We start from the raw sequence: 143334 nt of genomic DNA, 5'->3' as shown, positions 1-143334 counted from the left end.
ACCGCGCCATCTATTCGCTCGGTTCGAAATCGAGGCGAACGGGAAGCGAGCGCATCCAGCGTTACGTGGCGCTAGTTGGAGGACTCGACTCGCGGCCACATGAGAGAGCCACGAGGCGGCGAATTCTAACACCCAATTCGCACGTGTTTCGGCGTATGGCCTGTCCTTCTCCATAAAGGAACCTTTGCATTTGCGACACTTAATTGCTCAATTATCTCGCGCGGTTAGCACTCCTTCCTGTAACAAAAAATAAATAAATAAAAAAATCACTTGGAAGAAACGCCGCCTTACCTCCAGTAACAAGCTTAGGACAGGGGCCCATTAATTACACTGCACCCGTAGCACTGCCATTTCCACAGAGACCAGGGATTTTTCTTCATACGTGAAGTCACGGCATGGAGAGGAGCTGAGGCATTCTACAGATTTTATGCAACTTGATCAGTCACTTAATTACGCCTGTGACACATTATTTAACGCCCTTTTCCAAATCCAGCCAGTCTGTTGGGCTCTTAGTCTGTGCTCGTCCAAACTATACTGATGAGTGATGCCAACATAATTTACTTTGCACAGTGTAAAACCAAACTCCTTACTGTAATTCCCATCAGGACGATGCATTTGATGCCTGTACTGTTTCACTTTCCAACTTCGGTGCTGGCAAGTGTCTTTTGCCTCGTCCCCCCTACAGTGCCCACCAGGGCGATATGTAGGTACTTGAATAAATAAAAAAACATACACAACCGCATGTCGTATTCTTAACCTATGCGATCGAGATGCACAATGCTATTTTCAGTGCGCTATACCACTTAATTCACCATTGACCATTATACCGCGACGTCATCATTCTTTCTTTGTGTGTGTGTGTGTGCATCTGTCTACATCTGAAGTCGACCGTGGCCGGAGCTACCAACTTGGGCACCGCTTTTGAGAAGGAAATTGAACTACTGATGGATCCTGAATCAGACGCTCTGCTCCCATTGGTCACGCAGGCACGACCAGACGGCTTGATTAAAGTGGAACTTCGTATCTGTTTCGGTCGGGTGATAATTGCCAACGTATAGGCTAATGAGTGACTGCTACCGGGAAAAAAAAATGCCTGTTTGATTGAAGCCGGTGCAGTGAAGCCGTTGGCAAGAGCTGCTAAGTGGAACAGCACTTTCGGAATGAGAATGAACACACCGGGGCTCTTTAGTCCTTGGTCAGACGCGTTACCTCCTAGGCCATATAAGCATGTCCGTCCATACACTCTCCCGCCTGCCTGTCTGCCCTCCTATTTGCTCGCTTGTCTCTCCGCCAGACCGTCCTTCCGTCTGTCTGTGTCTGTCTGGTTGGCTCTTTCTTTCTTTCTTTCTTTCTTTCTTTCTTTCTTTCTTTCTTTCTTTCTTTCTTTCTTTCTTTCTTTCTTTCTTTCTTTCTTTCTTTCTTTCTTTCTTTCTTTCTTTCTTTCTTTCTTTCTTTCTTTCTTTTTTTCTTTTTCAGAGTAAAGCTGTGGCTGCTGAAAGTCGTAACACTAATTTACGCTCGTAAACATGGAACAAGAAGTTCATATATTACTTATGACCGTCATACCGTAGCCATAAAAATACACTTTGCCACTAATGGAGCAAGCGAAGAACTAAGCTCCAAACCCACGATGACGAAGGAGATGATAGTTTCGAACATGCAATACACCATTAGTTCATTGATTCGAATAAAAGCGTATGCAACTTCCAATTTGAAGATTCTGAGACATATATTTATTGTTGGAAGGAATACGTCCTGCTCCCTTGCACGTTCCTTAATATTTAAAATTTACAAACAATGTATTTCTGCATTTTCTCACATAAAATTGCGTTTGGATAAAAATTTTAGAGGCCTCATTTCGAGGTGGCACATTTGCAAAAGAGCCTATAGAATAACACCTATCATGAAATACCCACGTTAACATTTCAACCATTGTATATGCTTTATTTATCGGCGTGAGTATAATGGTTCGTACTTTGTCGTGTTCAAAATCCTATGTACATTCTATAGTCGTAGGTATTGCTCGCTAAAGCCTTTGCTTCGTTACAGCTCTAGGTGACCCAGGAGCACATATCGCATATCAGAGGGTGTAGACCGAGGATTGGACAACTTGCGGTTAGTGTGCGCTGGCGGTTAGTCATCAGTCAGCAATCTACTTTCACTAACCGAAACACGTTTGAATAACGGCATCGGTGACTCGGAAATTCTGTTTAATTTGCCCCATTTTCACCTTTGTCGCGCTGGTCGCAAAAATGCATGCACGTGAGAGAAGTGTTATTGCCGTCAATGAGCAGTTGTCTTGTTCTGCCAGGAACGTCTAGTCAGACCTAGAAATATGAATCCAAGTGCCGGGCTACACCACCAACGTTATTAATTTGGTGTGTGTTAAAGGCCACCTCGCAAGTCAAGTCCCGACTTTCCTCGCAATCTTCAGAATGCTCTAAATAAATTAGTTTCAAAGCACTCGAAAGCACACATTCTACATTTTAGGGATTTCAACTCCCCCAGTATCGGCTGGAGCAATGAACCTCAATCCTTAATCAGTCAGGAGGAAACGAAGGAATTCAGACACGTTCATACCTTAATTTTAATCTTACACGACTAATATCTGAAACAACGCGCGTCGCAGGGAAACAGCTAATACTGTGGGCCTCATACTGACTACCCATTCAGACAGCCCAGAATTTATTACATGCCTCCGAGAAATCAGCCACCATAAAGTAATTCATATGCCACTTTTTAACTTCTTACTTGCATTAAGGCAAAGCTCCGAGAAAACTATTAGGTTCTACAATAAGGGAAACTGCGAGAAAATCAACAGTGAATTTACTAACTTCTTGACGGTATGTTTGAAACGTCTTTTCATACTGAAAGTATAACTGAAAGCTGGACACTCTTCAAACATAAAATAACTGAACTAATGAATAAATATATCACAACACGCAGTTTTCGCGAGGAATCGGACACTCTGGTTCATGAAAGAACCAGAAATGCTTGCAAATAAGAAAAAAAAAAGCGCATTTCGTATAGCGAGGCGGCAGACAAGTCCTTCCTTACACGTGGGAAAAATACTATGAAGCTGAACACGCGTACATGGCCAAAAAAAAAAAAAAAAAGCTACCAATAATGATAGTCGACAACCCTATAAGAGCTTCTGGAAAGTGATAAACCCGAAGAAAACACGCACTCTAACCCTCATTGACAGTGCTGGTGAAACCATGACTGATAATGAATGTCCGCACTATACCAGACAACTGGAAAGTGCGGAAGGTTGTTCCCGTCCACAAAACAGGTAGTATTGATTCACCTCTTAATTATCGCCCCATTTAATTAGCAATTGTATACCCTGCAAACTCATGGAACATGTAATTTACTCTCAAACTTGCAATTCTTAGATTCTCTTTTTTCCCATCCGACACAGCATGTTTTTCACAAGGGATTTTTCTGCGAAGCTCAACTAGCAATTTTTTTTTAATGTCATTCACACCCACCTTGATATTAACCTGCAAACTGATACCATTTCCTTAACTTTCCTTGACAGAGTACTTCATCAGCGTTTGCTTCTAAATCTTTCATAGTTGAACCTACATCACAATGTCGTCGCATGGGTTAAATAATTCCTCACTCATCACTCTCAGTCTATCGTCAATAACCAAGCTTACAATCCACTTCCTGTCACCTCTGCTGTCCTCAAGGGCTCCGTCCTCTGCCGCTTATTATTCCTCATATACACTAACTATTTACCCCATTGTGTATCTTGTCATATCCGCTTATTCGCTGATGATTCTGTTATTTATCATCCATGGTCTAACGCTTCTGATCAAGAATAACTTCAGATAGACTTACGTCATGCGCAAAACTGCTGTTTGCAGCGGAAGATGGCACTCAACTCTAACAAATGGAAGTGCATGTCTTTCCAGCCCCGTCGCAATCATCTTGATTTCTAGTACACAGTTCCTAACTCCCCAGTTGACATCGCCCAGTTGAAGAAATATTTAAGTATCACCGTTTCTCATGATTTATCTTGACATTTGCAGGTGACTAACCAGATATCATCGGCTAATAAAATACTATGTTTTTTTAAAACTTCAGCTGCGGGAAGCGCGGCAACACGTCAGACTATAAGCATATATTTCACTCATCAAAACTAAACTGGAATATGCATCAGTCATTTGGAATTCTCATCAAGCATATCTCAAACGCCATCGAAGCTGTTACTCCTCACATTCGTAAGACATGAGCATATATCATCTCCAAAGTCGCAATCAGGTTTCTCGTCGTCGCATTGCCAGTCTTGTTCCATAAGTTCTTTTATTCGCCACTAAAACAAGAACCATATATCTGCGCACTAACACCATGCAAATTACATTGCATAGGTCACCCTCTTCAAATTCTTAGTCCACGTGCCCGTACTACTGCCTTTGAAAACTCATTTTTCCCTCGTACATCAGCTGACTATGGTTACAGCAGCTGCTTTCCCCCCGAACAGCAGCTGGTGACGGTTTACTTCGCTGCATGACAGACAAGAATGCTGTTTTTGATGCTCCGCCACATAACACAAATGCCATGTGGAGAATGAGTACGCCAGATCGAATGCTGAACATATAACTTGAAAAGGTATTCAGTTTGAGGTGTTCAAGTTTACAAGCTTAAAGTGTACAGACGTTTTTTCCTCCTGTCGATACACACCACATATAGTGTCCACCCCCTTACACTTTTTTACTCTGAACGTATTAAGGCCGCTGTATACAATCGTTTTTGAACTGAATCAGCAAGCGTACGGGTCCCACGTATTCTGCCCGCATGCAGGCGTACGGTGGATGGGATGTACGATCAGTAGAAGTTCATCGGCCAGCCAGACAGTTCCAGCGATCCGATTGACGTGCCTGGCATCGCTTTCTCTGTAGCATGCTCCAGCCGATGCGAAACCCAGGACAGCGGAGCCGAGCGCTCAACCTGTAAAATGAAATGCACAACTGAAGTTTTTCTGTCGTTCCCGCTTTCTGCATCTCGGCTTGCTCATCACCACTGAGGTCTTGCCAATACCAGCGCACCCGGAAGCCTACGCCACGACCATCAAACGCACGATAAATGGTCAGCAAATGAAACTGCCAGCCACGAGGTGTCTCATCACTTTACTCATATCCATAAGCAGATACTCATTTGCTGACCACTTATTGTCCATTTGATAGTCGTGGCATATAGCTACTGGGAAAGAAGTTCATGCACCGGCCTAGTTACGTTGTGTAGAACAGCGCGAAAAAAACGACATGCCCAAGCTTCTGTTTTAACCTCGTTACGTTCTCGATGGTGACAGCTTGCTCGGAATCGCCATCGCGGAAACAACGTCGTGCGCTAGTTTCGGTCGCGATCACTGCAACCAGCAGAGTGGATGCGACTAGTTGCAAATCACTAAGTTTATTTCAGCATTACAAAAACATAGGATGCGTGGCGAAATTTTCAAGCGTGGACACTGACTTTATGGGAAAAATTGGCAGTGGCTTAGCTCGGCTATGCCAGGATATACGTAGTGTTGGCTAAGGTTCAGCTGGTTATTTTTAGCTTTCCCAACACGTTTAGCCTTCTTATGTTCGTTCTTCGTACGCTCAACTGCCAATTGTCAGAAAACTACTTGGGGATCCGCTATATGTATACACCTGCTAATACCCCTTCGCATGCGCGGCGCTATCAAGCTGCTCCAGCACAGCGTCAGACTTGGCTACTACGCAACGGAGGCGCACAGCTGGGCACGCACCGGCGCCGGTGCGTCTGCCGCGGCTATAGACAAAGCCACCTATAGAGCTCTAGCTAGAGCACTATACCGCGGCTAAGACGTCACTCCTCTGGAATGCGCAGACCGGCGAGACGAGCGCGCGGCAGTGGCAGAGCACGCAGCTCAGACGCGCCAGCTGCGTGCCGTGTGACGCCACTGCTCCTCTCAATTGCACAGCACGGCTCTCCAGGAGCCACGCGAAACGCTCAATCTCGGCCAGTGTAGCTAACACTACAAAAAGCACTCTCTCTCTCTTTCCACTTTCATTCCCACCTTCATCCCTTCCCTTACGGCGCGGTTCAGGTGTCCACAGAGCAAGTGTGACAGGTACTGCGCCTTTCCCTTCCTGTGAACTAATAATAATAATTATTATTATTATTATTATTATTATTATTATTATTATTATTATTATTATTATTATTATTATTATTATTATTATTATTATTATTATTATTATTATTATTATTATTATTATTATTGTAAACACTGTCGCAACCCATGTCACAACACTTGTCACAACACGTCGCAGCACTTGTCAGTGTGCCGTGGAGCTAATGCGTGCACAGGACAGATGGACATAGGGTAACGGGTAATCATTTTTGCATCTGTCATCGATGTATCTATTGTATGCCCCTAGTGGCTACAAAAGGACTGACTACGACGTCATTATATCGGTCGATGTCATTGGCTAGATGGTTTATTCCTTTGAGTATCATTTGGCGCTGCGTTCTTGAGTTGAATCCGGCTGCTGTAGCTGATTTAAAGCGTTTTTGGAAGAGTTTTCAAAGCGCAAATTCGGTGCCTAGAGCGCGTAGAAGGCCCGCCTCTTGTAATGCGTGAATCCGCAATTAAGAAGGTTCTTGTCCCCGGTGCAGGGACCGCGCCTCGAGCAGCCGCACGCCGGACGACGGGGTCGGCTCGTCGTCGCTGCGACCGGAGCCGTCGTCCTCTGAGAGCCGGCGCTGCCCTCTGTCCGAGCAGCGGCTGAGGCCCAGTGCCTGCCGCCAGCAGAAGCGGCGCCGCGTGCGCGTCAGCTCTTCCTCGCGCTCCGACGACTACGAGGATGACCTGCTGATCGCTCGGCTGGAGGACCCCGCCGCCTGCGCCAAGCTCTCCCTCTCCGAGCTTAGGGGCCCCGCGGGAAAGCTGCGCACCAGCGACATGTTCGTTGGCGGTGCGTCACCGAGCAGGGAGAAACCTCGAGGCGGAGCGTCAAACAGCAGTTTTCAAGCCCATGCAGTGAAAATTAATAGGGGGAACGTCGGCTTCTGTGACGACTTGTGGTTGGGTTTCTGTTAACCAGTGAAGACTAGTCCTGTCTCGCAGAGGGAAGACTATGGTACCATTTGAAAAAAGAAAGGGGGAAAAAATCGGGCAAGGTAATGCCTTTGGAGGTACGCTGGAGATAACTAGATGAAATTTTTTATTCATTGGTAAAAACCAATTTCTTGCCTTTTTCTGGCACGAGGATGCTTTTTCTGGCAGCAATTAGCGCACTAATTGGTTATAAAACCACGTTAAAGCTTTTTCCTTAGCTTAACTCGCACATTTGCACCAAAAAGGGACTCCGTGATCACCGTTTTGAAGTGGATGGCGAGTGTAAAGCCTCTGAAATCCACGCATCAACAGCAACAACAACAACAACAATAAGCTGCTTCGACGCCAGCAGTCCAGGTTATAAGAACTCCATTTAACTGAAAGAAGCCTTTTATAGCTTAATGAAGATCTCTTTTGAGCGATATTTGTCGTTGGAATAAGAAAATTTTTCAATACAGGTCGATTTCAATATATCCCCGTGTCGCTTTTACGTAGTGTGGTTGAGAAGGCCGGCTTCTCTCATACATCTTTTTCTTCTCTGATATCTGTATACTTCTAGCTCGTTTAAATCTGTTTGCAAAGTATCCTTTTGTCACTGCTGGCCTTCATGGCACGCTCCTGATGTGTACACATAAAGGTTTGGTTTCATTCGTTTTACAGGGTTGACCGTCCCAAAGTGACTCAGGCTGTAGAGGCGCCGCATTGAAGGGCTTCGAAAATTTCGATCACTTGGTGTTATTTAACGTGCGCTGACATTGCACAGTACACGGACGCCTTACTTTCAGCCTGCATCGAAAACTGGCCGCCGCGGCAATAATTTGACCCTGCGTCCTTGGGTTCCGCAATCGAGCGCCGTAATCACTGAGCCACCACGGCGGAGCGTATACACAAAGGGGTGGTCACGTCTGTATTGGTTGCAGATGATGGTGACGATTAAAACTTAACTCCCAAAAAATGGAAACAAACCCGAAAGTTAGTTGTACAGCTCTACAGAAGGTCGGCAGGAATTCCTTGGGATGCTGCGGTCTCAAACGCGTGTCGTATGATCCACCGTTCTTGAGCTGGATCGGTGGTGTGCAGGAGGGACTCCCACGTGTTTGTTCAAGTGTTCACGTCATGTTAAGTAATGTGACCATCTGATAACAACCTTCGAACTGTGGGGAGACTAAGGTAGTATATAGCTTGTTATATAATCACGGATTAAGGAAAGTCTTAACCTGCGGCCTTCGCCATGAGTACTGTTTCTCGTCTAGGGAGGTTCAGGTCTGCGGGAGGGTAAATGCGTCAGCCTAGTCTGTAAAATTCCAAACTTTCGTGATAGGTGATAGAAGTTCCTGATTTGTAGGGGGAATGTTCGGCCAAAAGGGAAAAGCATCGTGCTCAAAATATGTTCAGCTAGGCAGCTAAGATCTCGGGCGAGATTGTGAGTTTGCATATTCCCTGAACTCTTGAGCAGGGACTCAAATGCGGAGGCGTGGGAACGCCAGATGTTGTATTCTGAGTAATACACGACAGACATATTTCGTGGTACGTCCTGAATCCAAAGTTCGTAACTGCCAGTTGAAAGTCACACAATGACTTTGGTAGCAGGGTTGGGCAAGGCAAACGCTAAGGCACCCGCGATCCTCTGTGATGGGATCAGTACTGTTTTGTATACAGCAAGTAACTTGCATGTGGGAGTGAGGAGTCACCGCTACAACCACAACTTGATTATCGTGGTGCGCGGCTGTATCTGTTTAGGTAACCTCAGGATGGGTCCCCAAAAGCTGCTGTAGCTGTTGAGCTCGATCCACGAGGTGTCCGGAATGGGGCTTCGGGTGCGAACGTTTAGGAATGGGAGGGATCTTAAAGCTCATTAGCTGAGAGCGAGGGAGGTCCTGTGTCAACGGAACGCGAAGGGGACAAATTCCCACCTCGTCCACAACTGCATGACAGGCGTGAATTAGGGATAATCGGCGATGTTAGACCATAAGAATGGCTTTATTAAGTTCTTGAGTGTCAAGAGATTGGCTGTGAAAGTTGAAATGGGAAGACTTATAGCTGTCTTGTAAGCTTTGGGGAGGGAGGTTTCCAGCCTATCCAGGTCTCCGCGTGTGAAGTGTAGCCATGGAGTGACTTAAGTAATGCTGCTGCAGATGAAAACTTGCATCAGAAGTAGGAGGTTCGTCCCTCGCATGCCGGCGTATACTCGTTCGCAACCCACCGGATTAGTCGAACAATTTGCATATATAGTAGAATGGTCTATGCGTTTGATATAATAGTGAAATTGTTTCCGTTCCTTTGCAGAGGCAGACCGAGGTTACAGATCCGGTCTGTTTGGGGAATCCTTACACTTGTAGCTGGGACGTAACTTTGGATGGTTTTCACCCCTGGGATGGTGTAATGATGTTGATTTCATAGCAACGCAAGAGAGGTCAATCCTAGAAAGACTCGCCCAATAAACAGCCGTCTAAAGCGCTTCCTTCCTATATCTGACCGTCATTGCCCTGTGTGACACATATCGGCTTAAATGCTGTGCTGCAGATTGGGGGTGTCCCGCAGTAAACTATAGGTGATCAAGTAGTGCTAAACGTATACAGTCGGCAGGTAACGCGTCTATGGCGTTTAAGATAGCTTGCAGTTCAAAGGCAAGAGTGATTTGGTGTCAGTAAGGTAGGTTCGAGTGGTGTTCAGGTGAGGGAGAGTTGAGCTTATAAAAGCAACTGAACCACCTATTAGGGTTACGTTTAAACAAGTATACATAATGACTCACTCCAAACAAGCCCTAAAGCATTCAAAGAAAGTCCACGGGACTTCTAGGGTCGCACAGACTATACATGCTGCTTGTCACCGTTACCCAGTGACTATAATCATTCATTGGGTTCAAGACAACACAAATTTGATTACCATTGCAGCAAACGTGCTTCCTCATGCAGCAGATGTGTCACAACCTATTCATGATTCCTTGTCACCGTATCCACTTCTGACCCATCTGACATCATCAGCATCCCTCAGGCAGCGTACACATGCTCTAATGCAGTAATCAGTAGCACTTTCGATTCAATGTTTCAGCAGCTTTACCTTTTCGTCTATTGAGCCCGAGATAATCGGATCGATCATGGCTATGGCGGCCGTATTGCAATCGAGGTTAAATAGGAAAACGCACGTGTGCTGTGCGACGTCAGCGCACGTTACGGAACGTCAGACAGTCTACACGGAGACCTCTAAACTAAAGCGACCCTCTTAGTTTACGCGTCAATTCAGGAAGTTAGACCACGTATTTCCTTCTTTTTTTTTTTTTAACTCCAGTGGTCAGCTCTTGGAATAGCGCTGAGTAGTTAGGGTGAAGCCCCATAGTCCATGGCTGTACTTATTTTGTACCCACATCGGAAGTCCTTCCGGAGTATATACTACGTGTCACCACCGTACGCAGGTGGCCGGCGGTGCCGGTCTGCGGACGTGGCCGAGCTGGCGCGCAACGTGGTCATCTGGGTGTTGGTGCTTAGCGGCACGGCGACCATCATGTTCGGAGCGGTGGGCACCATCATGCTGCGCACCGGATCCGTCATGTTCCTCAGCTCGGCGCTCGGCTCGGCGCTCACCACCACGGGCGTCCTCATGGCCATCTACTGTACGGACGCCTCGTCGGACCGCGGCCTGCAGCCCATGATCAACCACAAGTACAACTACACCTGACGGATATATGAAGCTCTTTTGCTGCCGCTGTGAAGCCACCGATCAGACCCCATCCAATTTCCCCCTTCTCACTCCCAAGATGCAACATGCTTCGTTGTATTACTTTATACTGGCTTCGGCAATGGCGCGGGACCGAATGGACCTCATCGCCGTATATGCAACGGTATACGCTGAAGAATAAAAACAGCACGCGGTGTTCAGAATTTAAGCTATACGAAAACTTTACAGCACCGTCTCGCACGCAGCACGTAAACAGTGGAATTCGTGAAACGTCCCATCAGTGCACTCTTTTCATAGAGTGACTCTAAGTTGTCAATATGAAAAAGCACTGAACAAGGAAAAAGGGCAGGTTGAGCCAACGTTTCGACAAATGGACTTGTCTTCGTCTGGGCGACGAAGACAAGTTCGCTTGTCGAAACGTTGGCTCGACCTGCAAACTGAGGCTTCCCCTCTATCCTTGTTCAGTGCTCTTTCATACCGTGTAAGCCATCTTCTTCCTCCCGTTCTACCTGGATCCTCTAAGTTCTCAAGTGACCTTGCTTGCACTAAAACGCAATACACGTTACACTGATATCCAAAATTATGTCCCAACCCGCTGGGGTTGCGCAATGGTTACGGCGCTCGACTACTGTTCCCAAGGATGCGCGATCGAATCCCGGCCTCGGCGGCAGCTTTTCGATGGAGGCGAAAAGCAAGGCGCCCGTGTGCTGTGCGATGTCAGTGCACGTTAAAGAACCCCAGGTGGTCGAAATTTCCGGAGTCCTCCACTAAGGCGTCTCTCATAGCCTGAGTCGCTTTGGGACGTCAAACCCCAGAAACCAAACCAAGCCAAACCAAAATTATGTCCCGGCGTGCCCCCGTTCTCGCGTTTAGTTAAATGCAGGCTCGGACTACTTGAAGCCAAACCTTGCTCACAGCCGCGCCTGCAAAGATATGCGGAGTGCATGGACATGGCATATACATCCAGACAGCGTATATTAAAACAGCGCTTATCAAAGCCTGTAATGTATAATATTTCAATAGTTCATCTACATGCGCTGTGATGTACGCAACAGACCTTGCGGTAACTGTCAGTGGAGTGGTTGAAACAAGCCATGTCCTCTGGCTGATGACGGTCATGGCTACTGTTAGTGCGCTTTCAGTTCTCAATTATTTGTCCAAAACCATGACCATTTAATTTTCAAAAGAATTTCAAACTGGGCTAGTTGGTGATTTACATCTTCAAACATCGTTGCGCTTTTGAAAAACTTGGACACAGAACAGAAGACTGCACGAAACGCTGGAGCCTAGCTTGCGCTCCAGTGTTTTATGTCGTTTTCGGTTCTTGTTCAAGTTTTTGGGCTGCAGTATTTCGTGTCATTTTTTGTTTCGTATCAAAGTTTTTCAAAAGCGTAACAATGCTTGAACATGAGAACATTTAATTACATTTAATGCAATACAATATAATTCAGTTTACTTGACGATTAATGCTTGCAAGTGTATTCCAGCAACATATCTGCCTACATGACTAGACATTGAATGCTGTGTAGATATAATAGACATTTAAACCATCTATAACCCGTTCTAACATCTGGAGCGTGCATGTATATTCGGACTGCTTGAGATGCGGGGATGCGCGGTCGTGCACATGACATGAAAAAGTCGCTGAATGTGAAATTTATCTTTGTTTTGCTTTCGCTTAAGTGGCTCGCTTAGCAAATTCGATCCCACGTATAAAATTTGGTCCGAAAACGGCGGACTTTCTAGCTGCAATCGTGCGTGAAGGCTTCATTCATGAATATAGAAGTCCGCGGCATCTACTACTCGTAACCTTGTTTCGACTTTCCTGCGTAGTTTCTCGGCAGTGCCACTCGCAAAAAAACTTTTTTTTTTTTCCACAGCTGTACTTGTACCACTGTGTTGACTTAAGCATACTCCCACCGCATATAGTAGAAAATAAACTTCGAGTTGAACGCTTCATCTTTTCTATTTTTTTTTTCCTTTTGGTTTGCTACATTCTGTTAGAAAGTGTGAAAGGTCGCGAAGGAAAGCTTTTGCCTAAAAGCAGTGAACTCAGCCCCGTTGGAGCAGACACTTGAAACGTATACGTGTTACGGAATAGAAAAAAGGAGGGGACGCACTTAGCGGTTATGTAGGACATGATGTCACTTGTTACTGCGGCTTTGACGCGAAGCTCCAGCTTATGCTGGCTCGGCATAAGGTCAAAATTTATTTTCATTTTTAAATGCGCATGTATATTTCGTGTATGTCAGGTAGGTTTACTCGTCTTCGGTGTGTAAGGCAAAACATCGCAGCGGTTCGCGGCGGCTTTGCGGAACGCATGGAAACGCAACGGACGCATGACAGCAGACACGTTGTCCCAAGGTGCGACATGTTCCTTTAGTGGACGCGTTCTTCGGGTGATGTATTCCCCCGAAAGCGCTTACTCTTCGGCATTCCACGGTTTCTTCAGCTAAAAGCGAAGCTGTGGTGCGAACAGGCAAAGTGCATGTTCTCAGGGCCGCTTTTAACCTGCTTGCTTCCATAGGAAAAAAAAAATAAAAGGCCAATGTCAGTGGGATGTAAACCAGGTCTGGGGTGCTCTTTGATATCAGTGAACTGCTTATAGAGGGAAGCGTCGTAGTTGTTGGGTACTGAGTGGAATCAATTGCTGACTGATTACACGGGTATGGCGTCCCATATCACTGAGCAAACACATTCCGTCGTCGCTCCGTCGCAGGCCAAATGTTTCGCTTGCAGCGCAAGCCGGTTTCTGCTGCGAGTGCGAAGAATCGTTCACACAATCTAACGAAACACCAGTAGCGCCATTTGACGTGAAATGTTGGTTTAATTCACCAATGATAATTGTTTATTAACGCGATAGCGTTAAGGAGCTCGTTATATGAAAAAATAACGGCGTAGTGGGAGGGAGGGGGGGGGGGGGGGCGTCCGTCGGAATTAATTCGAGAATCTGAAAATGAAGTCGACCAATCAGGGAAGGGTCCAAATGACTTAACATTTAACGTGCGTGATCCTATAATGGCGGTATTTCGGAAAATGAAAATAAAATAATGTGGCGTAATTTCCGGGGCTGGCGATCAAACCCCGACCCTCTGTGCGCAGACGGGTGCGGTACACGTAAGCCGCAAAGGCAGACTGGTTAATCGTGGCATTTTAGAAGAGGGGCCTATTGAATGCGTTGTGTGTGTGGCGGCTAGCATCTGCATGAGTACTGCAGCGGCGTAGTATGTTGTGCTCTGTAATTCGTGTACTGCAATGGCGTAGTGTGTCGTATAGTGTAATTCTTGTATGGCTGCTGTAGGGGCTTAGTATGTATACAGGGTAGTGGGATTCGTTTATGAGTACGGCAGTGGCTCAGTATGTCGTGTAATGTAATTCGTGCATGGGTATTACAGTGACGTAGTATGTCATGTGTTAGCACACTACAGAGGTGTAGCATGTCGTGTAGTGTAACTTGTGTATGGTATACTGCAGTGGCGTAGTATATCGAACAGTATAATTTGCGTATGAATACAGAGCGAGGTAGTGCGTCGTGCAGTGTAACCTGGTCACTGATCTTTAGCTGGAAATTGATTGATGTAAAAAAAAAATAGAAAAAGAAAAAAAGAATAGAAGGAGAAAGCGCTGTCGCGTTCCACTTTGAAGGCGAAACTTAAACTATTATTTCGTGATTATTTTCTCAACCTTGAAAGCCACGGAGAGAAATAAAATCAGGAGCGATCAAACTTTGGAGTGGATACCAAGACAACGAAATATAATCTTGGGCGATCAAGGTTTTGCAGACTGACGAGCTTTTACAATTTACTATAAATGTGCCCACAGCTGGTGCATTGGGAAATTGCCGTTGTCCTGTAGCAGAGGAAGGATGGCAGTGGTAATGGTTGAATGCAAATACGCCTACCTACTAGCCCCGAACCCACGCGTGGTGAATTTTTCACGCGGTCATTTTTGTCTCACAAATGATGTAATGTTGTAGGCTACATACTGCCTTAACACTAATTAATCATAAAGATATTATTATCTAAGAAAATGTATGCTTTAAGTGGAGTGTTTTCCAAACAAAAGACGTCCCATTATTGTGACTCTTTCGTTATGCTATGTCCAGTCTATTCTTTACCACTTGCCGCAGCGGTTCAATGGGTCTGGCGTTCGGCTCACGATCCTAAGTTGGCGGGAACGAATACCGGCCTCGGCGGCCAGTCTTTTATGGAGAAGAAGCTAGCGTGAATTAAGCTTGCGTTAAATAAGCCCAGGTAGTCTAAATTGCTACGCCACTCCCCAATGTTCCTACGTGTCACTTAGGGGCGCAAAGCTCCGTATATGAGTTGCAACTCTTTTTCTTATGGTATTCTTATAGTGCTTTTATGTTGAGTTCAGTCTAGCACATTTTCCTTTTTTTTTTTTTTTTTCAGTTGTACTTACTTCATTTGAGCGCTGCTTCACAATGAGTTTCTCACATTTGGTTTTAGCATAGCGAAAACGTGCTGCGAACCGCTGTACCTCTATACTTTAGTACGCCACCACTGTGCTAAATGTCTCTATTATGGTGGAAATTTCGGTACTTTTGCTTTTCTTTTTCTGTACTGTACAAAATATGATCAGGCTATTTTAGGCGGGAACTGCTCTTTCCCGAGTCTACGCAGATCGTTAAGATGTGATTAAAAATTGAATTAGAACTTACCATGCTGCACCGTCATGCTGCAGTGTTCATAGCTAGCAATGCTAACCTAAAGGCCAGTTAGCTGATAATATTTGAAGGCTTATGGGCTACTAGCTGCACAAGGGTACAGATGAGGCACAATAGACGACATAAGCGTAAACTTACAACTGTCTAATTCTTATCTTGGTATCGCATGCCCTCCGTCATTCATGCACGTGACCATGACCACAACTTCGCATCTGCACTCCTTCATATCTAGCTCGTTTTTTTTTTTTTTTCGTGAGCGCAACAGACAAAGGAGGAACATTTACACTTGTGGCTAATGGTTAAGAGCCGCAAGCTTGCTCCGGTTTCTTGAAGAAAATAGACTGTATGAGACTTCCTTTAAGTTAAAAGACAGCGTCATTCTATGCCCCCCCCCCCCCCCCCAAGGCAAGCCTTCCAATAATAAAAAAAAAAGATGGTGTACTAACACATGTACCATTATTCAAGTTGCATTAATTAAATGTGTCTTTTTTATTAAATCAGCGGACTCCATAATCCATGCTTCATTAATTGAAGAAATCTTTGATTCAATCAGCGCCTGTTCATTTCGTGAATTTCCTCTCTAATGATGCAGCTTTTTATTAGCATACAATCATACAGAAAAACATACGCTAGGCGCACTTTTTATACTGCTTGCGCGCTATTGCTACTGCAGTAGCGCAGTATTATCGCGGGTTTTCCTTTGGGCGCTGCATGTTGGCCCTGATTTTCGCGTTACAACAACGCCGAAACCGGCTTTTGTGCGACACGGGGCCCTTATGCTATCGCGTAAAAGGTTTGTTCCTAAAGTGTCTGCGCACACAAAAGACGTCCAGATGTTTCGAATATAGCGGACAGCAAGCAAGGGTTGTTGCAGGTAGCAAACATGTGAAAGTAATCGACCCAAACAGCCTTATATTGGGTTTCCGAGTCTCACAAGAAAAGCAAACCAGATTTCTGTGGAGACAAGTGAGGTTTCGCCGAAACCTCCGTTTAAAGGCGCGAAGTTGTTCGCACATAGGTCCTTGGTTCGAGTCCCTGACGTGAGCTAGCCTGAAGCTTAGTCGGAATGCCCTACGACAATGGTGACGTCACAATATTGGTGAGAAGTTTGAGAAAACTGGCGCCACATGAAAATCGGCCAGTGGCGAGTACATATAGACGAACGACATGTATAGGATTGCCTGAAGTGGCGGTGGCCTCGGTAGCGGATGGGTCTGTATATGGATTAATTCATAGATCAGCTGATATGAGAACAACCCTAGTTTTGCTTTCGACATGTCATTTCATATATAATACATACTATAGTCAGTGCAAGGTCCAAAGAAAGCAGGCGAGCTAATTTTATTCAAAACGTGGCTATTCGTGATATACTAAAGAACTGGGAAAGCGTGCGGGCCACTGAATCATGTTCAGTTAGGGTTCAGTTTGCCGACAGATTTGCCGACAGTGCAGGATTAAGCATCAACAGAGGAAAGACCAGAAGGAAGTGCTAATAACTGAAAGGGCGGAGGGCGAAATGCAGAAGAAAAAGTGTCTGAGTAAGACGGCTGCAGAAAGAAGAATGTGGAGTACAGACAGAGAGACAAAGGGAGAAGGGGAAATAGTTTGTTCAACATCTAAATGAGATCAGGAGATCAAAGCAACTGTGAGCTCGCACCATAAAAGAAAGATGGAATACAGAGGGCAATGTGTATACAGAATTCGAGACAGGGCCAGTCAACACAGTCATTACGATTACTGCTGCAGCTGAGGCTCTAAGGGAGCACTTCAGGTGATGCTCAAAGGAAGTACCTTTGCGAGACAAACAGAACCACCTTTGCAGGCTGCGAGGTTCGAAACTGGGTTTGGGCCCACTGCGGAGGAGGGGCGCGCAGCGGGGTTTACGGAGCTTCTCCCAAACGCACACCCCTGGAAAAGCCGAGCGCCAGGCCGGGGGACGCTTGTACCCATTTTTACCGGTGGGTGTCCGGCGGTGGGTTTCGAACTAACCACCTCCCGCAGCCGAGACGGGCGCTCTAACCACTAGGCCACGGCTCTAACCACTAGGCGCTAGATGAACTGAGAAATTGTGCATTCATCGGATGTACGTGAGCCCAGCACTGGCACAAGGAATGGCAATCGCTCTATCCATCGTTACAAAGACAGCGCGAATAGCATTACAGGTTCAAGAAGCCTTCAGAGCAGACGTCGATTACGCAGGGCAGTAGCTCGTGCCCTTGGGAACACTAATAACAAGAAAGCTTGAGCGCGAATAATATTGGCACCAGGACGTCGATCAGACTGTATAGGAAAATTAAGGCGCTCACCCAATTTTCATTTATACCCCAGGCTCGTCAAATAACATACCAAACAACATATTTACAACAAAGCCTCAAGCATCTTGTCTAATGCGCTTCAGCACCATGGAAATAGCAGGATGGAATTCGCCCCACAAGTGGATGGATAAAAAAACAAGGCATTTTTTTTTTTGCCACAAACTTAAAATAATGATCACGCTTATAATAGTACGAAACCACCTGTGCTCACTGTACAATGTCGCTACGCCGGCCGCATGCTTTCCAGAAGAGCCCTAGAGTGTCCATTAGAGATTATCCGACGACTGCGCGGTGAGCATATGGGCTGTGAAGTCAGGACTGTAGATGCTGTCAATGCTCACCGACAAGGACAGGGCAGCAGCTCACTCCAATAGGCTTTTAAGATACTTTTATTTTGATCATTTTTTTCTAGGCTCAGCTAAAGTATTTTCACCGTCATTAACAGGCGAGGGGCAAAGAAGTGAAGAAAAGGAATGAACCCTGAAAGAGGACTAGAAAAGACACCTGGAAATGAATACAGATGTACAAAAAGGAAAAGAAACAGGCCAGAAAGTCTCCGTTCATCACCCATGGCCGTTACGTGTCCATGTTACAGGTACAGAAGGAAAGAAAAGCTGCTCAGAATGGGCGGCTAGGCAGAAAAAGGAAAGTGGAACCGTAGCGCATAAAAAGAGAACATTTTGAGAAAGCGAAAATAAAAGGAAGCAAGATATTCGACAAGGCTACCGCCAGCACGTGGGCACATAGCAGAAATAGTCGATGCAATGCTTCTAAATAAGGGAGTTACTATACAAAGAGAGTACGGTTGAATAAGAAAGCGCATATTCTAAATGCGAACGCTCAAACGAAATGAAACGTGGATATCTTGCACGCATCGCTGACTATACTCTTCTGCGCCATTTCTATTAACTGGTTCGCTTCCTGGAAGGCACCGTATCCGCCCTTTCTAGGCCCAAAACGGACGGAAACACGACGGTCAGGGATGTACACCTAACCCCCTTCCGTACGGACGGCGTGCATCGACAAAAGGGTAACATAGCATGACGAGTGGAACGAAGGCTGACTAAATAGAACGCCGCCACAACAAAAACGGAATAATTAAGCGCAACAACAAAACGCATTAACAGGCTGCTGACAGGGAAGGGTGCGTGCGAGTTCTTCCCGCTTCGGCCGAGATCGGTGAGGGCTCACGGCCAGAGAAGAGTGCGCGGCTTCATGTCACGGCTGGGAGGCCATCTAGATCAGCTGCGGTGGCGCACCAAGTGGAACGCGTGCGAGCGGCTCGCGCCTCGGCTCTCACCGCCGGCACGTTCAGCGAGCGTGCGCGGGCAGATGAAAGTGCAAAGAGTTCATCCGCCCGTCCACTGGTCCCGAGCGAAGACCCGCGTCGAAGAAGAGCAGTCTTCGTGGTGCCTCCGACGGGGTGACAGCCAGCGGCGGTGACTCAATTGGCAACCGGCATCGTCGATCTCAGGCACGTATACTTTAAATATACTTGAAAGTGCTAAGTGAACTTAAGGAGATGCCTTTGTGACGTATAGATTCCATAGTTACGGCGGCTCACACTTCAGTCACTGCCATTCAACGCAACCACCTTTAACAGCAATAGTGTGGTACTGAAATCTTGTTTGTTTTGCCAATATTAAAAAAAGCATTTAACTGAAGGCTCCTTTTATTTCAGCAAAAAATAGATAAAAGAAAAATCGCAGCCTTCAGTACGGACCGCCTTCTTTTTAGCCACTTGTTGAATCATTACTGACACGGCACATCGGTAGAGGGCCTGCCTCGTGCGCGACGGTAGTAGACGGATTCCAGTCCCTCCAGGAACCCTACGCATTTCTAAACGTTAGATGCAATCTGTGGCAGTGTTTCGCTTTGCCAGAGCTTAAATGCTTATTTAACAAACAAACAAAAAATATATTCATTCTGTCTGTGATATTGTTTGATACTGAACACAAACCTAAAGACTCGTAAAATCATTGAATGTTTGACGGATGCCGGCTTATATGAGATCAGCTGTTTGAACTCCAACGCATTTCCTGCACCGCTTGAGACGTTTGAGGTACATGACTATCGATTTCCTCGGCACCATAAAAACGAACTAGTGCGCTCACCAGTAGCTAACGATATCAAGCAGAAGTATTTATATGGTTAGAGCAAGTGACTGCAGGGTCAAACGGTGGAAATGGCGTACAACCACAAGCAAGCAGCTTCCTCAAGGCTCGGTCACTAGCTGCTTACTGTTCATCTGGACTCAATAGGTCTCGCACATCACGCACGGGGACATTAGTATATTGAAACGAACACTACTTCACCCCCCTCCATATATATCAATTTGACTCTGTAAATACTTTGCCCCCTCGAAAGCGTAATATCCTAACGCCGCTACCAGTGCAAAATGAAATGAGAAGAGGTTACAAAAACAGAAATGTTATTCGCACATTGCCTTGAAACCATATGTAGCCGTGTGCAAGGAAATGCAGGTATGCAACTGAAGTATACGCCATTCCTGTACTTTAGTTTCCATTGAATGCACTCATGCCGCAGCTCACTGCGGCTAGTCCTGTCAGCTGCGTAGGCCTCTGGGCAACGCACTCACACTCATATGCCTTCATTCTCTCGGCTCCCATTCCTTTTACTTTACTAGTTCAAATATCCAAATTTGAATATTGCGTACGGGCGGCGCAATGTAAAAAAACCAAAACTGAATTACCTGGTATACTTATGCAGGCGTTTGATAAAGAAATTGAGACTACGACATGGAGAAGGTGCTTTCAATACATAAAGAGTCATATGCCAAATAGAATGATTCCGATGCGTAGGAGTAAGGGTGCAAATTGCATACCGGTCTGGTGGGTAAGGTACACTGGTAGAAACAGATTCAACATGAAGCATGGGGTAGAATAGCTTATGGCACACAGCGGGCGTGCGTAGGCAGAGTGAAAAGTGGCGAAGACCTCAGCAGAACATAAGGTGGCGCACTGCTGCGTTGAGGCCTTCAATGTGTTGGTTGCCGATTCTTGCCACCTTTTATGAATTATGAAAGAACGCGGATTCATTTAGGCCCCATATGATATCGGCTCGTAACGAAAAAACGTGAACTGAATGAAGTTCATATCGACACTAGTAGTGCATTAGGGTGCTAAAACGAAAGTTGTCTCCAATAATAGCGCATGTGATGAAAATGCATTAGCACATGAACGAACGATCGACAACAACAGATCTACGACAACAACCAGTCGCATTAAATTCGTAACAGCGGGTAACACCGTAACATGCGTCTCCCCTCAACTGCAGCACGTAGGAATATAGGCAGTTATTTTCCATGAATGTGTCAAAGTAATGCTTCTGTTTTTTTTTTCTTGACGCCCACAACTATAACACAACTATAATCAATATACACTAAAATCAAAAACTGGGGGGAGTTTTTGGTTTTAGTGTATATTGATTATAGTTGTGTGCAACGGGAGTCATCGATGCATGACACATTTGCTCGTGCGTGCAGGGATGCCTATAATACGCGAGCTTGTTTTCCTTACACCTGCGACATAAACCGCATAAATTATTTCCCTTAGGTACAGCAGCTACTGCGGCTGCACAGCCTGTTCAAATATGCTTCTTTTTTTTTTTTTCGTCTCGTGCAGCTTCAAGTCACAGGCAGGTTACCCATACGCGTTAGTATTCGTTTGGCTATCGCGCACTATATAGTAACGTTCTCTTCTCCCCGTGCGATGGCTTGGTTTCGTTTTCAGCCGGTTTCCCCGGTCAGCGGGAACTATAGATTCGGCGGTCACTGGCCTCTGCCTGCTTGCGTTCTTGAAACTGCAGGCGGTCTTTTTCGAGGTTACTATGGTTATGCGCCCTGGGGCTTCGATACGCTTGGCGCCTCGTTGCCGGCAGTTGCGCTGAGCGCTCGTGCCAGACCACGCGTAAGTCCCTGCTCCTCATGTTCTCCGCTCGTATACGAAATCGACCCCGTGTTTAGCGGTCAAGTATATTGCGCTGTAGGCACATTGTCGGCATCCTTTTGTAACACCCCTAGCGTGCTGCAATTCTGCAGTGCCATAGGCGCTCAAGCCTTTTCATATAGGATGGAGGACAGTGTTTTGAACCTAATTCAACTGCAGTGACACATTCGATGAGCACGACAATTTGTTTCTAGTTTTAGCTCGGTCGTTCCTTTTAGAAATTTGTGAAAAGATTGCGTCACATGTGTCGTGATCACACCCGTTAATATTTTACTTCCTCACACCGTGCGAACCTTACACATACTTTGTCACATCTTATTTCCACTCTAAATCTGCCTTTCAAAAACGTAGTTTACCGCGACAGCAAACAATTGAACATGGGTGTCGTTTGGAAAGAACCAACACTCGTAGGGTGACTTACAGAAGTCAAAACGTAGCGGATGATTTGAAAGAACTGAACAAGCGGTACTCTTAGCTAGCCTGCGTGCACATCATAGCGTTGCTATGCAGCTGCGTCACAAGCAATACGTAGGAGTCGAGCCAACATCCACTTACGCAAAAGAAAGTAGAGGGAAATTTTTTTCTGTGTGTTGATCAATATGAAATAACAATTAATCGTGGATATGATTTATTAGAAAGGGGAAGAAAAAGCAGCCACCTGCCATCGGTGCGATTCGAAGCCGATTCCATCGATGGCAGGTGGCATTTTCTTCTACTTTCCAATAAATTGTCTCCACGATTACCATTATTCCCCTGGATCAAAAGCATGGAAATAATAGTAATCCGCTACGCTTTCCTTTGTGTCACTGGCTGCCTTCATGTGTATTTCATAACGAATTTGCAGTTTGCCTTAACGAGACCTTCGAATCCTGCGACCTTAGGTAGCTTAAGAGGGTTATCACACTGTTCCCAACCTCCCCATTAGGTGACACTCGCGTTATGAGGCAGTTCCCCGTGCGCCGCTACTGAGTTTTTCTATGGTTTCAGTATCTTATCAACATATCTTGGTCACAGTTTCTTTGTGTAAGCGTGGCACGTAACCCATTATCACCACACTTTTCACGTGTTTCATAGGTGGATTTTGATTAACTTCCTATTTTCTGGCCATCAACCGGCACAGCAGGCCAGGATAAGTTTCCCCCGGAGCGAAAGTATAAGATGAACCAGAAACTGTTAAACATAAAAAAATAAATAAATATTTCATTAACGCTTATAAGTAGGAGCACAAATAGTTACCCATCTTGAAACCATGCAACCTGGAATGTCACTGCAAAGAAAAAAACATGTTTCGGCTAATAATTCGCGAACGGTGTCTAAAGCTGACAATACGAAAGGGCACAAGTTCTCACCTGCAATCAGACTGTAATTTCGATAGTGATCACAAAAAAGCGGCAAGAACCGACGGCTTCAATGAGCTCCTTTTGTTTGAAAAACACTTCATTGAACGGCGTTAGACGAGCCTGATCAACACCTATTCAGTGTAGCTGTCAGCATTGAATTCTTGTCGACATCTCATCTGGATGGGTGAGCAGCGAAGTACTTGTACCAAAGTTAAAGCGCTGCATAGAAATATAAACAACGGCGAGCGGTCTTGAGAAAAGAAAATTAGTAACTGATATTACTGATCAGGAGTGGCATATATTGTAACCACATATCTGGCGCCCTTGTTCCGCACTATCGATGCACCAGGGGGAAAAAATAGGAAGAGAAAGCTCCGAGGCTTTTCGTCCCTTCACGCAAGAAAAAGTGACACTCCCTCCCTCCGACCTCAACACTTTTCCGTGCACGCTGGCGCTGCCCCATCCAGTTGAGTCATAGCGGTGTATACCGTCTCTGAGGCTACCGGCTACCATGTCTAGAGCGCGAAAACTCTCCGGTCCGGAAGGGCAATAACTCTGCAAGGTGAACGTGGATATTTCAGTTACTTTTCCTGTCAACCCTCCCATTGCTTCTTGAGAATGCCTCTGCGGAAAGTGACCCCTAGTCCTTTCTGTTACCAAGTGTCCAGGTCCTAACCGGAAGGAGGAAACAAGCAGATCAATAAGATGAATATATGTTCTTAAGGGGGAGGGGGTCGGGTGGAATCGCAGTGGCTTTTTCGAAACCATCAATGAAGCCCGCATGTGGCCTCTTAATTCTTGCTGCCGGAAAAAGAAAAAAAAAAGACGAAACGCTAGTTTTGACATCCTTTCGCAAACCCAATTTTACAGCGACGTGTACGCTTTCTGTTTTCTTTTTTCATAGTATCCAATCCACAACTGTTGAGTTTTGTGCTGAGCGTATTTGGAAGCTATGTAGAGGTCACTGCTCGCTAGCGGACGGCACAGCAATATCTGAAACAGTCCAGCGTTGTTGTTGCTTTTTTTTTTTTTTTTTTTCTGTAGGGTGAGCGCACCGCTGTGTCAAAGTGATTATGAGGTGTTCGGCGGCTGTGTCAAGGTCGCGAGGTCAAATCCTTGCCTCGGCGGTTGCATTTCGAAGTGTCCGTCCGCTGTGCAGATACCTGCGCACGTTAAAGAACCCCGAGTGGTTGAAACTAATCTGGAGCTTTCAGCAAACTCTCGAAACCCATGCGCTATTTTTGGATGTTAGACCTAGCATATTAGAGTATTTTGTTAGCACGCCTTGATTGTTTATTTTATTCGTTGGCCCAGCGAAGTTGCTGCTGCGTAGTTTTGGTCATAAATCAATCTTTTCGGAGGAGGGGTGATAACTCCTCATGATAAAGTATCTCAGGCCTCAGGGAAGGAAGAAGGGCTCCACTAAAATCGCAGAGCCGAAAGAAGAGGACTGGTGCCCAGCTCGCACGTTACTGATAGTGGAATGCACATTGAAAGCGGGAAATAATCGTTTTTTCTTGCAAGGCCGAGGCTTTTCGCAGACATACTTTAGCTTCTTGTCATGTGTGTTTTGAAGAAAAACAAAATTGAAAATAACATATCAACTCGGGAAGAAGGAGCGGAAGTGGCTGCCTAATCTCCAAGCTATGACCGTGACCGCATAGTTTGCGCATGTGCACGAACGTGCGTTTATCTGCGGCCTTCTTTTATGGGCTGGGCGAAAGTGGCCCATGCAGGAAATTCCACCGCCGCAGCCACTCGAGCACTCCGTGATTTCCGTTGTTTTGGGTGAGTGCGCGTTATTTAGGGGCTACTCCGCCTTCTATTTCCTTCAGACGAACACTCAGTCGCGGGTCGATGACCTTTGTCTCACTGCATCTTTTCTATTCGATGTAGCCATTAACTGGCCTTTATTTATTTTTTGGGTCGATTCTATTGCAGCCGAACGCAGCGCAGTAACTGATAGGGCAAGGTATTTAATAATTTTGTCCGACTCCCCGACGATGTAACGTGATCACAAAATGGAGGGCGACGAAAGGGTTGCAGATCATGCGGGTTATACGAACGAACGCCTCAGGAAAAGCGGAGGAAGGTATATGTGAAACGCACCACATGTGCTCACAAAGTGCCTAGCAGGCCACAAAATAAAACGACCTGAGCGGCCGATTTGATCCCAGTGACACGTATTACGGCAAGTTTGCGCACAAGCTCAGCGCGTTACAGGCTGTACTTTTTTTTTTTTTTCTGCGTGAAGAAAACCCTTGAAAGATCCAGCTGTGTAGCAAACACGCTTCAGCTGTATTGCTGCATTTCATGCCATTTGTCGTCCTAGTAGGAACCTGGCATAATTTGTCATCCCGAAATTGTGTGAGTTTTGCTTTGCGAACCTCATTTAGTTTTCCGAACGTTTCGAGAACAGGACAGTCCTGTATGTTTATTTATTTTGCTTTTCTCACGAGGGCGCTGCAACTAGTGTTACCGCTGAACTTATACGCCATACACGAACCTGGGGGTCACGAATGGGTGTAACCGAGCGAGCTGTTGCTGAAAAGTCAGGTCCACGCGTGGATGGGCCTTCAGCCTTACTTTCATAGCGTCACATACTCTCAGCGCTTTCTAACGACGGAAGGAACGAAAGCGCTGACTAAGCTCATGTTTCCAAAATGACCTGAGGAAACATAGAGATGATCGCGGCACGAAGGATGAAAAGCTCTTCCACCAGAGCGCTTACAAATCCTAAAGGTACGTTTTCTTCAACAATGGACAATGGAGTGATGTGTACCTTACTGTGCACGAGTATAAATGGGAGTATATATCTATGGGGCGCCAAAAGAAAAAGTAAAGCTGCCAGAGAAATGACACCTCCATTGCTTTCGCCCCCTCCCTATAATAATGCGCCAATTTCTAATCACATCTGCATGACTTGGTCACAAAGTCCTTATTAACCGTAACTGTCGCAACCACCAACTAATTACTACCCCTAGTATTATTAGAGATGTTTAGATCATCACGACAAGCTATGAAATAATACCATGACTATCCACTAAAGTGCAACTGCTTCTTTTGCCTTATCCGTTATGGCTGTGAGCTGTGATAGGCGTTGCGATATTGGCCTTTCAAGCCGTGATAGTAGTTAAAAACGACCGTGATAGTAGCATCGGTATGGCATTGAAGAGAGACAGTGACACAAGTGGGTCAAGGGGAGGTTGTCTCATAATTGATGTGCCGCTTTGTCAGACGCTCAGAGATTTGGACGCAATGAATGATTATTGGCGTGACCTCTCGCAGCACCCCCTGCCCTAACACTCTTTAGCCTTCTTAACAAAATTGTATCTTGCCGCATTTATCGTGAACAAGTTGTCTTTGACTCCTCGCACAGAAACCATAATTGTGGAAAAACATTTTTTATTTACTTTAATTTCACCTCTATCACGCCGGTTCCCTCTCTCGAAACCCTTACCCTTGTTATAAATTCAGTATGCCTATAAAACAATCCAAGCATTGCTCATCTTTCATATACGCTGCAGTGCGGAGGAGACAGGTATTACATACATCACCTCGCGCTCATTACCAAGTGTTGTTTTAATCCGCAAATAGCCGCAGAAAATACAGAAAAGCGAATTAAAATACCAATTTCGCCGTAACCCGGCTATTGTGTATACCCGAGTGTCACTTCAGTGCAAGTAAATCCTCGAAGCATAATGGAACGTCACTGCTCCGATCTCTCTTAAATCAGGTTCGGGGTTTTCTCTCTGAACGCGTTTAAGACAACAATTTTAAACGTGGAATTCATAATGCAACACTTGGTTTATCAGTAGGCCAAGTGAAGTTGTTGGTGTCGTAAACGCGTTGCCTGCAATCAGTGTCACGACGTGCACCTTGTCGATTACGCCAGCCTTTTACGAAGGTCATCAACTTCGTGCGGTGATACGATGCGACGGCTAGCTTTCACTACAACTGTGGCTGCCTGTTCTTTTATTTGTTACCTCGAACACCTGCCTCTTGTTCAGGCCTGAATCTAGCACGCAGGCCTAGTTTTGTGGCCTGGTTGTCCGATATGTTGCGTTTGGCGCCTTCTTCTGCCAGGTGTGGCCCCGAAGCTGCAATTACGCGGTATAGCAAAGTGTCTACGATCAAGACTGTAGCTGAACGAGTTCGTTGTTTTGAGCACGGCTTATGCGTGAGTAGAACCTTCATTCAGTGAAAGGAGAACTTAAACGCCGGGTTTGATAAAAAGTCTAGTGAATATGCCCATTCAAAGCTTCTCGCTCAGAAATTTCGCATTATTCGTCCGTCATCCCTGTTTTTTCGTCAAGCTCTTGTGCGTGTGCTCATGTGAAGGCGTGATCTGCGCCTTCTCATACATTTCTTCAGCGAAACGTGGGAATTTGCCCGAAAGTAATCTTGCACCTCGTTCTGTTTACAATTTGCACCTTTCTGTTCTTTTTGTTTTGTTTTGTTTGGTTTGGTTTATGAGCTTTAATTAACGTTCCAAAGCGACTCAGGCTATGAGAGACGCCGTAGTGGAGGGCTCCGGAGATTTCGAACTCCTGGCGTTCTTTAATGTGCACTGATATCGCGCAGCGCACAGGCGTCTAGCTTTTTGCCTCCATCGAAATAGCGGCCGCCGGGGCCGGGATTCGATCCCGCATCCTTGAGCACAGTAGTCGAGCGCCTTGACCACTGTACTACTATGGCGGGTTGTTCTTTTTTAAGTATATATATATATATATATATATATATATATATATATATATATATATATATATATATATATATATATATATATATATATAATCAGGCTCCACGTTAGATATTACTCTTGGGTCATGTTTATAGCTCGCACCTTTTTTTAGGAAAAAGTGTAACGTTTGTATTATTTTCACTGTAGTTATTGTTTACGTATTTATTTACTTGATGCCTCACTTTTCCTTCTCACTGAAGCGTGTGTGTTATTACGTGCTGCAGTCGGGGAAGGAGGCAAATATTTTGCTGGAGTACTCTACACAATTTTTTTCCTTCTCGCACTAAGAAAGGTGGATCTTTGGATCTTCATATTGTACACACTCACGAAAAGAATATATCATCTCATTAATATTTAGGCAGTAAGCCACACAATGCCACTCCAACAGCTCACATACTTGAACGCGACTTTCTGAAGTAATCACCAAGTTTCTGCTTTTTCTCCTTCTATACCGAATAATTAAGCCAGATAGCAATGTAGGTGATCGCGACACGAAATGAAGCAAGCCGAATCTGTGCATCAACGCGTGAGATATGCGAACTATCTAAAAGCAGATATAAGGCGCCTTATATTTCAGACGTTTATATAAATTTCGAGAACAGAGCGTCCCACGCTGACCATGGCATCTTGACTATTTTCACAACGTCCCGATGTAAATTTATTTTGCGAACCCATACAATAGTCAACGACTTGTAGATATGGTAACCTCACGAGGATTCCATCTGATGTGAGTGACACGCAAGAGGAGGAAAGCGCGCGGGTGAAACTATTAAGTGTGCCATTGCCAAAATTAAACAAACCTCGCTTGCCTGTGGGGAGGTTCTGTGTGTTCGTCGTGCGGGCGAACACACACGAAAAAGTTCGCCCACCGTCGGGCCGACGTCCGCACAAAAGCGCCGTGCAAATCTCACGTCACCACTATAGTATATCGTTTCACGGTCAGTTTGTCTTTGCTCAGCCGGCCTCCACTGTTTGCTCCCTGACCTCTAAATGCGTGGACGCACAATTTCCCCTGATCCCGGCAGCGGCGGCTCTCTTCTACTCCTACTGTTCTATCTTTTTTTCTCTCGCTCTCTCGTTATGTACAGACGGCGGCCGCGAACAACCCCTTTGGCGACGAGGACTCGAAGAAAGCATCGACCCCTCGCTGACAGGCAGGTAGCCGTCACTCCCTTCCTCTCTCATTTACTCTTCTTTTCGACCCGGCGGGCCGCCTTCGATGCTTCGGGACCTATTACTCCCGTTCGCTCGATAAACCTGCAGCTGTTGCGGCTACGGCTGCTGCGCGCACGCAAAGCATGCCGCCGCCGCCGACTTCTTGTCTCGCGTTTTCGTAGCATTCTTGCCGGGACGACGGCTGGCGATGCAGACTTCTCGCCTCCCTCTTTTTCAGCCTGTCGGCCCTCCTGGTTCGACTGGGACGCTTCCCGCGAGAGTGCCAGGCCGACGAGCAGCTGGGCGCAGTCGTCTTTTCTTATTCCTCTTAGCAGCCTCGGCTCAACCACCACCGAGGCGGCATAAGTGGTCCGTGTCGCCAACATGAGGCTGTCGTTGCCATCGTCTTCTTTCCTGGTGTACCGCTGGGCACTGGCTGCTGCGACGTGTTGCTGTCTATGGCATCTGGCACGTGAGTCCTTGGACAGCATGTTTCACGTACTGCGAGCTGTGCGAGCTTGACGCCGAAACAGTGCACGGCTTTCATGGTCAGGTTTTGCCAACGATTGTGACTAAGTTGTACGGAGGTTTAGGAACACCGAACAGCAAATAAATTTAATTTATTAGCAGTCTAATATGCAAGCACGAAATAAGTGTTCTATATGTGTTCCCTGCGCGACCTACACAGTAAATCACCCTTCAATATCGAGTAGGAGGATAGGAAGTTACGCTTTCTCTTTGCTCACATGTTCCGAAATTGTTTACGAGTATTCTGCCTGAGTAGTGTCGAACAAATGTTTGTACCTTAGGGTGTTTCCGTGCTGGCAGCATAGTTCTATGGCTTCTGTGAAGTCCTCGTAAAACCGCCGCGCCTTCATTGAGCTATACGAGGCTGGCAATGCGAAGGAGCACAATCAGCTAGCCTTGTATGGCTGCGCAAGATTCATCATGCCGCCTCGCCTATGTGCGCCGATTGTGCCCTCGTGGGTGCGGTGAATTACCTGCTTTTAGTCTGCACACGTTTTTGTGACGAGTATCAGCCACTCTTGCTTAGTCTGAAGAGAATTAACGTTTTGTTTGCGACATCTTTCGCATCATGTATCTTGAGGGAGCGGCGAAACGGAGAAATGACATTCTTGGAGTTTTTAAAGGCCACTATAGTCTTATAGAAGAGCGGCAGACACGCGCATTATTTCAACAAAGTGACCGGTGGCGATGTGCAACTCTATATGTCTAATCTTGCCTGTGCGTAAAAAAACACCACTATCACCATGACGTGCAACGAAAACGTATGGAATTGCGACTAATCGCCTGGTTAATCACACGTATGGTTGATTTTCATGACTTCTCACACTCTGCTATTCGATCATACTACTTGTCTAGCTTTCCCGACTCGTTCCTGCAGTTGTTTCTTCCAATACAGCATGGATGCGCTTGTGATCCACATGCGCACGGTGCGTGCTCGATATTGCTGCTCCCTTTAGGTGTGCGCGACGTCGGGATGTTCCTCTGAAAAGCCGAAGTCACGCCTTTCAGTTGTGCTTTCTTTAAACAGTTGTGCAATTTTTTACACACAGCCATAGGCCCACTTTACTGAACAAGCGAATGTATTTATGTTTCAGAGTGCACGTCACGAGGAATTTTTTGAGGGGCTATGAAGGACTCAGAATAAATAAATTAACAGAGGACAGCTGTATCGCCTAGCGTGACGCGCCCAAGGAAAGCGTCAGCGGTTGTCATGAACCATCGTTTGCAGGCTCGTTCAAGCAAGTGTGCTACCTGGTGGCACCGACCAACTCGTCAGACGCGCTGCCCATCTCGTCGGTGGACGTGGGGCTGTGCAGCCACATCATCATGGGCTTCGGCACCGTCGAGGAGGACGGCAGCGTCAACCTGGACTCGCTGGGGGGCCCCACCGCTCTAGCGGCTCTGGCCGCGCTGCGTAGACGCAAGCCTGACGTCAAGCTCATGATCTCCGTCGGAGGAGGAGGGGGCCACGCCAACTTCAAAAACATGGTTTCCGCCGCCGACAGCAGATGGAGGTTACCTGGCTGTAGGCCGGACGATTTGGCCTCTTCCATAATTTTAATGCACTGATGTCTGAGCGGTAGCCACGGTCTCGTATCGACACTTTATGAACGTTATTGATAACTGTGCTGCCCTTATTGTGGTGCACCTGGCGATAGCCTGAAGCTATCACAGATAGATAACTGATAAACGCAGATGATCAGTGAGATTCCTGTGGCCTATAGACCGTTTTATCATGGGCGCTGCCATTTTGTATATGTGGCGCCATCTAGCGGCCGAGTTGTGAACAACCGCCATGCTGGTATGTGGGGTCCCATCCGCGGAACAGGCGACAAGGAGCGCAAATCGGCATTTTGGAGCTTTCCCATGTAATGTTTTGCTTTCTGAAAGTACCTAGCTGAAAGAAAAAGAAATTTTCAGTAGCAGCGAAGCTATTCGGCCAGATATGACAAAAAATTATGCTCCTGATCAGGTTGGCTGAAGGCTACAGGCCTGATTAAAATGTGTGTACCTTTGATGTAGCACAGAGAGGCGGCGGTGCACCACTGGCCGCGAGGGTAGCTTTCGACCTACTTTTTATTCTTAAATGATTTCTAGAGACGGCTTACCGTAACAATTTGAGGAAAAAAAGCAAGCGAATGTAGCCGTTTCATGTCCCGTTTAGCAGCAATGCTAATCGCGCTACATTTGTTGGGTCAGCCGATCATTTATATGCTTTTTACTGCTTGAGCGGCTACTGCGGAAGTTCCCACACCTCCACTGGGGTTCCATTAAGTATCCATTATTCATTTCGGATCCATTTAATCTACCCTGGCTACTTTTGTTGGGCGACAATCAGGCAGGGTGTTCAAGCGTCCACTACCAGGCAATCGGATTTCAGCATTGCCTGCATGACTCGACCACCTGTTTGCCGGTATGTGCGGGGAGTGGCGGTGACTTGTCAACGGCGGGAACTGCTATCCTGCAATTTCTCTGACTGGGCGTTAGTTGCGTTTGTCTGACGCTGCCATCATGCTGACATCCAAATACAAGATAAAATGGACAATTGATACCTATGAAATAGTGACCTTAAATTATGTCCCATAATGACCTCATCGGAAGTTGCTTTTGTCAACAATTATATAGTCCATTTCTCGTCGCAAGGTTTGCTTACTGCAAAAAATAGCTGCTATTCCTATGATCATATTCCCCTTTATTATCGGCAGCAAAATCTTACGAGATGCGTGTTTTCAAAAAAAAAAAAAAAATATTGTAGCGCTGTTTCACTAAATAAGTTTACAACCAATTTATCAGTATATCGTTGTCTTCAAGTGGGACAGGTTCTTTCATACTTGCATTAACCTCAGGCGACTGAATCGAAATAGTTCTTTACCTGGCAGCATCTCGTAAATGTTTGCTGCAAGGAATATCATCCGCTTGTTGCCCAAAGACTGCCGTTGTTGCACGGTTATTCAGTTTTCCCGATCCCTACTCGACAAACACAAGTGTTCGGAACTCGCACGAAATGCTGCCAAAGCTGAATATTTTCGGTTGGGGCTTGAAATTCAGAAGCTGTTCGTCTTAGCCCAATTGAGTGAGTTGCAAGTGGAACAGTGTAGAGCGACACACGCGCATATCGCCGCTGTTAATCTTTTATCTTCTGTTAATCATCTCCTTTTGATTGTTTTTTTTTTTTTTTTTTTTTTTTGTTAATGCGAGCAACTGAGTAAAAAAAAAAGATTGTGCTAGCCACAACAGCTCTTAGCAGCTAAACTGCGGCCGGCGGAAATGAAACGATCAGGGAAATGAAGGAAAGAAAGGGGCGAAAGAAGAAAGAACAGGGAAAGAAAGCACATCGCTCACATCAGCTAATCGGCTTAGATACTTTGCGGCTATTCAAGACACTCTGTGTGAAAAAGACTGCAACGTGTACCCTTTTTCCGTAGAATGCCCTGCCGCCCCCGCTGCCGCCCCCGCTGCTATCCCCGCGTCCCCACATACCAGACAGGAGGAGCCGCGCAGCGCGTTCCGGTTTGAGGCTATTTTCCTCCTCGCCGCGAAAACGGTCTATACGCGGGAGCATTACTTTCCTGCAGCATGTTACATGATTATGTAGCAGTGAATGTAAAGAAACGACAGAGGTAATAGTGTTCTCTTCTGAATCATTAATTGTTCTGCACCAATGTAATCTGACTGACCTAGCTTCCTCTTTGTGGTGTGAAGAGGAAGTGACGTAAGTGGCGGGTGGAACGTCGATTAAGTTCGTGTGCATGTACGCCAAACAGACGCTGCATCGTTTCACCAAAGCGACCGCAGAGCCGTTCGCATCCTCTCTCCCTGGTTTCAGCGCGCATGCGCGCGGCAGCGTTGCGCGTCTGACTCGGGTCCAAGGGTCTTGTGGTGTGCGGGGTGTGCGATTCCGATCTCATCCTTCCATATGAAAGGGGCAGCCCGAGTTGACAGCTCTTTCAACCCGAACAGGCGATCTCCACGTAACCCGCCGAGCAATCAGTGCCCGGTTGTTCCACCTGCCGCCTACCACCTGCCTGAGACAATGCTCGTGATTAGATGAGGTCGCGAGGCTTAAATGGTCCGCACGGCTGACGCCGCCGGACATTTTTTTTTTTTTTTCGACATAGAGGTTTTAACGCGCACGCGTTTAAGTATTTAATTTTTAGGGTCGTGCCAAGGAGGAGGGAGTTTTACAGGATGTCGGCTTTTTTTTTTTGTTCTTACCGCCTAAAGTTCCAAACAATGGCAAACATTTTTTTGCATTCTATCTCCAGCAGCATGCGACTATATGCAAACGGAGCCACATGCTCTTGTTGGCGCTGGTTGAGACAAAATCAAGCATAACATGCATGCAGCAAATATATAACCAATCTAGAAGTAGCTTTATTTCCTTCAAATTAACTTGTAATTAATAAGGACGCACTATCAAACTTTGAAAACAGCTACATGTGTGCAGACATCCGACATGGCATGTATCCTTGCACTTGTCTAACGACACTTTTTCGTCTGGTAATAATTATTACACTGGGAAAGTAAGGGCAGCAAGTGCTCGTCAGCTCACACGTTCCACTTTTTTTTTCTTATATATTCGCTAATGTATGCGCCGGTAACACAGCCTGTCTCTCTCCCTCTTCATCTCATCATTGTTGCCGCTTTTAAGCTTCGCGCCTTCATGCAGAGAGTATGTGTCTTCTGGCCTGTTATTGTTCCCGGCACGCAGAAACAGTATGTTAGTCATAGAAATCGCTGTTTGCGCATATCATGTGAAAGCCTTTAGATATCGACCTTCAAGCAAAAATGAATCATTTGTTAGCCGCGCTCTCCTTTGCCGCTGTGGTCGTCTCTGGTTAAGCGCTGCCCACATTTTCAAAGAACCCATAAACAAAGTTTTGTTTCTTTTGATGTACAGGGTCGTCCACTCTTAATGTGAACACCCGAACAGGTGGTCGCTATTTCCAAAGCGCCATTGCGCCTGATACGGCTATGCATTGATGTAAAGTATATGGCCAAGGGAAGCGTATCACCTTCGGTACCACCTGTGCCTGCTCTACATTGCTTCGATATGCATTGATGCTTTGATAACAGCAACGACCTACTCGCTTGTTCGCATTAAGAGTGGACGACCCTGTACACAGCTCAGGTTTTTGGAGAGCAAACACGTTTATGCATGCTCCAATGCCTTGTAGCTTCACTTAGATCTCTCACAACTCCGTGGCCGTCATCGCCTTTGGCACAAAGTTGGTGTATTTTTTTATTTCTCCGCGAAAGCACGTAAATATAATTTGATTGAAACTTCGGAAATCAGATCGATCTTCCAGTTCTTTTAGAAGGAATTTCCTCCTTTTCTGGTTGCTCTCTTTTCGGAATCTGGAATCACATTAATGTACGAGCAGGCGAATTACCTAAAGAACTAACTAGTTGGTTGTGCTGGAGAGATGGAGTGACACTGGACGAGCGACTAACTTCCGTAAGTTTCGACGTCACAGAGTGCTCCGCAAGACGCCGAACTGGCACCGAAACGTAGAAATAAAATTTAAGATTGCATTGTGGTAGTCTTGATATTAATATCCACTTCGCATATGCCGCGAACCAGGTTCATCGCCTCGGCGATGTCGGCGTTGCGGGCTGCCCGCCTGGACGGACTCGACCTGGACTGGGAGTTCCCCAAGCTGCTCGACGCCTCCCGCTTCTCCCGCCTACTTACGGTGAGCATTGCTTTTCTGTTTTCTTTATTTCGAGACAAACGCCGTTGTGCGCATAGCCGATCAAGGACGCGGCTCGGCAAATAAAAACTAGGCAAATAGGAAACTAGGCCAACATCGTGAATCGTCATAAATTATACCTTAACGAAATGTATGCCAAATCGAACAACGCCAAAACGATCTGATAAAGCTTCTTTTCAGGAAAGTTCCCGGAACGATTAAATCAAGAGTATTTTTTTAAACTTACACTTAGGCACACTTCTATGGTACCGCCTACGTCGTGCAAAGATGCTTCCTACGATTTAAAAAAAAAAAAAAAAAAAAAAAAAGAAAAACGACTTTCCAAATTTCCAACCTCAGTCTTTATTTTTAAATATGCATATATAGTCACGTGTTGTTTTGCCGTACCGAGGATGATTAAACAACGTCTGCCATGTTAACTGCTTAACTGCCTTTAACCTTTTAAAGGTATTTTATTTGGCGTTTAATTTTTCAATGCGGTAACAGATATGAACACCTTTCCGCCTGGAATTTCGTGTTGTTCCGTTTCTTTACAAGCATTTTTTGTTACATCTGCTTGTGCATAACGGCTTATGTCTTTCGCAATATGGCATGAGATGAAAAGCGCGGTGCGGCGCGAAGTGACGGAAATTTCACCAAAGTTTGTTTGAGATAATGTTTCGGTTTATGTGAAATTTTTGAGAACATACTTCTGCTTTGCTGTGTGTAAGCGAAATTATTCTTCAATACCTTTGTTTGTAACCACGTTAACGCTCGCCGGCCATGGTGCTCGAGCCTTACGCCGTCATAAATCAACGCTGCACAGGAGAGCTTTCTGTGCGTATATGAGTCCCACTTTCCCCTTCGCCGACACCAACCTTCAGGAGGGAATATACGTTGTTCTACGGCCACAATCTTGCCTAACAATCTGACAATAGCGCCCTAATTTGCCGAAGACGTGTCTCTTCGTGACCCGTGCTGCGAATCGAGCAGAACGAGGCTCACGGCTGCTATACTTCAGACTCGGTTATAAACTCATCTTTTGGTCACCTGTACTTTGCGAAGCAGACGACGCTCGCACGCTGCAAGAGGCGTACGTTTACGCGATTAACATTAAACGGAGAATATATATGCAGTTTTTACATTACTGATTTTTCCATCGTACTTTAGTGCATCACTTTCGATAACATTATTTTGCTTTCTATCGATTACAACGTGGTAGAGAGGAGCAGAAGAGCAAAGCGTTTAAATTTTTTTATGATCGTTAGCACACGTTTCCTAACATGGCGCACCTTGTCAATACGTTGCTGTTGCATGATTACCATTGTGCATGTATAAAACTGTTCGCTTTTGACTGTTCACTATTTTTACTGCTTCTTTGATTTTAACCGTAATGACAGCAGTCAACACTTACTTCCGCTATATAAGCTGTTATTAGCGTTGCGATAAATACTCTCAAGTCCTTTATCCCTAACTTCCCCTGAATAATCAGCATAGTTTCTGCAGCATGCTCTAATCTTATGTCGGAGCCAGTAACTATGCCATTAAAGCAAGGAACATTTGCTTGTGAGGCTACCACGTTCATTAATAGTTACCTCAGCGCTATAAAAATGATTGCGCTGGGCCTATTGGGGTCGACACAAGTATATATATATATATATATATATATATATAACCAGACTCGGTAACCAGACTGACCATTACCGCGACCGTAGGCTCATTGGCGGAAAGCGAATGATTGAACCTAATGTGGCGGATTAGGATGTGGCCCTGTCCATCTCCGACCTTGTGGGACAAAGAACCTTGCTTGCGAGAGCTCGGGCAGCGGCATCAGCCAACGGAATCCTGGACTGAGGACCCGACCACCCCGCCCTTAACCCTTAATTTGTTTTCCCAAATAAATTTTTTATACTACTACTACTAACAAATACAATGCTACAAATCAATCAACCAAATACTTCAGGGCACTTCCTTTTAAAAAGAAAATGTATATGATTGGCTATATGCGTGTAAAGCGCTGGCTCTTCTGAATTCCAGAATACTTCGCGAATTTTTAAGAGAGGCCAGTCTACACTCAATCTTATAAATAACTTGCGAGTACGCTTTTGCAGGCTAGTTGGTGCCTAAGCATTCTGTTTTTCTTTGCGCAAAAAACACGACACAAAAGGAACGAGGTAGACAGGACAAGTGCTTACTACAACTCATACTAACAACTCAGTTGTTAGTAAGCGCTTGTCCTGTCTACCTCGTTCCTTTTATGTCGTGTTTTTTGCGCAAAAAAAGACAAAACAGAGTGCTTATAAATAGCCCCTCTTCTTTTTACTGTGCGTAATGGCTAACACCCCTTCATGGATCTTGTCGTGGCGGAGGGGCTTGCGAAACTCGATGAAGTCGTGAGCTCTGCTGTGTAGGACCACCCAAGATAGACAGGTCACGGCAGAGAGTTCTGACAAGATGTGATTCACTGGAGAAGGTAATGGCAACCCACTCCAGTATTTCCTGCCAAAAAAACCCTATGGCCAGTCACAATACCATTAAAGATATGGCGCCGGAAGATGAGCCCCCCAGTTTGGAAGGCGTCCCACATGTTACTGGGGATGAACAAAGGACGATTCCTAGTAGCTCCAGGACGAATGAAGCGGCTGGGCTAAAGCCAAAAGGACGCTCAGTTGTGGATGTGTCGGGAAGCGACCGGAAAGTCCGATGTTGCAAGGAGATATATCAAATAGCAACATGGAATGTAAGATCTATGACGCAAGGTAAACTGGATGTCGTCAAGCGAGAAATGGACAGATTGAACATTGATATCTTGGGTATCAGCGAGCTCAAGTGGACCGGAATGGGAGAATTTAACTCCGGCGACCATTATGTCTTTTATTGTGGGCACGAATCCAAGAGAAGGAATGGGGTCGCTCTCATAGTAAGCAGAAGAATGGGCAAAGCAGTTCTAGGGTACAACCCCAAAAACGACTAAGCTGGGCGTGATAAAGGACAAACGAGGCAAGGACCTCACTGAAGTCTCAGAGATAAAGAACAGGTGGCAGGAATACACAAAAGAACTCTACAAGAAGGACCCGAAAGTGCAAACCCAACATAAGACAGTTGTGATTACTGATCTCGAGCCGGGCATCCTGAAGAGTGAAGTTGAATGGGCCTTAGCCAGCCTTGCTAAGAATAAAGCTAGCGGAATTGATGGCATTCCAGCTGAGTTGCTTCAAAACCTCAACCATGACGCTGTTAACATTCTGCATACATTATGTCAGAAGATTTGGACAACCCTGCAGTGGCCACAGGATTGGAGGAGGTCAGTTTACATCCCCATCCCAAATAAAAGCAGTGCCAAAGATTGTTCCAACTACCGCACGATCGCGCTTATTTCGCATGCTAGCAAGGTGATGTTGAAAATCCTCCAAGGTAGGCTGCAGCAGTATGTGGATCGGGAACTTCCGGACATGCAACCTGGGTTTCGCAAGGGCAGAGGAACTAGAGACCAAATTGCCAACCTTCGCTGGATCATGGAAAAAGCAAGAGAGTTCCAGAAACCCATCTACTTCTGCTTTATTGATTATGCAAAAGCGTTTGACTGCGTAGATCACAGCAGATTGTGGCAAGCTCTCCAAGAGATGGGAGTTCCAATTCACCTCATCTATCTCCTCAGGAACCTGTATGAAGGGCAAGAGGCCACAGTCAGAACTGGGCATGGTCTTACTGATTGGTTTCCGATCGAGAAAGGAGTGAGGCAAGGCTGCATACTGTCGCCCTGCCTGTTTAACCTATATGCAGAGTTCATCATGAGGAAGGCCAGTCTGGACGAGTCTTCAGCTGGAGTGAAGATTGCTGGAAAACGTATCAACAACCTTAGATACGCGGATGATACCACTTTAATGGCAGAAAGTGAAGTGGAACTCAAGAGACTTCTGATGCGCGTACAAGAAGAGAGTGAGAAGTTTGGGCTTAAACTGAACATGAAAAAGACAAAGATCATGGCGTCTTGCCCTATCAAGTCCTGGAGCATCAATGGACAAGAAGTGGAAGCTGTGACAGATTTTCTCTTCTTGGGCTCCAAGATTACCTCGGAAGGAGACTGCAGCCTGAAATTAGGAGACGCCTGCTTCTGGGAAAGAGAGCAATGGTTAGCCTTGACCGCCTAGTAAAGAGCAGAGACATTAGTCTGCCAACCAAGATCCGTATAACTCGTGCTATGGTCTTTCTAGCTGTGATGTATGGATGCGAGAGTTGGACTGTGAAAAAGGCTGACCACCGAATAATTGACGCGTTTGAATTGTGGTGCTGGCGAAGACTCTTGAGAGTTCCTTGGACTGCCAGAAGATCAAATCAGTCGATATTGTCGACCATAAACCCTGACTGCTCATTGGAGGGTCAAATTCTAAAGTTAAAGCTCAGCTACTTTGGTCATCTGATGAGAAGAGAGGAGTCGCTGGAAAAAGATTTGATGTTGGGAAAGGTTGAGGGTCGTCGGAGAAGGGGTAGGCAGCGAACGCGATGGTTAGATGGCATTCTCGAGGCACTGCAGATGAAGTTATGTGATGTTAGGAAGATGGTGAAAGACCGGAAAGCGTGGCGTGACATGGTCCATAGGGTCACGAAGGGTCGGACACGACTGAACGACTGAACTGAACTGAATGGCTAACATTTCGAATAAATAATAATAATAATAATAATAATAATAATAATAATAATAATAATAATAATAATAATAATAATAATAATAATAATAATAATAATAATAATAATAATAATAATAATAATAATAATAATAATAATAATAATTGAAACTTAACGCGTATGATTACTATACTCGTACACATCAATTTTATGTTTTGCGTCCTGCCGTTTAAGCGATGCTCTCCAGCAGTCGGCAAGGTTGTGCGCTTCCACTCATCAGAAGGTGTTGTATACGCGCTGCTTTCGAGTCCCTTGATGCCACATAGTTGTCGATTCCTGCATGACGTTGAGGCAGTATAATAGTACGGCAAGATTAAACGTAACACTGATACAAATGGCAGAAACGAGGAGCTCAGGGGGAGAGTATCACGTCTGATCTTGCACGCAGGCTGCTTTCGTGGAGTTCAAGAAGGACGCCGACTGGCCCTTACTGCTGTCCGTCGCGGTGCCGGCCCAGAGCTTGCTGGTGATTGGAGCCTACGACGTCCAGGCAATGGCGCGGTAAGGAACTCAGTAATATGCACAAGCAGGGTCGTATATGTCGCCGCTGGGAAACAGAAGAGGTTACAGAGGGGATGCAAACTTTGAATCTTTACCTCCTAATAAGCTCCTTCACGCGGTAGGTGTCGCCGTGTTGTTGGCTGACTTTCTTGTAGCATCTTTACTGTGCCGAAGTGCCGAAAACATTCTAATCTTTAGCGAATGTCGCGTCAGTTCTTAGTTCCAACATTTCTTTTAGCCACTTTGTTAGCTGCAACTGTTATATTGAACAGGCAGTGCTTCTTATTCCAAGCGAGTAGTTTTATGAGCTCTTAGTTACGTTTATTTGCTCTACCACTCTCGACCACTGCTCTACCACTTCGTCATCTTGGACAGTGCTTCATTTCATGCACTCTTCTCTCCTGGCCTGAACGTATAGCTGGCCACCTGTTCCACATTCACGTTCCAATTTAGTAAGGCCACAGCGATGAGCATGAACGCGGTTAAGCGGAAATGGCGTTGTGTTATATTAATATCAGTTGTGCTCTGTTCGTATTGAAAATATTAAGTATTGAACGCCGCAGCAAACAGAATCAGACCCAGATGTCTACGAGGCGTTAGTACAGCAGGCATCAGCGGTGTTTTAAATTGATTTTCAGGATAGGAAAGGCGCAGTATATGTCACAATTTTCCGCGAACACATGTACCGCGCCGTAAAGTAAGGGAGGCAGGTGGGAGTGAAAGAAGAGTTCGAGATAGAGGTGCCGTAGTGGAGGGCTACGATCCACCGCGCTACAATGACTTTCGCCTCATCGCACTTTAGTGGCCCACAGTGCCCTCTAGAATGTTTTAAGTATGCGGACGTAGTGAGAGGCGTACATCGAAGGTCAATTCTTTCATTGCAATAAAATTTACGTGAGCACAGGTGTGATCGATGCAGACTTTATTTTGAGGCCATTCATTCCAACATCAGTATTTAGATCCTCCGGTAAAGTTACACAGCGTAATGAAGGCACATGCCAGTTTGCGAAAGAGTCAGCCTGGTTCCGTCGGATGGCCTTCCACTGACGTCACTGCTCCCCTCTGCGCCCTTTCGTCCGTCTGTGTGTCGCCCGCAGGTCAGTGGACTTTGTGAACCTGATGACGTACGACCTGAATATCTACAACTGGTACACTCCGTGGGTGCATCATAACAGCCCGCTCCTGCCCAGGGCCACCGACCCGCCGTACTTCAACACGCTCAACGTGGTAGGTGCCTCTCCTTTTCTTATCGCGCCTTCCTCACTTCTTCTCGATCGTCTTCTGAAGCGTCCTGGTCTGAAACAAGCGCAAGCAGGGTGATAGGAAGGTTTTCAAAGAATGGTAAATGTCATCAGATGACGTGCTGTGTTGTGTTAGCATCACATCGTATCTATGCCAAGCTTTATTCGTGCGCAAAACGAGTAAGGCAATAATAAAAAAGATAGGAGTGAAAACATATATATATACTCCAGAACACATGGTTTCGTGCTACATCACGGCGACAGGATTGCGCAAATGCACCTAGTGATTCATATTCACTACCAATACAAGTTTCACCGCCAATCTAGCCCAACAAGACAAATATTATTGCAAAATGCGCACCATTGTGATACAAACAGATTAATTAAATGTAAATTCAAGCCAGAAGAAAGTGAACCAAAGGAGACAATAAGATTTAACGATTGATGATGGTTTTGATGTATTTCGTGTATCATCGATAAGGAAATGCAATTACAAGCTCGAAAATGAAAATAAAAAAAGCGAGGGGTGTCACCTAATACCAGAACTGCATAAGCAAATACTGTTATAGGCCGTTTCATGCATACGTAATGGACATATCGTTCTTTGTTGTGCCCTAAACGTTGGTTGTCAATCTTTCACACAAAGCGGATGCGTTGAGACCTCCTTAAAAAAATGATAAGACATTAAATTCAGTACACAGTTGAGCGTTTTAATATAAATGTTTTATGCTGAATTTCATGCTTTGATCATGGTGTGCGGAGCGTCAGAGGAACGTTACAGGGGGCGTTACCGAGCGAGGCATTTAAAATAAATTACGTGAACTCCAGCAAACCACATACAATATAGTGCAACTTTTGAACTGAGGAAATACATCCTGGACTCTGGAGTACCTTGATGTTGCAAATGTAATTTAGAATTCTTAGAAAAGTAGCACTCTAAGATTACCTGCTTTCAGTACTTCAAAACCTTGTGTATGATGTGATGTGCCTGACTTTTGTGAATCGTCCCATGAAGCGAAACCTTTTCACTGCACGATGATTACGCGCTTATATGCGGTCTGTGCATACGAAATTTATGGCAAGACGGACAGTATTTACGTGACAATTCAAACAAAACCCGATTAATTACCAAAACTTAACTAAGCATCTTAACTGTTTTAAGACAAACTTTACGTTGAAAAGTTGAAAGCCTTCACAATCGAAAGCGATTTTCTAAATTTTGAAATCGACAGCGCGGTTCGAAATTATAAGGATGCTTTCGGACATTAGCTAAGTGGTCTTTCCCAAGTCTTACATTCATCAGATGGCTTCATTGCTGCGGTATCGTTACGGAGACAATGCCAAAATCTTCTGCATCATAAAACGCGAATTGAACATTTCCTGCATTCAATTAAGCTGCCTAAGTTAATATAACGATTGTTCAGAAGCGTGTTTTCCCGAAATTTTGAGCCACATAATTCTAGAACCGCAATCTAGACTCAACAAATCTTGGACCACAGTGCGGATTAGAGCACTTTAAAAAACTTAGCTCACCTTAAATATTGAAGGCCTGAAAGGGACCCTGAGAACAACTTCATTTAATTGTTGCTCTAAACGGAACTGAATTAACTGACTCTTTCCGGTTATGAACGTCTGTCTGGAAGCAGAAAATGCAATTGTCGGCGAGCAAACTAAAGGCAATAGTTATCCCGTCACTCAATTTAAATTCGCCATGTCCACACAAAGGAGGACTCCTTAGTCGCCTTTTTGAAGCGGATGGCAGTATGGTATACCCTCTGAGATCCGTGCGAAACTTTTGTATCAAAGCGTGCAGTTTACTCGTGAAATTGGTCCGTGATGGCTGTACTTTTATATTGTTTTCTGGTCTTTCCGGCTCACAAAATACTTGTTTTTGGTTGGAGCAGTCTCTTTGTCTTTAGAATGTAGCAGGCTAACTTGTATTTTACCTCACTGTCGCTTTAGATTTCGCAAAATAAATTGCGCCCGAAAAAAAAAAAAGTTTACAAGTTACTACTAAGTGATAATACCGAAGCGCCTTACAGAGCTTTCAAAAGAGAACTCTACAAAATTGTTTCTTTCCTGCTCTGTAACGATGAGTAAGGCATTATGCTGTACAAGAATCACCACCTAAAATTCACAATGATTGCATGACGTCAAAGCCATCGTGCAACTTTTTAAACTTAAGCTGAGTCATGCAAGAGAAGCAATTCGATTATAATTTTTTTATCGATTGTTGGAGAATACCACGCTTTGGTTCATGTATACTGCCTTGCGCACGAATACGAAGACGAAAACGTGCAGCCCAGAATTTGGCCTCGATACTCCTCTGAAAAAGGAATATGTACGAATAATGTTAAATGCTTGCTATAACAAGCCTCTGATATTTGAGATATTCAAAAACAAGATTTGCACTCATATCTATCAGAAACATGAGAAGTGGCTAAAGTGGAAGCTCCACGGTTTATCTGTATAATCATGTGCACCTGAACAAAAACTTCACTACGGGTCTGGGACGAAATTGTGTGGATCAATTTTATCTCTACTGGGAAGCTTACAGTAGGCTGTTTAGTTTTCTTGCTCACACGCGCAAATTCTGCAGGACCCTTGTGAGCCACGTTGGTCCAACCAGAGTCTGTCAATGCTCAACTAAGACTGAGACTTTAACGTATACGTATGATTAATTTTGCGTGCCAATGTAGCTAGCGACTTTCTTACATCAACAAGGTAGCTCGATTTCACTTCTCTTGTCGTAAATAAGTCCTTTAATCCTCCTTGTGAATATCAGCCTGCATACCAGAGATCTTAAACTTTCACAATGTTGCCTCTTGGACGCAAATACTCAGCATGAGCAGCTTCTTGCTGTATCCGTTGTGGGAGAATTTAGCTTTCGGGTGCTAAAACATTTTACTGCTGTGCTTGCGAAACTCTTTACTTACCACGGTAATTTATAAACTTCACGTAAACTTTTGTTTTCAGAACAAATGAAACGAACATGACACCACTATTGGCGTTATGAAAGTGTTGTTCGCGGCATGGCGGCTAGAAAGGTTAAGGCTACCTTCCGCTCCAGAAGACGTTCTCATTCCTATCAGCCACGCAAAAGAGACGACAAGCGCGTTACTACCAACGTAAAAAAATATATATATTTTGTACAAAGCAGCGTTAACAAACCCAGTGCTAAAACACGGAAGAGCCATTTTCTATGTTAAGTTCTAGCACCGGGTAGAAAGGTGACGTCTAATGACTTTAGTCGTTCTTTTGACAACAGTCTTTGACTACGTAGCCAGTTGTACCTAAAGGCATTAAAATAATTGGATTCAAAATATTTTTAAAGAGCCAAAATGGGTTTATTCTAATCGTCCATGCTCCTTTTGGTGCTCAGGAGTCCAGCGCCAAGCTCTGGGTGACACTAGGGATGCCCAAGTCCAAGATCATGGTGGGCATTCCTACCTACGGACTCTCCTGGGTACTGCGCGACCCAAACCGTTGGCAAGTCGGCTCGCTGGCCTCCGGCCGACACCAGCACGGTGGGGGATTCGTCACTTTTGCGCAGGTAATGTGTGTAGTATCGAGCACTGCAGTGTTTTCAGCGAGGCGCTTGCTTTTGATGATCACGCGTTGACAAGCATCTAGGGCCTGCTGATGCACACTTATGAAGAAAGGAAAAACCGCCAGGAGGCGTCATGTGACGAGCAGCCGAGAGCTGAATAAAGTGGATACACACAGTGTGTTCATACTGGATAGTAGCTAAGCACTTTCCCCATCGGTCAAAAGGTGATTGCGTGGCGTGGAGCAGGGATGTCAGTGAGGTTCTGTAAAGACTGACACAGGCGTAGAGAAGTTTGAATGGCGCCATTGCGTCGCCATAGCACGCAGTTGGAGTATGGGGTGCCGTTCCAGTAGCCACGCCATGGGAAGTGTCTGGAGGTGGAGAGAAGTAAAAAAAAAAAAATGAATTCGCGGAAAAAATATTGCGCGTGCTCTGCCTTTTTTTTTTTTTTTTTTTTTCAGCACCGCACTAAGATAACGGTCACTTCCTAGTGGACTATTCTAGAAACTTCGATTAACGCAAACAGGCAGGGCCATATCTGGAAATCAAGAAAAAAAATATCGCAGGCTCGAATACCTGCATCCGCGGCGTACATGCATGCAGTTATGTAAACCTCTACCTACAGCTGCCGCCTCTTAAGACATTTCAAGTTCATTTACAGTCTTAAAGTATTTTTTGATAACCAGCGATTGTCCTGTGCGATTCGATCTTATATACACGACCTTTATACTGGTGCGCTATTAATGGAAAATAAATAAATGTCGCAATTAGAACAAGGAGGTCTTTCCTGTTGTGTCAATGGGGATTGAAGCATTGGATTTTCGCAGTGCCGCATTTTCTACAACATTGCGATGCCATTTGCTCGTCTCATTACTTGCGTGGTGACAACGCCTCGTACAGACCGCACCGGGTGGCAGGTAGGATAGTAATCTAACATAATTTCTCTGAAGTCCGGGGCAACAGTGGATGTCCCAACAAAGCCGATATTTGTAACGTTTCTCTTGTGCTTCCGTTTACGAGAAATTACGTTGTGCCTTTCTGTATTTTTTTTTTATAATTAGGAACCGATTCGTCCATTAAACAATTCTCCTGACTTATCCGCGACCATCTTAACCTTTTCACGGGAAGCTTTGGTATTTCCTGAAGTAAAGGCGTGTCACGTGTTATAATATGTGTATGTTCGAGGCTTTGAAGCATGCTTAACATCAAGCATCGTTCGTTCATAGTCTTGTACGCACAGGCGAGAGTAATGTAAACTGGAAAACATTTTCAAATCATTGGCCCAATCATCCCTTTCAGTGGAAATTTCCAGCTAGCAATTAATTCGTTTTAATCGCATTAAACAACTAAAACATATGTTTAAGAGAAATATCCATCAAAATTGTGACCTTGTAAAAGGTCACTCACATCAGGTCATACTGTTCCTTAAGTAATCATATACGCGAAACTCATACCTGATCAGATTAACCAAGTGTAATCGGGAATATTCGCTAGTGTAGAATAGCACTGGTGTCGTTGACTGCGGCGTCATAACCATAACCTGTTTAGAGCAGAGGTGGGCAACTTCACGAGGTCTTAACCTAACCTCACGATGTTACATCTTACCACGTCAGAAATTATAGCCCTGCAGCAAACAAGGATCCTCAGACAGATTCCTCAGGCACCTCACTTTTCACTCCGCTCCGTCGTAACCGTCTTCATTACCCTATCCACTGCTGAAATAGCAGCTCGCCAGCTGATACCTGGACCTCCAGACACAGCTGATGCATGATTACATCCTGTATATTCTAGGCAACCTGCAAAGGGTTTCCTTCATACAAGGTTGCTTATCATTCTGTCACTCACATTCAGGAACCAAATGTACTTTTACGCCTACTCTGATATCGAAATTAAATGAAAATACACGTTCTGTCGAAAGAAAGTTGATTATTTAATTAGGAAAATAATTATGCTTCTCACTTATATCTCATCCTTGAATGTTCTCTAGTTCGGTGCTCTCGTTTATTATACTTGCTATAGTTCTCAATCTTTACCTTCACGTCTATGTACGCAGCCGTTCAGGGCGCCTAGTCATCCTACCGTAACCTCCTCCTTCGACCACTCTCTCTTTTCTCCTCACCTTTTCTTGCGGGACATTGGAGACGCGGGAATGTCGCTGTCGTAACATGGAGGCTGCTTGCAAGTGCACGCGGTAAGCCAGTACACGGCCTAGCGCAGTATTTGCCGGATTACTTACACTAGACATGTTTTTTTACTGAACTTCCCGCCAGGTCTGCTCGCTACTTCAAGAGGGCGCCCACCGTGAGTACGACTCTGAGGCCAAGGTTCCTTACCTGCACAAAGGCAACCTGTGGATAAGCTACGACGACCAACAAAGCGTCGGGCTCAAGGTTGGTTTCAGTTTGGTGCACTTTTTGAGCTATGCAGAGCTCTCTTTTTTTGTTCTTTTTCGACGCAGCGTTCAAGAAGCATTCCGTGACTGTGCGTCGAACAATGTTCATCAACGAATTAAGATGGATTTATTTTGTTTCATTTTAGCATTTACTTTTTCTTTTATTGTATTTATTATTTTTTTATTTATTTCGTTGTTTTTATCACAAGACTGTGTCATAATAATCCATGACGTCATCAATTGCGTGTTACGACATACTACACACGCCATTAACTCCTGCCCCTTTCGACTCTAGAGATCATGCGACTGGGACCACTTTTCGTAGACATATATATATATATATATATATATATATATATATATATATATATATATATATATATATATATATATATATATATATATTGGACAGCCTCTGCGGGCAACTTCCGGCCTCATATTTCGCGTCTCGTGAATATAAGGATTTCGCCTTAAAGAAAAAGCATATTTTTTTCCGAACTGGAATCAAGTGAATGTTCGTGAATATTTAAAAGTATCAGCTAGTCTTTTTTTTTTTTTCAGCCGCCTAATTTTATTCTTTGCTGACATTAAATGATGAACATTTCGCCGCCCCGCCGCGATGGTGCAAGGATTAGAGCGGTCGACGATATTGTGGCCAAGGATGCAGGATTGAATCCCGGCCACGGCGGCCGCTTTTCGATGGAGGCGAAAGGCAAAACGCTAGTGTGCTGTGCGATCTCAGTGCCCGTTAAAGAGCCCCAGGTGGTCGAAATTTCCGGAGTCCTCCACTACGGCGTCTCTCGTAGCCTGAGTCACTTTGGGGCGTTAATCCCATAAAGAAAACCAAACCAAATACAGGGGTGGAAGCAGGCTCGAGCATTTTGGAGCAGCTTTGGGAGCAGTAATAAAGCCATTTCGGAGCAGCTTTGAAGCAACGAAAAGAGAGTTTTGGAGCATTTGAATTATGTTTTGGAGCATGCTTCTAAGGCATACTCCTTTGATAATTGACGTTTTTTTAGTTTTGAAATATAAAATTTCCTATCTGATTCCTTCTTATGCAAGTTCAATGCCTTTCCAACTTTGCACTCCTCTCCGACAAGACAAACGACCAAAGCATGTAAAGATATATAATGGAGGCTGACCTTAGCAACAACATGGAAAAGACTAGCAGCAAACAGAACGCTTGCTGGTGCACTTCATAACTGAACACCCAGTCTGGCCTGAAGTGTTCGCCTATTATGACTTGATAGATTCAAATGTCGAGTCTATCACTTAGATGCTCTAAAGTAGCAGCACTAATGTGGAGCTCAGATTAACGGGCACAACATTTCCGTTCTCTATCTTGTGCATATCCTTTCTGATCTCACCCCTATGCTGATAAATTCCTGATGAGCACTGGACAGTAGTGCCTTTAGGAAAGATAGATGGCACTGAAGGGTAACCTTCATCCTTCAGCTTTTTTTTTTACTGCACTGCCTGTTGCCAATAGTTCATTAAGCTTTCTAGATATATTATATCTTTGCCCCTGGTGCTGTGACCTTGCTCCTGTGTCCTGCTAAATTCGACGGCAGAACATCAAGGCAGCTAGTTTGGAGCAGTTTTGGAGCAATATTGCATTTTGGAACAGGATGTAGCAGGGAAAGCAGTTTGGAGCAGACTGGAGCAATTGGAGCAGCGCTTCCACCCCTGCAAATAATGAAAATTTCAAGTGCAGATTTAAACACTCTGATGCGAATAGACAAGTAGTCGTCGATCGTGCAAAGGAAACGGTCTAACTCAGGTGTTCTAGATTATGTAGCCGTAGCGCAGCCCTAATTTTGCAAAAAAACAACAACAAAAAAACAATGTCATTATATTTAAAAAGCCACGTGACAGCGTGCTCAGTGTGCCCGAATCCCACGCTCGGGTCTACTCCGCTGCTCACGACATATAGCTTTGCGTTGCTGCTGGTTGTGAGAGTACCAGCGGCTGCCTTTTAGGCGCACTGTCGCACACCTCTCGACAACTTTCTCGTTCACATTTGAGCGTTTACAGGTATAATTAAAGAAGACTTAACGTCGATTAAAATTTTAAGTAGGCAGAACGAAAATATACTACCTGGTACATTATATAAGTCTAAACAATTCATTACTTGGGTTTAGTACTTAAGAACGCTGTTGTTGTTTTTTACGACCTGGTACATTTCAGCTCAGACAACCTGTATATATTCGGGGTATCAAATCTGAAACCTTGCCTTTGAAACCATGCAAGCTCATCCATACTGTTCGCAATTCCGCAGGCATCCTGGACCGCGCGTAACAACTATGGGGGCACCATGACATTCAGCCTCAACTCGGACGACTGGGCGGGAACCTGCGGCTACGGGCCCTTTCCACTTCAGAGGACTATAGTGAGGTCTGGTTCCGGGGGTCCCCTGAGCATGGTGATACGTTGAAAGCGGTCAGAGCCCTTGGAGCGGTTCCCAGACCCTGGACAGCACGGGACCATCCCCCTATGCCGGCAGGACCAAGTGTTCCGACAAGCAGTCGTGTCACCCTACAAGAGGATTCCAGACTTTGTAGCTGCGTTTCTGTCGGCGATGCCGACGTATACGTAGCCGTTGTTTTCCCCAGTTCGTTAGGATTTACAGCACACGAGCCTCTATCAACAAGGTGGAGAAATGCACAGTTTTATAGATGGAGCCTAACATTTTATCGCCGCCGGATGTAGGTGATCTTAACGCAATATTATAGAGCAGGCAGCTCTTCATCCCGAATTGAAATCTTTCTGTAGGCAATAGGCGACATTAGACGGCACTGCCCAGTACAACGAAATATTTTTTAAAAAAATTTTTGTTATAAGTGAATTTCGTCCTTCAATATTTGTTGCTTAGCTAATATCTCAGCACATCCCCGTTAGGCTTCTGAGAAAGACGCCCGTCACTTGAGAACAGGGCTGCTAACCGCCATCAATATTATCTGAGAACGATAACTGTATGGAGTCTTTCTCAACAGCCATCTGAAATTCGCCGCATATCTGGGATGGGAGCAATACATGTCGGACTATCCAAACTCGATACGCTGTAAATATTCAGAATGTGCAGCGCTATAAAGTAGGCCGTTTGCAAGTTATCCTATATTTTAATATTTAGCGCGGTTTTGCTTTGAGGGATGGTGCTAAAGAAAGGTATTCAATTATATGTTACTCCAAGACTTCCCACGTAATCTATGAAAATTTCGGACAAAATTTTAGTCGGCGGACTCAGTTTGAATCCGTTTGAGATTTACATCTCAACGGTGTCGATATCGTAGAAAAAAAAAAAAAAAGAAAAGAAAAAATAGGTTTCGAGCGTCAACTTCGCGGAATACCCCTGGTATTGAAGTCATGGACCCCACAAAAGAGAAGAATATTTTCGCGATCTTCGAGTCCTGCGTTGTGCTGCCGTACACGTCTTCCGGTGCCAGTGACAACGTTTGAACTGCGTGCTCATGAACATGTCATTCAAGCATCTCAGCCACTTTGGTCACCATCTTCAAAGTTTTACCTCCATAGAGGTCCGTGCTGTAGACAGACCTCGTTTTGTGCAGTTGCCTTTATACAGCGACTCTTGCCATTAAACTCATCTTTGCACGAAACTTTCTGCAAGCATTCTGTCGTGCTCTTTCCACATCACTGGTGAATTTTACGTTTGAAAGCGAGGACAGAATAGGACGAGTGATGTGCAGGGGAGATATATCCATGAGCGAATCACCGCAGGCAGCGACATCCCTGCCTCTGGTTTGTTTTCTCCAGCCATATCCTCGACAAAAACTGTTCGAACAGAGCAGCCGTGCACAGATGTATGCAACATTCACGACTTATGCCTCCGTTTACTTCTAACCGCACCACTATTTTAAATTAGTTTTAACATCCAAAATCGAAACGACAAAAAGCGCCCGCTGAAGTGCTCCACAAAGGCCTTCCAGCCTATAGCGTCGACGCATTTTCACAGCGTCGCAATCGGTCGCGTATCACCTTACAGGCGCCGGCGATTGCACACTTTGGCAGGCGCGAGATGGACGAAAAAAAAATTGTGAAAATAGGTCAATAGCTTCGCGACCAAACCTCGCCACAACGAAATTGTTTATAACAAAATAATAGATATAACGATGTAATAGACATTCATTTGTGATGTTTCCATAAAAGCCTACGCATATGACATCTCGTTTTCATGAACTTTTCCTGCAGTGGCGTTTCGCGCTGGCTATGGCGATCCGCAGCGGCGCCTTAGCCCCGCACCTGAGTGGCTGAAACCACTGCGCATAGCCTGCGCTCTCGTGAGCCTTTGACCCTTCGCTTCGTGTGCTTGACGGCATCAGTGTACCGTTTGTTTCACACGGCCAAGAGGCAAAAAACGGAAACAAAAAATGATATCCGTTCTTCAGAAGGCAGCCATCGCCAAATCCTCCGGCCTGGCGTAAGCATATTCTACGCAAGGCAATTATGTGTTGCGGCAAAGTGCCTGCATGCCCGTCAGTTGTGAGACGAAGCCAACCAAACGCACTCGCGACGGAATTGTTTCCGCGCCCTCTCTTTTACAGCGGCCCATATTGCCTCAGCACCTAGAAATTGGTGCTAATTAATTTGAATTCGTCCTCTGGGACATTACTGCTCGAAAATCTGATTTCTATAGGCTCTGAAGCTCACGCGGGCCGCGAAATAAGTACATTCGGCAGCGTGGTGGAACTGTGTACGTGCTTCGAAGGCTCATGAAATCACGTCGGCAGTACTCTCAACATCTTTGCGGTTCTTACTGTCGTTGGCTGGCGACAGGAAGTGTTACACTGTTATATTGAAAGCCCTCGATTTGTTCTCTGTCGAACTAAAGCTACTAATATATACACAACCTAGCATTGCCAGCACCTTGCGCCAACCTCTTCAACACTTGCACCCAGCTTGTTGGCAACAACAGAGCTACTATGACACATCGTACTGCCGGCACCTCCATGGTGCCAATCAGTACACAAATACACCCGTCAGGTGCGGTAACAGCCCAACACTCCCACATCTCGCGGGACTGTGGTGGTAAACAGCCGCACCTAAGAACGCCAGAAAGAGCTTAAAGGCAAGAATTATTCCTAGTTCGTTAAACATCCTGATGAGCCCCGTTACACGTTTACGAACAACGAAACAGAACTAAGACACAACACACAGCTCATCGTTCAAAAACACCAGTATACAGCGGGAGACAGTATTGTGTTGTAGTGATCCGTATGATCACAACACAATACACAAAGGAGGCTATGGATCAGCGCAATCTCGCCGACTGGGTCATCAAGGCGGCAGTGACAGCCAACTGGGGTTACTAAATAAAAATGGCAGCCACCTAGTCTTCAAGTCCTTGATAAATAAATAAATAAATGATGGTTTGGTTTGTGGGGTTCAACGTCCCAAAGCGAAAATAAATAAATGAGTGGTGAAAACAAGAAGCGCGGGGGTAAATTATTTTTTTTTCCTCTTATCCTCAGTATAAGTCCATATTAAAAAATTGGCAGTGGCTTAGCTGGGCTATGCCAGGATATACGTAGCGCAAGCTAAGGCATAGGTTGGTTAGCCTTGGTAAATCTTGTTCACAAGTCCAGGTTAATCTGGTTGTCTAGCTGTGTTGTTGTTGCATTAAAGACGAGACATTATATATTTTTAGATTACGTTACTACTACCGTCTACCGCTACCACGCGAGTACCAGTACGCATGCGCAGATCACCCCGAGGACGACAGATGGCGCCACGTTCCTGTCAAGTTCTGGCGGACTCCGCACGCAGTAACCAATCAGCGCGTGCTGTGCTGACGGCACGCGGTAGCGGTAAATATAAAGTCTCTATTGTTGTTTTAGACACACCTTATTGCATTTCTTCTTCTTCTTCTCGTTGCTTCTTGACTGCTACGAAGAGGGCTCTATAATCTCGTTCGGCGCTCTGTTCCTCTGTTTCATGGGGGATTCGTTTCCCCTTTACCTCATTCCGATGTCGATTTCAGGCCTAATTCTGCTTAGCAGACTCAATCATTCGATATCAGGCATGCGACACAGCTGGCGAAGGATGAGGCAAAAAATGGCGGCGGCTGCTCCGCGGCGAGGCGTGCGGTGTGACGTCATGCCAGATGGCGCGGCGGTTGATAGGCAACAGCTCAAGGTCTGTGTCTGTGCCTCCTCAGAGCACCGCCACAGCGAAATCGCAAGTTCGTGGCCACGGTAGCTTTCACTGCAAAAATGAGCAGAAGCAAAGAGGAGAGCAAGGAATAAACCAAGATGATGCTGCACGTTTCAATGAATTTCGTTTTGTGTGACGCAATGATAGTCTTTAGATGGCGTGTCACAGAATATCCGGCGTCGACATTGCCGTTGGAGTTGCCACAGGAAAATTCTGACTGAGTGTCAGGGTCATGACGTCACAGCCACATCACCTCGCTTGAGAATTTCAAAAGCCCCACAAAGTTCACGTGAAACAGGCCACGCGTAAAATGAAAGGGATCAAAACATGGCATGTAATGCGAATTAAAGTGACCGCGCATTTTAAATGAAATGATATTGATTTCAGTTAGAGTAAAATTTCAACACTTTTCTGTTCAGTGGGAATCGAACCCACAACTTTTGGGTTATGCGCAGCGCCAGACACGCTACAGATCACAGTGAGATACAACTTGAAAAAAAAAAAAGAAATGAAACATCCTGTAGGCAACGGTCTGCGACTTGTGTATTACTTCGCTGAACAGTTAACGGGATAATTTTTTTTAAAATATTTGTAGGGTTTAAGGGGGAACGGTCTTCCGCCCCGCTCCTACTCCGCAGGTGCAACGTCCTCGCTAGCGACCCGCGGAGGGGAACAAAGGGACAAAGGACGGGGACGACACATAGTTAATACTCGAATGCTATTTATTGCACTTGCAAATAATACAGAGCATGCCGGCTAGCTATACATCAACAAGGTTTTCCTTGGAAGGGTAAGGCTACGTAAGAAGGACTTTTGACTCACCGGCTGGGGATGGGGGTGCGATTTCGGCGGCGGACATTTGAACGCGCCGTGAATATGGCGGCCGGGATCTCCCGTGCGCGCCGCATTCTTCGGACGAAGCCATACGGCCATACCACGGCGTTTGCCGCGGGAGGCGGCGAGAGCATGCGGTATTTACCGGTCGCTTCGCCGTTGGGAACCAGAAGATGGGCGGTCGTGCACGACGGGTCCTCCCGTGTGCGCAGCGTACTCCGTGCCCGCCTCTCCCGGCATTGTGGGGTTTAAAGGGGGAACGGTCTTCCGCCCCGCTCCTACTCCGCAGGTGCTGCGTCCTCGCTGGCGACCCGCGGAGGGAACAAACTATCGTCGTTCCGAACGAGGCATCTGTGTGCTCCGTCCTTAACGTCATAGAAGGGTACTGCAGGGCTAGTGGGGCTAGGCTGAATAAATCCAAGAGTGCCACACTGTACATCAGGCAAGCACCGTCCAGTCCAAACCCCTCTCATGGCCTTCCTGTGAGGGATGAAGTTCGTATATTAGGATTCCACTTCCGTTTCGACGGGTTATCCGAGACCAACTGGTTTCTTGCTAAAGAGAAGCTTGAGAAGAGAGTTAGAGAATATGGGATGTTGGCGTGCCCTCTCACGGCACGGGCTACTGTCGTTCGGTCATTTCTGTTTTCGTTCCTGACGTATGTTGCCTGCATAACACCTCTGCCGGCACGTACCAAGCTGCAGCTTGAGAGAATCCTCTTCCGTTTCCTGTGGAACGGAATGATTGATCAAATCGGGAGGCCTGTGGTGAAACAGCCTCGGGACAAGGGAGGCCTTGGCCTCCCCGACCTGGGCATAGTAACCGCAGTGCTACACGTCAGATGGACCCAGACAGCCCTGAATTCAGACATGTCCCTGACTCGAAGCTTGACCTCGTTCTTCCTGAGCACCCGCCTTCGTCTTTTTTCGCAAAGCACGTTTTCCCACTGTGTTCCCCGTTCTGGCTCTCCTTCGCCCTTTTACGTCCAAGCAGCTAACTGCTTGGAGCGACTCAGAGGCCTCCAGGCCGACATAGATATTCTGGCAGTACCGTTAAAAGATCTAGCCAATCTTTTGACGCCGAAGCTCCCCCCTAGGTATATTCAAACAGATCTGTCCAATATGCGTCCAAGCTGGAATTTGATACTGGCAGACTTTTTGGATGCAAGCAGAGCAACGTTCATGTATCGCTTTGCACACGGACGGCTTCCCATCCGCAGCAAGGCATTCACACGAGCGAGCTTGCATCCAGTTTGCCCGTTCTGTGGTGGTCGTGAAGACCTTGTGCATATCTTTACACAATGTCTTCTCCCAGCAGCCCTCCTTCGACGAGTGGCTACCTTGTTTAGCATTCCAGGAGTGCCATATCAAACTGTCCGGTACCTCAACCCGTTACCCAGGCATGCTGTGAAACAGTTTGTGCTCTTGCTCGTTGAGTGCATGTACCAAGTCTGGTCTGCCAGGTGCGCCGCTGCTTTTTCGCGCAGTGTCCCAGGCCTTCATGAGGTACTCGCACGAGTCCGCAGGGAGGTCTGGTTTCACCTAAGCCGTGAGCAGCGTCACCTCAGCGAGCAAGACTTCATAGACATGTGGAGCAGGCCACCGATTATTTGCGAGGTTTCTGGGCGTACCATAACAGTGTCGATATGAAGCCCTTTAAAGTTACAGTTGTCCTTCAGGACATCCGAGGTCCAAAGAAGGTCCGGTCTCCCTGTGTTTGGCCTGCTATCACAGCGGGGACCTTAAACGCAGTTGGCATAGTGTTCGGTGACTGCTGTGTGCGTGTCACCACACAACTGCCCCCTTGCCAGGGTATGGCCATCATCCCAAAACAAAACCTCCGCCCCCCGGACATCCGGGAGGGGGGGGGGAAGTGCCGGGGATGATGTATGAATGATGACGGGCAGATAGGTTATGTGAGACCTTGAGGTGCGGCGCCTTCTGGTGCCAAACCTCCTCCCATCTGACAACGGCACAAAGGGGAGAAAGGACGGGGACGACACATAGTTAAAATATTCGAATGCTATTTATTGCACTTGCAAATAATACAGAGCATGCCGGCTAGCTATACATCAACAAGGTTTTCCTTGGAAGGGCAAGGCTACGTAAGAAGGGCTTTTGACTCACCGGCTGGGGAATGGGGGTGCGATTTCGGCGGCGGACATTTGAACGCGCCGTGAATATGGCGGCCGGGATCTCCCGTGCGCGCCGCATTCTTCGGACGAAGCCATACGGCCATACCACGGCGTTTGCCGCGGGAGGCGGCGAGAGCGTGCGGTATTTACCGGTCGCTTCGCCGTTGGGAACCAGAAGATGTGCGGTCGTGCACGACGGGTCCTCCCGTGTGCGCAGCGTACTCGTGCCCGCTATCCCCCGGCATTTGCCGGGAGAGGCGGCGGGAGACGACCGCTCTCGTTGCCGGCTGGATCCAGAATCTTCCTCTCGTCTTCTCGCGGGAACCCGCGTAGACGTCTTGGTGGCGCACCCATCGCTGGTCTCCTTCCCCCAAGGGGAGGTATTTACCTCCTCTCCCAGCCGGCGCTGCCATGAAGCTCGTTGGGGTGGTGGTGGTCGGTCGCGGCGAAGGGGGAGGAAGCTGGTTTTCCGCATATTTTAATATTTGACTATACCAAACAAGCCAGAGGCATCAAAATTGTTCAGCATTATATTTTGGTCTGGTGGTTAGCTATTTTACCAGCTACCAAAGAAACCTTAGCAGCGGACTATATTCTGTCGCGGAAGAATTATGTCATGAATGGCGGTTACTGCAGACTGGTCCCAAGGCATGCTTATACGGTTTGAGAACAAGCGGAAGGCGATACGTATATCGTGTAATCTTATCCGTAAATATCTTTCAACTTTATGCTAATCTGTACGTTTGTAATAACAGAAGACAGCACGCCGCTATCAAATCCTACCCTTACTATGGAGCTTAAAGTAGGCCGACTGCCCTCTGTTTTAACATAATGTCCAACCAACTCTCCCAACAATCCACTTTGCCCTCTGCTGTCGCTCGTTAAACTCCCGTGAGCAGGCGGAGATGCACAAAGCCGCATATTAGCATACGTCAGATCCGGCACTGCCACCATCGTAACGGTCGTACGCCCAGAGCGCCCGACAGCCCAGAACACCCTTGTAGCGCGCCGTTTTCCCCCGCATTTCCTTTTCAAGCTGCCCAAGGTAGTTTACCCCGACCGACAACCGGACATCGAGGTATTACGTGGATTCTATCAGATGCCTCTATAGTTCCCACTTGTGCCCGCCCTGTGTTATCTCCTTCGCCCTGTGCTATAACCACGCACTTCGAGGAGCTAAACTTCAGATAAAGCAAACTCATTCCAACAGTGCATATGTTTAGCCGTTTCTGCAGCTCCTCATGGAGTCTCTGCTAGGACCGCAAAATCATCGGCATACACCAGCGCTAGTAATACGCGTTGCTCGACTTTCCTTCCGGTCTTCAGATGTGGGTTGTGTTGTGGGTTGTGTTGGGTTTTATGGCACATAGGCAACTAAGGCCATCATGTACTAAACTCAGGGTAAAGCAGTTCTTGTTAAAAATAACTCAGTTTGTTTATTAGCTTTACTTCTTTAAAAAAAATTAAAAATCAAAGAAATTTCGACAATGGCATTCTCTCCTAGCAAAAGACTTGGATGAAATGAAATGTGTTTATTACAGAAACACATAAAATGTTTCTTCCTGATTTCCTCATATTTCGTGCATGATATTAAAATGTGGTTTACTGTCAGTTGTTCATTGCATGTCTCACATGTAGGTTTTTCTTGTCCGAGGAGTATGAAGTTGTGTGTGAGATGTGTATGTCCAATGAGGAGGCGACACAGGATCATTTCAAAAAAGCTCTCTTTATGACTCGATGGCTTCCATTCTTGAAGTGTAGCTTGTTATTTGTTTCATTATCCCATGAAGCCTGTCATTTAGCTCAGTTTAGTCATTATAAATTTTGTGCTGTCTTTGCGGGGTATGTTAACGTGATTTATTTCAGTGTTATGTGCGCGTGATGCACATTTGTCCACTTTTTCATTCCCCCTTGTGTCCACGTGGCTGGGGACCCAGCATATTTGTATAATCTGTCCTTTTTTATCGGCTTTTACGACATTGCGGATGATATCTCTAATTAAGGGCTCCGTTGCATTTTTTTTTTTTTTTTTTTTGTGGTGCAGTGCTGTAATTACACTTAAAGAGTCAGAGTAAATAACACTGCATTTTGTTTTCTTTCATAATTTTTCAACCGCTACAGAGACTGCATAACATTCCGCAGTGAAAATTGAACATTCAGGTAGTCGCACTGTTTGTTCCCATTTGTCGTGAACTACTGCACTTCCAACTGATTTTTTGTTTTCGAACCATCAGAATAAAATGCTGTCCCTTGCATGTTTCATCAACTGCGAAAAACTCCTGCAATATGTGTTCACGTGGGGTTTGCTTTTTATGAAAGCATGAAGTAGCATACATCAGGAAAGCTGTACCATGGCGTAAGTGGGTTAAGTGTCTGTGCAACATTCACGAGAGCATCCAGTATGTTCAATTCTCTGCATATTTCTTCAAAGCGAAGGGTTAGTGTTAGTAGTCCGATTGCATGAGGTTTGATGCTGAATAGTGTTCTGCATGGTGTTGTTGTAACGACAGTGTAACAGGTGTTTCGGGAGGGGCTTTATTTTTAATACGTACGCGCAGGTGAGCATCCTTCTTCTGTCTTCGGGGGCGGTACATCAGTTTCAACATACAGACTACTTACGGGGGGCGTTCTGTATGCTCCGGCTGACAGTCGAAGGCATAAGTTATGTACTAGGTCGTCTTTTTAAATATGGTGTAGTGGAGCCATAGACAATGCATCCATAATCAGCGCACTACAGAGCGGTATATATGCAAAAGGCAAGTCCTATCAGAGCCCCAGCGTTTTCTTGAGAGTATCTTTAGAATGTTAAGGGCTTGAGAGACATTTTTCTTTAGCTGGTTTATGTGTGGCAAGGATGTAAGCTTTCTGTCAAATGTTATAAAGCGACAACCGTACCAGTGCCTCCAGCTATCTCGTGAGTCGTAACCCATGATAGTTTATAAGTTCAATATCAGGTTCTTTCTCTTCTTCAAATTTTCATTCCTCTCCCGATTAACCTGGACCGGAATTCGCTTTAATTGCAGAATACAGAATTTATTCACACTATATACACATTGTAGGTTTAGTTCACTGTATCCATGATTTCTTCCTCGCCGTTCTACCTTTTCCGTGCCTCTATTCCGCCTACCTCCAAGTCCTTTCTCACAAATAACGGCTAGGGTACATATTTTTGCGCCCACCCAATGCTAAGGGGAAAGCCACACCATTATCCCCAGCGCAAGGCTCTTCGACGCGAGATCGACGAGGTGGCGCCCCCGTCGCTCAGTGCGGATCGGCAGCTATCAACGGCGATTACGGCTCACTGCAGGTTTGTATTACTCCCGAGTCGTAACATTTTCTTCGCACTTCATATAGTAGTTCAACTGTACGAATAGTCGAAAAAAGGCCAACTAAAGAAATTTTGAACTGTACAGCAACACAGGACCCAAGGGTCAATGCAGGACTGGGCTTCAAATAAACTTAAATCACCGACCTCCTGATGCGCTCGACACAGCACACAGGCAGACATTAAATAAGTCCCATTCACTGGAGCTGAGCCACTGTGCCTGTAGCAGTGCAACTCATTCAAAAATCATAAACAGAGCTATTGAAACAGTTTATTCACAGCTTTGGTAACAACTCAATCATAGCCATAATCCTCCAGCTTGAAAAAGGCATCTCGTAGCGTCTCATATACTCTAGTCTTCGACATGCCGATGAGCTGAGCCATGCTACGGACAGTCTGTGTTGGGAAGTTCTCCAAGGCTTCAACCACCCTTTGGACGCGCCACCTCTCCCGCTGACCAGGGAACACCTCCGAGCGCTGCTCTTCTGTCAGATGCCGAAATGCACGTACAAACTGTGCCCGATGAGCCTTAGAGAACCGCCACACTGCAAAGAGATAGTAATGGTCTCAGCCTAACAGGAGGCTTCTTTGAGGCATGTGCACAGCTTTCATGTACACAGCAGCAAGAAAGCTTGAACTTATTTAGGAGCCCCAACAATGTGTTTTCTCTTCAGTGCCTACCCAGCTTTCAACGCATACGCTTGTTATAGCACAAAAAAGACATGCAAAGATAAAGTAGACAGGTTGCACACGATGCAAAATTTTGCCACTTGATGTCCAAAGCATTATGCCGAAATGCTGAAGCTATATTAACCTTTTTCATTCACCACTGTACACATATGTTGGCAACCACGGGCTTGAGCACCTTTATAGCTTCATCCCTAATCTCCTAATATCAGAATTTATTATTATTCTGAAGCATGAATGAAATACAAGTTATGTGCAAGCAAGTTTCTGGAGAAAAAAAAAATACTTTTCATAGAAAACTGTTGAGAGCAGAAAACTTCTGCTGAACTTATACACTAGATATCAGATACTGCAAAGGAGCCTGAACGGATGGTCAGAGTCCCTATGTAACAGGGTCTGCTTTTTAGCGGCATATCCTGATACCTTGGGAATTGAAGTTAACAGACCTCTCAGACGTAAGAATAGTATTTCTCCTACCACCTACAGAGGCTCCGAGATTCAAGGGTGTTGTAACTGCCCCGTAATGGTGCTAAAAGCAGCCTGGCGTAGGAACTTCTGACCAATCTGGTACATTCATTAAATACTCGCACCCAGTTGGCACCGTCATAACAGCCACCAAGTTTGACGCCAAGAAGCACAACAAAAACCTAGGCATTCAGCTAATCTGCTTATCGTCAATTTGTACCCTCTTCCACTGTGGAAGATGGCCACTACATCCTAGCATGATGCCATGTGCAATCTATTGCATAAGGCATGCAAAACTTACAGCAATGCATACATAAAAGAGCAAATGTGATAAACAAATTAAGGTAAATTAGAATTTTACTGGTGACTAAGTAATCAAGACATGATACAATGATACAAAAACAATGAAGAAAACTACAATTATTTATAAATTTCATCATGCAAACACTACTAAAATGATTGGAATCATATAACAACGCTAGATGCACAAGCTAAAAAAGAACATTAAGAAGCACTTCTTATAACCCATGTTTTATCAGCGTTTTCATCTCAATATTTAAAGCACAAACAGCATATCTAATACACAGATGAGCAATGGCAAGTTCAACAAACACACAATTCAGCATGACAGTCTTCACAAAGGTGATCTTGAACGGCCATGAGGTTGCTTGAATTTATGTGTACGGGCAATAACCCTGAAAGGATAAATGCACCCCATGAAGCAGCATTTACAGCTTTCTAGGTATTAAATGCAAGCACGAAGACTCACCAATTAGCCCTCTCAAGATCACGTGGTCAAGAGCTTGATAAAAGGTTCCTCCAAGGCCTGTAACATTCGGAAACTATTAGAGGGATTAAGAAATTACAAGTGTGGCTGCCATGTTAGGCAACAGATCAGTGTTAAAAAATAATCAATTCATTTCCATATCAGTGTTGGATCTCTTTATCATCACAGACGTAACCACTAAAAATACAAAGCAAATAGAACGAAAGCAATAAAGGTATGCTAACCTGCTTTAACAGCCCAGTCAGAGTTGCACATGTCATGCTGAAAAAACAAAAAGGTCTAATCAAGCCTTGAAAGCCATTTAATTTCACACCATTACTACATTTACAATCAGCAAAATAGTGTTCTCTTCAAATGAGTTTCAGTGTTGGATTGTTGCCAATCATCACATTACACTAAGTGACCTTAGATGGATGACACTTGTGGCATACCTTCAAATTCAGGAAGCTCTAACACTTAAGACCGACGAAGTCCAGGCAGCGTCAGGAAACGTGATCACCAGGTATCCTACCATCCCCGTTTTTGCTGTGACAGTGGGTTCTACAAAAAAGAAGGGAAGGGGGGGGGGGGGGGGTCACTAGAGTTCAACAAGAAACCTTAAAGTGATTCCCGATTACAAGCCAGGCGCTTGTCAGAGAGTTGATGATCAACAACGCTGTTCTGTGTTGGATCTCAATTTTCATCCCGCTAATCGCCCCCCACGCAAAAGCCGTGAAACGAAAATCCACTACTCACATTCCATGTAAGGCCGTCATCGTTAGAATATGAGGCTGCAATGAATACTCCTCCGTAACTGCAAAGAAATCGAAAATCCGACAACATGAGCACAGTCTACTGGAATATTACCAGTACACGAGCTCCGCGGTCACTGTTGCATGCGTTCCAGAAAAGCTAATAAAGCTATTATTTTTCCTATGCATGCCAGAAATGTAGATATGAGCTAGGTCCGCTTGGGTAGCGGAATCAAACCCGTGCAGTCGCATTGTTACAAGGTGTTTGAACAGACACTAATGGACCAGCAACATGCCCTAACATACGCGAGCCCAACTGCTTAACCGTAAATAAAGCTGAAAATAACAACCGCAGTGGGAAGCAGAAATTCTTATAATAAGGAAAATGACCAAGTTAGCATCTGATGTTAGTGAAATGATATGATGCCCGTAGATTAAAGCCACTCACCACAAACATCGCACACCACCGCGACCATGACCCGCCGTACCGTATGGCATGTGTATGGATGGATAATAATGGAGCATGGTGGTATGGAAGAATGCAGAGCCAGTCAATGCCGCTGATGCTCCCTCCCAGATGCTGCTGCTGATGATGATGATGACAAAGGTCTGCAAAGAAATCTGTACTCAATATATAAATAAAGAATTTTAAATGCGTAGAGTAATGCTTACATTATTTAGGCAGAAAAAAAACTTTCGCTAACCGCTGAACCATGTTTTCGAATCATCACGAGGGTTGCATTCTGCAGAATGCTGCTCCCAGCTAATAATGTGTCATCCTAGCGAAATCATTAATTCCTTCAATCAGATTTTTCGCAAAGGGGACATTGTGTCATCAGTACTTTTGATACCAAGTGTCCAAGCTTGTTTAGGTCGTTTACGTACTTGCTCTATTCGATGAGGGTGAAGCATAGAGGCAAGCGGCTGTCACAACAATGATGCCAGAGACGTTATCTTGTAAGCTTGTTATATATTACTCTAATATCACCAGTAGCGGATCTTCCCATAAAGCCCATGTATAAAAAAATGACACTTTTGATTGGTCAAAATTCGGGCATGGTAATTCGGGTGTCTACGAATAGTGGCGGCGCCCGCGGCCATTAAGGGAAACTGTGCCTATTTTGCAAACTTTTTCAAGATTTTTCATACAGAACCGCCATGAAAATAAAATATGTCCAAGAGTTGCAGGAGCGAAAAAAATTTGGAAACAAAGCCGTAGAGGTAATTACAGTGAAAAAGAACGAAGAAGAAAGTTGGCAGAGGCTTAGCTTGGTTAAGCCCGGTAGGTTGCGAAAGCATCCTTAGCAGTAGGCGGCATCATAGTCATGCGCACCGCCGTCTTTCACGGACGGCGCGAGTCGGTCACACCTGCCGGTCGCCACCGCGCGATCTTGATAAGCTGCGCATGCGCGAAAAGAAAGAAGGTAGGCGAGGAGGATTTGTTTGTAGTCTGGCGGATGTGACGTAATAAATTGCCTATTGTTGTTTTTTGCTTGCGTGCACTCTCGAACCCAGACGCTTTTTTTTTTTATCGCCGCCTCCGCAGCCGCAGGTGCTTTTTTTTTTTCTCCCTTTTCAATTTTGGCGCGCAGTGGTTCAAGCAAGCGGGAGGCTTGTTCGCGCCGCGTTGTTTCAGAATGACCGGACTGGAATGGATTCTGCAAATTAGATTGGGTGGCACGCATCCCTGCTGCTTTCTCCAAACTTTCGTGAGTACTGCGAAATACAGCGCAAAGCACGTGTTGCATTCCGTACTTGCCTCGCCAACCCATTGCACCGCTGCCCTCTCGTTACAAATTGTTTGGAATTTTTTTTCTGCATCGACGCTCTATTGTTTAGCGATCTCAATTATTTTTTTGTAATCTTGCTATGAGTCTATTTATCAGTGACTTCAAGTGAAGTGTAGAGGAACTAAGGAGCCCTTTTTCGTGCGCTTAAAAGCAGTCCCGGCGGCTCGCACGAAAGGGCTTTCCTTTTGTAGTTCATTTTCGAATACGCCTCCGTTTGGCCCCGGCTAGCCCTGTCCCAGCAAGAGCAACCATTTCTGTTTCCTTTCAGTATGTACCGAAATAATCTTGATGCACGGCGATTGTGAGATCTTGGCTTCATCGCAGCTTCTGCTCATGGCCTCTCCCGATGGTATGCCTTGTGCCTCATGAAAAGGTGAGTAGCACTTGAGTGCACCCGCTTGTAAAAATATGTGCTGGCAAAAACCGGTTGCTCCACAAGGGTGCTGATATATGTAATCAAACTCACCTTATTTATGAGGATAGTCCACGGCATGACTTTGATGTGGCCAGGGCATGAATTTCGATCAGCACCGCCACAGCCAAAGGAATAAAAAGCGGGGGAGTATCGAAATTAATGGTGGCCCAACAGCGAAAAAGATACAGAGACCAAGAAATAAACGAAACGAGACACACGAATAGCGCTGAACTTACAGCTGATTTTTTTTATTGGGAAGAATCACATCATATATACGCGCACAGAGAAACAGCGCACATGCGCAACGTCAACGACCTCAAGTTTTGGTAAAAAGAAAAAAAAAAGCATTTAAAAGCACGAGTGCATCGGCAGAACTGCTGCCCACTGTGCAGCATATTCATTTCCCGAGGAGATAATGTGACAAAAGGCGTACTCACGCACCCTTTACTTTTTCTGATGTGAAAAGCTTCTCTAGTGCACTGGTAAGAATGAACATCACTGTCATCAAAAAATGACGTGCATTCGCACATGGGTCAGTGCTTCGCTAGGTTAGCTTCTTTCTTTTTCAGCGAATTAGCGTGCTCCATGAGCCGCACTTTAATGCATTGCACAGTCTGGCCTATGTAGGTAAGGCCACAGGACAGAGGGATTTGATATACTATGCCAGTCTTACAAGGAACATATCTATTTTCATGATTTATGTTGCACACATTTCTTCTGCCCCCTCGTGCATTCTTTGAACCGCGGCTCCCACTCTTTCTAGTTTGTTAGGAGAAGGAAACAGAACGTTTACATTATGCTTGCTTCCTACTCTTAATTCGGTGCAACAGCGTGTGTACATATGGCATGACTACTACATACCTTTCTTCTTCCTTCCTCCGAACACTTTTCCCGCCCTCACATGCTTGAAGACAATTTTAGCGCGCAGAGGACTTTGTCTGCACTCGAGACGAGAACTGAGTTCAGGAAACCAGCTTCCCTGCATTTGTCCGCCTGAGTTAAGAGACTGGACATCATTTTATGATGACAAGATTTCTTCACTGCCATGCCTAAGCATCCCGTAACAATACTACTTTTTACGAGCTTTGAATGAAAGGACCTGTAATTCAGAAGGGGCTTTTCACTCCTAGGTGAATACTGCCAACAGACATGGTGGGGTTGGAAAGACAACTTTAAATGCGTGAGCCTTAGTCCCGACCCATTACGTGCAAAAACATCAAGAACATTTGACACAAATTCAGGATTCACAGAGCTAGCTAGCACCAAAAAATCCTCCACGAAACGGAAAATGTGCATGCAACAACTGGCTAAATCATTCTCAACTTTCATATCAACCCTGCTTAGATAAATGTCGCTGAGGATGGGAGCTATCTTGGCACCTATGCACACACCAGATTTTTGCGTATAAAGTCGACCATCTCACTCAAAAAACGTGTTACTCAGGTAGTAAGATAACATTTCCAAAAAGGATCTGGTTAAGGTTCCACACTCATTTTGGAACCAGCATTCATCATTGTCCTCCGTAATAAATTGCTGAACATACTGGATGAGTTGAGAGTGTGGAAGAGATTATACAAATCAACCACATCTACGCTAAAACCAGCACTGTATACCAAGCTCTCATTTTGGAGCAAATCAGCAACTGCCTCAGAATTAGGAACGAGAAATGGATCCTTTACTTGAAGTGACGACAAATGTTTGCAAAGATAGTAGACACAACCAACTGCCATGAATTGCGGAATTCATACTTTCATTCATTATACTTTCTGTGTTGTAACAAAATCCTTCACATCTTACCTTTCCCAGGAGTGGGCATTTATTGCATTGTTCTGATTTCCAGGTCCTTCCCTGTCTTTGGTGCGTGTGCTGAAACAGGGATCCTTTGGAGGCAACCTGGGGCTTTCTTCTGTGCTTTTGATTCTGCCTTAGTTTCCATTGGATAGCTGTGGCTGGTACGTGTGGGCAAAGGCGTTTCATATTTGCAGACCAGCATATATATGGTCCAGTGCTTGTCAAGGCAATTTTTTTTGGTACAAAGTGTGATGCTGCTGCAGTTCCACAAAAAAAAAATGTTTTTACAATTTTTAGACAGCTTACCTTCAAGTTCTTCGATTTTGTAATGGTGTATATATGGTATGCTACCACTGGTTTTTTTTTTTTTTTTTTTTTTCCTGTCATGTTAATGCATCAAGGATAATGCTAGGCTGTTATGGCTAGCATGATCTGCTAAGGTAAAGGTGCCGGTTTCATTCCACACCAACTGATACAGGTTGTGGGCTTGACCATCCTCAATTTCTTTTTAAAAAATCATAGCAAATTGTATTGCTATGAAGAATATTATCCCAGCTTGTTTTTGGCGAAAAAATATTTTCTGCCCGTGACCACCATCTTAAAGGAGTATAGACGCCAAATTTTGGTGGCATTTTTGTAAGACATTCCTGTATACGGATCGCCAAGTGGTTTTTGCCTACGACTGCTAAATAATTTTCAGTTCAATTTTCTTTTCTCGCCAATTTCGGTTTCAACAGCTGAGAGATGGCTGTGACATCACAATCAAGTCCAAGCCATGCACAGCATGAAAAAGCCGCAGTATAATCTCCAGCTCTTCGCGATTCCTGTTCTTGAGGCAGGCTGGCTTCAGCGTTGCAGTGAATTTAAACATCGCAGAATATCACAATCTTTTTTCACCCGTCACGTGACCTAGACTTAACTTTGGCGTCACAGCCATCACACAGCTTTTGAAACCGAAACGGATGAGGAAAGAAATTCAATGATAAATTGTTTAGCGGTCATAAGTGGATGTCACATGGTGCTTTCTGTACAGTAATACCTTGCACATCATTACAGCTAATTAAACACGAACCCAAAAATTAGGTGTCTATAGGTCTCCGCCATGTTTAAAACAAACAAAGCAATCAAAGTGGCGTGGCAGTCGTCTATGGCCCCAGAGCAGGCGGAAAGCACGGGAGCGGCACTGTGGTGCCACCCCACTGCTGTGGCCATACTTGCCAAGAGCGTGTTATTGTGATATGCAGGCACCTTTTTGGCAGATAAAATACCCACGCGCTGTGTGAGTACAAAAGCAATACTTGGAAAAACTTCACGTACACAGCATGCATCGCCTTGTCCTGCACACCGTACCAGACCAAGAGCGGGTTCAAAGCGCACGAGCGAAGTTGTTGCTGCCTTGAAAATGAGTAGCGTTGATTGATATCTATTTGCTATTTGCCCAGCACATTAGCCGCGGAATGCGTCGAGAATTGCAAAGCTTTGGGTGCATACAACAACTTTCAGTCGGGTAAGTGGAATGTGATTTTTCTCGCTCGTAAACAGCACACGCAAACCAGGTAGGAAGTATTCCGCTCAAAACATCATTGCATTCTCGGATGATTCTTCATACCGAGCATCAAATGAGCGTTGTTGGTAAGCATGGCAACAGTAGCAAGGGCACTGTGCCTTGGCACCGTACAGGTTTGCTTATCCTTGCATTATTCCTTTAAATCACCACGCTGCACGCCTATCTGTTCTGTTCGTGGAAGGTTATTGGCGTCAGCGTTTATAATTTCTTCATGGGTATTCAAGCTTTTAGCTTGCATTACAAGCTGCAGCGTCCACATGCTGGTTCCGTAGTTAGGGCTACCCAGTTCGGTCCCGGCCGCCGTGACCACGTTTCTATGTAGGATAAACTCTGAATGCGACAGTGTGCCATGCAGTACGTAGTTGATGTAAAGATCCTCAAAATCTGAAACAGGGGCCCATATGTCACTCGGGACGCTCAACCCCACAACTCGCATTCAAAATTAGCTGCAGTGAATACCACTCAAACCCCTCGGTATAATAAAATTCATCTCCAATTGAGCAAATCAGTGGCTGTCAGCACACGCACATTTCATCACAAAATTTAAAATAATTTGAGGTGAACAAAGCTAATGTTAGCCATACAATATAACCACGGAGGAGTGCAATACTGATCGCATGCGCATCAGCTCACTATGCACATAATACATACAACTAGAAAGTGAAAAAAAAATTTGCTTCAGGAATTGCTTACATTATCAACAGGTGTCTACGCATTAATATACTGGCTGCCTCGTCAACATTTTACGTGCACTCACAAAATACCATTACGCGTCATAAAGAAGGCCAAACTCGAGTTATTCATGGCCTTTGAGCCCATAACCGCTCTGGCGTAAAGGTGTCGGTATCCAGCCTTCGCGCCACACTGCGATGGCCCACTGTTTACGGCGACCTTCGCCCATAAGAAACCTGTGCAAGCTTACTAAACTTTGCGTTCTTTGCCTTCCATCACATGCCACGGTGATGCAACTAGTCAGCATGGTGCTTTGTTTTTTTTTTTCGGCTGCAGCAAACCATCGCACAATCACAATAGGCGAAAGCAACTGAAGCATTGCTTTTCCTACCACGCGAAAGTCTGTAATTACGACAGCGCCACCGCATCTTCATGACGTAGCCAGAGTGAAGGTGGTCTATACTCCTTTAAGCTTGCAAGTAATAGCAAAACCTAGTCACACAGATAAATTTGTAAAAAAATTAACTTTTTGATGCATCACTATAAACAAAAATTTTCATATTAATAAAATGCATTGTTCTTTTGATGTGCAGGAAATAAACAAACTCTGCCTTATATTTGTTCAAATATAAATAATAAAATATGGTACAAAAAGCTGAAATTTTGAGATGTTTGTCAAATTTTATATTCTTATGGTCTAGGCACTAGACTAGAGTGCCTGGGTTCGAATCTGACTGCCGGCAGCTGCGTTTCGATGGATGCAAAGCGGAGAGGCATCTGTGTGCTGTGCGATGTCAATGCATGTTAAAGATCCCCAGGTGGTCAAAATTACTCCGTAGCCCTCCACTATGGGGCCTCTCTCTTTCCGCTTTCGCTCCCATCTTCCTTCCCTTGTAGCGCGATTCAGGTGTCCACGGGAAAACTTTTCCTTTCCTGTAAACCAATTATTACTATTATAGTACTCAATCTATTTCTCCAACTTTTTTAGAAGACAAAAAGCCTATAAAAGAGATCAAACAACTTAAGCTGCACCTGCAAAAACATTATAAAAGAGATCAAACAATGTAAGGTGCACCTGCAAAAGTATTCTAAATCAGAGAAAATTACCTTATTGAGGTTTGAGGTTTATTCCTCCGTCAGTTATGTAATGAAGTGGCCCTATTAAAGATATGAAAAATACTAGTTTGCACAGAGCCATTCATTGCCATTTAATACTGAAAGTTTAATCAGGGTGCTTTTAAGTGAGAAAATAATTTCTCAAGTTGAACCTTTGCAGGCAACCACGGTGTTGCTCTGTGCCTGCTCATCGCAGCAGCCCACTTTCTGCTGGCTGCGAACTAGCAGTCCACTGCTTGAGTGCAATGGTGCTTTAGGCCTGGGCACTGTCAGCTTTAAATGTGCAAATTTTTTGCAGTTATATATGTGTATTGTAAAGAAGAAGTTCTGATTAAGCGGACAGATAGCCGAGAAGGAGGAAGGGGAAGTGCTTTTGCGGACCAGCTGACTCAAAAGTTAAGCCACCACCACTCCGGTTCTTCTCGCTACCAGTGCCCGCTACCAGTGCCTGGATCCCCACTTAACACTTGGTGGAGGTGCGGGGTAATATATATATATATATATATATATTGCATGACACAGTACCATTCAATGGCATTTATTTTTTAGAGCTTAATCTAATTTGTGCTTTAAATGAAAAAAAAAAAAACATTTCCATTCAGCGATCGCTTTGAACCCTGGCGTAGCTCTGTGCTTGCTCTTCACTGCAATGGATGCTGGAGCTGACGTCAAGGAGACATGTAACAACACCTTGTGGGGGTTCTCACGGGACTCGGGCTCTGTGCTCAGAACGGAACGCCCCGCCGCTAGCTCTGACCACATCCGTGGCAGGGAAGAACGAAACACTGAGGCAGAGCCACCGGGCTGGGCTGTTTATTGGGAGTGCCCAATTTTTATCCTTGGTCATAGCAGCATCCGCGGGCTCTGGCGTTGCGGCGTCGTCTCCCCCCGATGAGATGCTGTGCATCAATATTAGAGGGTAGGGGGAAGGAGGGGCCGCCCGGCACGCTACGCCAGGTCTCTCGCCCCTGCCCTCTCCGCCACTGCTTCAGGGGAAGGAGAGAGATGAGGTATCCCCGTGAGGCAGACAGAGCCGTGTCGTGCAAGCGTGGGTAATCTTAAATTCCCACACCCTCCTCCCTTAATCATGACCTCCACCTGGGTGCCGTTTTCCCCTTGGGAGTCGCACGGCTGGTCCTTCAGCAGGCCCATGTAATACAGGAATCAGGGCAGGGGTCGGGACTTGGGTTGTTGGGCTCTGCTCCTGGTGCCGCTGCCAAAGTGAGGCAGGCCACCCTCTATGCCGAACGGGCCCCGCATGCAGGCCGTACATCCGACTCGTTCTGTTGAAATCCCCGTCGCTGCAGTCACGAGGAAACACAAGGGGGCGAATTATCATGGCTCGCTTACCGGTCATGGGCCGTCAGTACGCCCGTGGTGCGCTGCTCGCCCACGGCTGCGCCGACTTCCCGTAGGTCGTAAATCGGCATCAGACTCCATCCCGATAGGAGCTCCATACTGTTTTTGTTGAATGCCAGTCTCTGTGCTCGACCTCAAACCGAATATGGCACCTGCATTTGATAGCCCTCCTCGCAGCTGCGGGCAAAGAACAGTCTTCTTTGCAGCTTTTTGATCCGCATCTCAAATTACTTTGCGGGGAATTCTGATCCTTCTGCTGTACTACAGCTTCGTTTAAATTTTTCTTTGTGTCCGTGGCCTTCAGCAGATTCCTTTATTGTCGAAGCTGGCAGTGCCCAAGCCTAAAGCAGCGTTTTATTGAAGCAGTGGAGTGCTGGTTCTGTGTATATTTGCAGCCGGCAGGAAGTGTCCTGCAGTGAAGAGCATGTAAGGAATTTACGGCGTTGCAGCGGAGCACCAGAACAAGAGGACCAGCGTGGCAGGCTTCTCGAACCGAGCAGCCTGTGCCGTGCTTGCTGGCTGTGAACGCCGATCTTAGCGCCTCCGCTTTACAGCGGCGCTGTGCGCTACAGGGCCCCCCGACCAAACGGAGCGGCGAAATGTACGCGCCAACGGGGCAGGGATGAGGGTGCCTCAGCGGCAGGCATGTCGACAGATAAGCCAGCAACATCCGAGGGGAGCTCCTGGGGAGGTGTCTCCATATATTTGGGTTTAAGGCGATCCAGGGAGACTACCTCTCACGACCATCCAGCAGGATAGTCGCCGACTTTGTAGTCTTGTTGAGGACATGGTACGGGCCATCATAGGGGGGGCTAAGAGGCCCCTTTACAGTGTCTCGCCTTAGAAAAACATGCCTCGAGGACGCAAGATCTGGGTGCACAAAGATCTGACGGTCAGATGATAGAGGTGGGACTGGGTTTAGGTGTTGAATGCAGTCCCAAAGGCGTTAAAGGTACTGCAGGGGCTGGGACGAGGAAGCCGAAGGAACGAACAAGTCTTCGAGATGACTTCGGCCACCAAACAGCCAAGGTCGCGACGAAAAACGGTGCGTAGGCCAAGAAACACCATAGGAAGGTGACCAGCCCAGTGCTCGCGATCTAGGCGAGCAATGAGGGCAGTCTTGAGCTGACGATGGAGCTTCTCAACCATGCCGTTAGCACAAGGATGGTATGCTGTGGTGCGGCAGTGTTTAGTGCCGAGCAGACTGGTAAGGGAAGTGAAGAGGATGCATTCAAACTGGCGGCCACGATCCGTGGTAACAGCCAAAGTGGGAAATCCATGCTGAAACGAAGGCTTTGGCAACTGTTTACGCAGTAATGTCCAGAGTGGGCACTGCTTCGAGCTAACGAGTGAAGCGGTCAGTCATCATCAGAATGTGCCGGCAGCCATTAGATGGAGGTGGTGGTCTTTGTCAAGGTGAACGTGGTCAAAGCAACAACCAGATGGCAGGAAAGACTGGGGAGGAGTCTTTGTATAGTGAGTTATTTTGACGAACTGGCAAGCAAAACACGAGCGGGCCCACTGGCGAACGTCTAATGTTTGGCGAGACGTACCGCTGGGTAATGAGGCACTATGTGGCTCTGATGCTGAGATGGCAGATGTCGTGAAGTGAATGGAAAATGGCAGGATGAAAGACCTCTGGGATGGATGGACGAGGTAGAGCCGATGACCCTAATCACAAAGAGCGCACTGTTATTAACCCTTTCACTGCCAAGTTTTTTTTTTGTGACTGCTCCTCACTTCCTTCCAGGTTCTTTTTCATCTGTGTTACTTTCACCTGACTCAGAATTCGGTTTGGTTTGGTCAGGAATTCAGGAACTGTTGATTCAGAATTCATCAACATTTTCTGAATTCTTTCATCTATCATAGCATGGATGAACCTGGCACACTGACTCGCCATGACTCGCTGCTGAAGCAACAAAGCGACGTGGTGATGATAATGATGCAGGTCTAAAAATACCTAATCTATTTGTAGTTTAATATGAAGGCCCCGCCTTCTAAAGAATGGGTCCGCGAGTCAGGGCCTCGCCCGACTACTAGTCACAAATTCACATGAATTCCATTCTGCTCCAAAATACCAATTGGTGAAATATCAGAGAGGCCTTCACCCTGCAGTGGGTATAGTCTGGCTGATGATGATGATGATAAAAATGCCAGTTTATTTCCGGGTCAGCAGAGAAGCACTTTGCAAAGATACAACACTGCACGCTGCTGCAATGCGAAGCATGTGGTCGAGACTCGTGACAGGACAATGCTTTGCTACAAAAGTAAGGGGGCAGTGCTTTTACATGGCAAGACAAAACATAGTGGGGTGTAAAGATGGCCTATGTGACATGGCAAAAGGGGCTCCGAGCAGTACAAAATACATTGCTCCTCGTCTGGCTGCAACTCAAGCAAAAAACCCAGCTCAGGAGGCATCGCTTCCGTCTTCATCCTGGTATTGCTCTGCTCCACAGTCCATTACATCAGGATGCTTCGGGCTGCTCGCCAACAGCTAACAACGTGATCGCTCCCCAAGCAGGGCTCCTGCCAGACTCCCTCGATTCTTCCATTCTGTCCCTTTATCTACACTTTCTGCCGCGTCAAGCACAAGTCTCGCGCCGCGATAACCTTTGCACATGCACAGTTCAGCTGCCCCTCCACGTGCTCAGACAGAGAGAAAAGAGCACGTGCAGTTTAATTAAAAGACGAATTGAGGCGTTGGAGCCGCACATATATTTACGCTAAATGTTTTATGAATTTGTGAAGCCTCTTCGTAGACAATACGACTTGTCAGCAATATTTCTTTTTAGTGGCAGGGAGTTACGAGTATACTCAAGAGGAGAGATGAAATGCTGGTGTCACCGTTGGCGACAGATTTCTCAAGTGAAATGTATATGTCAGTATTGATTTTGCGAGTGCAGATCCCAAAAGTTATGCTGCTCGGCCATTAATTTCAGAGTGGCGGCAAACTGGCCATTTTAATGAAGTCATTGCAAGTCTGGTTCAACTGGTGGGAAGATTTTTTTTTAATTCAGATTTTTATGTGATAAAGGAGCCCTTTGTTGCCATACGGTTTTTCTTTGTCCATAGCTCATCATCATTATCATCGTTAGCTGGACTATACCCACTGCAGAACGAAGGCTTCTCTCATAATCCTTCAGTTAACCCGGTCTTGTGCTAGTTGCACCCACTTGACCCCTGAAAACTTACTAACCTCGTCCACCCACCTGACTTTCTGCCGCCCCCTGCCACGCTTGCCTTCACTTGGAATTCAATTTGTTGCTCTTAGCGACCATCGGTTATCCTCTCTTTGCAATACATGTCCTGCTTGTGACCATTTCTTCTTGATTTCGACTAGAATGTCATTATTTAGAGTTGATTTCTTGGACCCACTCTGCATACTTCCTATCTCTAGACTACACTTACCATTTTCCATTCCTCAGCTCTATGAATCTACTTCAACTTAAGTATAACCCCTTTAATTAGCCTTCACATTTGAGCCCCATAGATGAGTACTCGTAAGATGCAACTGTTGTTTACCGTTTTCCTGAGGTATACCGGTAAGCTGCTAGTCATGGCCTGGAAGAACTTGCCAAATGCGCTCCATCCTAGACTTGTTCTACAGGTTTTCCTTCTGAATTTAATCCTAGTGCCAGCGGAAATAATGTGAGCGCCAACTGATACGATCTGCGCACCGTGTAATTTAATTTTAGTGTCAAGCATTTAATAAAAGCGGCAGTGTATTTAATCCGAACACCAACTCGAATGATGACAGCGCCAAACAATTGACTCAGACTGCCAACGCAATTAATACAAGCGCCAGCGGATTTAATTCATATGTGGAAAATAAATGCGGTAGAGGGCTCTAAAGCATGAATTCCAGAAATAAATCGAAATTGAGATCACTTCGCAGACCATGCAACGCTTAAGCGTCACAGCTGCATGCTCTATTTTGCTTTGTTCTTGTATCTTGCAAAAACCAAGGACCACGTGCAGCTGAAAAACTGCAGTTTATGACACGCCTCTTGCAGCTTTTAGTTTAGACGCATGACAAGTGAATAAATATGACTGTCATCTTCTAATTGGCTGGTTAAGCACTGCTTATTATGGGTTGTCATATGCACTGAATCTGCATGCTGATGGCATTTCGGCCTTCACACAACAGCCTGCTGTTTTTGTGAAATGGCATCCTGCCCCAAAACACAATATTGTTCCAAAACTCCAAAACTTGATGTTTTGCCATGATGTTTTGATGCCTTGGTATTTTGCCATAAAATTTAGCGAAACATGATTTTTGCTTAAAATTAATTGTATTTGGCCATTAATTGCGCCAGGTACAAGAAATGCGGTTCGATGCAATTTGGTTAGGTGACTGTGAGAAGTGCAGCAGGGCAGTGGCATGTTGTGCTATAGACCTTTTCACGAGCCTCGGCGAAACCGGTTTGACTGGGCTGTGGGGCGGCTTTGGGAGAGATAATTCTCAACTTTTCTTATGCTAGCAGCACAGCCCAGTATTCAATATGGCAGCGCCCACGACTACTTTTCGAAAAGGTCTATAGACCAGAACAAGGAGGGTAAATTGAACACTGCCATTTTGAGAGCGTTCTAGCACCATCTATAGTTGCCGCAGCGAAACTATGCCTCTGGATTGTCAAACGAGGCAGCCGTGGGTGTCTAGCTCTTGCGCTTTTATGTTTCTTTTTGAAGTTTTCACAACTGGTCGCTGATAAAATTGTCAAAAGTTAATTTCTGCCTCACAGCAAGACTATTCTTTACATCTTGCGAGGGCAGAGGCAAGTACAGTGTCCACAAGTGAAGTGAGTGGTTCCTATAAGCGCATGGTACCATTGCATGCAGGCTTGCTATGGCTGTGACTTTTCTGATTTGATTTGCACCCCCAAGTAATGTCCCATGTACCAGCAAAACCTTTGCAGTCTGCTGTATGTTTTACCTTTGCGTGGTGACTGCAAAAAATCTGCCGCAGCCCACACCTCACAAAACAGACCGCATGCCGCTACTGCGAGCGAATGCTTCTCATTGGCGATGATTCCCCGGTGTCTCTTTTGTTTTTTTTTCCGTTCCAGCAGGGTTGAAGAATGAATCAGCAGCACATCAACCAAACAGGAGATATCAAGGTCTTATTTTTGTGACTGGTTGGCGTTGCTTATCATGGCTGTTAAAAAAAAAAAAAGGCACTTCCTTGCTGAAATGCAAACGGAGACATCAGGTTTACTCGCACTTGTGGCATGCCACCTGTTTGTGCGGTGCGGACTGCAACAAATTTTTGCAGACACCACGCGAGGGTAAGAAATGTCGCAACCGTAGTATTTTTTGCATAGAAAGGTACCATGCACTTAACCGAACCACTCGCTCCACTTGTGGACGCTGTGCTTGCCTCTGCCATTGCGATATGTGTAGAACAGCCTTGCCATGAGGCAGAAATGCAATTTTGACGATTTTGTGAGCAGCAAGTTGTGAAAACTTCAAAGAAACGTAAAGGCGTAAGCGCTATGAATAGCCATGGCCACCTCGTTTGGTAGTGCAGAGCAGTCATTTCGCTGCAGCACCTCTAGGTAGCCTTATAGTGCCCTCAATATGGCAGCGATCAATTTACCCTCCGTATTCTGGTCTATAAGGGTCGTCATAGTTTAAACGATGGCAGCACACTAGTGGTGGAGGTACAATGCACCTTGGCTGGGCCTAGCTAACACATATAAAATTTTAATAAACTAGAAAAGCGAGCATAAGAAATATTTTGATCTCAAGTTATTCTAAAACGAGTCACAAACGACTGGGAGGAATTAATTGCGAGAAAAATGTTTTGTGCGCATGACAGCAACTTCTCCCAGCCTTTTGAATCGCCGGTGGTGAGAGAAGCGAGGGCAAGGAGCGAAGCAATTGCCACAGACTACCACGGGCTGTTGAGGAAACTTTTCTGGTTACAAAGAACTACACGAGTTGTTCCAACAGTTCTGCTGTGAAAATGAGTGTGTACTTCACTATAGAATCGTTGTTAACAACAAACCTGTCCAGTCTACATCAGACAAAAGCATACTTGAAGCATTATGGGGGTGATGCCAGGACGGTGTTAATTGCAAGAAATGCTTTCAAGAGTGTTGGAAAGGCATAGAAAGCCTGTTGCCGACGTGTAGCCCCAGTGTTATTTAAAAGAAAACATGAGTCACTGGGAGACAACCATGAAGTAAAGAAGCTTAAGGAAGAAAAGGCTACCCTTCAGTGCCATCTATCCTTCCTGAAGGTACTACTGAGCAGTGCCCAGGAATTTATCAGCACAGCTGTGGAATCGAAGTGGCGATGTGCAGCTTGTTTATTTTAATTCCAAGGTAGTGGTGGTGCTTGAGCGTGGACATGTCTAAAGCTGTCAAGTCAGAATAGGCAAAAGCTTTTAGTCAGCTGTGTTACTTTAAACATCTTTACATGTTGAGATATGCATGCATAGGTAGTACAGCATTGAATCTTGAATAAAAAGTAATCAAATGGATTTTTTTGTATATCAGAAAAAAAATTGTAGTTGTTAAAAGTGCTTGACCCTAGAAACATGTTCCAAAGCATAATTTGAGTGCTCCAAAGTGGCATTACCAGTGCTCCCTGAGCTGTTCCAAAATGCTCGAGCCTGCTTCCACCCCTGTACCTATTAAGGCGAAAGCCTTCAATGGCTCATACTGTTGCTGTTTGTTCGTCCGGTCAGACATAGCTATCAATCCTATGACGTCATCACCCAAAACCGAAAATAACATCATCAGGAAAATGAACTTCAGTAGAGTAAGTTGTTGGGCTAGTTGGTATTCTAGATTTAAGGACATAGTTTTCAGCGCAAAGGCACGTGGCCAAAGAAAAAAAAAAAAAAGAAAGACTATAGGGACAAACACTGCGCTGTGTTCGTCCCTATAGTCTTCCTTCTTCTTCTTTCCTTTGGCCGCTGAAAACTTTGTCCTTAAATCTAGAAAAATGAAAGTCCGATCTCCACCGGGAATCGAACCTCCATACCTCGGATCCCCTGCCGAGCGCTTTAACCTACTGCGCCATGCGCCTTTTTTTTTTTTTTTTTCTTTATTGCCGACTTGGACATTAAAAACAAGATGATGAACAATAAAACGTGCCAGCATACTTTCGCGTGACACAGCGGGTTAAAACTTTTTCAGTTTTACCAAACTGAAGCCATGCCCGGAATTGTGAAACACATCGTAATTCTTCTTGTCTACAGTGAGGATGATAGTAGCGATAACAATAATGCTGCAATTAGTGATAATGACAGTGATGGAATTAACAATGACAATGCAATTAGTTGGTAATGATAATGAGAGCAAATGTGATGCACCTTGTGCACCAACAACACTCAGGCTGTCGCATTTCTGCAGTGTAGATTCCACAGTGCTCTCGGAATTTTTGTAAACTGCTGCTCTTATCCGAGGCTATTGACCATTACCGTAGGCTGCCACATATTAATTTTTAGGCCTATGTTTTTGCTTTGCTTGCCTAGGTCATTAAGCATTCTTTGTAATTTGTCCACTGAGTTAATTAACAAGGCAATGTATTAAATCAGCCCTTATTCATAATTGTTCCCACTCCAGGTTTCTGAATACTTCCTCTAAGCAAGTGGCAAATAGTACTGGGGAGATCGTGTCTGCTTGCCTAGTGCCTTTCCTTATGGGAATTTTATTACTTTCTTTATGGAGGACTATAGTTGCTATGCGGCCACTATTGATATCTTCCAATACTTTCACATACGGCTCATATACACCCTGATTAGGCAATGACTGCTGACGTTTCGACTGAGTCAAATGCTTATTCTAATCAACGAATGCTATTTATAAAGGCTGGTTTTATCCCGAACATCCTTCTATCACCTCGTTGATAGCATGATGAATATGATCGATGGTAGAGTACCCTTTCCGAAAACCTGCCTGATCATTTGGTTGATTAAAGTCTAAGGTTGTCCTGATTCTGTATTTGATCCCGGATATATCAAATGCACATATATCATTTTCCTATATCGAACTCTCAAAATATCCCCCTGAAAATCCCACATTAAAGTTTAGCAGCGTTGTTCATGTCCATCGAATTGCGCGTCGTGCCCTGCAAAGGATTGTTTTAACAGCTCACCGGCAATCATTTTTCATGCATAGAGCCGGGTTGTGCAGTCATGGCAGCTGCTGCCTGCCAAGATTTCTGGCGCCTGCGAAGTGGCATTTGGAAGTGTGCCCAATGTACTCTCCTTTTCGGCGCTAGGTGGGAGGTGACATTCAATGCGTGTGTACGCCTTGCGGGTCATCGCCGCGCCCTTGGTGAGCAGTGTGTTGCCGGCAGGCAACGCACCACTGCCATACATGTACCATATTCATGCTTCTGGGTTATAGAGAGCCTCATCTGTTGGTTTGCCTTATATATGAAATTGCCTATGTATCTAACTATTCCGTGATCCACTTCGAGTTCAATATATATATAACTGTAGTAGCAATGACTTAGTAAATTCCGTATACGCAACAGGTAGTATGTTGATTGGTCTGTAATTTTTCAAGTCCTTAGCATCCCCTTTCTTAAGGATTAAAATAATGTCAGCATTCTTCCAAAACTCCGGTGACGATGTCCAGACATTGCATGTGCTGGGTGGCCATTTTTCAAGCACAATATCCCCACCGTCCTTCAACAAATCTGCAGTTACCTGAGCCTCCCCAGCTGCTTTCCCCCTTTTCATAGCTTCTAAAGCTTTCTTAACCTCTTCCTTTGTCACTGACGGAATGTCTGATTGCTCTTCACTATTGCTAATCTCATTATCAGCCTGGTTAAGTGTAGAACTCCTCGGCTACCTTGGTATGCATACATCGGATTTTCACCTACTTAATTTCCCCTTCACCTCTTTCAGGCTAGCATTGTATTTTAGAGCATGCTCGATTCTCTCCGTAATATACTCCCTTGCGTCGAACAAATTACGTTCACTGAGTACCTTTAACATCTCTGCCAGTTCTATCCTGACCCATCGGAGGGAGGTTTTCACGCCTTGCCATTTCATAATCAGATATTTCGTCTGCTTAGATAGTTTACTGGTAGCCTGTCTAATTGTCCTACTGCCTACCTCTGCCATGCACTCATTATCAATGGCTCTGAAATTATCGCTCATTGCTTCTAGACTAAGATCGCCTTCGTCGCTTAAGCTGAATATCTGTTCTGTTCAGAGATCCTGAATTCGTGCACCGTCCCTCATGTGGCAAACCTTATTCGTTCCCTCCCAAGTGTAGCTTGCTGCCGGGCTAGTTGATGATTCATGAAGTCAAGAATTTAGCGCAAAAATAAAGAGCGGACGAAGAAGGACATATAAAATGATTGACCAGCGCTAGTCAATCGTCTTATGTGTTCTTCTTCGTCCATTGTTCTTTATTTTTGTGCTACATTCTTGACTTCGTGTAGCAAGGGGCAGCAGAAAATGAAGTGTGCGAATGAGATGAAGTTTTCAAGGATTAGGTCGCCACAGCTGGCTAAACATTAAGATAGGTATGTAGGGACCTTGATGTCGATAGTGGGACCCGGCCATTTTCAATGGGTTCAATGACCAAGATACATAGGATTGGCTTACCTCTTACAAGCGGTTAAGCGTCCACAACCAGGGAGACGACGCTGTGAAGCTGAACGACATGGTGTTTTACGTGACAGGCATTGCCAGTTTGTAGAGCAGAAACCGCAAAGCAAACTTCACCACATTAATACCGTTTCTTGGGCTAGTTGGTTCATATTTGTACTGTGAAAAACTGCGCCGAAATAAACACACCACAAGAAAGAAGACGGGTCAAAGGCGCTTTTGTCGCCTTTGTCCCGTCTTCTTTCTTGTGGTGTGTTTATTTCGCCGCAGTTTTTCACAGTACAAACTTCACCACCTAGTCTGCTTTTAAACGCGCCTTTTCTTAGATCTTTGGCTGCCCTTGCATACAAAAGCTGTGTTCCAAACAGTACTTGTGAGCCTAAACCCAGCTGCAAGGATCCTTCACCAGTTATACTGAAGACATTGTGAACCTGTGTACACATCTAGAAGTCTCCAGCCAGAGATGGATCAGATAAAGCACATTCTCAAAAACATTGAGGCTGACGCAGTTGTCCTAAACCCTATCACTGTTGCCAATAAATTCATGCTTTGGCAGGAGCAAAGCAGCGCATTCTGGTTCAGCCACCTTCTGTGCACTTTGAATCACTTTCCAGCTTAGTTCCGTCAGCAGCTTGCTGCTGGACCAGTTTAAAGACTGCGATTGGGGAGGTGATATAACAGCTACTCCTAATTGAGGACATTTGGGGATCTCCATTTAGCCTGGCCATGACCCTTCAGGCTGATTTGAGAGCAAGTGACTGAAGTGCTGCCATTCATTCATCTGCAGGTTCCTGCTGCAATAACGCTCATGTATGGCAACGTCAGATCTGGTCAGACATGTTTATCCCGTTCCGCCTTCCACTGTAGCCTGCCACCTTCATTCCTACGTAACTGTCCCCTCTTTGTGTGGACTCCTGGTGCATATATGACAACCTTCTTATTTGTTATGCGTGCAGAGTTTCTGGTCACATTGTGAGTCATTGTCGCCACCTGCAGATGTGCCTGCCTTTACGCGCCCCTGAGCCTTGGCCACGTCTGTCCTGCAGACAACTTTGACACCTCCACTCACCACCTGCCTACTCGCCTCCATCCTCATAATGCCACTCGGTTTCTTTGCTGCATCTCTGCCCCAGGAAAACTAGTTACTGCCTGAGGCAAGAACTGCGAATACGTCAACAAATGTAGGGCCGTTCCTTGTTGATACTGGGGCTACTGTATCTGTGATGTGTAGGAAACTGCACAAGCTAATAAAAGTGTGGACAACATTATCTGATCTTTCGCTTCTCACATCGTAATGCGCAGTGTCTTTCGCCTTTGACTGCCTGCACGGCCAGGGCCACCATTCACAGCTCATTATGTACCATAGAATTTGTTCTCTCGTCGTGCTGCTGTGACACTATTTCAGGTTTTGACTTTCTCTCTGACCATGGCACCATCATCATCATCATCATCTGCGTTAATGCCTAATTAGAACTTCTCCCATGCAGTTTGATGATTTGTCTCCCACTTTGAGCAAACTGGCTGTGGCTGCCGACATTGAGCTTCCTGCATGCTCATCTTCCTCCTTACAAGAGAATTAAAGGAGACTTTTATCCTGCAGTGGGTGTAGTCAGGCTGGTTAGGATGATGATGAGGAACCTGTTCGGCTATGCTCTTGCCATTTTTTTTTTCTTTGCTGTTGCACACTATCGCATCCTCTTCACCTAAAAAAAAAGTGCAAGACACCCCTACATAAAAACGTACACAATATCCATGGAAACCTACTTGTGAGATGCTAGTCATTGTTGCATGGTTAGTGTTTTGTACTTTCCTATGTGCAGAAAGTGCCGAGCATTATTTTCATCGAGTCACACTAGCCTCATTTTTTATTTATCGATTTATACATACTATCGATCCAACCTGGACGAAGATAGGAGGGGACACGATGTCAAACTTGGAATAGCGCAGCCATTTCGTATCTAAAAAAGAAAAACAACTTTACCAAAAAAATAAAAGTGGACACTGCTCAATTCTATGGCGCAGCTAGGAAGTGTTGTATGGTGCTTCATTTCTTTCTTTTCTGACATGATGGGAAGTTTTACTGAAGAGCTAAGATTTTGTTGGGGAAGCAGTTTCAGATAACAGAAATAAGCAGTTGGTCATATATGTGCTTGGTAGAAGAACATAGCTGCTATTCTGCAAGCATGAAACTGTGCGGCTTGTGTGAGTTCCTAACATTTTTTAGTTGCCCCAGTTTTTGTGAAATAGGGGCTTGTTTCTAACTAGACACGCAAGTATTTAGACATTTCTTGACAGATGAACGTAATGCATGTCTGCAAGACCTGAAAGGCACTGTGTTTTGTTGTGCCTGAGTGCATATTTAGCAAATATGTTAAGTGCAGCACATGCCCTCTCATTTTGGAGATTTAAATTCAGGGGCTAACCGGATGGGTAGTAAGGACCTTGTAATAGTTGTAAACGTGGTGAGTACACTGAATTCTCATTTGAGGCGGAAAAAGATTGCTAGATCAAAGCAGTGCATCTTACTGCTGCATTTCATATTGCTTCCCCACAGTGGCGGCAAGTTTTAGATGCATAGCTGCGGATGTCCTGCTGATGACAGGAAAGGTGCTTGCATTACAGAACATATTTTATAAGCGTTGTGTTCATCCAGAAAAAAAAGAAGGATTGTAGTATAAGATTATTTCAATTTGAGAGTTTCTATAGGCTCTTCAAGAGCATTATGTGCCTTTGTTTGGACAAATGCTGCATCATTGGTCATTCCTCGTTCATATCCATACAGGTGCATAACCTGCAGGATTTTCATCCTCCTAGTGTGTGGGCGCTCATGCATGAAGGAAAAAATAAGAGTGCGAGACAAAACAAACTATCGCTTGTTTGTATGCTTGGGCCGCTTTGTTTAGTGCATTTATAAAATATCTGTATAGCATGAGTCACTGTAAAAAGTAAAAAAAAAAAAAAATCGTCAAGGGCGAGTTGTGCTCTAGTTGATGCCAGTAGTTAGGCTGCTTGCTGTCAGTTGAGCACATCAACAAAACTGCCAGGCTCAAATCAGCCACTTGTTTTCCAACATGTCAATCCAGTTGGATTCGTAATGGGACTGCTCAGCGTCAGTGTATTCTTCCTTTTGGGCTCTGCAAAGTATTTTCATAGTCACTTCTATTTGTGCTTGGAATATTGCTTGCGAGAAGAAAAAGGAGCAAGGGAATATCTTCACATTTGCACTGGTTCCTCACAGGTCTGCGCGGATGTGCCTTGCGATCACTGCTACATGTCGTGCGTCAAATGCTTCGATGGAGCAAAGCGGCCCTTGCGAGGTCTATCTGCGCAAACATGCGCTCGTTTAAAATAATTATTTCAAATAGGGCGCCGAACCTGCATTTGCGAGCGGTGCAGATGGCGGCACTTAACAATCATTTTTTTTTTTTTTCTCTCTTTAGGATGCAACATACTCAGCTTTCTCATCAAGAATACAGTTCTAAATGTTGAAGTCATGTCGTTAGATGTCATTCAGAAGGGAACTTTTTTCTGTTACTAATATTTTCCATGAAGTTGCAATTGTAATTTCCAGTAGTGGCGCTGCATTCGCTTTTGCATTTTTCTTCATGGCGCCGTGCTTGAAGCATTTAACGTACGGCGTTAGAGGCAGAAATATGCGCTGTTATTATGCTGTTACATTTCCTCTTTACCGCTGTGGTTGTCATATGCTTTCCCAGTTTTTATAAGTCGGCAACCAGACCCTTAAACGCTGTGCTAAAACATTGTTGTCGTACACTTGCAACGTCGGCGAACCGAGACCACCGACCGATACGCGCAATTCACCTAATCTTGGTAAGTTCGCTCCTATTTAAAAAATGTCCGTGCATCGGAAACGAGCTTAGGAGAGTACAATGATTTCAGCGGCTTCTGCGAGGTTAAAATGGTTCAGTGCCATTTATAATGTCAATGTGGGGGCAAGTACAGAACTTGGGCGAGCGCACTAAAGGCATGTTCGGAATGTATCGGCAGGATGAAAGTAATTTATTGTTTCCGATGTAAAAAGTGCCAGTTATTCTCTGAAAAACGACAGAAACGTGCACGCAAGATTTGAAGTGATCGATGGTGTGATCAGCTTTAACAGCGCTTAGTTTTCTTTAGTTCGCGTTCTTTGACACGTCGCTCTTTGCACTACATTGCCGGAGTGAAATAGATTGTTTACTAGGTGCAGGGTTTTTGCTGTGGCAGAAGCCTATTTCATTTACTTCACATACTTTACAAGAATCAATCTATTTTGCAGCCTTATCTTTCTTGTACTGCTTCAGCCTTGAAAAGAACAAAGTACATAAAAAAAAAGTTCTGTTGGCAGATAAAGATACGTATTCTGCGGCAAGTTCATGAACAAAAATAAAATGGTAATACACCCCAAGAAACTGAAGCTCCTCCTTGGCAGCTGTGTCTGCAAAACCTTTCAATGAACTGCCTATCAACATTACTAGAATAAACTCGTTTGTTCTAGAAATGCCTTCGTGTGGAGATTGTGGCCCATGCAGCTTTCACTTCAGGAGCCTTGCTCTTTGCAGATCACAAGAACACTGGTGGAAGGATGGATGCCATTCACTTGTAGCTGTTATCATTTGGAACCGTTTCAACTCATCTTGTGGTGAGTATACAGTTCAAAATCTACAAAATGTTTCATGCATGGTAAGCAAATGATAGTAGCTTACTGATTGAAATAATAAAGATAATTTTGTTTCAAAGTGTGTTGTCCACTAATTATTTTAATTGATGAAATGCTCCGACCAGAAAACGGTTGGTTTGCTCAACTGAGGAGAACATTCTGGCTGAGCTAGATGCGTTACAGCAATATGATTAGCAGCAGGTGCACTGCTCATCTCAGGCAGAGTGCTGAATTATGCGATGTGTATCAAAGAAAGCAGTACCACGCATTGGCTGCTAGATCAGTCAAATGTATACTTAGTGGAAACAAGATAAAGTAGACTTCAAATAGAGGCTACTTACTCATTAGCACCCATATAAGTGCAGCCATACAGGTAAAAAGAAAAGCTATATAAGTTTTCCAGAAGCTTCAGTAGTGAAAAATTTGACGTGGTCCAAGGAGTGAACCCTGGACTGTTACTCATGTGGGGCAGTTTGTCTACCAAGTCATCTAACCAGGACAACCAGTGGATGGTGGGGCTAGGCTGAATTTATCAACAATGCACAGGACTATAACTTATGTTTCGATCCCATGGACACCAAAAAGGCCTTCCAGAACTGGCCCTTTATGTCTGATAGTGCACAGCTACACGGTACTATTGCTGCACAATTGTTACTAAGGGCCTTGCACTTGAATGTGCCCATTGGACCTGTAAAGGGACAAAACATGGACCAAAATGTAACAATATGTATTAAATTAGATTATGGTGTAAAAAAAAATGTCTGATTTAGTATAGATCGAGCACTACAATATCCAAGAATTGAGGATTTATTTTAATTTGGCACTGAAATTGCATAAAAACGACTGAAGGAATATCTTGCGGTGAAACACTGTCATCATCCCTGTAACCACGTAACGTCTCGGGAAAAAGTCTATGATTTTTTTAATTGCACGTGCTCTCTGTTCTTTAACAAGCGCTCACCTTGTTTTATTGTATTGTTACATACATGATCTCACTAGTGACATAATATTTTGAGTGCTGTCCAGTGTGCCTATCAATAAACTGAATCCAGCTTCAGCAGAGAGTGGCCTGGACTAAATTTGAAAGTCACCATCATGCTTGACATAGCTGAATTAGCCTGAACGTCGGTTTTGGTCCAAATCGGACAAAGTCAAATTTTGAGGGTGGTTTGGACCAAATTTGGGGATCATCATTGTGTTTGCCATTGCCAAATTTTGTCAGTGGGACAGCTCGATAAAAGCTTTGTCAGAGTTGGCTGACAGTGGCGGTGGCTGCTCACTTTGAAACAGTGGGCGTGTATGCTTCATTGATTCGAAAAAAAAAAAAAAAAAAAAAGACGGGCTTTCCGGATTTTCAGTGTGGGTGGAAGCCACATACTCATGAAGAGGATTCTGTCATCTTTCATGCAAGATAAAACCTGAATTCGGATAATTCAAACTTTAGCAAAGCAAGACCGTAGTCATGTGGTATTTTCTTTTCCTTTCATATTTGTGCACTTTGTTTTAATGCTGGAAAAAACAATCGTGCAGGAAGTATGTTAGTAGAAAAAACTGGGTCATTTGTACTTGAACCCCCTCTAAAACTTAAGGGTACTTGGGCCTAAACTGAATATAAAAAAAAAATAGAATTAATCTCAACTAATTAACCAATTAGATAAAATATAAGGAATACTCCAAACAGAACTACACGAAGACGAATAATATGTCGTCGGTTTCAGTAAGCTGCAGTGCTCAGCCTTTTTTTTTTTTTAATCCTTGGTTTACATTACATAAAACTGTGCGTGCACGTTCGGTCTATTCACCAACATCACAGTGGCCACCAATTTGCTGTTCATGGAGCGTTGCAAAAAACTGCTATGCATGCCTCATCGGCTCGCCACAATTTACTCCGGATTTCTTAGCAAAAGCTATCTTCTGGGCAATAAAACGGCACGTGTGAGGTCATGTAAATACCCCTCTGTAAGCTTGTCATGAATAGCCAACAAAAGAATAAAAAACAGACAAATTATGAATAACCAAATTTATTGCTATACACAGCAGCACTTGCAGTCTTAAAATGTGAAAGTGCTCAGAAAGACAAGGAAAAACGCTTTTGTCTCGTCCACTTCTCTTGTCCTTGTCTTTCCAAGCACTTTCAAATTTTAGGATGCTATACTAGTTAACCCAGCAAACAACTTTGTTAAGCACATGCAATGTAGCTCTGCTATAGACCTTTTTCCAGTCGCGCCTCTTCTTGCAGACGTCAGGCAAGGTATGTTTGGCAGGGCGGGTTACCGAGGCTCCCTCACATATTTTCTGCAGAAATTCTTTCACAATAGTAGGGTGGGTTTATTTTCCAAGCGGCACTTGATCTCTTAGAAGGCAAACATGGCAGCGTCTTTTCGTTTGTTGCAAGGCAAACATGGCAGCGTCTTTTCGTTTGTTGCAATAGCAGGCAGGGAAAATGTATGTGGTCCTGAGGGCCAAGTACATGCTAGCAATGCATGTAATTATTGCGCAACAGTTTGTCGCGTCAATGACCCAGCAGACATCTTTCATGGTTTTCACACACGCAGTGAACTGCTGCCCTACTATGTAGAAATAGAGAAGAAGGCTTCGCACATGTGCAGTAGCATTACTGAAAATAAGTCAATTGGACCTTTTTCCATTTTATCCTGTCTCCTGCAGCCACCAATATCCTGTGCAGCCACCACTTCGCAGCAATGAACTAGGGTCACTCAGGATTGGAGTGCCTACTGAAGAGATCAGAAGTGAATGGCCCACATACTAGGGGCAATGCCTGACACCCCTGAGTGCTGGGAACGGTTCATAAAGAACATTTTCATAGGAAGTTTTGTTGTAGGAAAAACAAATTTAAGGACGGTTAGTTCGACTGACTGCAGACGAAATTCACTCACCAATGTATTACTACTCTCATTGTGCACTGTGGTGGCTTGGTCATTGGGTGCTTGACTACAGAGCCTGGAAACCCGGTTTCGACCCTTGCCATGTTACAATAGAGACAAAATGCAAGGTGCCCACGTGCTGTGAGATTTCAGAGTACATACATTCAAGAACCTCACTTAGTCATAATTATCTGCATCCCTCCACTACAGCGTCCCTCATAGCCAGTCAATTTGGAATGTTTCAACCAATCCAATTTTAATTCCATCGTTTTTTCACTCTCCAATTATTCCAATCCCGATTATATTCTATTTCTATTCGTCGTGGCTTTTGGTTCAACTTTGCTAAATCTTTCGTGTCCAAATATCTCCCTCCTCTCCCATAAATGGAGGGCGGGAAATACCTCTTAACACCACCTGCCACAGTTAGTAGGCGAAGGCTTCGCATGGACACTGACGCCGAATGCCTGACATTCTTCTCGGTCAGCAAATGCTGTCGCATCAGTACTCGTATAGTTCATTGCATTAGGCGGACGGGAGCAGAGATGCCAAGTAGTAAGGAGCAGTGCAGTAGCATGCCAAGAGAGGGTGTGCATGTTCTGCCCCTTGAACGATCACCACCGCTAGCCAGACCGCAGTATTGTGACTGGCATGATTGTAAATGAAATGCTAACCTCCATTTCTTCAGCTTCTCACGGCTAAGACATTGAAGTTGAGCCCATGTCCTCTGTGGCAACAGAGGCACCATGTGTCAAATAGGTATGACTGCACAGGGCAGTAATGCTTTGTCACTGCCATTTTAATGCGTCAGCATTATGTAGGTATGTCGGCAGTTTCATGTCACCAGAATTGTCATCACAATTACATGTGAACGAAACAAGTTATAAGAAAAAGAATGGGCCAAAAAATCTTGCTGGGTAAATAATTTGATGCATGTGGGTTAACTAGGTAATTAATTAGAGGGGTAATGGCAACATCCAAACGGGTCACGTGGTACTAACTTCCAGTGGCGGGAAATTTGAAATGTTTGAAACGTGAACGAGCGGGAAAGGGCGTGATTTGCGTGCACAAATGGTAGGAATGGTTAGAAAGTGTGTAAAGAGAGGTAATCAGCCAATTGCAATCTGAAAAATTCCGAGAGCGCTGCAGGATCTGCAGTGGAGAAATGCGAAAGCCTGAAGAACGGAAATCTGAGCTAGTTGGTGCATTGCAAGATCAAAAAACAGCGCGGCTACTTGGGACAAACAGAGAGGAGAATAACGGACAAGCGCTTGTCCGTTATTCTCCTCTCTGTTTGTCCCAAGTAGCCGCGCTGTTTTTTGATCTTGCGAAAGCCTGAGCATTGCTGCTGCACACGGTACATCGCATGCCTCTTGTTGAACACAACCAGTGTTCCATTGAACACATCACAGTTCACCACCCTTCTATAATTGGTTTACAGGAAAGGAAAGGCGCAGTATCTGTTACTCGCGGAATCCCGCTGACACATCTTGCGGACAACACAGCAATGAGCATGCTTACGCATTTCTCCAGTGCAGATCCTGCAGTGTTCTCGAAAATGTTCTGCTAAAAGGAGTGAAACAGCAATTATGCAGTGTTTTTGATGTCAGGCAACGTCCTTCAAACTTGTGTTTGAAGTGCAACCTGGACTGCCCTTGACTGTTCTTGGTGCTAAGAAACTGCACTAGTTCTATCGCTGGATGAAAGTGTTCCAACCCTAGTTCTCCCATTCAGCACCATTAAAGGCTTCGTCCCCCAGAAAAGCCATTGTCCGCATTATGAGCAAAAAATCATGGGCATGGCTCTGGCAAGTGGTAGCTGGCAGACGACATGGTCATGCATGGCTAGTCATTGAGTTGTGTGATGGCATGAGACGTGGCATGGCCGAATTGGCAGGCGCTGCCAACACAGGTGTGATATGGAAGGGTGAAATCGGAATCCAGCCCTTCAGGACCCCTAGGCCACGAAGATACCTTTGTGTGGCTTGGTTAAAATGGTGCTTTAGATCTTTGTCGCAGTGATGGATGGATTTATTGAAAGGAAAAGGCAGAGAGGTTGGCTCGAACAATTCAAATCTGGCCTGCTACTCTGTACTGGGGAAGGGGAAGGAGAGAAGAAAGAAGGTCATGATGGGTGATGATGTGGGAGAAGCCATATGAAATATATATATACAGACACAGCAGCTTGCTTTACAAACGTGAATCAAGTCCGCTGGCGCTCAAATAACGGCAAAGAGCGCGCACTGCCTGGACGCCCTTGCCCTTGTCCTGCCAAGCGCCCAGCAGCAGTTCCTGCGACAGAGGCCTCTTGTCTAAACGCTTCAAGGAAGCAGCTAGCACATTTCTTTCGTTCGCATACTCTGGGCACACCAATAATACATGGTCCACAGTCTCTGGGATGCCACAAGCTAAACATTCCGGTGAGTCCATCTGTCCAATTAAATGTAAGTACTTGCGCGTGAAAGCCACGTTTAAACGAAGTCGATGTATCAAGCATGTCTGATGACGCGGAATATCACGCGGAACATTAAATTTAAATGTTCGATCGAGCCTTCTTAGACGGATGTGTCGGGCGTCTGGTTGAGCCCAGTAAGCTGCTGTAGCAATATTCATATAACTCTTTAGAAGACACGTCGTATCCGCTCTTGAAAAAGGCACAGCTGTTTGGAAGCCATTGATGAGTGCGATTTTCGCTTCAACATCGGCCTGCTCATTCCCATGGAGGCCGCAGTGGGCAGGAATCCATTGAAACATTATTATGTGGCCTTGCAGCTGGGCAGATGTGATGAGCTCCATAATGTTTAGTGCCAGGGACTGATAGGCAGTGTGGCGTAAGAAGTTTTCCAAAATTTGTAATGCAGTCTTCGAGTCCGTGAATATACACCATTTTTGAGGTGGTTCCCCACATATATAGCGAATGGATTCCCGAATGGCTACAAGTTCGGCAGCGGTTGATGTAGAGGTATGTCCCAAAAGGAAATGCAGAGTCGTTCTCTGAGCTGGTATGACCACAGCTGCAGGGATGCCTGTGCTGACACAGATCCATCGGTGTATACGTGAATATAACTGGAATATTCTGACCAGATGTGTGCCAGAGTAAGTTGTTTGAGTCCACTAATTGGTACCATTGATTTCTTTAGTATGCGGTGGTTTTATAATGTGGTATCTTGCGACTATGTATGGGATAATGCAGCCGCAAGTTAAAAGCTTCTGAACAAGTGAGTGGCAAAGTGTGTCTACACGAAGGTCCACAAGGAAAACCGGCAACTGGCGCCATTAACGCTGGCATGCCATGACCTTAAAGGAAGAGTTTAAGTCCCCCCCCCTTCCCCCAATATTTTTATGAGCTCAGTATTCATTTGCAAGTTAGCGCTTTGCCCTGTGTTTCTTTCACGTCACTGTCTGTTTTGCACTTCAGACCTCACCAAAATGAGTAAACCCTACTAACTAGTCCAAGAAACAGCCCTGAGGAGTTATGTATTCATTTCCTTTTTTTTATATAAATTTGTCTTGTTCATGCAGAGAATACAGAACTGTAATAAAAGAATTTGTTGAATGCTGCGACAGTTATAGTACTCTCCGCTGAGTTCCAGAAATTTCACAGAGTACAGAAGCTCAACATAAAATATCAGAAAAAATAAACTGGAACAATTGGTTAGAAAAGCTACCCTTGCAGCATCCTTCTTTGGCTGTGCCTTAAGCGCGGCTGCACAAGAGGAGGACAACAAAGAATGTACTGGGCCGGAGGCACGTGCTGCCACAGCTCAGTAGTTTGGTTATGCCTTAAAATGTGTGGGAAGCTTATATTTCCCTGCGACCTAGAGCACCACATCTACAACTGATTGCCTAGGACTAGAGGATGACTGAAGCCGGCACCTGCTCTACAGAGCCGCCCTTACTCTCGCAGAACGTTTCATCATTGCAACTTTGCCTTTCACACTTCTGACCCCAGAACCCGCAAATGTGGTTTCTCCAGATTGAGGCACAACTCGGCCCTTACCGTTAGAGGTGTGCGAAGGCTCGGTTTAGCCCAAAAGCTCGTACTCTGGCCGCTCAGAAGCTCTGTGCCTCAAGCTTGGGCGGGGCCAGGCCGGACACACCAATCCAGAGTATTCACAACTTTTTTAAAGGCACGAATATGGTTGTGGTGTGCTAGGCGTCACAATACAGCAGTATTTTGCAGCATCCTTCCCACACAAGAGTGTGTGAATTCTCTATACAGATTTTTATGCACCTTTACACCACACACCCCTGGCATGAACAGATCTTTGCTAGCTGTCAACGACCAAGCAGAAGGCTGCTTGTGGGCTATCGAATTTTGACTTTTGTCTCTTCCTCTTCGGCAGATGTTTAGGTATCAGTTTCCAGATTCGCGGTATGCTGTCAGCTCTTCCACATCTGTTGTGCCAGGCCTCAACAAGCCTCAGTAGAAATGGGCCGTAGCACCTAGTCAAAGCATCTGCGGTCCACGACCTTGTCGATGCCATGAAAGACACGCAGTGAGCAAGATAAGCTTACCGAGTACTTGGCCATAGAATCAACCCCTTGCTCAGAGGCCGAGTGTTTTTGGTGAAGTGAGGAAACCATGTACCTAAATCTTTCCTTTCTTGCTAAGAACACATTATTCATTGCAGCCACAAGTTACAGCAGTAAAAAGAACTTCAGCGTTGCTGGATTCACAATCCAGGAGTGCCACAAATGTCTTAAGCATTCATCAATGCATAAATTGTTCTTGCGTAATAATATAAAAAAATTAATATAATTCTATGTTGTGCTGTGCCTCTATATATTCTACAAATTTCTACAAAATTCTACAAAAACTGAGCATTTCAAGGTCAACTCATCATTTGGAAATTATTTCTTTCTGTATCATTCTGGGCCAGACCAGGGCCTTAAAGGGCCGTTAAACAATATTTGCTCTAATATTCTAGTGAAAGAAATTTATAGAGATGGTCTTTGTGAGTATTTGAGTCAAATTTAAACACTTTGCGTGGAGACAATCGACAACTAATTTTTAAAAAGTGCTCCTGGTTAAAGCTCTCAACTGATTAGGGCGACATGTTCCCCCGCGCAAACCTCCATCGGGGCTTGCTGGTTGTGCCCGCTCACTGAATGCTCCCAGGTGACCCGGGCAGAATGGAACGTGGTGGGGTGCCGTCTCAGCTTTTCATTTTTTTTTTTCTTCCGTGGCGGCGTGCGTCAGGTTAAGCGTGCAGAGGACGAGCGCCATTTCAGTCGCCAATATTTTCGGTATTACTGACACTAGCATAAAAATTTGTGTGTTGCAAAGAGGACTGATAGGATACCTATATCTAGAGTGCGTTTTCTAGTTTTCGTAAACAGCTCTTCGTGGGCCCTTTAAGTCTGAACACGTTGCCATGCCAGACTCTGGTCTGTAACACAGATTCCAAGCTAGCTCGGGCTCAGAATTTCGGCCCGTGCACATCTCTACTGACTGCATCACCTCACAAGGTGATTTAGTACAATCATGTCGTATCTGCGCTCTCTCCTGACATGATCAGTGACCTGCAGGATATTCTTATAAACTCATGGGAGATGCCCTCATCAGCACCTCAAGACCAAAGTACCCGAGAGAACTATGGCGTAAGAACGCTCTCACCTACAGCAGCTCCTTACTGGTGGACCTTGACGACTGTCGCCTTTCACAACTGCTTCACCGGATTTGGCAGCTCCTCGGTGAGGACTCACCACCCATGTTCCGCTGCTTCGGGAGCTCTTCTTCAGCTCTTGCTGATGCCCAAGCATCTGCATCTTGCCTTCCCAGCGGCCAGTGACACAACCATGGAGCTGACCAACCAGGTTCATGAGGTGGCCTTCCAGCAAGCCACAGCTGTCTCACCACTGGCAGACTCGGCAATTTCCTGCCTCGAGGCCTGTACTGATGAGCTTACTACCTCAGTTGACACACTCAGGAGCCTGTCCCAAGAGACCATTCACCATATTCCAGTCACCACTTTCCATCGCGCACAAAGAGCCATAACTTAACACTGCTGGTATGACTGGCAATTCCTACATCCTGCCACTAAGTGCATGTCTCGTGGTTGGGAAAAGCCCCTCAAGACCATTAATGGCAACTCGTGGCTCCCCAATGCGGCCACCTTTCGTGGTTTGGTTTGTGGGGTTTAACGTCCCAAAGCAACTCAGGCTATGAGAGACGCCGTAATGGAGGACTCCGGAAATTTCGACCACCTGGGGTTCTTTAACGTGCACTGACATCGCACAGCACATGGGCGCCTTCCTTTTCGCCTCAATCGAAAAGCGGCCGCCGAGGCCGGGAGTCGATCCCGCGTCCTTGGGAACAGTAGTCGAGTGCCGTAACCACTGCGCCACCCCGGCGGGGTCCTTTTGTGGTAATTGACAAGACCTGTCATAATCCGTTCCTTGTCAACAATGGTGCAGAGGTCAGCGTGATCCTTAAAAAAAAAGGCCATCTTGCCTAGCTGGCGGGGCAATCGCAAAGGGCTGCCATCCCTTCGACCATAGTGACATATAGACTTCGCTCCCTCACCCTCAACTTGGTACCCTGCCACACATTTTGATGAGTGTTCGTCATCGCTGATGTTGACCCAATCATCAGCGCATATTTCTTATCGTACTTTAACTTGGGCTTCATTCAGCATGCAGCCCGACAGACAGCTTCACTCGGCTATCTATATCTTGCGTCGAGTCTAACCTTGTCCCCACTGGCATCGGCATGCTGATACCATCACCTCCTTTGAGAACATCCCGGTGTGATTTCAGTAACTGGCAAAGCGTTTAAATCTCACCCAGCCACCAAAGCATATGGTGTGACCACCACCACCAGCACGATCACACCTCTTGTTTGGTGGTCACCTGCTAAACGGGAGTTCAATCATGATGCAACTCGACATTATACACCCATCATCCAGCGCATGGGCTTCATTCCATCTCATATCTAAAAAAAGATCCAAGTGACTGGCGTCCGTGCGGTGACTATAAGTGTTGAGTGCCAAGACTGTCCACGACAGCTATCCACTGCTTCACATCACATCTGAATGGCTGCACCATCTTTAACAAAGTGGACCTGGTTAGGCACATCACCAGATACCCACTGTGTTTGCCAGCATACCTAAAGCAGCCATCACAACTGCGTTTGGGCTGTTAGAGTATGTGTGGATGCCCTTTGGACTTCAGAACCCAACTCAAACCTTTCAGCAGTTCATTGCTAAGGTCACAAGAGGCCTCCCAGCTGTGTTCGCATACATCGATCATTGATGTATGCGAACACAGTCAGCAATATGTCTATAGATAACGAGAACTACCTGCGTGCAGTTTACAGCACCTCCAACAGCACGGCCTGGTTGTGAATTCTGACAAGTGCGTATTCGCCGTTTTCATGCTCACTTTTTGAGCCATCACAACTTATAGCTGAATTGCCAATTGCTAATATTTACTTATTTGTCAACTTTTGCAAGAGTGAAATTCTCGCGGGAACAAAAAAAAAAAAAATTCCTTTGCAGGGTTCGACTGCATGTGCTCCACATTTTGACGGTTGAAAATGAAACTTTCAGTGCTCCGCAACCATTATGATCTGCTGAAGTGGACTAAAGCATAAGTCAATGCAATGGGTGCCAGAGGTTTATATGTGAAATACCCCATTTTTACTTTCAAATGAGGAAGTGCTTACTGAGGAGTTCGAGGAAGAGAGAGATGCGTGCAGACTGTTCTGGGCTTTGGGCCGTTTGCAAGCAGCCTTCATTATTCAAACGTTGACCTGTATTAAACCTATTTCATCCGCTACATTTGGTGGAGGTGCTGGGTAAAACATCCTGGGAATCCAGCCAGTGCCTCGTCGCAGCCGCCATGTGGCAGGTGTTTGCCACCTTTATCTTCTCAAGAGTACCTTCCAATAGCTACCATCCAAGCGACGCAGACTCAGGAACAGTGAGCTGAAGAGACGACGACCTAGAGATCAGCAAAGCGGCTCAGAACGGCTCAGCTTACTGAAGTGAGCCGGCTCATTTGAACGGTTCACCGGCTCACTTAAGCCTGGGTCGCTCAGGAGCGAACAGTGGTCTATTGGAGAGAGAGAGAAAGCCAACTCTGCCTCTCTCTCGTTCACTGATACGCGCCCATTCGACCTCCCGAAACTTAACGAAAGCGTGGAAATATTTGTGTGTCCATCCTATCTCCCCTAATGGTGACTACAAAATCTCAGTAAACAGCAACATCCATATTTTTTTAGGCTCGATTCTTACTCTTTATGTCCAGTTTATGTCCACGAAGTCCAAGAGAGGACTTCGTTCTTTTGGTACCCTATCGTTTCAAAATTATCTGAATAACATTGGCCATCATTAAACACACTGAGAATTATCCTTAATAAATACTTCGGGCCATCAATCTCTAGCCCAAAATCTCTTGTGGACTGACTGTTAATAAATACTGATAGTGACAATGTAGACAGATATAGATAGTGAATTATAAATATAGAGAAAGCAGATTACCTGATTCGAGGTCCCTCTTATATTCCCGAAGACAGTGAACTCAGGAGGAGCCTGAAGTATAAATGCATCATTTTTTTTAATGCAGTGGGCGCTTTGTAGCTTGAGTCCGCGTTAGTCCTTTTTCACTTTCTAAATCCCCCCTCCCCCCACATGCTTTCTCTAGCTGATTCGTTTTTCGTATATTCCTATAACCCTGTTCAACTTTGCGACAGTTTTTCTCAATGCCCACAGCTCTCAGCGCCCCGGCTTCTCCCACTGCTTCCTTTATTCCTGGCAACAGGTTTCTGGCCCAGTACCCTAACCCAAACTTGTTCAACCTTCCTGTTTTTGCCGCCACATACATACACCGACCGTATTTAATTCATTCATTCATTTTGTATCTACTTCAAGCCGAATCGCTCGCCATTCATGCTGTGAAGTGTGGTTTTAATTTTCATAAAGCATCTGTTCCCGTTTTGAGCACACGACGCGCTGCAGTCAGTGCTGTTCATGACTGAACCAGATATTTTTTTTCTGCTGGGCTGGCTGCGGAAGGGGCCATGCATTCCACATTCGCCCTGTTGTAATGGAGCTTGAGAAAACTATACATAGCAATTATTGAAAGCAAAACAAAAGACGCACAAAAACAGCGGCGACCACCCGAAGCATACACACATTGCGGCTGCCAGGTCGCCGGCGCGGAGCCTCGACACGGCGCCGAAGCAGCCGACCAACTACGTGCGAAGGATTGTGCAGACAGCACACTTTTTTCTTTTCTTTATATGCCGGCCCAATCCACCTGTGCCTGACCACTGGAGTTGCTTTCTCGTACTGCTAATAGATGGCGCTAAAGTAGCAGCAAGCAGAAGACCTAACTCTGGCAGAACGGTTCCTAACAGCACTCCAAAAGAAACGCTGCTCACGGTTCCCGATGGCTCACTGAACCAGCGGCTCTCCAAAAGAACCACTGCTCACTAAGCGACTGCTCTCCAAAAGAGTGGCCGCTCAGTGAGTCACCACTCATTCTCGCTCTTTTAAAAAAGCGGCTCGGTCAAAAGACAGTTGAAGGCGAGGAGATGTTTGCGAGGAAGGGCGGGAAGCATGGCCTCAGAGATCACCCCCACAAGCGTGGGGATGATCTCGGAGGCAATATGGGACAGCAGACACTTTCTCACAACACTAATAGATGGCGCCGAATTCAGAGGATAGGGAGCCTACGTGTTGCGCCGCGGCGCCCGGCTTAGGGTGGTGACATCTCATGCTAGGGTTCCCTATTTTGGCTAAAAACGGCAGTCAGGCTTGGTGGGCCGCCATGTTGGTTCCCAGTTAGTGCGGAAGCACTTAAGCAGGTATGACAGCGATACATCTATAAAGGATGATCATGCACAATGAAGAAAAAATACAGGACTCCGTCGCGCCGCAAAGGAGTCCTTTGTTCCCCTTACTTTTTCTTTCTTGTCAGTGTCGAGACTTCCCACAGTATTTGGTTTCTAGTATTTGGTTTCAGTATTTAATTTCTAGGGAGCTTCGCAGGACAAAGGCTATCGATCGAACGGAGCTTCAAAGCAGTGGAGAGACTGCTAGAGGTTTTGGAGGATATGCAGGAGGTGCGCCTGCCAAAGACACCCTAAATCTGCGTACCAGGCTATTAATGGAAGGCTGAAAAGAGTGGGCATACTGAATAGGGTTAATAAAATCTGTCGTGCTCCAAGCAGTTAAAAAGGCAAAGACACCAGACCTCTCCCAGGCCTCAAAGAGCAGAAGCGGCTTGGTGCCTGAATATCCAAGAATGATGAGCGGACAGCACACAGGGGTGCAACAGCTGCACCAATTGCATATTTTGATACGGCTACATATTTCTGCACCAAGCTGTGCATTAAGCGTGAAATTTGCGCCATGCTGTGTCAAAATGCCCCGACTATCCACAAAAGTTTGCCATACTCAGTGACAACTTTCTGCGGCCGTGATATAACCAATCACGATGCTTCAGACACTGTAGCATGCGTCACTGGCATTTTAGTTTTATTTTGAGATGGCGTCATGGCATTCCAATGGCTACTCATATTTTCTTTGCATCCATGTGCTTTCACCGCTTTCCAGTTCAGTCACTGTCTATGCGCTGAAGGAACCCTATAACGCAAGTGGGCTGTTTGTGACAAGGCACCACTGCTATTGCTTCCGTGGTGGGCCGTAGTGGTACTTGTGATTTTGGAGCAATACTTCAACCCTGCATTTTAAGTGCTGCATGTTTTTATTGGATGTATCTTAGTTTTTTATGCGGCTCATGGAAGTTTTCGATATCCTGTTGGTTCATTCATGTACACTAAAGTTATTTTTATACTGTCTTGTCGATAGACTCACTTTCCCATCATCAGATAGTGTAGGAGGTGGCTTCTGTGTTTCATCATCAGCCTGACTATACCCACTGCAGAGCGAAGGCCTCTCCCATCCACTTGACCCCTGCAAACTTCTCAACCTCATCCGCTGCCCCCTGCTACGCTTTCCTTCCCTTGGAATCCAGTTTGTTACCCTAAGCGACCATCGGTTATCCTCTCTTCGCATTACATGTCCTGCCCATGTCCATTTCTTCTTCTTAATTTCCACTAGAATGTCGGTAACTTGAGTTACTTCTCTGACCCACTCTGCACGCTTCCCATCTCTTAATGTTACCCCTACCATTTTTCGTTCCATAGCCCTCTGAGTTATCCTCAACTTAAGTAAGAACCCTCTTGGTTAGCCTCCACGTTTCAGCCCCATAGGTGAGTACAGGTAAGATGCAACTGTTGCATACTTTCCTCTTGAGTGATACCAATAAGCTGCTAGTTATAATCTGCGAGTGCTTGCCAAATGCGCTCCATCCCAATCTTATTCTTGTTATTTCCTTTCCATGGTCCGGGTCTGCGGTTACTACCTGTCCTATGTAGACATATTCGCCTACTACTTCCAGTGCTTCGCTACCTAACATAAACTGCTATTCCTTCCCGAGGCTGTTGAACATTACCTTAGTCTTCTGCATATTGATTTTTAAGCCTACCTTTCTACTTTTCCTGTCTAAGTCATCAATCATCATTTGCAGTTCATCCCCCGAGTTACTTAGCAAGGCAATGTCATCAGCAAATTGCAGATTACTGAGGTATTCTCCATCTACCCTGATCCCTAACTGCTCCCATTCCAAGTCTCTGAATACTTCCTCTAAGCAAGCTGTGAATAGTACTGGGGAGAGCGTGTCTCCTTGTCTAACACCTTTCTGTATGGGAATTTTGTTACTTTTTTATGCAGAACTATGATTGCTGTGCACCCACTAAATATATCTTGCAGCACTTTCACGTACGACTCGTCTACCCCCTGATTTCGCAATGCCTGCATCACCGCCGAAGTTCGTGCTAATACAACTGGAGGTGGAACATGTGAAATCTATTTCGAACATCAGAAGGTTGAGAAACGCACAGCAGCCTAGCTATTGAATTCCATAATGCCGTAGTGGAGCGCAAGACTGCCAAAATTAACATTTATGCATGCTGCAACATTGAAGTACTATAAGGTATGCATTGTGCATGAAATACATAACCTAATAATCGTCCACCTCTCCTTTATCAAAATATTGTGTCAAAGCCACCGCCAGTCCACAAGAAGTATAATTTACAAGCCGAAGATGTGCTCGCTCGTCGATTTTCTTTGCTTAAAACTTGCTTTCGGCATTTGCCATTTCGCCTTTTGGTCGGCGTTTCTTTTTGTCTGTTTCTGTATTTGCTTTTTAATCAACATTTTGTCTTTGCACTGCGCTCGCTTCTGGACACAGGCTGATCGCAGTCACTGCTTCAAATTAAGCTCTTTCGAAGCTGCCCTCGCACAACACGAGCTGTGGATTTCGCAGAGAGTAAAACAATGTTTTTTGAGCCTTGCAAGCAACATAAAGTCCCATGATTAAGGTTGTCAAACCGTGCTAAATGAAAAAAAAAAAAAAAAAAAGGCATATTCTCTAGCTTTTTTTATTTAGCCTCTTCAATTTTATGATTCACATTTTTGTGTGTGTGATAGCATGCCTAGCAGTACAAAAAGCTTATTTACAAAAATAAATACACGCAGCATCGGTGATAGGTGGCCTTTGCTAGATTTCCTTTGGATCGCGTTCATACAGTCCGATATTCACACCTCTTCATTCTTTTGTGCCGAAAGCAAAGTTTCTTCCATGTTTAACAGCTCCAAAATTTGAATTAATTTTTTTTTTCTTGTGAGCTGCTCCAAATATAAATTTTATTGCTCTAAAACGAAGATTTTTCTGCTCCAAAAATCGCTACAAATCTTATTTGAGCTTTTGCACCCCCGAGTACATCCTTTTAATGAACCACAGTGTGAGTAATCAGTAGTCTTTCTTGAATGGTTAGTAATAGTGCTGGCTCACTCTTTCCTTACCTCAGCATCATTCCACATTACAGCAATGTGGTGGGTTCGACTTCCACTCCCAATTTTCTCAAATGTGTACCAGCTATGGCCCAGCCTGGTGCTTGGCTTACCAGGGCTCATGGCTTAGGAAATGAGGAAAAAGGAACTGCATATGGGCTTCTGCTGCACGAAGTGGACTTAGGGTTGTCTAATGGTGGAACGAATCGTGAATTTTGGTTCATGACCCTTTTCCTGAAGTGAACTAGAATACCTTTCCCAAGCATCTTATCCCAGAAGAGCCCAGAATCAGGCCGGGAGAAATCTTGTACCCACCAGCACCAGGATCGAAACTGGTACCTCCTGAATGTGAGGCAGATTCTGTCACAAGGCCATCATGTCTTGGTGGGGTAGTAGCCCTTGCTCGGGTTCTCGTTCTAATGGTGCTCAACGTGGCTTTGGAAGATCTTAAAAAAGCTTAATGATCGTTCATGAATTCAGAAAGGCCTTGGTCACAGGTGCGCTGGTGTATGCAGTACATTTTCGTCTTTTTTTTTTTTTTTACAAAGCACTTGGGGTGGATTCACACACCAGATCCGTGTCATTCCGTGATGATTATGGTTAAAGGATAATACTAAGTTTGTTCTTGAAAGAACTGACCAAGCTAGAAAAAATTTCATTGCAAGAAGACATCAGTGCTCAGCATACTCACCAATGTTCTTAAAAAAAAATAATATACACTGGGACGAGCTGTCTGAAAATTTTCAGGAACCTCATAGCTGTGCTTTTTATTTCTGAAACTTAGCCATTGTCAAATATGTTAAACTAGCATGTAGAACAATGTTTCTGTAACACTGATAGTCTTTACCTGAACACACTCTCACACACACAAAAACTGGATCGGTGAAATTTTGTGTTTAGCTCTGCACAAATTTAGTTAAGCGGCAACAAATTTCATGGATATATATTTTATAGACAAACAATGCCATGAAAACTAAAAGAACAGTGGGCAATTAGATTACGTACTGACCAAAAATATTTTGTCATTTTTGTTTTCTTGGGGTATTGTACTAAACTTAAATCTAACATATTGGACCAGCCAAAGACACGGGAACACAAGAAAAAGAAATGCTGCGCATTCAGAAGGTACCAGGTTTGATTCCAGGTGCCGCCAGGTACTCAACAGTTTTCCAACTGGTACAGGACTTCCCCTGACCTGATGCTTGGCTCTTTTGGGGTGAAATGCTTTGGAAATGGGTCTCAGACCAAACAGTGTTGTCCCATGTACTTCTTTGTATTGAGTTCCCATGTCCTTGGCTTCCCATGTCCATGTCCAGCAAGTTAGGTTTGCACCAACTGGTCTGCATGGCCACTATGTAAAAAAATATATATCAGGAAGCACTACAGATATGTTGCAATAATACTAGCTGTGCCCCCCCCCCCCCCCCCCCCCAACAGGGTAGGCACCTAAATTCACCCCTGCTACCGTGGTAAATATGCTCTCAATGACCTCATTGGATTTTCTCCCTGTCCATTGCCCGGACAGACTGTTTCCATATTGGGACATAGATACATGCTTTAGTGAAGGCCTCCAGAAATTTCAACAACCTTGTCTTTAACTTTAAATGTGTGTCAACATCGCACAGTTCACGGCATTGCTTTTCACCTCCATTGTAAAGGGACTGCCGCAACCAGGATTTCATCCTGTGTCCTTGGGTTTAACAATTGAGCACCCTAATCCTGTGCCACCGCAGTGGCTATTACCTATGTGGGGACGGAATCAAGATGATGAACAAAAGCTGCAAATCGCCTCCAAGGTATTCCTGTTTCAGCACACGCACCAAACAGGGAAGGGCCTGGAAATCGGAACAATGCAATAAATGCCGGCTCCTGGGAAAGGTAAGACATGAATGATCCCGCTGCAACACAGAATGAAAGTATAATGCTAGTAGCTGTCACATGGCACTCACATGGAAACATTTAATGTTCTATCAGTAAAATAAATTGGCCTCAACCAAAAAGAGCAAATAAAATTTGCCCCTAGTGTCAGCAGTGCATTTGCTGTTTGCAAGATAACATATAGGAAAGCGTGAATATGATTTGGCAGTGTAAACCAAAGAAACACGGAGATGAAGAAATGATACAACAAACTTGGCATTTCCATGTGCGTTCCTTTCGTCCTTGGCCTGTTCGCACAGCCAAACCCCACTGCAGTGGTGTGCCGCTAGCCCATCAAAGCATGCTACTGGAAAGCTCTTCGAGCAATTATACAATTCTATTTTCTACCATGACAGGCCTACGTGGGCACTAGTATCTCTATATGGAACAGACTGAATCAGCCTAGTCCCACCTTGTGCACCTGAATGCCCTCTCACTGTATTTGACAGCTACTGGAAAATATGCACCAGCATTTATTTTGTTAACGCGCTACAGCTGAAAGAAGCGATTTCACCAGCTCTAGTCAGGAATACAAAAAGGATCTATACAATGGCCACAGAAATAGCACTGTCACTGAGTAGATTTGCTGGTGAACATTGAAAAACATTTTTTTTACCGTGCCCATCAACAGCAATTACCTTGTATGGTGCACAAGACAATATACAGTCATAACTAGAAACAGAATTTGAATTCACCTGGAGTTGATGCAAAAATGTCATTAATATTATCACGCTTAGCTAAAATGTAGCTTAGCTAAAATGTAGTCGTATGACCGGGTTAGTCCCATCTAGTGGTCAGAACAGTCCGGCAGATATGTACTGGCACCCCCACCCCCCTCACCCTTTTCTACTGCTTTGGCTGTGACGGTGCTGACCGAAATGCATGCCCAGTGCCAGCTTCATAAATAAGGTAACTTCTATTTCATATAGTAGCGCTCTTGTGGAGCAACCTGTTTTTGCCAGCACACATTTTGTACCCACCTTTCATGAGGCACAAGGCATTCATGGTGCAGGAGAGCCCAAGAGCAGAAGCTGCGACGTAGCCAAGATCCCAAAATCGCTGTGCAGCAAGAGTATTTCGGCACACACTGAAACGAAAAATAGAAATGGTTGCTCTTGCTAAGACAGGGCTATTCGGGAGCAAAACGGAGGCGCACTCGAAAATGAGCCGCCGGCGACCGATCGAAGCATGGATATTGAAGGGACTGCCTCCTGCCGCACGGAAAAGAGCTTCGTAGATCCTCCACGCTTTACTTGAAGCCACCGACTCACAGCAAGATGCCGCAAAAAGAATTGAGATCACTTAGCAATAACGCATCGATGCAGACAAGCTGTATCGTGAGAAGAGCGGCGCCATGAGCTCTCCTAAGTTGGCGAGGAAAGTACGGGATGCCACCGTAAGTGTTTTGCGCTGCATTTTCGCTGTACTTACGAAAGTCTGAAGAAACTTGCAAGGATAGGTGCCACCCAGTCTATTTTGCAGAATACATTCAGTCTGGTCAATCTGAAACACGGCGCGAACAAGCCTCCCGCTTGCTTGTACCACTGCGCGCCAAAATTGAAAAGGAAAAAAAAAAAAGCGGCTGCGGAGGCGGCGATAAAAAAGCGTCTGGGTGCGAGCGTACACGCAAGCAAAAAACAAAAATAAGCAATTTATTACGTCACATCCGCCAGATTACAAACAAATCCTCCTCGCCTACCTTCTTTCTTCTCGCGCATGCGCAGCTTACCAAGATCGCGCGGTGGCGACCGGCAGGTGTCGGTCACCGCTTTATACAGCTGTATAACGTCACAACACCTGTGGCGCTCCTGGCGGAGAGAGCGGGAGTTAGGCCGCCGTTCATGCAGAGGAGGCTATGTTCATGCGCACCGCCGTCTCGGACGGCTCGAGTTGGTCGCCCAGCTTTGAGGCATGACGTCACACAGAGGTCATGCGAAAGGTCATTTCATGTGCACCGCCGTCGCACCGCAAAGGCTTGAAAGTGAAAGTAGTATTGCTTTCGCAATAAAAGGTAATGTCCAGAAGGCATTGATGGCAATCCAGATGGCTCTGGCTGACGGTTCTGGTTTCTCACCATGCTCAGCCATTCGATTCAGCCGTGGTTCTTTGCACCACCGGAACTGGTTCACGGTGCGCTGCACCAAAGCGCTCGATTCACAGCATTCCCTGCACCACTGTCCGCGATTGATTTTAGGTGCAGTCGTGGTGCCGCTGTGGTGCAAAGAACCGCGGCACCCTCCGAGGAGGAGGTGCAGAAAAGTGGTGCACGTGTTGACGGCACTAGCAGACGACGCGCGCTTAGGGACATTTTTTCCCGTCGTCGACGGATTCGGCGTCATTCTCTGTGAAATGGCAAGTTCCTCTGAGGTCTCTTGTGACAACCTGAATACCCTCTCGAGTTCAAAGCTGAAATATCTGGCAACGGCGCTTCAGTTGTACGGGAACTCGATTATTGCGGTCTGTCCGAACCAGTCGGTCTCGGTCTGAACAACGATGTTGCCTCGAAGGAAAGCACGGCGTGGGCTCCTCATCCTCACTGTCGAAAGACTCCAGAAATTCCTTAAAATTGACTTCGACGATGTTGTCGTCCACGACGTCGCGACGCACCGCGAAAACGGCGCACGGGAACTCGCGAGCAGACGACTAGCTCGTCTGAAGTGGCGCTGCTGACGCGCTGCACCTGCACCTGAACCACAAAACTGGAACTGCACCTCACCGGCACCCGACTGGCACCGGGGAACTTTTTCAGAATTGGTGCCGAGAACCAGTTCTGAATCGAACGAACCTATTATCAAGCTTACCTCGTAAAGAAGGGACAACAACGCGCAAGCTTTATGCGCAGTTTCAGCGCAAATGAGCCTCCGGTTGAGGCGGGAGAATGTTTCAAAAGGGGTACGATAAAGTTCCAAAACACTGTGTACACACATATTGTCCAAATCTAGTGAAATTTTGGGCAAGTTAAACATTGGTGATCACCAAAGCAGTTACTCCAAACCCTCTGCCTCTATCGAAACGGAGAGGCGTCAGTGTGCTGTGCGATACCGGTGCCCGTTAAAATTCCCCAGGTGGTCAAAATTGCTGATAGCCCTAGCTCCACTACGGCACCTTTCTCCCTTTCCACTTACTTCCACCTTCCTCCCTCCCCTTATGGCGAGGTGCAGGTGTCTGCAGGACAAGTGTGACAGATATACTGTGCCTTTCCTTTCCTGTGAACCAATTATAATGGCTCATGCTGTCGTGGACAAAATGTGTCCTGCTTTTGCGGCGGCTCTGATTGGCCGAGGAGGGATGACGTCATAGAGATATCGACCAATTAATGAATTAATTACGAATTGACGTGTAATTGGATACCTAATTGCTTAACTAATTATTATTAAATTATTTGCCTACTTAATGTCTTAAATCATTAGCTAATTACTAATTCATTAATTACTAATTAGTGGCGCCACTGGACAGGCCGTCATTGGAAACTGACCCTGGCAACATTTAACGCTAGAACTCTAGCTAGTGAAGCTAGTTTAGCAGTGCTGTTAGAGGAACTATAGAGGGTTTGAAAGGGGATGCCATTAGGGTTAGGTTGAGAGGCCGAATGAGGCATATACTGTACTGAAGGACAGGCATGTGCTGTGTTATCGAGGTTTACTGGAGAAGCGAGAACTAGGGGTAGGTTTCCTTGTCAATAAGTATATAGCTGGTAATATAGACGAATTCTATAGCATTAATGAGAGGGTGGCAGGCCTCGTAATTAAGCTTAATAAGCGGACTGAAGGTTGTGCAGGCCTACGCACCTACATGTAGTCATGATGACCAGACAGTTGAAAACTTCTATGAAGATGTAGAATTGGCAATGTGGAAAGGAGACGCAGTATACTCTACTAATAGGCAACTTCAATGCCAAGGTAGGGGAAAAGCAGGCAGGAGACCAGGCAGTGGGAGGTTATGGCATTGGTTCTAGGAATAGCAGGGGAGAGTTACTAGTTGAGTTTGCAGAGTGAAATAACTCAAGAATCATGAACACCTTCTTCAGCAAACTGAAGGACCGGAAGTGGACATGGAAAAGCCCCAATGGGGAGACTAAAAATGAAATTGACTTCATATGTGTTCTAACCCCGCCATTGTGCAGGACGTAGAGGTAATCGGGAAGGTGCGATGCAGTGACCACAGGATGGTAAGGCAATGGTAAGGTAAGGGGATGGTAATTAGTCTAAATCTGAAAAGGAACAAAACAGATTAGTGAGAAAGAAGTGCATCAACGAATTAGCGGTGATGGGGAGGGCAGAAGAGTTCAGGATCTGGCTACAGAATAGATATCTAGCTCTAACCGAGGATGCCGACATTAGCCTAGAAGCAATGAACAATAATTTCAAAGATATCATTACTGAGTGCGCTGTAGGAGATGATACCGGTAAGCTGTCTAAGGAGATGAAGGATTTGATTAAGAAACGCCAAAGTATGAAAGCTTCCAATCCAATAGACCAGATAGAATTGGCAGAGATATCAAAACTAATCAATAAGCGCAAAGTGGCCGATATAAGGAAGTATAACATGGAGAAAATTAAGCATGCTGTAAAGAACGGGAGAAGCCTTAAAGCAATGAAGAAGAAATTGGGAATAGGCAGAAACAGATGTATGCACTAAGGGATAAGGCGGGCAATGTCATCACGAATATGGACAAGATAGTCAAAGTAGCTGAAGAGTTCTATACTGATCTCTACAGTAACCAAAGAAGTCAGGACAATAATGAGATTGGCGGTAGGGAAATGCAGTCAGTCGTTCTGCCAGTGATGAAAGACGAAGTTAAGCAAGCATTAGAAACTATGAAAAGGGGGAAAGCAGCTGGAGAGAATCAGGTAACTATAGATTTGTTGGACGGTGGGGAAATCTTGCTAGAAAAACTGGCCACCCTGTATACGCAGTGCCTGGTGTCATCGACGGTACCGGAACCATGGAAGAACGCAAACATTATTTTAATTCATAAGAACGGGGATGCTAAAGACTTGAAAATTTACAGACCAATCAGCTTACTGTCTGTTACATATAAGGTATTTACCAATGTAATCGCTAATAGAATCAGGACAACTTTAGACTGCAACCAAGCAAAATATCAAGCAGGTTTCGGAAAGGATACTCTACTATCGATCATATCCATACCATCAACCAGGTGATAGAAAAATGCTCGGAATATAACCAGCCCTTATACATAGCATTCATTGATTACGAAAAAGCATTTGACTCAATAGAAACCTCGGCGGTCAAGCAGGCATTGTGAAATCAGGGTGTATACGAGCCGTACGTGAAAGTGCTGGAAGATATATATAGGAGCTGCACAGCAACCATAGCTCTGCATAAAGAAAGTTAAAAAATTCCTATAAAGAAATGTGTTAGGCAAGGAGACACGATTTCCCCAGTACTATTCACAGCTTGCTTAGAAGAAGTACTCAGAGACTTGGAATGAAAGCAGTTAGGGATAAGGGTAGATGGAGAATACCTCAGTAATCTGCGATTTGCTGATGACATTGCCTTGCTAAGTAACTCAGGGGATGAATTGCAAAGAATGATCGATGACTTAGACAGGAGCCTAGGGAAAGAACAGCAGTTTACATTAGGTAGCGAAGCACTGGAAGTAGTAGGCGAATATACGTCTACTTAGGACAAGTAGTAACCGCAGATCTGGACCATGAGAGGGAAATAACAAGGAGAATAAGATTGGGATGGAGCGCATTTGGCAGGCACTCACAGATTATGACTAGCAGCTTACCGGTATCGCTCAAGAGGAACAGTTGCATCTTACCTGTACTTACCTATAGGGCTGAATGTGGAGGCTAACAAAGAGGGCTCTACAATGCAGAGGGCTATGGGAAGGAAAATGATAGGGGTAACATTAAGAGATAGGAAACGTGCAGAGTGGGTCAGAGAAATAACAAGTCACTGACATTTTAGTGGAAATCAAGAAGAAGAAATGGACATGAGCAGGACATGCAGCGTGAAAAAAGGATAACCGATGGTAGCTTAGGGTAACAAACTAGATTCCAAGAGAAGGAAAGCATAGCAGGGGGAGGCAGACGGAAGTTAGGTGGACGAATGAAGTTAAGAAGTACACAGGGGTCAAGAGGATGCAGCTAGCACAGGACCGGGCTAATTGGAGGAATATGGGAGAGGCCTTCGCCCTGCAGAGAGTATAGTCAGGCTGATGATGATGATGATGATGACAAATTAATGCCTGTTGCGTAGCAGAATGCGGAACTTAGGCTTTCGCTTCTCACTACTTTAGTCGCTGAAGTCCCTCATAATTTTTTATTATTATTCCGCAAAACAGTCCTGCGCACATACTTTTCTTCGGCAAATCTTTGTTGCAGTGTTGCTACCAACCAAACAATCGAGATGGCGCTATCAGCGTCATCGCGGGGATGGTGGCCCATTTGTATTTTGAAGCAGAAGCTTCACTACACCATGTATCAGCCATGGTCAACCTGGAAGGCCACTTGATCTCCAACAAGCCAGAGGTCACAGTGTGGATGTATAGCTTCACCATGGTACCACCTATTTTGTACCACCCCATGAACATTGACAGTAAATACAAAATCAAATGTTCTCTCTTGTAGCTGACAGCATCCACGACTCCATAGTTTAAACTTAAGCCTAACCAAAGGAAAACTCCTTTGCTTCGCCTAACTAGGTTTATCAGGGTTAAACATGAGCCATTTTTTGTTAATCGAATCGGGCAAGTATGTACCCCAAACGAGTTTGGTTTTAATAAAATAGTGCCACCCAATTGTAATTTCTGAGCAAAATTTGAGTTCTAAAGATTCAATGGTTTAGCTGGCAGAAGCGTTCTACGGATGCATACTCACCTAAAGTCGGATACAACTTAAGTCTGCATAACTGCCAAGCACAGTTCCTCTGTGACAGAAATTAGTCCACTCTTAATGCTTTTCTGGTTACCTAAATAAGCTTAGCATAGGCAAAAGTATAAGTGCAAGGTTTTCAATGTCTATGGCTTGTTACGTATCGTCAAATATCGGAAATCGATTTTATTTACTGTTCAGGAATGTAATACAGACTCCATGAATGATAGCCCATGGCAACTGCTGTTTCTTTTTTTTCAAGTTCTAACCATATACTCCTTAGGATGTGCGCATTGTGCAACGCACTGTACGATCGTGTTAGCAATTATATACCCTCTGCTGAACGATTCTCTCAGCTAAACTGGTGAATTGTCAAAGCTCAAATTTTTTTGCTAAAGTGGCACTGAGCCGGCTGTTTTGTTTCACACCACATTTTATTTGGGTGCTTGTCTGATTCGATCAGAAGTATTCAAACGTTCCCATCGTTTGCGATGATGGCAAAGAAATACATACTGCTGTCCCAGCAATAGCACATGTGGCAGTGACACCATCTCATTGTGTTCCAGCCCCATAGTGGTGGTGCAGTGGTTAGTAGGGCACTCAACTACTGTGCCCAAGCCTGGCCACGGCGGTCGCATTTCAATGGAGGTGAAAAGCTAGACACCCGTGTGCTGTGCAATGTCAGTGCACGTTAAAGAACCCCAGGTGGTCAAAATTTCCCGAGCCCTTCACTATGGTGTCTCAGCCTGAGTAGTTTTGGGATGTTAAAACTGATAAACCAAACATAACCACTGCATTCAAAGCTTGCAGATTTATTGCGATGCACACAGGAATTAAGTGCAGTTCTGGCCAAGTTAGGCTTGGGAGATTATTATTCATGAAACAGTTACAATGAGCTCTCAAACCTTCCACAAAGCAACTCAGCCCACCTCCTTTCCCTTTTCAAACTCTATGGAAGAGTTGCTATAAACAAAACGAAATGGCGCGACTGGTACCGTCGATCAGAAAGTGGCTTATTTTGCATTGTTGCTGCCTCAGACAATGCAAACATAGTCAAACACACTTATAACAATACAGGTTAGAACAATATATTGGCTATAACAATAGACTACCATGGCACCGCAGGCTTTTTCAAGTTTTCTGTGGTAAAATAAACCACTTATAACAACGCAGTCACGGCGCATTATAGATTGTCTGGTGACTGAAGAGCAACAAAAACACAGAAATGCTACTACCACACAAGCAAAACCATGCTTATAATGTGAAAACACGTGCAAGAGGAGCTGGTGGAGCCGACCGACGGATCAACCTGGTGCTGTGAAAGTGAAAACCGCAGGCGATTGTGCACACAGAAGTTGTGTTTGGTGGGGACACTTACATACCATGATGGCACAGGGTAGGAGAAAAAGCTGAGGTTTCCCAAGTCTCAATCCATTATTAATGCTTCTGAGGGTGCTTACTGCAGGTGCTGTTCGAAAAAGCTTGCCAGGGTGTGTGCATTACTGAATAGACCATGTGCATCATATGTAACTCCATTAGTCAAAGAGGTGCATGCGCCGATTGTGAGAATGGCTTTCTTTTTCATTTCCACCATCACTTTTCTCTCAGTGCTTATCAGACTTCACGCCAAAAAAATTGCTTCAGGAAAGTTTTGTGAAGCTCCTATAGTTGTAACAATGATGGTGGCATGCCGTGAGGAAAAATATTTGCTTGTTAACAATGCAGTCACAAAAAATAAATGTTTCACCTAAGCTGACAGCTACAACGAATGGGAATCTGTAGAGGCATTACAAATGGCACAGACCCTCTGGGCTTCAATTTCTGCCAAAGGTCCCTAACTCAAGTATGTGTATATATATTGTTAGGCACCTTGTAGAAAGATGCCAGCGGAATATGTTACGAAACAGTCAAACATGGCTGATGGCTTATAGGGAGATTTTTTCCTGCAAATATATTAACATCGTAAGTCATTTTCTTGTCCTTAAATGCTCTGAGGTTTGTCATTTCTTTTCTTTTTGGCATAGCTTGACTATAACAATATTTTCTTGACATTGTAATATTTTGTTATAAGTGGGTTCGACTGTACATGACTTGTTTCGACCAAGCCGAGGAAGTACCACAAAAATGCGGTAGAAAACAATGCTGCCTACCAAATTCTATTTCAGTGTAAAATTGGATTGTGAACAATTTATCGATTAAGCTGGCAGAAGCATTCCGTGAGGCGCATATGAATTGGTTTCTAATCTACGCCTCAATATTTGTTTGTGAATAATGTTAGCCCAATGGTAACCATTCGCATGTAAAAGTATCTTGGCTGCTACCATATCATGACCCAGACCACAGTAGAGACATATAGATGAGACACAAAGTAACTATAGTAAAACGAAAAGTATATTGTAGGCTGCGTGTTGGTGATGAACAGGAATGGCATCGCAAGACAGCCCTGATGTCAGGCATGAATCACTTCGTCAACAACCATGTCATGCTCATCCAATGGCACACTTGGCACTATCTGCTGGCTGAAGCAGAGGCCAAGAGTGTAGGGTTTATGAGCCTGCAACTTCAGACATCGAGCATAGTAAATGTCGTAGTAGCCTTTCCCATGTCCCAGGCGGGCTCCCTGTGGTGTGAAGGCTACACAAGGTACTACAAGGAGGTCAAGGCCACCTGCAGCACAAAAAAAATAAAAACGCTGCAAAAACGCATATGCAACAATCAATTTTTGCTCTGCTAACAGAACAAATTGCAGCAAACTGGCATTCATTTTTTTTTCTCTTCAGTCTTGCTCAAACTGGGGCAGTCGTAACAGGTTTTTTTCATGATTTCTCCTACCTGCCTTTCTTTTTTTACATTCTCTAACGTGTAGCTTGCACACAGGATGAAAGTTAGATACTCACATACACTTTTTAGTAGAATTATTGTGGGTAAACAGGTTTGCTTATATATTTAACATTTTAAGTTTAAGCCTCACTCATATTTATGCCAAAATATGATAACGCTGGTTTTTGCTTCATAGCCTTCATGTTTTTGATGCCTTTGAAGTAAAAGCCGTTAAACTATTTTAAGTTCGCAGTTCAATATAGCCAAATTGCTTCCAACACTGCTTGCGCGTAAATGTAGGTAAAGTGAGCTAGCTCACTTTAATGTTGGTACATACAGAACAGCACCGCAGAATGTACAAAACGCCAAACACTGTGAGAAATACTGCGAGATTATGCACTGTGAAGACGGATGCGCTGCACTGGTATGCGTTCGAATGCATACGCCATCCGCTATTACTTGGGATCGTAAGCCTGATTTTGACATGCATGCGATATCTATGTGACATATGTCTCACCGGTCATCAACGCTTCCTCACGTGGGTCAAAATCAGCGTGCTGCTTGATACGCCACTTCGTCAACGGAAGTTGCTCCAATTCTTCAAGAGATGACAACTTCACCATGTCCATCTGCCGTGATTTGTCGCTACAGTAGGCAGGGAAAGTTGATGACCATTAAAATCTCAAGCTCGGCCGATTGTGGAAACTCGATGGAATGTACACTGCTCGGTGCTCACTCATATTTTGGGATGAAACACTCCTTGCCGTCCTTAATGATTTGTTGAATAATAGGCTCCGTGCAAATTTCAGTTTCCATGCTAACAAATATGGATATCCGTTTGCTGGCCTTGTAGCGGCAGTGGTTGAGAAACTGCAGATGACAACACAGGAGTTGAAAATACTCGCTGCAGCTTCATAAGTTTGTTAGCAAATACTGTCACGTGCCTACCATCGAGCGCGACAACGCGACGAATTGATTATTCATTTCAAAGTACCTTGTCCAAGACGACCTTCGACTGGCGGAGTTTCTCTTCTGCAGTCATCGACTTCAGTCGTTTCTTAATATCAGCTCTTATTGCGCTTTTAGCTGCCTTCATCGATGCTGCAGCCATAGCGATGGGCGTCTGGATGCTGCGGACAAACATACAAAAACGAAAATAGTGAGCCCCTTCCAAGAGATAGCGAAGCGGACACCTTCATGTGTTATCAACATGCGACTCGAGCAACTCGAGCCGCACTCGAGGGCGACCATGAAAGCGTTGCGCGTTGCTAAGTGCGTCGCTAAGGAAGTCAATGTTCCCTGTTTTGAAGGACCAGGGCCAGAGAGGATAAATTTTCAGATAACGTAAAAAACTATTATTTTGCTTATTTACAGTAATATTTCTTTAAACCTATGAAATTGTCATAGTGATCATACTTAATAGAACCAGAAAACACGACAAACCGAAAGAACACGAGCGCCTTCATTGTCGGTGTGTCCGCTGTCATATGTTCGAGAATTTCGGCATTTCAGATGTTACAAATCTTTCAGATTCAGGTGCTCGAGCAGCAGGAAGTGCTCATGTTGTTTTAAAAACGCGAGGTAATTGTATAGTAATTCTGGTTTCGTAAATTGAGTTATCCCGTCACTCACGTTGTCGGCAGGCGATCCGAGTGAAGAAAGTGAAGTTGCGTTGCATTTTCTGACGTGTGGTAGTGGCGTTTGCCAGCCGACTTGGGTGAATCGTTGCACTCGGTGTCGCGTGTCGCTGCCAAGCCTGTGAGAAACGTGCGTCGTTTGCATTTTGTGCAGCGCTTTTCTGGTTCTAATATTCTTGATTCGGTGTGCACTGCTCTGGCTGTAGCTGATTTGTGGCGAAATGGCCGCTATTCTGCCGTCGCGTTTTGCCGTTTTGAAAGTGGAAGGCGAGGATCCCGACGAGCCCAAACCTTCGAAAAAAGCGCAGCCTGCGAAGACAGCTTCAGCTGGAGACCGCAACTCTGTGACAACCAAGCCAAAACCCAAGAAGAAAAAGAAGCCATCTGAAAATCAGGTTCGTTGTACGTATTTTCAGTACCTCGGTAATTACCGCATATTAGCAAGCCAAATTGATTAAATACACATGCGTCGTTCCCGTACTTCTATCGTAATATTACGTATACTTGTTTCTGTAACGCGGTGAGTAGATCAACCGAGCTAGTGGCCGTAAACGTTTGGCTGTACATACAACGTGCAGTGGGTGTCTTTCATGGCGCGAAGTGCCCGAACATGAAAGAATACTTGATGTCTGCACGTGCACGTCCATTTAATAATTCCTTAGTACCTGAAAAAATACTTGGCATCTGCACATGCCTCCGAATTCATGTAATGTATGAAGTAGTACGTCAACACACTTCATCCAGCTTGTTGATAAATACTATAAGACCTTACTTGACGACTCACCATTACACCAGAAATCAAAGCAATCTTAAAACACTTAGCTGATGATGAAAAGAGCGTAGCCATGTTATTTTTACATGTTTTTACCATCTTAGGGATCTTTATTTACCATTGTCTTTCATCTTTGTCGCATACGTGCCACCGCATCTGAATTCAGTTTACTTTTGATATCGGTGCTGTTATTTTATTAGACGTGGTGCGATTTCACTGAAAACCATCAAGCGTTCTTAGTTATCACAAGAGAGTAATTTATCATTAGCATTCACCTGAGCACCACCAACAGCTTTCAAAAGTTTTGCAATTTAAGACAAATTTATTTGTTTTGGAACTTTAACCTGAGGCCACTACCTGTTTGGGGGAGTTCACCTAATGCTACCAAGGCAGAATTGATCACTAAATGTAGGGACAATGTTAGTCCGAACTGAAGGTTTCTGAGCATTCTAGCTTTTTGTCTACAACTTGGGCTGCTTTGGTATGCATGTGAATGAGTAAACACTCCCTTAAAATCTGGTAGACTTAGAAACGTCCGTCTAGGTACAGTGGACTGGCTCTTTTCTTTTTTTTTCATCACAAAAATTTAATCTTCTTCTTGCTGCTTCAGAATGATTCTAGAGGAGAAGATAGTACTGCTTTAATATCATGCTCCTTTCAAACAGGCAAAGCCTAAGTCAGCAGCTCAGCAAGGCCAACCTGAGGGGCGTGGCGATGACTGGGAATCTTGGAAGAAGAGAGATGACCAGGTATAGTGTTGTAAGGGTGTCTGTTTTTTCTTTCTTTAGTATTGTCCCAATGGGACGTCGGAAGTGCCATACTAATGCTGTGCATGTGTGCTTACCGTTCTAGGGCTGACTTCGCCTCTCATAGTTTACTTTTGTAAAAACCACACCGTCAACAGTGACACCCTGCTATGTGTGGGGCGAGAAGTGTCATGGCAGCTGAAAGGGCGCTCAGTGTGAAAAATCTTTGCCTCAGCTTACATATAATTTACTGTGGTGCAGAAGAAATAGGTGCACCATTATAATTTGTCATTAGTATAGGCTTGTGTGGTGCCAAGGGCCAGCTAAAACATGTCACTATTTGCCACAATGTATGTACAAGGTCATCCACTTCTAGCTGTAACACGGCCGCTCCTTTCAAATCAGCATTGCATCCAATGCAGGCGCATATCGATGCAAAGCGATGCGAACACATAGGGAGCCGGCTGTCCTGCTTCACATATCCTGCCACTTAGCTTTATTGCATGGTCGGGTCGGACGCAATGGCGCTTTGAAAGCAGCGACCGTGTTATAGCTAGAAGTGGATGAGGCTGTACATCGTGAGGGGAGAGAGGGAAGGTTTGATATTATGGGGTTTAAGGTTCTTGTTGTCTTGGCCCAGGTGGTCGAATAAAATGACCCGATACTCATTATCATAATGGAATAATTACTCATTGACATCCACCCAGGCGCAGCCATTAGGCTACAAAGGAAAGCTATACAGCTTTCCTTTGTAGCCTAATGGCTGTGCTTGGGTGGATGTCAATGAGTAATTACTCGGTTATTACAAATCACTCCACCTTGAGGGATTCCCCTAAATATTCGATCAATACTCATTATCATGACTAAGCTACAAGCCCTTTATTTAGGGGATGTGATGCGTTCATATGAAGGAAGCAGATGACTTAGACACATATAGATAGCAAGTGCATACACACATGGACAAGTAGGAAGGCAGTGCCACAAACCAAAACAGAAACAAGCTAATGGTACAATGTATACAGTAAGACCTGGTTGGTACATTTTCTTAAATATGAAAAAAAAAATATACAGTATTTACTTTATTCTGACCACCCGCCTTTTTTTTTTTCATGATCGGATGCCCAAAGTGAGGTGGGGGTGCTTAGATTTAAAAAAAAATCTAAAATACCCCCCCCCCCCCCCCCTCCCCTCCTTCTTCGCTATGTTCTCGCATACGTGGATCTGCAATGCCTGCGAAACCTGTCAAGATATGCCATATGACCGCCGATTCTAAATCCACATGACAACACATCACGTGAATCACTCTGGAAGCCTTGTGCACGCGCTCTTCCTCTCAAAAAAAGGGATGCTTAGATTCGCATGCGAACTTTTTCCCAACTTTTTTTTGCGTAGTTAGGGGGCCGGGGGGGTGCCTATAATTGCAAAGATATGATATTATACAGGAAAACGTATTGTTGTATCGTAATAAGACAGTACACAGCAATCAACTGCTCTACAGCCATTCTTTCACTTCCTCGTTCTCTCCGTGTGCGCGTGTGCAAACACATTTCATCTTTATCACATTTACGCCGCACTTAAAAAAATAAAAATGCTGGCGAATGTTGAAAGTCCTCTAATGTATTACATGATCTTTGAACCTTGTGGGAAGTCTCTCTTCATGTGTGATTCTGTGGGGCGCAGGAAGTGGAGTAGAAGTTGCTACTGTTGCGGCACACGTGGGTTGTGGAGGGTCTGTTGGTTCTGTATTCAGTGAAACCGAGCACGAGGGAGAGGGAATGTCTGGTCTAACATCAGCAATATTGGTGTTAGGCGAGGTTGGACTCTGTGGGATTGTGGAGGTTAAACTTTGGTCCATGTTTTCGGGTTGTGAACTGGTCGGTATTTGGGTGCAGTCATTTGGCGGCAAAATGTCAGGGAAGAGAGCCGCTGGAACTAAGGATGGAGGTTGACGCTGAACGACTGCTTGGCTAACAGCCGAAAATTTGGACGAGAGCCACACGCGTCCATCATCCAGCAGGTATGAGGCAGGTCCATGTAGCTCCACAACTTTTCGAGGTTCGAAAACCGAGCAGCCAGCCTGCTTCATACATTCGGCTTGCGCACTCACACATAGTTGCAAATCTGAAAGTCCCAGTGCCTGGCTCCACTCCGTTGGCCTGCATAACACTTGTGCTTGGCTTGCTTCTCTTCTAGCCGCTGGCGTAAGAGCTTAAGCACTCTTGAAGGGTCTGTCAAGAAACACTGACCCGGTAGGCCCACGACGTTAGGTCTTGTGCAAGGCATCCGACCATGAAGCAGGATGGCTGGGGCTCGTGACATGTGGCGTATAGTGGTAGACACTGAGGCAGCCGATGATAGCTATATGTAAGTCGCGTCGCTCAGACAGGGCCAGCTGAATATGTGCCTTGAAAACCCTACCCATCCTCATCGCCGAAATATGTTGTATTGTAATAAGACAGTATGCAGCAATTGGCTGCTCTACAGCCGTTCTTTTGTGCGCTCGCATTCTATGCGCTGTACTGGAGCGAGCTTTTCTGGCAGCTCTTTTGCTTCACTGGAAGCTCGCTCGCACTGCCTAGCAAGGGCCACGGCATGCGACAGAGTCTAGGAGGAGCCTTCCATAAGAAGGCGTTCCCGCAAATTGTGACTAGTGATCTTCTCCACCAGCTGGTCTCTAATCATGTTGTCCGCAAGGCTCCCGAACCCGCAGTCGCCGACAGGGCTGTGAAGAGCAGCGACATACTCATCAGCTGTCTCTCCGGCAGCTTGTACTTGGCAGCGAAAACGGTGGCATGCGGCGATCACATTTATGGAGGACTTGTAGTGTGCCGCTAGTATGGAAATCACCTCGTCGAATTCGCCACGGCTAAGTGCCACGTCACTGGAGTGTGAGGCTGCAGCGGGTAGGCACTGAATAGGACGACGGCGATAATGTATAAAGAATGCACTGACCTTCCAGTCCCAAGCAGTTCAGCAGGATGGCCTTTCGCCAGTCCATAGGAAGTGTGGAGACACCAGACACCAACAGGTGATTGTGCAACGCCTGCTCCCATTGCTTCCGCAGAAGGACAGGACGATCAGGAGTCAGCAGGAAGGCGGCGGCAGCTGAAGGCCCGATAAGCTCAGGATGGCGGTCAGCAGTCCACGTCGAGGTCCTGATTTAAGTTGACATCCTCGTCGCCAAGATATATTGTATCGTAATGAGACAGTACGCAGTAATCGACTGCTCTACAGCTGAACTATATTCTGTATTCTTTCTCTTCCTCAATCTCTTCATGTGTGCGCGTGCAAGCACACTTCATCTTTATCGCACATATGATTCTGACTGTCCGATTTTGAAAGTTTTAACTGTTGAACGAGGTACAAAGGCTTTTAGTATTAACACTTTCACTGTATAAAGTGTAGATTAGAATTTCATGACAACAAATATGAACAGCTCCTCTTTTAGATTTCACGAAATTCAGTTAGCATTTTTGTTGACCTATGTGTGGAAGAGATTTAATAACAAAGCCGGTTCGTTGATGGCAAAGCCAAGCCGGAAGCGCTTCCTTGGTTGATCATGGTTGCTTCACCTCCTTACACCAATGAGCTGTGCAGAAGCCATCGCAATGGCTGACACTTGCCACATTTTTGCTCTTTGCTCTTCATGCTGCATTCCCCAGGTCCGAACCGCTTTTATTTAAGCCCACAGTTTTATGCCGATTTCCACTGGTCAATCGGAGCTGGGCGCCCGAGCCGACCTAAAGCGCTACTACAGTGAACTAGCGCTACAGAGCGAATCAGCCTTGGTCGACCAGCGGAACGTGTAGTGCGCGCGACGGAAGTAAAGCTGAGCCGGTTTCGAAAGTTGTAGCCGCATCCCAGCGCGGTTGATAAATAGCCAGGAGTGTGGCCCTCAACAACTTGCTTTCTCATTTTTTAACGCTGCAGACGTTTTTCGATAGACGCGCTTCGACATATTCGCGCAAAAAACGGTGATACCCAGTGTCCTCTGCCGATGTCGCTGAAACAGTCAAAAACAGCCAAAAGAATCCAACAGCATCCGGAAGTGACCGCGCCAGCGACTAGAACTTTCGGAGAGATCCGACTTCGGTCGGCGGATCGAGCTGGAGCGTCCCGAGCTGCTCCAAACGACCAGCGGAATACGCGCAACCTATCTTGGTCGACCAGTGGAATTCGAAATCGTCGTCCCGGAGCAAGAAAACGTGCTCTGTAGCGACCAGTGGAAATCGCCATTAGTTCTTAAATGGCTCACCCTTATGTCCCCAAGGCACTGCAAACCAGCCACTGCATTTCTCATGAAATGTCTGTGCAGGAATGGGTGCCTCTTATGTTGTCTCCCTGTCTTTGATGCTTTGCCCCTTTGCACCGAGATAGTGCAGGAAAGCGACCATGGTGGGTGAGCACCGTTCAGTTTTTCATGTTGCAAAGCCCCAGGTTCGACCCCTTTGCATGTTAGCACATGTCCTAGTGATTTCTAAGCACATTCTGTGACCACAATTTGTCGAAATTTTTACTGTACTCCCTCCCTTCAGGAAACCGAAAGACTGGGGGAAAGATTTAAATGTAATTGAGTACAGATAAGAGAAACATGCAAAAACACATTTAAAGTACTCATTCAGTGTACAGAACAGAACTACAAAACAGAAATCGTCAAAAGTAGTTCATTCAAAGTACTAAAAATGGGCGTCACAAAAAGCGCTTACGCATACAAGACCTCACTATGGGCACCGGAACACATCTGTGAAAGCAAACTTTGGTTTTGACACTTCTCTCCATCGGGAGAATCGAAGTCAAATGTACATGAATAAGTCTCATGTAATTATTGCAAGTGTCCTTTGATATGAACATTTGTGCACAGATCATCATGCACACTACACACACCTGCCTACTCATAGGAAAGTGGTGGCCACGGAGGTGGGCGGTGGGAGTAGTCACACAAAGCAATAACTAATAAGCTGGAAATGCTGGCACATCATGAAAATGCCACAAATGAAAATATTATAATCGGAGCAGTTTTCCTCTTCACTGCAGTATGAATCCCCTGCTCATTGCCCCTCCGGTGGTGGCGGTTTCACGTGCAAAGAGTCAAGGGAGTGCTGCCCCTTGAAACACTTGCAGATGGTGATGCACCACCAAATGTAGGCACCAAACTCTCGGCACTTATGGCAGTTCTGTGCTCTCTGAAGGAAGTGTCATTCTCATCACTGTTCACTGTTTCGCAGGAGATTTGACTGTTGCAACACATTGTTCTGGTGACTTGTCTTGGTGGGAGGCCTTGGGTACTGTGAATTGACTTTGGTCTACAGGCGAATACTGAAAATGGAATTAAATCGCAGGAGGTTCTAGAACTATTGAGTCCTGTGTCTCCGGGGAATATTCTAGAGTTGTGGGGAATTTTCACTTCTTTTCGCTGATGTTGGATACGGAATCACTTATTTGTGCTGACGTCAAAGTCTGGCATGGGATCGTTTTTTTCTGGTGATGTTGAGGTTCAGGATGCAACAGAAATAATGATGCACAACTAAAGCAGCCAACCACCTCACAGCTTCCTGAAGTATGTCTAAGGAATGGGGTCTATCTTCTCCTTATTGGCACATGATAGCCTTGGTTGCTTATGCGCTGTAAAACCCGACACAACATTTCTGCTTATTGACAAAGGACATACAGAATGGCAGTAGTGTATGTTCAAGCAATGGGACGCAATGGTAAACTCTTTAATCTGTTAAACTTTTAACTTCTACTGCTGCCAGTCGACCGTTTCAAAGTATTTTCCTCTGTAGCATCTTCTCTAATGTTAATGCTTGCTCATCTTGATGGCGGCTGAATTGTGCAGTAAATTGCAGCTGCTGCACAGTACTTGTAACTTCACGAATACTCAGTGCAAAACTGAGTGTATGAAGAGAATATGCACCAAACAAACTGAAGCTGCATTGCAGGTCTACCATCCATTGCACGCTGGAATTCATCTCAGCATCAGTGATTCAGGAAAACGGGAACAAAGATGATGTACAATGCATTTTTCTTCTTTGAAAGGAAAATGTTAGAAAATTTGATTATGGACTTGCTACTTTCTAGCTTCTCATTCTATAGTTTGTAAAAGATAATGGGGTGTCTCTGCTGTTATTTAAACTGTAAACTGAACATAATTATTATGCTACACTTAAGGCTAACTACCTAGTTCTCAGTCGCCATTGGTGTATTGGCCCAGGTGGCCAAAGCAGATAAGCCGATACTTCGATATTTGTTAAATTGTGCTGAAGCCCTTTATTTGACGGAATGAGGTGTATTCATATGAAGGAGTCATGTGAATGTGACACAGACACATCCAAATAACAATATGTACACACAAAAACAAATAGGACAGTCCAACAAACTGAAACAAAAACTAAGAACGCAGCAGTCCCAAAGCAACTTGGGCTATAAATATAGGATACCACAGTGGAGGACTCCAAACAATTTTGAATGTTAAAGAAGTTCTTTAGCATGCACTGACGTTGCACAGACCATAGGAGCCTAGTGTTTCACCTCCATCGAAACATGGCCGGAGAAACCAAGATCAAACGTATCTTTAACATGCACTGACGTTGCACAGACCACAGGAGCCTAGTGTTTCACCTCCATCGAAACATGGCCGGAGAAACCAAGATCAAACGTAGGTTGCCTGGCCGAGTAGTCAAGTGCCCTACCCACTGAGCTGCTGTGGCGAGGCTGAGAAGGCCAAGGGTATCTGTAGTTGATACTTTGAGCGTCATCATCTGAACAGTAGCTCTTCTTTCAATGTGATAGCGCTATTCGTTGTTGCTGGGGATATTAACAGTTTGAAGCCTTGCAGCCTTGAAAAATAATGAGCATTCCCCTGGTAGGCTGTTAACACGAGAGTGTTATTGCCCCCATGTTGGAAAAAATTGTCCGGCATGGTGTTGTCAACCATTTGAAGCCCTGCAGCCTTGAAATATTGCACACATTCCTTTGGCAGGCTGGTACCAGGAGAGTGTTAGCACCCCACAGCGGAAAAAATTGTCTGGTGGCAAAAAAAAGAAAGAAAAAAAAAAAAAAAAAGACCATGCCTCTGGCAGGTGGTAGTAGGCAGATGATGTTGCTGGGCGCTGATTGGCCGACTGGCTATGTGACATCACACGACTACAAGGCATGGTCGAGTTGGAATGAGCCAGCAGCTTGGGCAGCTCCTTTCATATGTAAGGGTGGGATGGGAATTGAACACACCAAGACCCTTGCATCCCTTATTTGAAGTCTCGCAGCATAGAAAATTTATGAGCATGCCTCTGGCAGGTAATAGTTGGCAGGTGGCATGGCTGAACACTGAGCGGTCTGAGGTTTCCTAAAATGAAAGCTCCATAGCACAGTAAATTGTTCTGAAGCAAACACTAATGTTTTTGTCATTTCTTTACATAGGCGACAGTGTAGCATGCTGTAGAAAAGTAATTCTCACATAGATGCCACGTGAATTTAATTGATGTTTTGTAAATTTTAAAAATTTACTTTTCATAATCAACATTGGCCTTAAGTATATTAACTTTATTTTGGCATTTTTTCCATTTGAATGGTCTATTTATGCTATAAAGCACCGGCACACACTGATGCTAGCCTAATTACTCTTTACAGTTTGTGTCAGAAGCTTATGAGCAAGATCTCCAGCAGGCATTGCTTCTAAGTCGGCTGGATTATGAAGAGAAAAAGGAGGCAAGTTTTATTCCCTCCCATACAAACGTGTTTCCTGGCATGGTTCTTCTGATCTTTGTGGTCTGCGCTTGTTTTGACTGGTGACATGAGAGCAGAGTTATTGTCGGATGCTACAAGCAAAGTGGCAGAAGACAGGAATGACTGTGTAGAAACTTGAGTGGGTAATTGCTTGTAAGAAAATTCCTTATGGGCTACTTATTGCTGTATTGGCATGCACTGAGGCCAGTGATGGTTTCTTTCTTTCTCTGTGTGTGTGCGTGCATGCTATAACTTAAGGCGCTCGTTGAGTGATAGCATTAAGGCAGCATGAGTGGCAGTGCCATCTTACTGCATATCTTGTTATTCTGTGGATTTGGCCTTTGCATAAGCGGCGCATATGTTTCCCTTGCGGCCATGTGTCTGGTCGTGCAGTTCTACGAGACTCAGCAGAAAGAAGCAGCCGTGACGGGTGTGGCAGCTGCGGGAGGCCGTGGAAGTGGCAGCAAAAACAAAAAGAAGAATGTCACAGCCAAGAAAGAAAGGAAGGCAACAACCATGTCCCTGGAAGAGTTCAACCAACTAGGCGGGGGCTCCTCCTCTTGTGATGTGGCCGAACCAGACAGCCGGGGTGAGCAATAGCTGGTTTTGCACAGTTTTCATGTGCCTGTATAGCACAAATGCAGTACAGGTATTCTTGCGCAGGACCACTACGGGAGGGGTTCGAGTGTCTACCTCGTGTTTGGGGAGAGGTGTTGAGCTCGGTGCCCAGTGCTGCCTGTTGCCCACTGGTTTCTCGATGATTGAGAGCATTGCCTTGGTGCGATGTGCAGCTCCTCTTGTATGATATGCTGGGTTAAGAGGGCCTTTGTTCCTGTGCCATCTTTTGCAGTCCAAAAACACCTTAGCCTTGGCGCTTGTGCCATATATGAATGAAAGCATCATTAATTTTAGTCAGGTGCAAGTTGTGGACTGCAGTGAAAGTGGTGTGCACATAAACATTAACTTATTCGTAGTGATGTGGGTGACAGTTTCAACACATCTGTGCCTCATCTTTTACTGCAGTAGAAAAGAAACCTGAACGACCTTCATGCTTACCTCCTTCAGGAATTAATTCCAGTTGTACATGAGAATTAAGCACAGTTGGGGACAGTGGGGAAGAGATGAAGGGAATGTACAGAAGCGCTAGTGTAGAGGTCCCCGTTCCAAAGTCATATCTTTTTTCAGCACTGAAAATCAACCACCGTCATTTGAGGTCAGTGAAAAGTATTACTAGCAGGTGCTTTGGTGTACATTGAATCGTAAGCAGTGGATATGTGCTTAAGTGCATGTGCCGATTCATGCTAAATATGTTTTAGCACTTCGGGCACTAGGTCTCTTGCTGGGAAACAGATTCTTGGTTCTATTTGCCAGTAAAATATAAATTGATTTCCAGCGTTTTCATAACGTTTTTCATTAAACCTTGCTAGTGGACTAGATAAAAATAGTTACCTTCCAATTTTTCTTAATTTGATGTTGCCATGTATCTTATGTCTTGGGTTCAAAGAATGCTTGATGTAAAGGCATTCTTCGAAGTTTATAGTTGTTTGTATTGTACTTAAAGAGCGGGCAGAGGTCTGCAAAAATTTCCTAGATAATTCTGTGATGGTGTAGTCACCATTAGCTTGGTTGTACTGATAAGTTTATTGGCACTTTTGTATCAGTACTATAAGTAAACTAACCTATTTTCTAGAATATTAGATGCACCCCTCATATTTCAGAGATTTTCAACAAAAATATTGGTATGTAGAACGTGTTTGTATAAGGCGCACCTGAATTTACCCACTTAGTTCAAATTTTATTATACATACTTGCACGACCATTGCGTAATGTTCAGTGCATGTGAGAGCACTCCTTACGTGGCGCGAAAGGATAGAAAAAAAAAAAAAAAAAAGACAACACTTATGGCCAAATAAACTCTTGTGCAGGCAGAATAGCTTTACTCAAAGCCTTCAAAGGCATCGTCCTCCAATGCGCTATCAAAAAGTTTGCCAAATTTTGGTGGCAGTGTTGCAGAAACGTCCACCTCTTTGCACTCAGAATAGCTGCTCTAATGGTCGCAGTGCTCACACGTCGTTCTGCTCAGTGGTCGGGCACTTGGGCGTCGGGTGTAGTACATGCGAAAGCGCAAACACACAGTAGCCAAAAACGAAGTTGCAAATGGCTACAAGGCAAATGATTACATTTTCTTTGTTGGCTACTGGATAAATGAGTTGGCTCGTCTTGGCTCGTCTTAGCAGTGTGGACGGACCCATAGCATGGATGTTGCCATCTTTTGACATTTCAGATTAGTATATTACTAATGCTTAGGGCCTGTGAGACAAGCATAGGTTTCATAATCAGAGAAATTGTTGCCAGTGCCATTTCACGATAGTTTACTTGCACAAAATGAAAAAAAAAAAAAAGAAAAAAGAGATGCATATAACCTGGCACTCTACAGACTGCGCTATAGCAATGGCTGTTCTACTTTCTTTGGTATTTATGTTGCACTGTCCATAAAAGTGTTTGCTGGCACTCTACGGACTGCGCTATAGCAATGGCTGTTCTACTTTCTTTGGTATTTATGTTGCACTGTCCATAAAAGTGTTTGCCAGCATCACCTTCCACCCTCATCCATAGCAGTGGTCTGTGGAGGCGGCACGTCCCATGTTTTTGTCCAGCATTATCCTATGCCACTGCAGCATGTTGATTGGAGGATGCACTTTTCTTTATGAGGAAGGTAGGGCACTGTTTAACGGGGCTTAACCCTGCACCTTGCTCAGCAGCTATCCATGCAATAGTTTACCACTTTGGTAGAGATGAACATGGAAGCGTTAATTCAGACTAATACGCTGTACATAATGGCATTTGAAGACCATACTGCATTCATTTTACTTTGATAAGCATTCATTGCACAGGTGCTAAACCTGTGCGTTTTTATTCTGTAGTGGAAGTGCTTTGTTCGGTTGCAGGTGGTAAAGCTCTTTGCAAATTGAAAACTGCAAGGGAGGGAGTTAGCTAAACGGTGGGGTATAGAAATGCTGTTATTTATGTAGGCGCAGTGTTCACAGTGTGTTCTGTGGTTTGCTTTTGAGTTACATAGATTCTTCAGTTCTTGAGCTATTAGACCTAATGCATTTACTTTATTTTGCTCTGTTATTTGTTTATTTTTCTCTTTATCAGTCATTATCTTAAGAGAGTTGCCATATGTGCATTTAACTTTGAAGTAGTTAGGTCTAGTGTAATGCAGAGTAGTTGAATGATGAGAGCATTTGTGCTGTCCAGGGAATTGACCAGGGAACTCAGTGGAGCTTGTCACATCCATAAAAACAGTGACACGTGCGTTAGCACACCATCAGTAATCATCAATTATTGTGAACTGTCATATTTGGATCCATAGCTGTATGTTCTGTTTTTTGGTGGGAAGGGATAGCGCATGCGCTTCTGGTTGTCATGTGAGAACATATTTCCTTGTATGTTTCATTAAACCTTCAGTTGCTAGTCCGAGCGTTTGTCTTGTCGTCTCTTGTTCCTCGTCCCCTGTCGCAGCGCCGGTAAAATATCGAAGATGAACCAACTAGCTCAAATTTCTGTGTTACTACTTAGCTCTTCACTTGGTTAGTTACCTACATTTATTCATTTATCTGGCATTAGTAGCAAAATTCACATTGTGATGCTTACAAGTCATTAAATGTTTGGATGTGCTTGGTTACTTTGGGGTCTCTAGAGCCATGATACTGCTTAGTCGCCTTTGATGTTTGCTTTTGGCGTAGTTTTCATTTTAGTTTTATTTTACTAATACTGTGCTTTGCGGGACGCATCCAGTTTATATTTTTCTGTGCATGTCTGGAATAGTGGCACTGTATTACTTTTTCTTTAACTAAATTGCAGAAACTAAGTTTGGAAAGTTGGTATTTAGTGCCGTTCATTTGTTCCAAGTTTCAGTCTGCATGAAGTTAGTTTGGTGTCACAAGCTTTGATTGTTTCGTAGTGCAGTGGTGATGCTTAGCCATGCCAGTAAAATATATTACTACGTGTTGGCCATAGCTCATTGATGGTAGACAGACATATTTAGAGAAACTGTTCTTATCCCAATACAGAACTTAGGCGAAAATAACTAACTGGCACTTGTGCTTCATTGGTACTTCTTTCTATCTGCCTATGCAGATACTTTGGATACAAGAAACAACGAAAAAAGGCCACCTTCACCAGTGCGGGAGGCCATCTTTGAACAAGTTGCAAAGGATGCCAAAAGTATTCTCTCTAGGGAGCAAAGGATGGAAGAGTTCAAAAACAAGCAGGTAAAAGTGGTCGTGTGCACCTTCAAGACATGCCTCTTTCCTTTCGTTGTCCACTAAAGCACTGCGCATGAGCACTAAGGCTTCTGCTGCAACCGAAACCAGATTCATTAAATTGATTTGATCTTTGGCGTCTGCAAGTGCCGATGGAAGAGAGAACAGCTGTGGTGTAGAGAAGCCAATCAGAGGATATCACAGGTGGCCCCATCATAGCTACCCCACTGAGGGGGGAGATGTCTCACTTCGCATTTTCAGCTAGCTGTGTCTGAACACATTCTGCCTTGGCTCAGCCTCTTGGGGTGGCATGGAGGCTATTCCAGGGCCATCCAGGTTTGCTGCTGGAGTATCGTTATGATATGCTAGGCCATGCTAAAGTGCTAACACATGTTAAACTGATTTGATATGCCAGACAGTCAGTTTGTTTGTTCTGAAAAAAGGCCCACATATACTACACAACTGTACTTGTAAGCAATCAGAGATACTGCAACCTTACCCTCTAACCATGGCACACCACTCAAAAGAAATGGAGCAGGCGTACAGTCAATTTATTACAGTCATAGAGCAATGATGATCGTGTCACAGGACATGTGATAATACCAATAGGGTTGGAAAACACTTCAGTGCCAGCTCCTCTGCTAGACACCAGGCAGTAGCATTGCTTTCAGATTAAAATATTCAAAGCCAGCATCAAATATGTCGCTGTAATCATTCACATGCCCTAATTTTTCATAACGCAAACTCTTCAGCACTCATCTCTTTGTTTCGTGTTAGTGTAGTTGTAGTATAACTGAAAGGTGGTTACTGCAAGAGCCATCCAAAGGGCTGCTATCCTTGGAAGAGAAGGGTTACCAGGCAATAAGTAAGATATGACGAGAAGAGAGAAATTCTTAGTTTGAGGGCAGTTCAGTAAAACCTCGTTAATTTGGCCTTCAGGGGGCTAGAAATGTTCAGATTATCCAAAAGTTAGAATTATCGAATGTTCTTAAAAAGCTGCAATAAATGTTGGCATCACAGCAGTCTTTTCTGTTAATGCCTGGAATGTGGTTATTATATTTGAGATGAAAACTAAGTGACAGGGCAATATTTCATGGTTTTGTCAAATGCTTTGCTTTGTCAATTCTCTTGGAACTGTAAAAAAAAAACAATAGGTGGCTACATGACCCTTTCTGCAGAACTACACAGAAGTGCTGCATCTTTGCAAATGGTCTGTCATGTTTTGCAGATGCTCCACCTTAAGGACAATGATTAAAAAAAAACAAAACAAAAACGACTGTTCAGCATACTTCAAGTGCTGAGGAAGGATATGAATGCAAGAAAAAAATATATATCTATATATTTAGTCATTAAACTGGCCTGATGTTATCCCAAAACAAAAAGACAGTGATGCACAAATTAGTAGTCCTGAACAGCACAACTGGCTGATGAATGTGCCTGCTCCATGGTAGCAGTGGGATGGCGTAAATTAAAAAAGTTATATAAATTTTGATGCTTGGCTATTTTTTGGCAATGGAAGAGCAGATGCCACTGTTATGTGTAATCCAAGTTTAGGGAGGTTTATTCGGACAGTTGCTGACTACCAGGTCTTGTGCTGTTACATGACTCCATCCTGTCCGAATTAATTGGTGCAAACCCACCCATGTCCCAAATTAACAAACACTCCTAGTTTGAATTATTGGAATTTTTTTAGGTACTAATGGGAGATAAATTAATAACGTTTTGATGTAGTAGAAGCCCATGGTTCTGCTAATTTCCGCACTCCGCTCATGTTTCCCTTTCCTGCCTTTTGCAGCCGTACCTGTTAAGCGCTCGTACCCAAGTTTTGCGTGTCAGAGCAGCGGTAGTGGTACTAGTAGTAGTTACCATAACTGGAGTGTGGTGCAGGGGTGGAAGTGCTGCTCCATGTGCGCCAGTCTGCTCAAAACTGAATTTCTGCACAGTCCTGCTCCGATAGTATTTCACCAAAATATCTCAAACTGGCTGCCCCAATGTATTACCGTCAAATTGATTGGAACATGCCTCCCCCCTCCCCCCCTTTTGTGCAGTGGACCATTGTATTGCCTACAGAGGATGCAGTCTGATCCAGTAGAATTAAGCAACAGTGAGAGGTATAGCTGGCTGGTGGGATGTTGATTTGTGCATCCATGCTGTAGAGGCCGCCATAGTTGAAATGATGGCGGCAAACCTATGGCAACCGTGTAATGCGTCTTGCACTGAGCCTAATATACATAAAAGTTTTGTAAACTAGAGGAGCATAGACCATGGTAAATATTTGTTTACAAGTTACAAGCGAGAAATGACACCTATATGTGCCTTTTCTGTTTGTCTTGTTTTGTAAGAGATGCGTGCATAATCAGCAAAGCATTTAATACTGAATAAAAGAAAATCAAATTGTGGCCTTTTCTGCGTTAGGAATAGAACATTGCAGTAATTAAAGAAGAAAACAAAATTAGAATGCTCCAAAACTCGTTTTATTACTTTAAAGCTGCCCCAAAATGGCATTACTGCTGTTCCCTAAGGTGCTGCGAAATTCTTGCTTTCTTCTGTCCTTGAGAGATATTGTTTCTGTGAGATAAAGGCTTACCGTGCAACAAGGAAGGTATGGCAAGAGCTAAGCAATGTGAAGTTATAATAGAAGTCTGTCTTCTTCTATTGTAATGAGTATCTCATTTTAAAGCACTGTTAAATGCCCATACCATGGATTTCACATCATTTTGGCAGCTGTAGAAACTAAAGAGTGCTTTTTAGCTTTTCATACATGCATGTCACTCTGGATTTCTTTACCTTAAATATTGATAATAATTACACCCCACTTTCGTGTATGCCACTCTCACTTAATGTCATGCTACACAGTGGTAACTGCCCTCTAAGCTTTTCTTCTTTTTTGCAGCCTTTTCTAGCCGAACATGCAAGGACCTTGCAGTTCCAGGACGAACTCGAAAAAAAGGATAAGCAAATAACTGCTTTGAAGCAACAGATTCAAGCGCTGGCTGTAAGTACACAGGGTACTTGCAAAAATTCAATCCTTTGATTGTTTTTGCTGTACACGCACTATGCTGAGCTTACATTTGAAATTTCGCGCCTTTTTGAAGAAACATACTTGGGATGTCCTGTCATCTTCTATAACGCACAAAAAGTATTAAAGATTGTCTGTGCTACCATCTTGTGAAGGAAAAGAAAACTGGGCAAAATCTACTAGGTTAAAATCTACTTCTGCTATCCACTTGTGTTTATATCCTGTGCATCTGTGTGGACACTGAGCATTATGAAACCAGCCAATACCCTTTGTTGCAACTAGCATAAGCATCTAAAAAATAACAGATATATACTTTGTCTCACAAGATGTTTGCAACACGGGAAAAGGCAGGGCAGCCATGGCCCATTCCGGACCATGTGTACTATAATAGGTAATTGTGCTTCTAAGTGCATCTCGTGCCTGCACACTATAATAGATAATTGTGCTGCTACTGTCACCCTTATGCATACGAGCACATTTATCTATATTAGTGCTCGTGATCCTGATTGGACCAGGTTGCCTCTGCCTTTCGCAGTGCTGCAAAACAGCTTGTGAGAGGAATTATAATGGCTGATGCCATGGTCTTGAGCTGTGTACTCAGGTTGTCCAGTGACCTGGAAAACCTGGAATATTGTGCACCTGGCGAGATCAGGGGAGTTGTCAGGGGTACAATTAAAATGTTGGCAAAATCAAAAAAATGAGCATTCTGAGATTAATATTTTGGTATGATGTGAATTATGATTGTGTAGGGAGTACCCATCACATTATCAACATGAATTGGCATGTCATCATTTCGTATTGTGTGCATGGAAATTGTTGGCTTCAAAACTTGTTTCATCCAATTCATTGTTCTGAAAACATGGCTTTGTGGTTTATGCCAAACTTGTAGGCTATGCAAAAAACACATTCATGTCTTCCTTTACATGGGTCATGCGTGAAAACAAGGGATATAAAAAAATGCTACATCTGAAAGTCATCTTGTGCTTGTCTCACAAGGGTGCTGCTATAAGCATATGAGTGAGTATAGGTTGCATTGCTGGTGAAAAGAATTTGTGTGCAATGTTTTTTCTTTTATCACTGTGGTTCAGGCAACCTATTTTCTTTATTTAATCTTTGTTTTGCTATCTGAGCTGCTTGAGAACATTTGATTCATTTTACAGGCAATTTCAATTCTGCTACCTGCTTCGAAGACATATATTTGATGTATGGCCATTCTTGCTGTCTGATGCACAGAAAGAAGGACAGAGGCAGGCTGCCCCCTCTTAAATAACAAAAATGAAGAAGCAATGGTTTCTATGTCAGATTAAAGTCTGGCTACCTCTTATGCAGAAATCAACTCTTAGACAGGGAGAGCAGACCTGTTTTCATTATGGCTTTTGTGGTCTCCTCAAATAGTCATTTTGCGGTGAATGGGCCATGCGTGTACTGTCCATTGCTATGGCCACTCCATTTTTCTGCCTCCTCAGTGGTCGGAGAATTTCGGCTGAAGTAGCAGGGGTGAACGTGCAAAAGTCAGGGAACCTGAATAGCTTGGTAGACACCCTTTCTACTGAAGTTGTAAACTCTGCAGGGCTTGTGAGGCTTAGAAGTGGAGCAGTGAGTCTGCTCTTTTCTCTTTGTTCTAGGCTGAGTTGAAGGTGGTGAAGCTCCGCAACAAACAGTTGTGCAACATACTGGCACAAGGAGAAAGTAAGCAATCTTTTACCTTTTGATTCTGCACAATTGCAATAGGACAGTGTGTTGCCAGTCATGTACACCGTCTCAAAATGAAGTTTTCTTGCTCCTAAAGATTGCCTCCCATAGTTTATTAATCAGGAATATTGGACACATGTCTTAAATTGGCTAAATTACTGGTGTCTAGCAATAAAGACGTCATTACAAGCTGCTGTTATTTATACTGCTTCTATGCGGTACTATGCGGTATTTTGCTTTTTTCAAGTAAAATAGTTAATGTACTACCTCTGCACAGACTGGTTTCTTGTCAGATGGTTTTCTTTCGCTCACATTTGTGCATTCTTTCTAGCATTGTAATCGGGTCAGGTGAAGTTGGAAACTGGAAATGTTTTTACAACTCACAGCATTTAGATAGGGTCACTTCTTATGAATCCTTAACTTGAAGAAGACCAGCAAGACCACTTTGCTGCTGGATCTAAGGGCCTGAGGAACTACTTGCTCCCTGTACAATGTGCAGTGATATGACTGTGTGGAAATGTGAGGCGACTATTGAGCAACTTGAATTCCATCAAACAATCCCCCTGAAAAGCTCATGCAAAAGTATAGCACGAGTGAAGGAGTTTATTGAAGCCCCAGAAATGCAACATTCAATATATTGAGCAGCATGTTGCGTTCCCGCAAGCGGTGCTTGTCCAGATGGTGCTCCTGCGATCGCTTTTCGCATTAGTAGCAGTGCTGAGCACGACCTTGGGTAACTCCTTCCTGTGTTAGCTATGTGAGGATATGAGAAAACTTTGTGACATGAGGAGCATGGCACATGGTTGGTGGCAGCCTTTGGTCCAGCAGTGCCATTTTTCACACGACACTGCTGCCATGTGGGGAAGCCTGTGTTCTGTACAGTGCAGGCCAATGCGGTGACAGCTCTCGTGAGACATGCTTCACGCACCTTTTTGCCAAAGGTGTTGCAAAAGCCATGATCACCTTAATCTTTATGAAAGATTATTGTGCTTACAGTGCATTGGGAACACGATTAGGCTTCTTATTTTAAATAGTATTTAGTTACAAAGCATTGGTTTAGCGATAATGCGAAGCAGGCTACAAAGTGAGCAGCACCCTGCCATTATGCCAGTGGGCAGCTTGTCACTGTAGGATGCATGTCTGCAACAGTGGAGCAGCATACCTTTATTTCAGGTTGAAGGTAATCTTATTCAGTGCCTTCATCCTGCTCCAAAGCGCAGTATTGCTCCAAAACTGCTCCTAATGGGCTGCCTCGATGTTTTGGCATCAAATTTAGTGAAACACGGTTTTGCTGCTCGGTGAGTCATTAATGGTATTGCCTGCGAAAAATGCGATTCGATGCAATTTTATTAGACGACTGTGAGAAGGCATGTGATTTGCGCGTACACGGTATGGGGACTGCCCTAGTAAACATGATGGCAACACGCCGGTGGCAGTGGTATCTCTCGCTGAGCCTAACACATTTTTCATAAACTAGAAGAGCATGGAGCCTAATAAATGTTTGTTCACGAGTAAATTTCAAATGAAGTGATTGGCGGGAAATGATAGCCAAAGAAATGCTCTGTGCATGTGGCATAGCACATTCTCTCGGCTAAGATGAGCTGTTAGGAAACTTGTCTGGCTGCAAAGAACTACGCAGGTTTTTCTAATGGTTCTGCTGTGAAAACAAGCAGGTACTTCATCATTGAAGCTGTCATGCCTATGCTAGACGAAAGCATACTTGAACTGTTATGGGAATGATGCCACTTAGGTGCCAATCACTAAAAGTGTTTTCAGGAACGTTAGGAAGCCATAGAGGGCTTATTGCCTGCATGTTGAAATTAAGAAAGCCTCAGTGTAGCTCAATCCACTGTCAGAAGGCCGTCAGATAAGGAATCTGAAGGGGAAGAAGCTACCTTTGAGTGCCGACTACCCTCCCTGAAGGCACTACTGACCAGTGCCCAGAAATTTATTAGCACTGAACTCGAAACTAGTGGTGGTGTTTCAGCACATCAAAGTGGGCTCCCTCTCTGAATCTATCAAGTCAGAATAGTGAAAAGCTTTTAGTTAAACTTGATGGAGTAACAAGGTTGATGACTGAGCGAGTTGGTAATCGTGCTAATCTCGTCTTGTTTGCTTCTCTTCTCTGTGTTGTCTTTTGGCTAGTTTGAAATTAAACTTGATGTTCAGTAATGAAGCGTTACATTTGTTGTGAGTCTGTTCCAAAGTTATACTCAGGTTGTGTTGTTATAAGGATCTGTGCATGTTTGTCAGAGATGCGTGCATATTCAGTATGTTGACTTATGTACTTCTTAGGTTGAGAAGCGAAAATTGCCATTATTATCGTATTTACTCGGGTATGCTCGCACCCCCAATATTGGGCGTCAAAAATTGGAATTTTTTTCTTTCCTCGCATAATCATCGCACCACCAATATTACCACCACGAGAGTCGTCTGCTAGTAGTCACAAGCACCATCTTTTAGAGTGCTACTGAACCTACCTGGCCTCTTTGTGTGCACGCGCTACCAGGCGGCGATAGCGTGCTCGGGTATATCATCATAGGTTATGCTCGTTTTTTTTTTTTTACCTCCATGATGCTCGTTCGTAGTTGTTGCCATTTTGCGAGGTGTCTCCGCGTCTAGTTGTCATCGTTCCATCCGTGTCCCTTGCTTTGTTCCACCGTCTACTGTGTTCTTGGTGCCGCATCACGATGGGACTGTACGGAAATTATACAGCTGCTTTTAAGCTGAAAGCTTTCGAGTACGTGCTACAGCATAGCCACCGCGCTGCCAGCAGATACTTCGGCATCAATGAGTTCTGCGTAGTACGCTTTGGAGACTACGATTGCAGTGTCGACACAGACTCGGGTCGTCTCTGATCAAGAGTAGTACTGTATGGACTGCTGTGAGCATTGTACCACGAAACACGGGGAGTGATGAAGCTGCGTGCGGCAAATAAAATGCTTTAGCAATTTGTGCTTTTATGACATGGGTAAGTTCTGCTTAAAAGTAATCCTGATTCACACCTATTTAAATTTGCTTTTAACGCTTCAAAACATTTGCTCGAAAATTTTCTCCGCATAATTATCGCACCCCCAACTTAGCAACAATTTTCCGTGAAAAAAAGTGCGAGTATTATGCGAGTAAATACGGTAAAAGTGCTTGAGCCTAGAAACATACTCCAAAACATAATTCGAGTGCACCAAAACTCATTTTATTGTTCCAAATCTGCTCCAGAATGGCTTCATTACTGCTCCCTGAGCTGCTCCAAAGTGCTTGAGCCTGCTTCCATCCCTGCATCTTTTATATATTATATCGAATTATTGTTATATAGAACTACTTCGCGGTGCCCTTTGAGTTTAATATATGTGGGATGCATTGTATCTCTCTGTCAGGAATGAATATAATTTAGGTATCTATATTTGATTGCCTCTATGTATGTGCAGTGCAAGACAAGGCAGAAATACTGCGTGACTTTGAAGAGGTGACGCAGGTCAAGGATGAGCTCACTCAACAGGTTTGTTGGATTAATTTGCTGTCCTGTGGAAATGGATACCTTGTACAAGTGTAGACTTCTTGACATGTTCGTTGTCCTGTGAACCTTGGTTATTATGGGGCAGTATGTTCCTGGTCTTGCCGAAAAGGTGATTTCTGCACTTCCTAGATTGCTTTGTAATGATTACTGCATGCTTCACTATGTTAGACTGTTGGGGAATGTAGCTCTGTTCAGAAACTTTCCACAGAAAATCTAGAACCAATACAGTGCCTGGAATTGGTAGCATAACATTTATGTTGCCTAAGAAAATTGCATCTAACCTTTTTATCTATGGGCCCTGAAGCGAAGGAATCAAAACATGCAGTATGTATGTAGTGCAAGGCACGCAGTGTAAAATTGTAGAGGTTTTGATGGGAGAGAACAGAGTCTGATTTGAGCAACGGAAGAGTGTACAGAGCTACCACTTATTATTTTTATAATGCTGTCATACTCTTGTCCCATGGTAGCGTTCATATTGAAATGAGCATCAGTAAACAAAAAATGCCTTGTTAAACACCTCAGAGAAAAATCTTGGGTAGTGTGCAGAGTCGTGTGCTACATTTTGTCTGCAGCGGATGGGGTGGCCAAACTAGAATTTGCAGACAGAATGGTTCACTCGGTATGAAGTGCTACTGTTGCTCCATAGAGGAACAGCAAAGAAATAAGGGGCTGGGAGCATCAGATGCTCAGAAGAGGGTTGAGGATAACTACTCGTAATGATATGGTGAAAACTATGAATTAGTAGTTGAACCAAGATTCGCTGCTTCTGTCCGAGTTTCATCAGGGAAAAAAGGCATCTTGAATAGATTAGTAAGAGTGAATTTGTTCTCTGTGTACTGTTTGATTTCGGAAAATGTGTTTTCTTTGAAAACGAGTTTTGTATGCCTTCTTAAGTAGCACAAAATGACCTATGAAGTGGGGGCCCTCGCTAGGTCTTTGTGGGCCATCTACATATGCCCCAATCAGTCCCATTTTGTACCTATTTGGGATTACTGAATGTGGGCAGCCTACTGTAATTCCCAACAGGTCCTGCTTTGTACAGACGAGGGCAGTCTCAGAGGATGAACATTTTAATGCTTGATGCGGTTAACACCTCTAATATCCAAATGGTACCGATATAGGTTCTACTGGAGCGATCCCGATTTGGGCTTGCCAACATATTCCCCTCATAGGTTGATGTTGGTTTTTTGGAGGCTGCAGAGAATAACAGCCAGATGCGAAATTGTGCATCATTTCTTCTGCATGCCATTCTAAACTGAGCGATAATCTGAAATTTCTTCCGAAGACCAATATTGGCTGGTCCTCATTGTCAAATAATACTCTGAAAGTGGCATAGTTATTGCTGCATATTTTCTGGCAGTAGTTGCGAGAGTCAAAAGCATGTAATGTCTAGTAATTGTATGAATATGCTTATAACTGTTATGTGACTTGTCTAGAAGAGCACGTGCGGGCACGTATATTGCAAATTACATAAATAAAAGGATACTGTATTTACTCAAATGTAATGCGATTGTAAATGTAGCACGAGGGGCGACTTTCTATTCTGCCCAATAGAAAAAAAATAAACCCACAAATGTAACGCGAGACAATCACTTGGAAAAGTACCTTTAATAGACATTATGGCCGTTGCAGTCTAATCAAAACCGGTGTCGTCACCGGAGGCTGAGTTCTCGGAAACAGAGTCTTACTTTTCACTTTCGTTCTCCCAGACGATTTGGAAGCCTTTGCGGTCAGGCTCACATTTAAAAATCACCTTTTGCTGCATCTGCCACCCACGTAAGGTAGATTAGTAACCTCAATCTGTCGAGCTGCCGCAGAATTTCCTATTTCTTCTGCTATCACAATAGCTTTAGGCGAGCATCGTACCGTGCATGGCGCGTTGCCATCGTGCGAAATGCGATAACATCAGAAGTAAATGCGCTAATCTACTGTGAAAGATGAGAAAAGCACATGATAAAGGGGGCATATGATTCTGAGCCCACAAACAAAAAGCGCAATGTTTTGACTTTGGATAAATGGGATTTAGCTGATTTGGCTTCCCTGGTACCCATGTTGCCAACATAACATCGTAAAACCGTGGAAACCGAAACCGAGTGGTGGCGAATTCATTATGGCTGCACCCCGGCGTTGCTTTAGGCGAACCGAATCGCAAGATTCGATTATAACGCGAGGGTAGACTTTGAGAGCCAAAAATCGTGAAAACTCGCGTACTCTACAAAATAGGACGGAGGCGTTCCGGAGTGTTAAGCCCTGCTACGGCCCATTTAGAGCCTACTGTGGCATTAAATCGACTGCCCTGAATGGGCTCATTCTGTTTTTACCGCACAGAACCCAAATACATTTTGCATTTGCCCATAAGTGCCCCAAAAAGATGCCCATGTTCAAGCTCCACTACAGCCCAAGCAGGACAATATGCAGTTTTGTGTGGGCAACTCCATTTAGCCTATCCCGCCCTCTTTCTCCTTGAGGTCCATATTTGTGTTGCATCTGCCCTAAAATGTCCCACAAGGGACCTAAGTGGGCAGCATGCGAATATGCCTGCTTTCCAGCCTCGCTGCGGCGCAAGTGGGAGGTATTCCAGTTGTGTGCGTGCAGCCCTATTTGCACTATCCCAGGTTTTTATTGCGTAATTTGTGTTGTGTTTACACTAAACTTCTCCACAATGAGTGCTTATTGGCAGCAAGCAGCATGATCGCTCTCCAGCCTCGTCACAGCCCAACTTATAGTCTTGGGATGGGCAGCCCCATTTGAGCTAGCTCAGTTCTTGTAGCGCAAGCTCTACTTCTTGGAGTGCAACTTCAGGTTTCATCCTGCTGGGTCTGAATGACCTTGAGTAAAGACAGGCCATGCGCTTTCCTTTCCCCAGCAACCAATCTAAACAAAAATATAAAGTTGTGGAATGGAAAGGAAAGGCAGTGTGGCCTTGATTTATTAAGCGTATGTGTCAACCAAAAATTGAGACAGATAACTTAAACAAAAAACATTTTAAAAATTTCGGAATGAAAATGCGGTGTTAAAAGGCACTATCGCGTCTACTCTTAGATGCGAAGCTTGGGTAGCCTCCTAATTCAAACTGTCAAACCTTATACTACCTTTGTAAACCATCCTTAGCATAACTTTCACTCGTATAACTAGGTTCAAGCCCCGCTTAAACCCCCACCATTTTTTTTCTGCATATACCCTGCAGTTTCATCGCATGTTTCATCGAACGCCCCATAAGGGACTCGTGTGGGCATGGTGCAGATGTGCTCTTTAGCCCCACCATAGCCCGTGCAGGACCTATTGAGCTTTAAATGGGCAATCTCATTTGGAATAGCCCAGGTTTTTTTCTGCATAAAACCCTCATATTTTTTGCATCTGCTCTAAAGTTCTCCACAAGGAACCCTTGTAGGCCTGATGTGCTCTAAAGTTCTCCACAAGGAACCCTTGTAGGCCTGATGTGGGAAACTACACTCAGCACTTACTACACCTTTATGATGCCAGAGTGGAATACACAGGCAGATTGAGCTTGCCTGCTTGGTCCCTAAAGGGGGCTGACATCAGTATTAGAATGGTTGCCCCAGCTCAACTTCCTTTGTGGACCCCATACAGGCCTCACGTTGTGTGCCACTTCACTTACGTCATCTGCCATTATTTCTCTGCTCTTCATTGGTCGGAGAGCCAGAGCTGGAATGGCCAGAGAAAACCTTCAAAGGTCATGGATAAAAAGTATACCTTGCTAGAGATACTCTGACCATACCTTCACAGTTACCTGCATCCCAGATGCCAGCACTGCTGCCTTATGCAATCGCATTTCATTTGCTTTTGCCGCTACTACTGCGGTGTCGTCCACTGTTAGTGCGAACCTACGAGTGCATAATGAAATTAGGCTGCAGCCCACAGAACATCATCTGAAAGTGGTGCGTGCCTCATAGCAAAACGCAAAAAAGGAACACACAGAAACCACCGCAAGTCCCAGCATCGCCTCGTGTGGCTCATTAGCTTGCTAATGTCCTACATGTGCTCACTCTAATATGGGTCACCAGGTACATTCTTTGTCAAAAGTTTAGAGCCCACGGAATCTAGGTCTGAGCCATACTACGTGGCTCGTAATGCATTCCCAGGTTTCCAAACTTGCTGAAGGCAAGGAGGTTTTTCGTCCTACCCCCTGTAATGGCTAAGACTTCCGCGATTGTTAAATAAGCCTTAATATATGGCTTAAAAGCGAACCCCCTGGGCTCTTAAATTTCTGACAAAGGCTGTACATACTATTGACTTGATCCATTGGTGATTGTCTGTAATCGCGCAGGTAACAGAGCTTCATGCTGCACTGGAGCAAGAACGTTCAAAGGTGCACCAGCTGCAGCAAGATCTCAAAAAGGTACGGATCATGGCAGAGTGTTACTGTTCTTAAAAAGCGCTGTCTTATACAGTGCTGCAGCATGACATTGCTTTGTTGCACTTTCTCCTGAAAGCAAGTGCTTTTTTCCTCCAATTTGCAGCACAAAACTCAAGTGGTAGGTATAGCATGAAAGCAACTTCCAGCAATGATCTTGAGAGTGCATGTATGCCCTCAGTATTATTGTTAGAAGTTGCCCTCACGCTGCCTGCCAATCATATAAGCGAACAACTGCCAGCATCGATAAGCCATGCAAACAGCTTTCTAATTTCCTGCAGCTAAGAAGTGCACCATCGTGCGGTGTGTATTGCCTGCTGCTCGTCTAAGGCTAACTTTACACCACAGCAGTTAAAATAATTGAGATGCCGGCATCCTAACCCTCTAGCCACGGCACACAAATAAAGCAATGGCGAAGCACAGTCAACCTGCCGCATGCACGGAGCAGAAATAGTTGCGTCGTGGGACATGCACTTCAGCTGTTATGGGTGGGAGATGCTTTGCCTCTCGGCCGCTGGAGAGGAGCGATGAGTGCGTGCATCGCTGCCTCCAGCTCGGCCGTGCTTTGATGAGGCACCGGGAGCATCTACGGCTGCTAAGCAATGAAGCACATTTTGTCCTCTATAGATGCGCACTTCGGTTGCCCGCAAGTCATACCACTGAGTGGTTTTCTGTCCTGGGAGTTCTAGGGCTGGGGCGCCAGCATTGCATCGCTTTGCAGGCATGAGAGGCGGCCGCTTCATTGGTTTGTGACGAAGTTGGGATCGGGCATTCCCACATAGCACCCTAGATTTGCTAATTAACTGGGCTTTGAGTTATCCTTCCAAGTTTACATCGGAAACTGCGGGACCACAGAGATTCTGCGAACTATCCAGGATTTTGAAATTACAGAGTTCAAATTACGAAGGTTTTACCGTAGTATCTGGGTTCAATATATTAATGCTGTGCTTGTAGCATTCTATAATCTTTGAGGATTGTATTTGCTGAATGTTTAACAGTCTGTAGGACAGCTGGGGCTGTGCTAGAAAGTAAAGAGAGCTGTGAGTGTGTCTCAAGCCGCCTACACTAAGAGGAAAAGTTCATTATATTAGGCTTTTTAGGCACAGAGGGTCGCAAGCATGAGGCCTTTTGTAGAGTACTATATTAAATATCTGATAGATTAAAACTGAATGGGCCTTTTTGATATACTTTGCATGCATCTCATGCTTGCATCCACCCCTAGCACTGATCAAGCATTTTGAAGATTAAATTTGTAAAGTATTCAGTACACAGTTTTTTCTTTGGAAGGTTCTCGTATGTCCATTAGTGTTTGTGGCTTGGCTGTATCATATAGTTTTGCAGAGACTGAAAATGTCTGAATGAGCTGTTTGCTTATAGTAAATACCCTGCATGTGTTTGCTTTCTTTGCTTTTTTTTGTGCTTTTGAATATTAGCCACTATTTTTTCGTGGCATTTTTTTAGAAGTTCGTGCTCTTCTTTTTTTGTTTACAGGGTGGGAGGAAAGAAGCTCGGTAACATTCATCGCAGCCCCATTTCCCATCTGTTTACACGATGCCAAGATTGTGGAACGGGTGCACACAATTTGGTGATAGGGGCCTTGCCAGGTGCAAACCATTGCTACTACTGCCATTTGCGCATCATCTTGGCGCTACTTCCTTTGCCCGCTGCCTCTTTTCTCATGTATATACACTTTTCTTTTTTTTTATTGAGGACTACACAGGTTGTTAGTCCATTATGACATGAAAGGAGTGAAATGGCTGTATGAGTTAATTTAATGTCGAAATGTGTAGGACATTGTTTAGTAAAAGCACATTTCTTTGTTGTTTTTCTTTAATTGCCTTTGTCTGCAAATGCCTGCAATGCAGAGCACAGCTTGCTCTTTTGTGATGTCAAAAGAGTGTATCATTTTAAAGCACTGAATTATTCCCGTAACTTATTGCTATGCATATTGCTTGTGTGTCTACTAGCTGTACTTACAAGCATCATTAGGGCACTTCTCAATCATTTGCTGAAAGTGACCAGGCTGTTCAAAGCACCATTCCAATTGCTGTGCAGTTGTTATGTAAACAAAAATTAAAGGCTCTCTTAGATGTTTTTGGAGGAGAATAACAAAAGCCTACCCTTACTCTCCTATCATTTACCTGTTATCGGCGTTCGTTGCAGTGCTACATATAACATGTTTGCAGGAAAGGAAAGGCGCATTATCTGTCACACTTTCTCCAGCAAGTATGAGTTTGGACGGTACAACATCACTCTTGTTGCACACTGTTTCTTGGCACGCATTCAAGTGTGGGATTGCAGATGGCAGGGACGCTAGACATGAAAACGTCTCGCGTAATCTTGTGAAAAATGACAGATCTCACGCACACATCTTGTGCACAACTCTTGTGCACGGGATTTCGTTCCATGGGCCTAGAAAGGCTTTCGCCTTAAAAACTGGCCTTTAACACTTCTTGTCATCTGGAGGAAGTTGTACAGCGCATTCTTATGTAGCTTCCCTGTAGTTTCTCATGAGGTAACGTTGGCACACACACGTTCAGAAGCTGCACATATGTGACAACACAATCACAAGGCCAGTAGTTTCAGGCAAATGGAGATGTAAAGTGATTACATGGTGCCT

General features: G+C 44.8%; 5 protein-coding genes and 3 long non-coding RNA genes across 10 annotated transcripts in view; 5 read left to right on the top strand and 3 right to left on the bottom strand.

Annotated features, from left to right (window-relative positions):
* Nucleotides 1–10901, top strand: part of LOC146198909 (uncharacterized) — a 12454-nt gene extending 1553 nt beyond the window's left edge. Inside the window, exons 2-3 of the mRNA XM_084592673.1 lie at nucleotides 6649–6947; nucleotides 10503–10901. Coding sequence (XP_084448799.1) covers nucleotides 6649–6947; nucleotides 10503–10765 — 562 coding nt within the window. The 3' untranslated portion in view covers nucleotides 10766–10901. The remainder of the gene's footprint in view (nucleotides 1–6648; nucleotides 6948–10502) is intronic.
* Nucleotides 10902–29358: 18457 nt separating this feature from the next.
* LOC146198908 (chitotriosidase-1-like) lies at nucleotides 29359–50620 on the top strand. The gene is made up of 8 exons (XM_084592000.1): nucleotides 29359–29446; nucleotides 30731–31016; nucleotides 35087–35198; nucleotides 40270–40382; nucleotides 41480–41609; nucleotides 45006–45176; nucleotides 47444–47563; nucleotides 49844–50620. The coding sequence occupies exons 1-8, from the start codon at nucleotides 29359–29361 to the stop codon at nucleotides 49997–49999; spliced, it is 1176 nt and encodes a 391-aa protein (XP_084448126.1). The 3' UTR covers nucleotides 50000–50620.
* Nucleotides 50621–60260: 9640 nt separating this feature from the next.
* LOC146198907 (uncharacterized) lies at nucleotides 60261–63289 on the bottom strand. Of its 2 annotated transcripts, XM_084594389.1 has the most exons (6): nucleotides 63145–63287; nucleotides 62701–62758; nucleotides 62397–62505; nucleotides 62190–62226; nucleotides 61948–62004; nucleotides 60263–60571 (listed from the first exon to the last, which is right to left on the bottom strand). In XM_084594389.1, exons 4-6 carry the CDS (start codon nucleotides 62218–62220, stop codon nucleotides 60321–60323), a joined length of 339 nt encoding a protein of 112 aa, XP_084450515.1. In that variant the 5' UTR covers nucleotides 62221–62226; nucleotides 62397–62505; nucleotides 62701–62758; nucleotides 63145–63287; the 3' UTR covers nucleotides 60263–60320. The 2 variants fall into 2 exon arrangements, with proteins under 2 accessions (XP_084450516.1, XP_084450515.1); XM_084594390.1 differs by lacking the exon at nucleotides 61948–62004 and having other exon boundaries at nucleotides 60261–60571; nucleotides 63145–63289.
* A 973-nt stretch (nucleotides 63290–64262) lies between these two features.
* On the top strand, nucleotides 64263–82248 carry LOC146198906 (uncharacterized). Its single transcript, XR_014705022.1, has 4 exons — nucleotides 64263–64405; nucleotides 64755–64859; nucleotides 66742–66853; nucleotides 81980–82248. It is a non-coding gene; the product is annotated as an uncharacterized LOC146198906 (long non-coding RNA).
* A 2171-nt stretch (nucleotides 82249–84419) lies between these two features.
* On the top strand, nucleotides 84420–91518 carry LOC146198905 (uncharacterized). Its single transcript, XR_014705021.1, has 3 exons — nucleotides 84420–84814; nucleotides 85543–85622; nucleotides 88308–91518. It is a non-coding gene; the product is annotated as an uncharacterized LOC146198905 (long non-coding RNA).
* An 11301-nt stretch (nucleotides 91519–102819) lies between these two features.
* On the bottom strand, nucleotides 102820–104871 carry LOC146198904 (uncharacterized). Its single transcript, XR_014705020.1, has 3 exons — nucleotides 104736–104871; nucleotides 104285–104391; nucleotides 102820–103222 (listed from the first exon to the last, which is right to left on the bottom strand). It is a non-coding gene; the product is annotated as an uncharacterized LOC146198904 (long non-coding RNA).
* A 7647-nt stretch (nucleotides 104872–112518) lies between these two features.
* Nucleotides 112519–114243, bottom strand: Mthfs (methenyltetrahydrofolate synthetase). The gene is made up of 4 exons (XM_084594388.1): nucleotides 113964–114243; nucleotides 113706–113839; nucleotides 113487–113614; nucleotides 112519–112816 (listed from the first exon to the last, which is right to left on the bottom strand). Exons 1-4 carry the CDS (start codon nucleotides 114111–114113, stop codon nucleotides 112599–112601), a joined length of 630 nt encoding a protein of 209 aa, XP_084450514.1. The 5' UTR covers nucleotides 114114–114243; the 3' UTR covers nucleotides 112519–112598.
* A 213-nt stretch (nucleotides 114244–114456) lies between these two features.
* On the top strand, nucleotides 114457–142540 carry LOC146198902 (G kinase-anchoring protein 1-like). 2 transcript variants are annotated; one of them, XM_084594387.1, is made up of 11 exons: nucleotides 114477–114550; nucleotides 114813–115001; nucleotides 116044–116127; nucleotides 123751–123828; nucleotides 124240–124435; nucleotides 127990–128123; nucleotides 131008–131109; nucleotides 132759–132822; nucleotides 136251–136321; nucleotides 140628–140699; nucleotides 142206–142540. In XM_084594387.1, exons 2-11 carry the CDS (start codon nucleotides 114828–114830, stop codon nucleotides 142227–142229), a joined length of 999 nt encoding a protein of 332 aa, XP_084450513.1. In that variant the 5' UTR covers nucleotides 114477–114550; nucleotides 114813–114827; the 3' UTR covers nucleotides 142230–142540. The 2 variants fall into 2 exon arrangements, with proteins under 2 accessions (XP_084450512.1, XP_084450513.1); XM_084594386.1 differs by having other exon boundaries at nucleotides 114457–115001.
* The last annotated feature ends 794 nt before the right edge of the window (nucleotides 142541–143334 follow it).

Source organism: Amblyomma maculatum, chromosome 2 (assembly GCF_055883805.1).
Source record: "Amblyomma maculatum isolate TAMU_Amacu chromosome 2, ASM5588380v1, whole genome shotgun sequence".
NCBI lineage: Eukaryota > Metazoa > Arthropoda > Arachnida > Ixodida > Ixodidae > Amblyomma > Amblyomma maculatum.
Note: the sequence above shows the minus strand (reverse complement) of the source record. Positions and strands in the feature narration are given on the sequence as shown.

What these genes read in the sequence shown, in the direction of transcription:
- LOC146198902 (XM_084594386.1), top strand. Translation starts at nt 114,828, where the DNA reads ATGGCCGCTATTCTGCCGTCGCGTTTTGCCGTTTTGAAAGTGGAAGGC. An exon ending in ATTATGAAGAGAAAAAGGAG is followed by an intron (nt 123,829 to 124,239) that starts GCAAGTTTTATT and finishes CTGGTCGTGCAG; the next exon opens with TTCTACGAGACTCAGCAGAA. An exon ending in GGCCGAACCAGACAGCCGGG is followed by an intron (nt 124,436 to 127,989) that starts GTGAGCAATAGC and finishes CTGCCTATGCAG; the next exon opens with ATACTTTGGATACAAGAAAC.
- LOC146198908 (XM_084592000.1), top strand. Translation starts at nt 29,359, where the DNA reads ATGAGGCTGTCGTTGCCATCGTCTTCTTTCCTGGTGTACCGCTGGGCA. An exon ending in ACTTCAACACGCTCAACGTG is followed by an intron (nt 41,610 to 45,005) that starts GTAGGTGCCTCT and finishes TTTGGTGCTCAG; the next exon opens with GAGTCCAGCGCCAAGCTCTG. An exon ending in GATTCGTCACTTTTGCGCAG is followed by an intron (nt 45,177 to 47,443) that starts GTAATGTGTGTA and finishes ACTTCCCGCCAG; the next exon opens with GTCTGCTCGCTACTTCAAGA.
- Mthfs (XM_084594388.1), bottom strand. Translation starts at nt 114,113, where the DNA reads ATGTTTGTCCGCAGCATCCAGACGCCCATCGCTATGGCTGCAGCATCG. An exon ending in CGAAGGTCGTCTTGGACAAG is followed by an intron (nt 113,840 to 113,963) that starts GTACTTTGAAAT and finishes TGTCATCTGCAG; the next exon opens with TTTCTCAACCACTGCCGCTA. An exon ending in TGAGGAAGCGTTGATGACCG is followed by an intron (nt 112,817 to 113,486) that starts GTGAGACATATG and finishes TTTGTGCTGCAG; the next exon opens with GTGGCCTTGACCTCCTTGTA.
- LOC146198907 (XM_084594389.1), bottom strand. Translation starts at nt 62,220, where the DNA reads ATGTGCAACTCTGACTGGGCTGTTAAAGCAG. An exon ending in TGACTGGGCTGTTAAAGCAG is followed by an intron (nt 62,005 to 62,189) that starts GTTAGCATACCT and finishes CGAATGTTACAG; the next exon opens with GCCTTGGAGGAACCTTTTAT. An exon ending in GATCTTGAGAGGGCTAATTG is followed by an intron (nt 60,572 to 61,947) that starts GTGAGTCTTCGT and finishes ATCTCTTTGCAG; the next exon opens with TGTGGCGGTTCTCTAAGGCT.